The sequence below is a fragment of the Euleptes europaea genome, chromosome 5 (assembly GCF_029931775.1).
Source record: "Euleptes europaea isolate rEulEur1 chromosome 5, rEulEur1.hap1, whole genome shotgun sequence".
NCBI lineage: Eukaryota > Metazoa > Chordata > Lepidosauria > Squamata > Sphaerodactylidae > Euleptes > Euleptes europaea.
Genome location: NC_079316.1, coordinates 20,224,290 through 20,366,272, shown reverse-complemented (window position 1 = coordinate 20,366,272; position 141,983 = coordinate 20,224,290). Strand labels below are relative to the sequence as shown.

At 46.6% G+C, this 141,983-nt stretch overlaps 6 protein-coding genes and 1 non-coding gene across 8 annotated transcripts; 3 read left to right on the top strand and 4 right to left on the bottom strand.

Annotated features, from left to right (window-relative positions):
• Positions 1–58,208: 58,208 nt before the first annotated feature.
• On the bottom strand, positions 58,209–64,120 carry ACTRT3 (actin related protein T3). Of its 2 annotated transcripts, none has more exons than XM_056850264.1 (2): positions 63,918–64,120; positions 58,209–59,127 (listed from the first exon to the last, which is right to left on the bottom strand). In XM_056850264.1, the coding sequence occupies exons 1-2, from the start codon at positions 64,118–64,120 to the stop codon at positions 58,209–58,211; spliced, it is 1,122 nt and encodes a 373-aa protein (XP_056706242.1). The 2 variants fall into 2 exon arrangements, with proteins under 2 accessions (XP_056706242.1, XP_056706243.1); XM_056850265.1 differs by having other exon boundaries at positions 58,209–59,116; positions 63,985–64,096.
• A 3,326-nt stretch (positions 64,121–67,446) lies between these two features.
• On the bottom strand, positions 67,447–69,717 carry LOC130478170 (uncharacterized). Its single transcript, XM_056850303.1, has 2 exons — positions 69,542–69,717; positions 67,447–67,876 (listed from the first exon to the last, which is right to left on the bottom strand). The coding sequence occupies exons 1-2, from the start codon at positions 69,610–69,612 to the stop codon at positions 67,447–67,449; spliced, it is 501 nt and encodes a 166-aa protein (XP_056706281.1). The 5' UTR covers positions 69,613–69,717.
• Positions 69,718–71,566: 1,849 nt separating this feature from the next.
• On the top strand, positions 71,567–71,639 carry TRNAV-AAC (transfer RNA valine (anticodon AAC)). Its single transcript has one exon. It is a non-coding gene; the product is annotated as a tRNA-Val (tRNA).
• Positions 71,640–75,699: 4,060 nt separating this feature from the next.
• MYNN (myoneurin) lies at positions 75,700–86,133 on the top strand. The gene is made up of 7 exons (XM_056849823.1): positions 75,700–75,992; positions 77,973–78,778; positions 81,876–82,035; positions 82,143–82,321; positions 83,384–83,467; positions 85,321–85,407; positions 85,809–86,133. Exons 1-7 carry the CDS (start codon positions 75,727–75,729, stop codon positions 86,069–86,071), a joined length of 1,845 nt encoding a protein of 614 aa, XP_056705801.1. The 5' UTR covers positions 75,700–75,726; the 3' UTR covers positions 86,072–86,133.
• Positions 86,134–93,541: 7,408 nt separating this feature from the next.
• On the bottom strand, positions 93,542–116,075 carry LRRC34 (leucine rich repeat containing 34). Its single transcript, XM_056850166.1, has 11 exons — positions 116,040–116,075; positions 109,250–109,371; positions 105,663–105,784; positions 105,059–105,123; positions 104,411–104,494; positions 103,304–103,432; positions 102,981–103,076; positions 101,035–101,189; positions 99,307–99,462; positions 97,268–97,394; positions 93,542–93,745 (listed from the first exon to the last, which is right to left on the bottom strand). Exons 1-11 carry the CDS (start codon positions 116,073–116,075, stop codon positions 93,542–93,544), a joined length of 1,296 nt encoding a protein of 431 aa, XP_056706144.1.
• A 2,318-nt stretch (positions 116,076–118,393) lies between these two features.
• LRRIQ4 (leucine rich repeats and IQ motif containing 4) lies at positions 118,394–127,397 on the top strand. The gene is made up of 5 exons (XM_056850372.1): positions 118,394–119,524; positions 121,799–121,972; positions 123,279–123,417; positions 125,159–125,355; positions 127,230–127,397. Exons 1-5 carry the CDS (start codon positions 118,394–118,396, stop codon positions 127,395–127,397), a joined length of 1,809 nt encoding a protein of 602 aa, XP_056706350.1.
• Positions 127,398–129,211: 1,814 nt separating this feature from the next.
• Positions 129,212–139,279, bottom strand: LRRC31 (leucine rich repeat containing 31). Its single transcript, XM_056850371.1, has 9 exons — positions 139,239–139,279; positions 138,358–138,480; positions 137,325–137,492; positions 136,264–136,431; positions 134,859–135,026; positions 134,202–134,369; positions 133,057–133,224; positions 130,831–130,998; positions 129,212–129,531 (listed from the first exon to the last, which is right to left on the bottom strand). Exons 1-9 carry the CDS (start codon positions 139,261–139,263, stop codon positions 129,212–129,214), a joined length of 1,476 nt encoding a protein of 491 aa, XP_056706349.1. The 5' UTR covers positions 139,264–139,279.
• Between the last annotated feature and the right edge of the window lie 2,704 nt (positions 139,280–141,983).

Genomic DNA, 141,983 nt, shown 5'->3' with positions numbered 1-141,983 from the left:
AGTCTTGTAAGGAGACTGAAGCTGCCTTTTTTTTCTTTGTTGTGCTCCTCTTGGGACGTCGGGGTGGAAGGCGCTTCCATGGCAGTCAGCTGAGGGGCATTCACTGCTGGAAAACACAAGACTCTCCTTGCTGTGCGGTATGGCTTTAGTAGTTGCAAGATAACCAAATGGACAAAAAAGGTTGCAGAATATGCAACTAACGTCTTTAGTGAATAATCGATCAACCTCTGATTTTTATGAAAAATGGAAAATATTTATTGAGTATATAGTTGTTAACTGATAAAAATAATAGAATGTTAAAATTGAAATAAGAAATACACCATCAAATATGCAATTATAATATTCAAAGATGGAGGCGGAGGAGGAAGAGGAAGAAGAAGAGTTGGTTTTTATATGCTGACTTTCTCTACATTTTAAGGAGAATCAAGCCAGTTTACAATCTCTTCCTGTCCTCGCCCCACAACAGTAGGTGGGGCTGAGAGAGTTCAAAGAGAACTGTAACAAGCCCAAAGTCACCCAGGTGGCTTCATGTGTAGGAGTGGAGAAACAAATCAGGGTCAACAGATTAGAGTCCACCACTCATGTGGAGGAGTGGGGAATCTAACCCAGTTCTCCAGATTAGAGTCCACCACTCTTAACCACTATACCACGCTGGCTTATAGAGTAAGTTCCATTATAATGTAAGAGTTTTATGTGTATATACATTTGTATGTTCTGTAATATCTATTTGGAAAATAAAAAAAACTTTTAAAAATAGTTACAAGATGACTGAAGATGTTGCACTAGCGCTGGCAGGTGTATTGTGCTACTTCCTGGGCATACATCTGGTTTAAAAAAATGTCAGAGATATTTTGGTGAAGGAGACTCGGGTCAGGGGAAAGAAATGTCCCAGTTGTATCCTTTATGTCATTCTATTATTGATTACATCTTATCCCACCCTTGACCATGCAGGGTTGCTGTTTGCCCCACTGGAGATACAAACGTGGATTACCCTGCTGTTTATACCTCAGTGGGGCAAATAGTAGCTCCGCTACTGTTGCCAAAGAAAAAGTCAACAAGATGGCTTCTAGGTAAGACAATGCCCCTCACACACACCATGGTCCTGATCTAACTCAAGCACTGCTACAGAAGGAGAAGGAGAAGAGTTGGTTTTTATATGCCGACTTTCTCTACCACTTAAGGGAGAATCAAACCAGCTTACAATAACCTTCCCCTTCCCCTTCCCATAATAGACACCCTGTGAGGTAGGTGGGGCTGAGAGAGCTCTAAGAGAGTTGTGACTAGCCCAAGGTCACCCAGCTGGGTTCATGTGTAGGAGTGGGGAACCAAATCCAGTTCACCAGATTAGGGGAATCAAACCTGGTTCTCCGGATCAGAGTCCACTGCTCCAAACAACCACTCTTAACCACTACACCACGCTGGCACAGAAAAAGAAATGCCCTCATTCCCAGTGCTGGCACAGGAGCCTCACTGTGTGGCTTCCTGTATTGAGGCCATCCATCTTGTCATAATGTGACCAAATTACTTTAGATATATAAGGCCCTGTGTTCAAATTCTGGAAAAGACCATGAAGTGGTGGGAACGAGGAGTCTCTCAGGGAAAGCCTATAGCTCAGTAGCAGAGCATGTATCTTCAATACACAGTGACCTCACTCGGTGTATTTTATTTATTAACATCATTTTTAAACCCCCCCCTTTTTTCTCCCCAATGGGAAGCCAAAGTGGCTTACAACGTAACGTTCTCCCTTCCACTGTTTTATCCTTACAACAATCCTGTGAGGTCAGTTAGGCTGAGTGTGTGTGCCTGGCCCAAGGTCACCCAGCAAGCTTCCATGGCAAGATGGTGATTCGAACCTGGGTCTCCCACTTCCTACATTGACGCTCTAACCATGACACCAAAATGGCTGTTTCCAGCATTCTCAATGGAAAGATCCCCAGTAGCAGAGCCAAGGAAAGAAAACCCTGAGATCTTGAAGAATGGGCAGCAGAGTAGACAATATTCAGCTCAATGATCCGACTCAGTATAAAGCAACTTCATATATTCAAGTTTTTCTCTGACTCCATTCCCCTTAACCACTTTATTCCATGACCACCAAAATTATTCAAATTAAATCAATGTATGCCATGATGCCTAATCTGAATAATTCATTCCGGTCAGAGGATTTGTGTTTTTGATAAAAGAATTTGGACTTTTGGCAAGTGCAGAATGCCCACAGCCCTGAATGTATGGTATCTATTTATTTGCTTTACATTTTCCATCATCTCGTACCAAATATTTGTGTATTAAAACTAGAACACATGCCTGTAAATTGTACTCTAAGGATTAGGTTTATGGTTTATAAATACACACACACAAAAAATGTTCAGTGACTTTTTTTTTATTCTACTGTTTCATGTTAAATGCCGTGCACACTAGCAAAGTAATAATTGACGGTGGACAAAATGACCAAATATTAGAACGTTCCCCATGCTGTTTCCCTGTTGTAGACTCCCACACAATTAAAATGGGAAAACTAAATGTTTTTGAAATGTTATGCATAATTGGAGACTCATTCATCCAAAGAACCACTTTGCCGAACCCTCTCTTTTTGGGTTTTTACAACCGATTACAATCAAAAATTGGCATTCTGTATCGTACTGATACGCTGTTTTGTGGGATGCGAGATTATGTTATGAAGCTATAAAACGAAAGATTGGTTTTATTCCTATAATAAATATGATTTGTCATGGTTTTCCACTCGGCGAGAAGGTTTCAAATTTACACTAAAGTTTAGGGAACAAGTTCAATGGAAAGAATACCCCCCTCCCCAAATTAAAATTAAACAGTACCCTAATGGATATGGTTTTCTGCAGTACAAAGTAGAAGAACTGCTTTTCTGGCTGGGGTACGGTGGAATCTGCTAGTAATAGGGGCAATCAAAACCGAATCAGAGCGAGAAGTGCTTCAACCCTATTTGGTCCCAGCCACCAAGAATGCATACTGATTTTTTGCTGCTGTAAGCAAATTAAAATTTTGCAAGTAGACATCCACCATTATTTATTTTAAGATTTCCCCCCACCCCTGGCTCTCTGTTCAAAAGAACTTCCAAGGAAAACATAAAACAGTAATGATGCAGCCCAAACTATCTGATGAAGGGGGCTTTGACTCTTAAAAGATGATACCTCAAAAAATTAAAAAACCCTTTTTCTTAAAAATGATAAGTTTCACCTGTTGCCTAAAGGTTATAGAATAAGGACCATGCAAATAGGGTGGCTAGTTCTCGGTTGGGAAATACCTGGAGATTTGGTGGTGGAGCCTTGGGGTGGCAGGGTTTGGAGAGGAAAGGGAACTCCGCAGGGTATAATGCCATAGAGCCCCCCACCCTCCAGGGCAGCTATTTTCTCCAGGGAAACTAATCAAGGTTACCTGAAAATCAACTGTAATAGCAAGAGCTCTCCAGGTGCCACCTAGAATAGAATCATAGATTTGGAAGGGATCACCAGGGTTATCTAGTCCAACCCCCTGCACAATGCAGGAAATTCACAACTACCTCCCCCACACACACCCAGTGACCCCCCCCCTGGGTTGTTGGCACCCTACATGCAAATATTGTTGGGAAGGTGCCATCATAAAAAAGCCCCTTTCTCTTGCCTCTATCCACCTGTCCTCTGAAGGTGAGGGAACATGGACTAGGGCTATTGAAGCAGATCTGGACAGGACTCAGTAGTCCTTAAGATGTGCTGACCCCAGAGCATTGAGGGCTTTGTAAGTCAAAGCCAGCAATCTGAATTTCGCTCAGAAACAAGCTAGAACCCAGGGATGCTCATTCGATATTGGGGAAATGTATTCCCAATCTTACTCAGTAAAGGTTTACTGTGTAAGGGTTTACTGTGTTTTTCTCCCCCTCCCCCCACCAGAGTTTAATTTTAGCAGCTATCACTCTACAGATAATTTAATTAATTTACCATTAATTTGAAGTTTAAGAAATTAAGAATTTAACTTAATTGTTGATGTTAATTTTTATTGAACCTTGGGGTCCCTGCACTGAACAAAAAAGTCCTAGTGGTCCCTGATCAAAAAAAGGTTGGGAACCACTGCTGTAAAGGGATATTTCAGCTTTATTTCCCTGTTTACAGAAAAAATCAGATATATTATAGTCTACGGGAATTTTTTTGAAGCTTCTGTGGGGGCATTTTTGGAGGTAGCGTTCCCAGATTTTCAGGGTAGCTTCAAGGGACTCTTCTTGCATGAACCCCAAAGTTTGGTTAAGATTGAGTCAGGCGGCCTTATTTTATGGGGTCTGGAAGGGGTAGCCCCCCTCCTCCATAGAGGAGCATTGTAAACTACCATACTTCTCTATGAAGGAGGGGGCAACCCCTTCTGGACCCCATAAAATTGGACCTCCCTGATCCAATCTTTACCAAACTTTGGGGTTCATGCAAGGAGAGTCCCTTGAAGCTACCCTGAAAATTTGGGAACTCTACCTCCAAAAATGTCTCTCCCAGAGTTCATTTTAAAAAATCCCATAGGAAAAAGCCGGGGGAAAGCCAAAGCTGAAAAAAGCCAAATATCTATTTGGCTGATTCAGCGATCAGCTATCCAACTTCGGCTTTATTCCCAGGTTTTAGTATTTGGTAAAACTGAATCCTGAATATTACTGAAATGGCTAATTTCAAGTTTATTTTCAGTTCAGGTTTATCAATAAGCACAACCCTATTGACCTACCTTGCAGGGTTATTGTAAGGATTACAACACAATAATATACATGGATTGCTTGGAAACCTCTGAAGTGCTACAGAAATTATAAGCATTATTATTAGAAATGAGTCACTGCCCAATCCTTTAATACAAGAAGGGGGTTAAACCCAGGACTGCCCAACCCACAGCTTAGTATCCTGACCTATACACTTTACTGCTTTCGAGCAAACATACTCACAGAGCAATCCTAAGAAGAGCTGCACTCTTCTAAGTCCACTGAAGTTAATGGGCTTATACCTCTGAGTACAATGTTACTCTTCCTTTTAAAAATAATGACCAAAGATTCTAAATTAAACTGAATTCTTCAAGCAGTAGCGCAGCCCACGCTTGGGTAGAATCACAGCCAGCCGCAACTCTGCCCAAAAGATAACCTTCTCTACACAATTCGACTAAGCTTCATTGTTTAATCATACCGATTATACGGGCACCGTTTCGAAAGAACAGTTCAGCTCCGCTGAATTGTGAACTGCCAAGATAGCAACCCCAACATTATCCATTCACACCAGCAAATTCCTGGGTTTAAAATAACTAGATGAACATGGACCCAAACAACCATTTATGGCAAGAATAAAGCATTTCCCTAGAGCATGTCTACAGGCTACCAAAGCCCAGTTATCTGCAAGGATATGCTAAATAATTGACAGATACCCAGATCTCTTTTTTAAATGATTACTATTTATTTGATCTCCTCAGTCCAACTTAGTTCTGATTAGATATCTCAGCCCAGAACAGAGATCCGGAAGGTGTATGCACCACATCGCTATGTACCCATCTGTCCCCATTTTATACATTATGCAGATACAGGTTGGATTAAGGCATTTCTAAAGGATCTACTGCAATTTGGTTTGTTTAGACAGAACCCAAAAAAGGGGGGAAGCCAGCCAGTTAGCGTACTAAGGCCCTGTTGGGGGGGTCCCCCCTTTTTTAATGAAAGAGGTGAAATAATTTTAAACACAGACACACAATGAGTTTATTTATTTAGAAACTTGTTAAATAGAGTCTGGGAATTCAGATATTCAGTGTGGACATTGTACAGGGCTGGCTGAGAGCCAAAATCCAACTCCGGAGGGAGAGCGCATGTACAAGGAATCAAGGGCCGTCTCCCTTCCCGCCAGTAAGGAATGGGTTAAAAAAAAGTAATTAGTTAAACCCACAAGCAGTATCTAAATTGGAGTCCAGCTCTCTGTGGCTTCAGCCAGGGAAACTTCAAAGGCCTCTAAGAGTGTTTAGCTTTTTAGTGCTGGTACTGCAGCAATATGTCACACTTTTCAAAGGGCTGTTTAAACATTTCCTTCCCTTTCGTAGAAACATTTCTTAAGTTTTGGGTCCCCCCCCCCCCATGTAAACAGCGTTCATTAACAAGGCTGCCATTTTTCATAGGAGGAGGAGGAGATGGATAGAAAGACCCATCCTTCGGCCTCCTTTTCTTGTTCGCTGGATAGGTCAGTCCCCTCAAACGTTCGTCAGAGAACGATGCCCCTTTGAATGGGAAATGCCAAGGGTAAATAGGCAGCCAAGAAAGGCTTTTTTAAAAAGGCATCTTGAGAGAAGAAAAGAAGCTGGAGTGATCTAATTTTAGATGGAGCTCCAGGAAAAAGAACAGATCTCTGTGGAGAAGCAGTCCAGAATTCGGGTGAGGTTTATCAATCCCGGCTCATTGCTGGATACTTCAAGAAATGCACACTTCCCCACTTCGTTGTGGGAAAGGTTATTACCTAGGTCCTAGAGCCTTAGAGAAATGGCCCTGCCTGGAATAGACAGAAGTTGTTTTCAACCATGCCGGTCCAAAATCCAAAAACAAAAACAAACCACAATCCACGCAATACCTTTTAATGAGGACCAACCACAACAACACAAAACAGTGGGCACGTTTTTGAAAGCTTGCACGTTGTTTTGTGTCGTGTGAGTTGGTCCTCATAAAACCGTGCTCTGTTTTTGGATGTTGCCTTGAATGTCTACCCCTCCCCTTCCCTCCCCCACACACACACTGCTTTCCCATTCAGATTACAATATTGGCCATGAGAAAAAGTACTCATAGCATGCATGTATACACACACACCAATATGCATATATTACACTCTCCCACTTTTATTACCCTGTATATGCAGTGTATCGCGTATGTCGTACATACAACAGACATATTTCTCTGCTAGTATACTATAATGGATATAGCAGAGCCTTATACACATATGCAGAAAATATGCTGGAAACAGGGAAAGTTGCATGTGAGATAACTAATGTTCTGCTTGCATGCATAAATAGGATAATTTCCTCTCTCTGTGCCTTTGTAGTTTATCCACACATTTCAGAAAAGAGAGACTAGTGCTGCTTGGGCTTTTCAATTCCATCTGACTTTCATGAGTCATTTATTCCAAATGGGTGCAGTATTGTTGCTCAATGAAGTCTATGCGATGCAGATGTATATTTCATGACATAACAACTTACCATATACTGTATACAGTCACTAGTCTATATATAGAATCTACAATAATGTACATTCTGTGTGTGTGTGCACGCACACGCACACACACGTGTGCTGTGGCTCAGTGGCAGAGCATCCGCTTGGCAAGCAGAAGGTCCCAGGTTCCATCCCCAGCATCTGCAGTTAAAAGGATCAAGGCATAGGTGGAAAACGTCTGCCTGAGAACCTGGAGAGCTGCCACCAGTCTGAGCAGATAGTACTGACCATTGGCCTGACTCATTGCAAAGCAGTTTCATGTATTATGTGAGAGAGAAAGAAATAATATATTATATGGCATTGTATCTATCACACGGAAGGAAGTTCCAGAGATATTAACAGGAGCAGTTTCCTTGTGGGAAGAGAATATTGGAGAGGTAGAATATTCCTGCCAGACCTGTTTGTTTACATCAATGTGGGTGCTGAAGATGCAAAGCCAGGCAGCACATGGCTGGCAGCACAAATTTTAAAGCAGCATCCCTCTGCAGCCCTTCAAAGCTGCTGCTTGCAAGCCGACTTCAAAAACTGAAAACTGAGCACAGGTCCACTCCCCCCTCCACTCTCTCAGACAAAGAGGACCATTTCCACAGGCAATATGGAATCTATCCCTGACTTCCCATCCATTAGCATGTCCAACCACACTAAAGCTAGACTTAAAGGACAGCCTGATCCTCAACACCTTCTTCAGTGAACCTTGATACATTCCCAAAATGATAATTCCCAAAGAGCCAGGATCACAGAGAAAGAGGAGGAGGAGGAGGAGGAGAGTTGGCTTTGATATGCTGTCTTTCTCTACCATTTCAGGAAGAATCAAACCGGCTTACAATCGCTTCCTCTCCCCACAATAGACACCTTGTGAGTTAGGTGGGGCTGAGAGAGTTTGGAGAGGACTGTGACTAGCCCAAGGTTTCTCAGCTGGCTTCATGTGTAGGAGTGGGGAAACAAATCCAGTTCACCAGATTAGCCTCCACCACTCACATGGAGTGGGGAATCAAACCCGGTTCTCCAGATCAGAGTCCACCGCTCCAAACCACCGCTCTTAACCACTACACCATGCTGGCTGTAATCTCATACAGATCTATTCAGAAAATAGGTATAATCCATATTCCACTGTACCATCTTGCATCTGAACAATTCTGGATCGTATCAGAAGCCATTCTGCTATGGTTTTGGCAGCATGCTTCTCTGTGCATCAAGGCCATTGTTCCACTTGGGTGTCCACTTCTATTGCTCCCTCTCAGGAACAGCCAATGAAGACAATGGGCAATAGGTACAGGGCAGACAAAACGAAAGACTTCTTTACTCAACACTTGTTAAAATTGTGTGATTCACTGCCAATGGAGGTAGCAACCACTGTAAGCACAGAGGGCTTCAAAAGGGGGTTAGACAGATTCATGGCAGGTCGGTCCATCAGTGGCTACTAGCCATGGTGACTGAAGGGAGCCTCTACGTTCAGAAGTGGTGGACCTCTGAATACCAGGAGGTAAAATAGGGGAGCTAAGGGCACCGTGGTGCAGAGTGGTAAGCTGCAGTACTGCAGTCAAAGCTCTGCTCACAACATGAGTTCAATCCCGACGGAAGTCGGTTTCAGGTAGCCGGCTCAAGGTTGACTCAGCCTTCCATCCTTCTAAGGTCGGAAAAATGAGTACCCGCCTTGCTGGAGGTAAAGTGTAGACAATTGGGGAAAGCACTGGCAAACCACCCCGTAAACATAGGCTGTTACCGCACTTGTATTCCCAGCGATGTATTAAGAGTTTGAAAATGTTATAAAAAATACTGTTCGCACTTTCTATGTATTCCCACCAATGTATTAAGAGTTTGAAAACGTTATAAAAAATACTGTTCACGCTTTGTTTGGCCCCTTTAGCTGTGAAGACTTCTTCAACCATTTATAAGCCGTGGTATCCAAAAACCCTTTTAAAGCGATGTTTTTTATAACATTTTCAAACTCTTAATACATTGCTGGGAATACAAAGTGGGTAACCCCCATAGTTTGCCTAGTAAATGTCAGGATGTGGCATCACCCCATGGGTCGGGAATGACCCGGTGTTTGTACAGGGGACCACCTTTTACCTAAAATGGCCTCTATATCCTGTTTGTTGGTCTTCCTTCTGGAAAATAGGTTGTCCACTGTGTGAGACTGAACACATGAACACATGAAGCTACCTTCTACTGAATCAGACCCTTGGTCCATCTAAGTCAGTATTGTCTACTCAGACCGGCAGCAGTTCTCCAGGGTCTCAGGCAGAGGTCTTTCACATCACCTACTTGCCTAGTCCCTTTAACTGGAGATGGTGGGGATTGAACCTGGAACTTTCTGCATGTGAAGCAGATGCTCTGCCACTGAGCCATGGCCCCTCCCCAGTGGATGCCAGTGTTGATGATCCCCTGGTCTGATCCAGCAGGGCACCTTTTGTGTTCTTATGTGAATTGTAGTTGAAGAGGAATGTTCACCATAGTCTTTCAGTGTTTGGTTATGACTGAAGTTGTGGCTTCTATGGCAACATAGCTAAGGACTATGGGACTGCACAGAGAGGTATTCCAGATTAAATATGACAAGCTGGGGGAGGGCCCTGAAGACTCACAGGAAAAGGAAGCAGTTTGCTAATTCTGGCTCACACAGACGCTTAGCATTCTGGGAACAATCTCATTTCCCCTCTCCCATATTTGCTTGGACTAACTCTCAAACTTCTGAAGTGTATTCAATCATCATCAGGCTGTTTAATTTCCCTTTGGGGCAATTTACAAAGTCACATCCTCCCACCCCCCACCTCCCCGCATCCCTGGGGGAGTCCCAGAAGAATGTTGAGACCTCTGCATTGGCTCTGGATCGCCCCATCCAGCAGTTTACCAGAACACTGCAGAGGACAGCTGCTTGACTATTAGATACAGCAATACAGGACTAGAGCTGTTGCTGGTTGCAGATTCAGCCCCCTGTCTTACATAGTGCATTAAAAGGGAAGTGGGGTTATCACATTCTGAACCAATTCTCATTGAAAAATTGGGAGACAATGTATCAGCATTAAGTGATCTTAAATAAACACCTTCCTGCCATATCAGTTCCCCCCATACCCCAGAAATCTGTGTTGTAGTAACGTCATCCACTCATCTCCATTCTCCTTTGAGTAGGCAGTTTAATATTAAGAACATAAGAACAGCCATGCTGGATCAGACCAAGGTCCATCAAATCCAGCAGTCTGTTCACACAGTGGCCAACCAGGTGCCTCTAGGAAGCCCCCAAACAAGATGACTGCAGCAGCACCATCCTGCCTGTGTTCCACAGCACCTAATATAATAGGCATACTCCTCTGATCCTGGAGAGAATAGGTATGCATCATGACTAGTATTCATTTTGACTAGTAGCCATGGATAGGCCTCTCCTCCATGAACATGTCCACTCCCCTCTTAAAGCCTTCCAAGTTGGCAGCCATCACCACATCCTGGGGCAGGGAGTTGCACAATTTTAGCTATCAAACATAGCACCTGCTGGGGTAAAACTGCAAAAAGAAGAAAAAGAAGAAGAAAAAAGAAGGCCACTGACCCAAGAATCTCACAGTGTAAATGAAAGTGAGACAGATAAGTAAAGGAAAGGGGGTGGGAATAAGGAGGGGGCAAATGAAGACCACTGCAATGAAGCTCCTTTCAGTGGCTCATGAAGACTGGGCAGTTAAGGCCAAATTAAGTGTTGAGGGGGTAGCTCGAAAGGAAGAGCGCGAGGTACTCTGGAGGAGAGTTCTAGGTATAAAGGTCAGGAGAGGACACCAGGCACACCCTGACACTGCAATCCTAGGCAGAGTCCCCCCCCCCCAGCCTGAGCACGCTGAAATCCACATCCTTAGGCTGCAGGAAGTCTGCCTAGGATTGCATTTCAGAGCCCAGAAATCGCCCCCCTCCTGAAACTATGGAATGAACCGCAGGGTGCCTTAACGGCGGGGGTGGGGGGCAGTCCGAGCAGCGTAAAGTGTGCGGAGGGTGAAAGGGGACGGCCGGGCGCCTGTATCGTTCTGCGGATTACCGACGGCCCCTTTCATGAATGAAATAGTAGCGCCGGTTAATTGGACGGCATTTGGCCAGGCCGAGTGATATTGACACGGGGGGAGGCGATATTGACTAGGTGTCCCCATCTCCGGGAGGGCCGCGTCTCTTTCTCTCTCTCCCCTGCCTTCTTTCAGCCATGTCCCCCCCCACCTCCCCATTTTCCCCGCTTTTGAAAACCTTCCTTCTGGTGCTCCTGACGTCGGAAACGGACAGCGACGCCGGCTTGTTTGTACTGTTACCGTTATTGTTTTTAATGAAACTATTCGCAGGCAAGTGCCAAAGGCAGTAAAGAAATGCTGGAGGTCATCGGGAAAGTAATAGCAAACAAAGAACCTGGATTTACACACACACACCCCAAGGTGGGGGGTGGCAGGAGTCTGGACATGCAAAGAATTGTTCCTATTTAGGAGAGCAGGAGCGGGCCAGGGAGGGGGACGACGAAGAAAGCCCCCATACCTGGAGAGGAATCCTAAATCAGAGGAGTAAATAAAACAACCTGCAGTTCATGGTCTGCTTTTCAATAAAGTGGGTGTTTAGGTTATGTGGGGGTTTCCTTCCATTGCTAGGAGGAGGGGGGAAACCCTCAAGGAGGCAAATTACAAGTGTGGGGGGTGGGAAACCTGTTGAAACTTGGGAAGGTGAGATCTCGTTTCTCTGAAACGCGTCCGGGGGCCTCGCGGCTTGCTTTCAGTCGCCTCGGTTTGTTTGGGGACTGTTTTTTTTTTTTTTTCCCAAGAAGAAAAGGGGGGAGAAGGAACAAGTAACGCCTTTTATACAGCCCGGGTGTCCGCCTAATCGGATCGCCTTCTGCCTCTTTATGGGGCGACCGGGCGTCGAAGCACCGGCCGGGATGCCCTGCTCGGGGATTCTGCAGAAAGTCACATTCTCCAGAGAGGCTTTTTTTTGGGGGGGGGGGGGGACAGCATCCCGTAGGCTCCGAGGAAGAGAGTCCGCTCCGGCGGCCACTCGGTTGCGTGCCTGCCGGGACCAGGCAGGCGAGGGCGCGCACGATCCGGCCAGAGTCCAGCCTTTGCTTTGGCCATGGATGCATGGGAGGTTGTGCCTTGGATGCGCCGCTCTCTAGATGCACATTTTCCCCATCCAAATTCTCAGAAGTCTGCACTGGGGCTTATTGTGCAGTTCTGAGAACCTGGATGGGGGGGGAAATGTGCGTATAAAGAGTGGCAAATCCAAGGCAAAACCTCCCATGCTGAAGCCCGAATTCGACCCCGCAGCTGCACTCCAGGCGGCTCTGAGCTCAGTCCGCCGGACTTCCAGCTGGGGAGTAAAATGCCGCCCGTTGCGCGGGGCTTACTCGCTTGGAAGGGCGCAGAGGATGGCATTTTACAGTCTGCTCCCGCTGCCCTGAAAGGCAGGCCCGTGGTGGTCAGGGAAACTTGGCGGAGCGCGCGCCCGCCCCTTCCAAAGGGCATGCCTTGGTCCGGATCGTGCCCCTCGAACGGGAAATGCCCCCTTTCGCTATGCCCACAGCTCGGAGAGGGAGTCGCAGGAGCCGCCACTAATCTAAAGGCTGGTTTTTAATTAATCTACCTTTCTCCAACCTGTTTTCTCATCCCCAAAGTTTTGCAACTTTTAATTTTCTTTTTCTTTTTTAATTCTCCTTGCAAGTTAACGTTTTCGTTATTCCCAACCTGGCTTCTGTTAAAAGCCTGCCGAGGAACCTCAAACGTGTATTGTTCTGCGAGGGCGAATCATTGAACAATCATTTCGTTTAGCGACAGGCCTGGATTCGGAGCAGCAACAAGCCGGTCTTATACACGCATACTCGGGAGTAAGCCTCGCTCCCATCGAGGGCATTGACTCCCAAGGAAGAGAGCCCAGCCGTACCGTTTAAGCATCCCAAACAGAAAAGCAGAGGGATCGGCGAACTTTGATTTGTTGGTTTTTACTTTGATTTGTTCAATTGCGAAGGAATCTTTTAGTGTAACCAGGGACTGCTAGTAAATTCCACAGGCTTTGGGGAGAGGGGGCGTGAAGCCGGCGCGCTTCTTTTTTAAAATAAACCATTTAAATTTTACAAGGGACTCCGAAGAAATTGACACGCCGCGCGAAGGCAAAAAGGGGGAAACGGAATTTCGAAACAAACTATTTGTATTAAATTTTCCGGGGGGGGGGGTAAGGGGAGAAGCACCAGCCTGACAGAAAGCAACGGGGCTTGCTGCCTGTTTGTTTCTTCCTTTTTTAAAAAAAAATAGGAAAACAAACAAACAAAAAACAAACAAAAGCGCCTCCCGCAAGTTTACAAAGGCGCTGCTCACATCTGAAAGGAGAAAAGTGGGGGGGGGGAGAGAAGAAAAGAAACCGCACAGCTGCGGCGCACATCAGCGCCGGACCGCGTCAGAAATAAGAGCTTTCTGCTTGGCTACCGGGCTTCACACGCGATCCCTGTCGATAAGGGATCTGAAAAGCGAGAGATCCCAGCATCCGCAGCATTTTCTTACACACGCATACACACACACACACAGGAAAATGGAATAACGGATCTGTTTTCAAATTGTGTCGACTGGATACATCTGCTTAAGGCGGATTGGGGGGGGGGGAGAAACCAGCTAATCGAAGGCAGGTTGGCGGAAGGAGAGGGGAAGGGGGGGGTGGTCCGCTTGGCAGAAAATTAGTAATCCAATGAGATCTTCTGCTCGCCCCCTTGGCTTCTCCACCCTGATCCCCCCCCCCTCCAACCAGCAAATAATCGCTTTTTTAATGCCATGCGAGCGATTTCACGTTTTCTCTCCCGTTTGGCCCCTTTCCCTGACAAATTGTCCATTGGAAATCAAAATCAGAGTCTTGGGGGGGGGGGGCAAGCCTGAAAGGGAACGCAGATGGGAGGGGCGGCGGGGGAGGGCACCGGCCCGGCTCTTTCACAAAAGAAATTCGGGAAACAAGTTGCACGCGTGGCAAAGTCGGCGCTAAGATGACCAGACAGGCGCTCCTCTTCCGACGGAACTCGGAACAAGTTGTCCTGCCTGAACTGTGCAGCCGGGGGTCTCCCTGCGCCTTCGCGGGCCTCATTCCCACGGTCACCCGGCATCAAAGCGCAGAAGGAGACACGTGTTGCGTGTGGGTTCCCGCCGAAGCCAGTGGCCCCCGGCCGGCAAGTCGACCTGTTCAGGAGCGGCTGTGAAAACCGGCCGGAGGGTCGCTGAACGACCCCAGGAGGTGGGAAGGGGGAGCGCGTGAAATCGACACGATCCAGGCGTCGGTGGCTCCCAACAGCCCCGGGCGAGGCCGGCCCGATCGCTTCCGCCACTTCCCCATCCCCAGCCCCAGCCCCAGCATCCCCCTCACCTGCGCTCCCGACTTACCTGCGATCCCTGCATCGATAAGCCAGACTTTCGCGCTCAACTCCAGGCAGGCTAGAGTTAACCCAGCGACTGACCGGCGCGTTATGTTATTTTAACCAGGTTTGTGTTTCGATTAAAAGCAAACAAACAGCAACATTTCAGTAAGGGTGGGGGGAAAACACCAGGCAGGGGGGTCTGTTTAGGAGGATGCGAGACCTTGTTGAGGATCGCCGCGGGCCACGGGGACCGAGTTCAGGGCAGCGAAAGCAGCCCTGCCAGCAACTTTGGGCAAAGTTTTTTTTTTTTTTCCGCCGGGGCGTTTGCGACAGACTGAAAAACCGACATCTCTGGGGTTTTGTCTCCTAATACTGCAAACCCTTCCACATCTATTTCCCCCCGCTCTTGGAGGGTGGGTGCACCCATCAAAAAGCGCGCTTGACAAGCTGGGAAGGGACAGACCCTTGTTTTGACAGCTTCGTGCAACTTTTTTTTCCCCCACCCGGGAACCAACTTTAGCCTTGCTTCTTGACGGGTGTTTTGTATTTGGGGGGGGGCGGGGGGTAGGAGACAGGGAGCATCGGGAACCTTCCAGCTCCTCGGATCGGGGGGGCAAGCAGAACTCCCCCTGTGCTGCTCAAAAGGGAGGAAAACACCCAAAGCGGAGGATTCCCACCCACCCCCAAATAAAAAAATAAAAAAACCAGCTGGAACTTGAAATTGACAAGCCTGGCGCAGAGGGGAATCCAGGACTTGTCGATTCCCCCCGCTCCGGGCTCGCCGGACGCCGACGACGGCCTTCCCCCGCCGCCTCCGCCCCACAACCTGCCCCTAGCCCCAGAGATCCCTTTCTGCCGCCGCCGCTTCTTCCTTGCAAAAGGTGGCTCCGCTGCTGCGTCGCCTTCGCCGCTGGGGGGTTTCCCGAGGGCCGACAGCGCCCACTAGGGGCGCGCGGCGGCACAGCCGCAGCCTCCCCGACCCCTCCTCCCCCCGGCCCCCTCCCCTCCCCTCCCCTGCCCGGGCGAGCGAGTCCACTCCGCCGCTGAACTTTTGCTCAACTCTTCCGCCGCCGCGGCTGAAGTTCACAAGCCATCTCCCCACCCCCACCCCACCCCACCCCCCAACAACAACAACACTCCCTTCCCCCTCCCCTCCGTCACCCCCGCAAACAAACAGGCAGCGCCGAGCACAGCGAAGGAAGGACCCACCGGCGACTCCCCCCCCCCCTTGCCTTGCAGCGCCGGTCCGGCCGGCTCTTGCCTTTCTCCACCCCCACCCCCCAAGGCAAGCACCCTCTTTGCAGCCCAGGCGAGGATGCCCAGGCTGAGATCCCAGCCTAGGGGGTGAAAGGGGGGGGCAGGATCTTTGCTGCCAGGCGCTGCCCCTGACCCAGAGCGGGGGGGGGGTCCCTCCATCCCGCCTCTCCCCCCCCCCAAGCCTGGATCCCGGACGCACCAGCCGGCCTGAGTAACATGGCAGAGAAAGGGGGGGGGGGGAGAAGAGAGAGGAAGCCAATAGAAAGGGCGATGGCACCTACTTGTGGCTAGCTTCCGAGCTCTGCCTTTGGATCGCATGGTTGCCCAGTCCCGCGGACGCTGCTCGGATGGCGCTGGGAGGGGGGGGATCTTGGGGAGGGGGGGATCAGCGGAGGTGGTGGGTTCCCCCCCTCTCTCTTTCTCGTCCTCCTTTTTCCCCCCTCCTCCCCCACTCTTTCCTCTCTCTCTCTCCCTCTCTCTCTTTCTCACTCACTCTCTCTTTCTCTCCAGCCCCGAGCTCGCTATCTCTCCCGCATTGTCAGTTTGGACACCTTCGCACATGCGCACCGGCGGCTTCTCCCGCTCCCCCCCCCTTTTCGACGCTCTCTCTTCGACATCTCCCGGGCGCTGCCCAAAAAAAAAAAAAAAAAAAAAAAGTTTGGAGCGATTTGGCACTTGTGGATTTGGGGATCTGGACGTGGGGGGGGGAGGTTGCGAGCGAGCGCAAAGGGAATCTCCCCCCCCCCAGCTCCCATCCACGCGCCTTCTGATCGTAAACGGGGAAGGAAAAAGAAAGTAAGATGGAAATTTGACACGCGAGAGGCAGGAAGGTGCGGGCTGCGTGTTAATTGCTTGCGTGTTAATTGCTGCGTGTTAATAGCTTGTCTGAACGACGCTATTCTTCGCTTCTCTTTCCTCCATCCTTTTCACCCGTTTGTTTCTCGAGCCCAAGCCCCTGCCTGTTTAGTCCCAAGTAAGTCTTACTCGCAGGGCACTGGGTCCCAAATAAATGGGCATGAGAGTTTCCAGCAGGGGCAGGGGGCTCGACTTCGACACACACACACTCAGTAGAGGTGATGCGGGGAGGCAAATTGGACGGGGGGGGGGTCCCTTTTATTATTTATTTATTTATTTATTTATTGTATAACAGGATCCCGTTGCTAGTTTCAGATGCCTCGACAGCGGAGAGGGAAGGGAGAATAATTATTATTATTCCGATTTCTTGTTGAGCCCTGCCGGCCTTTCCGCGTAGCGCAAGGTCGCCGTCCCGGTCTTATCTGAGCATTCAGAGGCGGGCACAGGTCGTAATTACTCCCGAGAAGACCTATTGACTCTGGGGTTTTTTTTGTTTTTGGGAGGGGGGAAGTGATGAGCCTGGGAGGAAAGCAGGAAAACAAGCACCCCTCGCTTTACTATCATTGGGGGCTTCGACTCTCGTCTCCCTTACTCTAGAGTAGCTCCTCCCTGTTTCTGACGCGGCGGCGGTCGCGGGCATCCCGCTTTCCGGGGGGCTTCCGCGTGCCTTCCTACCGATGCACCCAAGCCTTCCGCGCACTAGCGCCCCGATCCTTTTACTTGAAAGTAAGGCCCAGGGATTTCCATAGGACCGACTTGGAATGGAAGGCAACCTGCCTTCGAGAAATCACTTCCACTGGAATCAGTGGGTGGGATTCAGCAGCTTGGTATGGCGATTCCCCCCCCCCAAAAAAAAAAATTCCTAGGCATGTCAGGAATGTCAGTGGATTTACTCTCACGTAAGAAGCTCAGGCTCTGTAAAGCAGGGCTGAGGAGGATCGATTTCATCATCACCTTTGTCCCCTCTGCAAATATATAAGCCATAATAGAGATATTGATATAACTAAAGCTGCCGTTCATTTACTTGGAAGTAAATCCGGTGGAATAGAGTAGGATTCGCTCTCAAGAAAAGACGCCTGGCAGAGGGCTTATAAGAATTAGACGAACCACCCATGGAAATCGTTTGGAGTAACTCCGGATCAATATCTTGTGTGGGATCGGGTTTCTATTTTGGACAAAACACCAAAAAATGCAAACAGAATTGCTGTGTTTTGCAAAACCTGCGCACAGTAATCTTCTTGGTTTTTGTTTGAAAAACTGAATGATGGTAATTAATAAGACCCCCCCTCTCTTTTTTTTTCATGAGAAGGGGGGGATCTCTTCCAAAACGGGCTTTCTGCCTCCTGTCCGAGGTATGAATCAAAGCTACATAATGGGATTTTTGTGTGTGTGTTCCGGAACAACCTCCCTGCACTAAACAGTTTTGTTCAATACCTCCTCGCCGCTATTTATGTCCCCATTAATATCTGTTGCAAAATCCTGCCAAACCCCATAAAAGAAAATTACGATCTTTCAAGACCCGATGCTGAGCCGGTTGCGTGCAAACGAGGCGCTCCGGATTTGGGGGTGAAGGAAGGTCTATGGGGGGCACCTGAATCCCCACCGCCCGCAATGACCCCCCTGCTCAGACCTGGGAAACAGACGCTTCCGATCCTAAACACAAACCCTACTGGTTTCAGCCGCGGTGGCCAAAATCCAGCGCGGACGGGTTTAGACCTTATTCATGTCAATGGGATTTAAATACACTTTAGTGTGCGGCTGGTAACGTTGAAGGAAAGACTCCGAGGCCTGGGGAGAAGTGGGTGAGGTTTCCTTTGGAAGAAACCTATTTAGGCTCTTGTGGCGCGGCTGCAACCCTGTACGCACTTACTTGTGAGTAAGCCCCCTCCCCATTGACACCAATAGAAGAAGAAGAGTTGGTTTTTATATGCCGACTTTCTCTACCACTTAAGGGAGACTCAAACCAGCTCACAATCACCTTCCCCTCTCCACCACAGACACCCTGTGAGGTAGGTGGGACTGAGAGAGCTGTGACTAGTCCAAGGTCATCCAGCTGGCTTCAGGTGGAGGAGTAGGGAAACAAACCCGGTTCTCCAGATCAGAGTCCACCGCTCTTAACCACTACACCACGCTGGCTTTTACTTGGATTTGCTTCCCAGGAAACGTGCAACGGATCAGGCCCTAGCCCACCTGACAAATGCTGTCGCCCAGCCGATGCCCGAAAGCAAAACGCGTGTCAGGAAAGAACTGCTCGCTTCTAGATCTGAATGCCATAATCTAGTGAGACTGGGAGAGCAGGCCTTCTTCCAAAGGGCACGTGTGAAAGGGTCCGACTGCAGGCTGCCAAAAATGCAGCGAGAGTTTAAAGGGACATAGGAGGTCCCGGGGAGAGGAAAGAGGGAGAGGCGTTTCCCCTTCTCATAAAAAAAGGGGGGGCATAGAAAGGCAAAGGAGGAATGGTACCTCCCTTCTCGAACAGGTCCGTGGAGTTAAAGAAATGCGTGGAAGGGAGGCCTAACAACAGCTGGTAGTCATGGAGCCTCCACGGACAGAGGCAGTATACCGCTGGTTGTCAGGTGAAGGGGTGACCGAAAAGACGCCCCGCTTGGAAGGATCCCCCAGCCCAGCGTTGAAGAACCAGTGCTGATGGAGGCGGGCTGTGCTCTCGCCTAGCCCAGAAGCCCATGAAACGAGAAGGGGAACTCGTTACCGGGAAGCTCCGAAAGGCAAATCGGAAGACAGCGGCTGGGGGCCTGCGGAACGCTCCGCCACTGGAGGCGCGCCACCGCTTAGATCTGCGCCCACGGGGGGGGGGGCTTTCCTGTAGAGGTCTGGGGCAGGTTTCCGTGAGGGGGTTTCTCGCCCAGGAGGGGAGATGTCAGGCCAGATAGAGAAAGAAGCTGATCGGCAAGAGGGAGCCGGAGCCTCGCTAGGAACCTCCGAGGGTGCAGGATCTGAAAGGAAGGAACCCGAGAAGTGGTTGGTGTAGGATGGAAAGCCGCGGGGGGGTGGGGGGAAGAAAAGTCAGGAAGGGTTAATATCCCCCCCCTTCAACCACCAAAAGGCCCTTTCAGCTCTTCCCGCCCCGCGCCTTTAACAGCCTGCTCCAGGCTGCAGAAGTTCAACAGGGCAAGATTTCCCCCCAATCTCTGGGAAGCTGGGCTTCGCCCGTCGCATTCTGCTCTGCCTCCCCCCTCTCTCCCCCCCTGCGGCCCTTAAAGGCACAGGAGGCGTGTAAAAGGTTCCGCCAGACTGCTCGCTTGGACACCTGTTGGTTTCCCCACGAACCTGTGTAAACGGAGGCAGGCTCCCAGGATTAGCGCCTTGAAATCCCTCTCAACCCACCCACCCCACCCACCCCCGGTTTGGTTCTCAAGGCCTTGGCTGGAAGCTGCCTGCTTGAGGCAGGGCAAGCCTCTCTCCCCCCACCCCCACGGTTCGCGTGGCTGGGGGGGACAAGAGGAGACGCACCCTCTGTCGCCCCTAGCGGACGCCCTTGAACGTGGCCTCCGTCTGGTCCGGGACTTGGGTGCACTTGAGGTCGTCGGGGCGGCCTGGAGCACCGCTTCTCCGGGTCTTGAACAGGGGTCTGGCTGAACCGGGAAGATCTCCAGACAGGGGTGCCAACAGCCCTGGAGGAAAAGAGGTGCTAGATGTGGGGAAATGTGCATCTGAAGCTTTCCAAGGCGTGGAGCTCAATAGAATCACGTTAAGCTTCTTCTTCTAATAATAAAGGGTTAGGACAGCGTGTGAGGTTTTTTTTTTCCTCCAGGGCAATGGCAACCCAGAAATAGAATCATAGAGTTGGAAGGTGACCACCAGGGTCATCTAGTCCAACCCCCTGCACAATGCAGGAAATTCACAACTACCTCCCCCTTACATCCTCAATGACCCCTACTCCATGCCCAGAAGATGGCCAAGATCCCCTCCCTCTCATCATCTGCTTAAGGTCATAGAGTCAGCATTGCAAGCGGGGTCTGGCAATCTCCCGGAATTACAACTGAGCTCCAGACTCCAGAGATCAGTTCCCCTGTAGAAAATGGCTACTTTGGAGGGTGGACTTTAGGGCATGGTACCCCCACTGAGGTCCCTGTTCTCCCCAGGCTCCATTCCCAAATCTCCAAGAGTTTCCCAATCTGGATCTGGCAGCCCTATGTGGGGAGGTGGGGCGGCACAGACCCCTGTCGAAGCCATATTGGCCGGCCTTCCTCTGGGAGGCCGCGATCCTGAGCGCCCTTCTCCGGATGGAAGATTCTCGACGCCCAACCGGGTTAGCTCCCCAGGAGCGCAGCCGTCTGCAAAAGCGGTCAGAGGCGCTCTTTGCGCGGAAGTAAGGCCGGTTGGGCTGCATGGGACGTATAGGATCGGGGCTCTGGGACGAACCAACTCCCGTCTCTGCAGACGCGAGTCCTCGTTGGTTTTCCCGAGACTGACTACTCCACGTGGAACAAAAAACCAGGACCAACATGACTTACTTCCGAGTAAACATGCCCTCCAGCTGTAAATAAGGTCCGCCATGCACGGGGGGGAAATGCACCACACACACAAAAATTAATACTGATTTGCAGAGTCCGATAAACAGTTTTCCTCCTCGTGAGTATTTCCCCTCTTATTCGAACTCAGTTCCGTTCATCAAGATCGATCGGTCCTTTTAATGGCATCCTTCACTGTAACCACCCCACTCTGCAGCCGTCGTGATCTCTCAGCGCCCTCCTTCGCTGCCTGCTCCTCCTCTGGGTTGATTGCTTTAGGTAGCGCCTTGCTCGTCGGGAACCTTTTCATCCTTACTCGGAAGTAAGCACCAGTAAAGTCGGGGGAGCTTAGAATCATAGAGCTGGAAGGGACCACCGGGGTCATCTAGTCCAACCCCCTGCACAATGCAGGAAATTCAAAACTACCTCCCCCCTCACACCCCCAGTGACCCCAACTCCGTGCCCAGAAGATGCCCAAAATGCCCTCCCTCTCATCATCTGCTTAAGGTCATAGAATCAGCATTGCAGACAGATGGCCATCTAGCCTCTGCTTACAAACTTCCAGGGAAGGAGAGCTTACCACCTCCCGAGGAAGCCTGTTCCACTGAGGAAGAACTCTGTTAGAAAATTCTTCCTAATGTCTAGACGGAAACTCTTTTGATTTAATTTCATCCCCTTGATTCTGGTCCGACCTTCTGGGGCAACAGAAAACAACTCGGCACCCTCCTCTATATGACAGCCCTTCAAGTACTTGAAGATGGTTATCATGTCCCCTCTCAGTCTTCTCTAAATGCAGAACTAGTTAGCTTAATGCTAACTAGCTGCGCTTCGGTTTGCTGCGCCGCCGCCCGATTTTAGAAGCAGGTCCCGCGGAATTTCATAGGATCATCCCAATCCTGCGCGTGAGGACTCAGAGGTAAAGTTAAGAGTGCAATCCTAAACAGCGGTCCACATCCATCTCAACCCAGGGGGCGACTCTGTTCATGTTTGCGCTGTAAATCCCGCAGAGGTCAATGTTGCTTCCGGTCGAGGGAATGCGCACAGGTTTGCAGGCTTAGAGCTGCTCTTTCAGTGCGTTTAGGATCGCAGAGCCTGCTGCCCGATCTCAAGCATGAGAGCTCAAAAGTAAGTCCCGGTGAATGAAGTGGAAACCTACACAGAGGCAGGGCTGCCGCTCTCCTTAGGCGATGCGGTTTGGGATCATTGAGAGCGAACCAGGCCAGCCGATAGAAGGTCTGACTAGGATCTTGGAGACCCCAGTTGGAACCCCCAGTCCGCCGTGTTAAACACTCAGTCGCAAGCTTGGCCTTGCCTACCTCGCAGGGGGGTTGTGAGAATAAAATGCAGGAGGGGTAATCGTTGTGTGCCGCTGTTGGGAACAAAAGCCAAGCTTGAATATCTACATATAAATTTAAAAAAAAGGTCCAGGGATTTCATTGGAAAAGTTAAGGCTTTGCTTTATCCTGTCATCTCTAGAGCCAGCGTGGTGTAGTGGTTAAGAGCGGTGGTTTGGAGCGATGGACTCTGATCTGGAGAGCCGGTTTTGATCCCCCACTCCTCCACATGAGCGGCGGAGGCAAATCTGGTGAACTGGATTTGTTTCCCCACTCCTACACACCAAGCCAGCTGGGTGACCTTGCGCTAGTCACACTCTCTCAGCTCCACCTTCCTCACAGGGTGTCTGTTGTGGGGAGGGGAAGGGACGGTGATTGTAAGCCGGTTTGAGTCTCCATGAAGTTGCAGAGAAAGTCGGCATATCAAAACCAACTCTTCTTCTACCTGGAAGTAAAAAGGGACTTCTTAACCTGTTTAATAAACGTGCATGGGATCAGGTGGCGTTTCCCTCCCACAGCACCGTGCGATTTTAAGTACTTTTACTGGGAAACCCCAAGGGAAGTCTCCTCTGTGAGTGCCTAGGGCTGTAGCCTCACACGTGACGTTGTAGACACGCGTACTTGGCCCCCTTTATGGCCTTTGCCTTCCCAACGCAGAGATCGCTAAGCTAACTCTGCCCATTTTACAGATGGGGGCACTGAGCCCCAGAGAACGGGGCTTGGCCGAAGGCCATCCGAAGGGGAAACAGGGGAAACGTTGCAAAACATGGAAAAGACGGGATGGGAGACTAAAAAACATATACAGGTGTCTCAGATCCCTAGTCAAAAGAGAAGGAGGTTTGGCGGAATATTATTTCGGGTGGGGGACGACAAGAATACGCAAATATGTTGCAGCATTTCTACGGAAGGAGCGTATTGTCCTCCTTTTAATAGAGGCTGAATGGATGTTCTACCCTGAAAAGTTCCAGCTGCCAATTCCACAAATTAAGCCTCTGTTAAAAGCCCCGAACATTTTCCCTCCCCAGGGGAGGGGCTGTGTCTCAGTGGTAGAGCATCTGCCTGGCATGCAGAAGGTCCCAGGTTCAAGCTCCACTTAAAGGGACCAGGCAAGTAGGTGATGTGAAAGAACATAAAGGCCCTGCTGGATCAGACCAAGGCCCATCAAGTCCAGCAGTCTGCTCACACAGTGGCCAACCAGGTGCCTCTAGGAAGCCACAAACAAGACGACTGCAGCAGCACCATCCTGCCGGTGTTCCACCGCACCCAAAATAATAGGCATGCTCCTCTGATACTAGAGAGAACAGGCATGCAGCATGACCAGCATCCATTCCAACTAATAGCTATGAATACCCCTTTCCTCCATGAACATGTCCACTCCCCTCTTAAAGCCCTCCAAGCTGGCAGCCATCACCACATCCCAGGGCAGGGAGTTCCACAATTTAACTATGCGTTGTGTGAAAAAATATTTCCTTTTATCTGTTTTGAATCTCTCACCCTCCAGCTTTAGCAGATGACCCCGTGTTCTAGTATTATGGGAGATGGAGAAAAACTTCTCCCTGTCCACTCTCTCCAAACCATGCATAATTTTATAGACCTCTATCATGTCTCCCCTCAGCCGTCTTCTTTCCAAGCTAAACAGCCCTAAGCGTCTTAACCGCTCCCCATAGGACAGTTGCTCTAGTCCCCTAATCATTTTGGTTGCTCTTTTCTGCACCTTCTCAAGCTCTGTAATATCCTTTTTTAGGTGTGGTGACCAGAACTGTACACAGTATTCCAAGTGTGGTCTCACCACAGATTTGTACCTCTGCCTGAGACCCCGGAGAGCCGCTGCTGGTCTGAGCAGACAATACTGACTCCGATGGACCAGGGGTCTGATTCAGTAGAAGGCAGCTTCGTGTGTTCATGCGTTCCCCCCAGGCCTGTTGGCAACCCCACAGCGGCTGGAATTGAAGACTTGGGACATGGGTGTCAACGGATTCCTCCGAGCAGCCGCCCTGGGCCAGGAGATCGCGTCCCCTTCGCCCCTGCCTCTTGTAAGTTTCGCACCTCACCTGTCAATTTCACCTGCTGGGCTTCCCAGGCCATGGTTTAAGCAGGAGAATCTGAAGCAGGTGCCTCTCCCGGGCTTCGTTTCCAATAGACCCCCCTGGGCTCGATCTGGGCTCCTTTCTCCCGGATCAAACTGATACCCAGACCTACCGATATCTTCATGTCGCCAGAACCAAAATTTCCGTGACAACTTCTTTTTCCAAACCACCTGAGAGCCAGCGTGGTGTAGTGGTTAAGAGCGGCGCTTTGGAGCGGCGGACTCTGATCTGGAGAACCCGGTTTGAGTCCCCCCCCCTCCTCCTCAAGAGCGGCGGAGGATAATTTGGTGAACTGGATTTGTTTCCCCGCTCCTACACACGAAGCCAGCTGGGTGACCTTGGGCTAGTCACAGCTCTCTCAGCCCCACCTACCTCAAAGGTGTCTGTTGCGGGGAGGGGAAGGGGAGGTGATTGTAAGCCGTTTTGAGTCTCCCTTAAGTGGTAGAGAAAGTCGGCATATAAAAACCAACTCTTCTTCTGTGCGTCCCCCCCCCCCAACATTTCGCCTTTAAATGGTTCCTTTTGCTAAACCCGTTTGCGTCGATCCGTCAAGATCCAAGTTCTGTTTAAAGCGCTTAGGTTTATTTCCCAACTGCCTACAAGGAACAAATGCACCGAAATGTGAAGAAAGCACCCTATTGCGCATATTATGGCCACTGGGGGGTGATGGTTGCGGGGGGGGGGTGAGAGGCACATCCCGGCGTCTCTGGCTTTCAGTATCGACTTCTGCGCAACAGGAAATTTTGCCTTTTCCTCGCGTGGAGCCTGTAAAGCGAAACATACCCCGCAGTCTGTTTAGAGAGCGACTCGCGGAGTTCTTTCTTTTTCCCTCTTGATCGCGGTTATTTGTTTTTTTTTTCCCCCCATTGTCTTTGTGCAGTGAACTCTGCCTGGTGTTATTCAGTCTCAGCCTCTAGATTCTCCTAGCTACCAACCCGGGAAGATTAATCTCAGCCACGCAATTATGAATCCTGTTTACTCGACGCTTGATTCCAGGTTGGGCTGTTCAGAAATTAAAATCTCTTGAGCTGGCCGAGTTTTTTGTTTTTGTTTTTTAAACTGCTATAAAAGCGTTTCCAATCCGGGTGGAAAGGAAACATACCCCCCCACACACACACTCTCCTTTTTAATAATAATAATAATTATTATTATTTAAAGCGCCGGACTCCCTGCGTCCAGCCATGGGGCTCAATTAGCCAAAATGGAAACAATTTTCAGCCATCGCAATGACTTACTGCTCTCCAGATCGCTTTCAAAATACACACTTTTATTATGATACCCTGACCTCGGTGGCGCGAAGTGGCAGGGTTGGGGGAGAGGGGGGAGCTGGGGGGGGAAGGATCTCTCCCCCAAGCCCCCTCGGGCTATAATTATTAGAAATTAATTGGGTTCAAGACCCTGGGTAGCGCTGGGTAAATTAATAGCGTGTCTGGTTGCTTACAGTTGGATTTGACGACCACAGGAGAGAAGAGAGAGAGTCACAAACGAGCCATTCAGACAACCCTCTGCCCCCTCCTCTGCGCGGGAGGTGGCTATAGATATATGTGTGTGTGTATAAACATACACATGTGTGTATATATGTGTGTGTGTTTATGTAAATGTGTGTGTGCGCGCGCATATATATGTACACATGCATACATATGCATGCATACACACATATATGTTTGAATGTATGTGTATATATATGTGTGTGTCTATGTATGTGTGTATGTGTATATGTGTGTGCGTGTATCTATATATATAATTTGATCAGTTTTAGCCTATTATAAATTATTTGGTTGAACTGCTATAAATTTTTACCCTTTGTATAAATGACGCATGTGTTTTACTGGCTTATGCTGTATTAATAATATATCTGAATACATATACATATATATGCATGCATACACACATGTGTATATACACAGATACATATCCACGCATATGTGTGTGGGTATATATGTGTGTGTATACACATACATACATATACATGCATACACTCACATATGCATACACACACACACACACACATAAAGGCAGGGTTTCTTTCCCGTTTGCCAGACCCGCTTCTAGGCTGACCTCCCGCTCTGAAGATACAGGGGCGCTGGGGGTTCCTGGGCGAGGGGGGCTGTCCCCTTCGCTGACTTTCTTTGCCTCCGATCTCGCCGCCGCCGCCGCCCCCCTTTCCCTGCAATTTTTGGGTTCCCCCCTCTCCTTTGAGGGGGGGCTACTTAGGGGTTAAAATCAAAGCGAAGGGCCCTATATACTTGGAGCTGTCGCGCTCAGAGTCAAAGTGGAAAGGGAGCCCCGGGCGAAAGGAAATTACTGCGAGCCTGCGTGACCTTTCGGAGAGGTAATCAATCAAGTGATCAACAGGGATATTTATCATGGCTCTATGGGGCTACTTTACAAATGCACAAGAAGGGGGGGAGAAAAGAGGGAGACGGGGAGAGAGACTTGCATGCATGCAAGTCTCTTGTGTATGTATGTGTGTATGTATATATATGTATGTATGTATGTATGTATACACACACACAATCTCACGCACGCAAGGAAGAGTTTGAATCAACCCCAGAAGTCTAGAAGATAAATATGGAGGCTTTAATCAATGGGAAGGGTAGACGCCCCCCTCCCCCCACCCACCCACCCACCCACCCAGTCTGGCATTCCCAGAAAGAAAAACATTTAGAAAGCTCCGCAGTCCAAAGAGCCTCCTGGAACCCCCCCCCCCCCCGACGGCCTCGTTAAAGCCAGAATAATGAGAGAGGGGAGTAATTGATGCGTTTCTACTCCAGAGATCCTAAGCGGGAGCCGGTGGGTGGGTAAGATTAAAACGATTTAGGGAGGTTGAAACATTATGAGAATCTCAGCTCCGAGGGCATGATCCAGTCTGAGCAAGGCAGGGGAGCAGCAGCGCGATCCTAAGCATGCTTGGTCAGAAATCAGTCAGATCCAGAGCTTGCTTCAGGGGTTCAGGAGGCAGAAGATCGCAGCAGGGGGTGAAGGCCTCGACCCTAGGGGCACCGATTTGGAGTACGTGTCAGTCAGAGGGATTTTCTTGGGGAGACCAGAGCAGGATAGAAGAGAAGGAGAAGAAGGAGGAGTTGGTTTTTAATCTGCCTACTTTCTCTCCCACTTAAGGGAGACTCAAACCGGCTTACAATCACCTTCCCTTCCCCTCCCCACAATAGATACCCTGTGAGGTAGGTGGGGCTGAGAGAGCTCTAAGAAAACTGTGACTAGCCCAAGGTTATCCAGCTGGCTTCATGTGCAGAAGTGGAGAAACAAATCCAGCTCACTAGAGCTGTTTCTCTTCACGGGAAATCTCCTGGATGCAACCTTAAGGCATGTTCATCTGCATCTGCGAAGAAGTCCCGCAGCATCCCAAGGGGCTTACTCCTGAGTAGGCATGCCCAGTATGGCGCTTAGACTACTGCTCTTAGGCACACTTGGGTTGCCATCTTTAAAACGTTTCCTGGGATCCCCTTGAATAAATGGGACTTACTTCTGAGTAGACCTGCTTAGGCTGCCTCCCTTAGTTGGGACGAAGCTCGCTTGAATGGGGCGAGACCCACTTCCCAGGAGATCCCCCTCGGGATGGGGCACACGCGGAGCTCCCCTTGGCTTCTCTTCTCTCAGCTTGTGAGGAGGGTGAGGATCCTCCCTGGCGCGCGAGTCTCTGCTTCACTGTTTCTGGACCGCGGCTCAACTGACCCCCAAAGAAAAGCAGCGCCCGTTCACACTCAAAAAGCACCCGGCCAGGCTGGCAGGTGATGGACCCCTCCTCCCAAAGGTGATGAAGACCCGGCCACCTCTCCCCAGGTGCATCTGAACCCCCTCGACTCCTGGTTTTATTGCCCTTTCTGAAACCCACCCCATCTTTAGGGTATCAACTGGGTTTTCACACACACCCTTCCTCCAGTATAGCTTTCTGGATCAGCTTTTGCAACAACAGAAGTGGAAAACTTAGAATAGTATCATAGAGCTGGAAGGGACCACCAGGGTCATCTAGTCCAACCCCCTGCACAATGCAGGAAATGTACTGCTACCTCCCCCACCCACACCCCCAGTGACGACTCCTCCATGCCCAGAAGATGGCCAAGGTGTCCTCCCTCTCATGATCTGCCTAAGGTCATAGAATCAGCATTGCTAACAGATGTCTGCTTAAAAACCTCCAGGGAAGGAGAGCTCACCACCTCCCGAGGAAGCCTGTTCCACTGAGGAACCACTCCTTCCTAATGTCTAGATGGAAGTTCTTTTGGAATTATTTTCAACCCGTTGGTTCTGTTCCAACCTTCTGGGGCAACAGAAAAGAACTCGGCACCCTCCTCTGTATGACAGCCCTTCAAGTTCTCAGGCTTGTGTGGGAAGCGATCCTAAGATTTACTCAGCGATAGGTCTCCCTGTGATCAATACTCCAACAGTGGGGGAGCTCTATTCTGCTCAAAGGAACTTTGAGCTAAGAACCTCTGCATGCGACCCGGCCTTCAGTGCTTCATCCGGACTCCCCACAAGCCAGAACAGGCCATGTCAGAGAACAAACAAGCCGGAGGCTCAAGCTTGGCCTTTGGCGAGCAGCCCCATTGCCCGGGAGCAACTACTGCCATCGCCTCCTAGGCTATGCTACAAACACCTTTCTCAGTAAGACTCAAGATGCCCCCTCCCGTGAAACTTACTCGCAAGTAACAGTGTCCATCACGTCTCCTCCTGGTTTGTTCATGATAGCGAATTTAACATACCCAGCCCCGGGATCCCTTTATCTGCACCTTCCTCCTGCTTAACCGGAACAAGAATTTGGGTGCCAGTTACCATTCAACATGGTAGTCTAACAGATTTCAATCATGGCAGGGCCAAGGAAGAGCCGAAAAACCAACTGTCAGTGACTCTTAGCCTACCTTACAGGGCTGTAAAGGTAAGGTAAAGGTCCCCTGTGCAAGCACCGGGTCATTCCTGACCCATGGGGTGAAGTCACATCCCAACATTTCCTAGGCAGACTGTGTTTACAGGGTGGTTTGCCATTGCCTTCCCCAGTCGTCTTCCCTTTACCCCCAGCAAGATGGGTACTCATTTTACCGACCTCGGAAGGATGGAAGGCGGAGTCAACCTTGAGCCTGGCTACCTGAAACCAACTTCCGTGGGGATCGAACTCAGGTCCTGAGCAGAGCTTGGACTGCAGTACTGCAGCTGACCACTCTGCGCCATGGGGCTCCTTATAACTAATTGAGAAAGAACCCCGAACATTAAATGGGAGGAAACTCGAACCAGGGACCTTTCATGTGTTAGGTGAACGTCATAACCACTACACTATGGAAACTTACATAAGGTAAAGTTACAGCTGTCTAGGCTCCCTGGCCCTGAACTCAATGAGGTCAATAAAGGCGCTTAATTTGCCTATCTGATAGCACCAGTTTAGTTTGTTGCCTTTTTTGGGGGGGGGGTCAATTACACGTGTCTCCCACCAGGCCTTTTCACACGTTCCAAAGGTGAAACGTGTCCTGAGGCCTTGGCGTGAATCCCGTCTGAATTTGGGAACGCAACGAGGCAATTGCGCCACCAGCGGCATGCCAGGCAGAGGAAAGACATCGGTTCTGATCCAGGCAACTCAGGAACCCAGTGGATGAAGGCGCATTTGGGGAAGGGCTGTGGCTCAGTGGTAGAGCATCTGCTTGGCATGCAGAAAGTCCCAGGTTCAATCCCCGGCATCTCCAGTTAAAGGGACTAGGCAAGTAGGTGATGTGAATAGACCTCTACCTGAGACCCTGGAGAGCCACTGCCGGCCTGAGTCAACAATACTGACTTTCATGGACCAAGGGTCTGGTTCATGTGTTGCCAGATTCTCCGCGGGTTGCCAACTGCTTGCCTCTTTAACCTAGGCTTCTTGCATGGGAATGGGCAGCTGATGCTTTTCAGAGGGAGGAGGCCAATATGACTTGGTAAATAAGATTCCATCAACCTCTATTCAAGAGTCAGAGCCCCCTTTTTCCCCCTCCAGGTGGGCGGGTGGCATCCCTAGTGGCTAACTCTTGAGGCGGCTGCATGTCACCCATCCCACCGCCAGATCCCCCACCCTCTCCCGGCCAGGTCTGGGCTTGACAAGCTACTAGTGGGGCCCAGAGGGTTAGTCTGTGCTGCCCCCTTCTGGCCCTAGCGTAGACCTGCAGGACGCAGAAGCTGAAGGCGTTCAAAGTGAAAGCAAATAATAGTTTTAAAAAGATAAGAACATGAGAAAAAGCCATGCTGGATCAGGCCAAGGCCCATCAAGTCCAGCAGTCTGTTCACACAGGTGCCTCTAGGAAGTCCGCAAATAAGATGACTGCAGCAGCATTGTCCTGCCTGTGTTCCACAGCACCTAATATAATAGGCATGCTCCTCTGATAATGGAGAGGATAGGTATGCATCATGACTAGTACTCATTTTGACTAGTAGCCATGGATAGCCCTTTCCTTCATTCTTTACCTGCTCCAGCTGTCAGTCCCGAATTCATCTAGTTACATTGCAAACAGACCCTGTGGGAATTGGCTTGTACATATATTGGGAGGATGGTGGTGAAGAGATGGACAGATAGGACATGTTTCTTACATTACCCTTTCTTACACACCCAGAGTAATGCCAATTGCCACTTTGGGGTCAGGAAGCAATTTTCCTCCAGGCCAGCTTGGCCAGGGATCCTAGAGAGACTGGGGGGGGGGGCATTTTCTGGGCATGGGGTAGGGGTCACTGGGGGTGTGGGGGAGAGGTAGTTGTGAATTTCCTGCATTGTGCAGGGGGTTGGACTAGAAGACCCTGAAGGTCCCTTCCAACTCTATGATTCCATGTTCTTATTTCACTCCTGTACAGGAATTATTTTATCCCAAGGAGGCTATTTATACAGTAGCATTTCCAAACCATGTTCCTTCCACCAAGAACCTCTAGGTGGCGTACATGTGCTTTCCAGAAGGTGTCCTGTCCAGGCATTGACCAGATCTGAGCTGGTTTAGCAAGCCTGCTAGATTGGTGTCTTCTAACCACTTTTTGAGTTCACAATGCTAGAAAATAATATATGAAAAATGCACTCACAACGACGGCAGCCTCGGGATCTTAATAATTTGTACTACATCAGCCAGTGTGGTGTAGTGGTTAAGAACAGTGGCTTGAAACGGTGGAGTCTGATCTGGAGAACAGGGTTCAATTCCCCACTCCGCCACATGAGCGGCGGAGGCTAATCTGGTGAACTGGATTTGTTTTCTCAACTTCTACACATGAAGCCAGCTGGCTGACCTTGGGCTAGTCACAGTTCTCTTAGAGCTCTCTCAGGCCTGCCTACCTCACAGGGTGTCTGTTGTGGAGAGGGGAAGGGAAGGTGATTGTAAGCCAGTTTGAGTCTCCCTTAAGTGGTAGAAAAAGTCAGCATATCTAAACCAATTCTTCTTCTTCACCAGCCATGATAGTAGCTCATATAATTATGCATGCTATGGATAAAAAAAAGATGATTCTGGCTCATTGGAAATATGCTGATTTTTTCTACCACTTAAGGGAGACTCAAGCCAGCTTACAATCACCTTCCCTTCCCCTCCCCACAACAGACACCCTGTGAGGTAGGCAGGCCTGAGAGAGCTCTAACAGAGCTGTGACTTGTCCAAGGTCATCCAGCTGGCACTCATCACCTCCGAAGAAGCTATCAGCACCTGAACAGATTTGGAGGGTGCAATTACCCCATCGCTAAGGAATATCTCTCCCCGCTCTGATAAAACTAGCCTCAAGCTCATTTTGCAGGTCGCATTCATGCGTGTGACCCCCTGCGGCCTTCGTTGCGCTCTACGCGATAACATCGAGCCAAACACAGGTTGAACTCCTGATCCTTTGGCTGTCCGGGAGTCACCTCGCCGTTGAGGGAAAGGCCGCCCAGACCGTAGGAACGCACAGCCAACTCGAGATGGATGACGGCAGTAATTAAAATGGTCTTTCCAGTGGTGGACACCGTTAGCCCGGCAACAGCCACAGGCAAACTGTTGTGTCGTCAACATTATTAGAGGTTGTCAAATATATTCCTCGTGGCACTAATACATTCTGGAAATTAAGTAGTACCAAATGAGGGTTAATATTCAAGAACACACCTCTGGTCGATACTTGTTATGACTTTTCTTCTTCATATTGAAGTCTTGAGGGCCCGCTGCGTTTTCTTTGAGATCTCAGCTCCAATATAAAAAAAGAAGGGGAAAAAAGAAATTACTTTGAAGTAAGCTCCTTCACTGGACTTATTTTATTTATTTTATTTTATTTTCAGACTTGTAACCTGCCCTCCTCAGCAAGCCGGCTCAGGGCGGGTAACATCATTTAAAAACATAGAATAACATTCAATAATACATCAAATCATTAGTAAAAACAAACAGTAAAACTCTAAAAAATTTTTTTAAAAAAACAGAACTAGTTCCCAAGAATACTGTAAGCGCCATTCAGGTGGCACCCTTTCAATCTATATTATTCCCATAATCAGAGGGGAGGGAAGGGGAAGTAAAGATGCTATTGGTGGCTGCCTGCAGTTGTAGGCCTGATGGAAAAGCTCTGTCTTGCAGGCCCTGCGGAACTCTTTTGGAGGAAGAAGAGTTGTTTTTTATATGCCGACTTTCTCTACCACTTAAGGGAGACTCAAACCGGCTTACAATCACCTTCCCTTCTTCTCCCCACAACAGGCACCCTGTGAGGTGGGTGGGGCTGAGAGAGCTCTAGCTAGGGTTGCCAACCTCCAGGTAGTGAGAGGTATTAACCTCCAGGTAGTAGCAGGACATCTCCTGCTATTACAACTGATATCCAGCTGATAGAGATCAATTCCCCTGGAGAAAATGGCCGCTTTGGCAATTGGACTCTATGGCATTGAAGTCCCTCCCCAAACCCTGCCCTCCTCAGGCTCCACCTCAAAAACTTCCCATCGGTGGTGAAGAGGTACCTGGCAACCCTAGCTCTAGCAGAGCTGTAACTTGCCCAAGGTCACTCAGCTGGCTTTGTGTAGAGGAGTGGGGAATCAAACCCCGTTCTCCAGATCAGACTCCATTAGCTCCCACAGGGCCCTGATGTTACTGGGAAGAGCATTCCACCAGGCTGGAGCCAAGGCTGAAAAAGTCCAGGCTCTTGTCGAGGACAGCCGCACACTCTTAGGGCCAGGGACCACCAGTAGGTTCCCATCCGCCGATCTGAACGTCCTCCGGGGGTATACAAGCGAGGTGGTCTTGAAGATACGAGGATCCCGCTTGGACTCAAGGGAGACTCCATTCTGCCGTGACTCTCACTGGGGCAAGTCGCCATTTCTCAACCACTCCTACCTTGAAGGACTGTTGTGCCCCTCCCGTTTTGCTGATTATCCCAGAAACTGACCAAGTTGGGTAAGAAGCTGAAGACAATGCCTAATAAGCACTTATTCTTAGCACAACTCAAAGTGCAAGATGGGTCCCTCTTCTCAAGAAGCCGACCCCTCGCCACTCATTACAAGAGAAACATCGCAGGTTCTTAGGCTCCAGCTATTGTTTTGGAGACCTTCAAACAATAGTGCTTTTGTTTTAGATTTTTTTCTATAGACTACAGATGCTTTCTTTCATCTTTATTTTCTGCTTCAAAGGTTACGTTTCAATCTTGCGCTCATTACTAGGGGGGAAAACATACACTCGCACTAAATAGTCGCTGTCTGGTTGAAATTGTGTCCACGGTTGATTTAACGCGAGGGCTCTTTTTCAGATGAAATAAGTAGTCGTAATTAATTGTATATCCTTTAGTGCAATGGTATTATTTTTCTCTCCTGAATCCACTGAGGCTTATTTGAAGCCACACGTCCCACTGCCACATTTGGGAAGTATAACGGGCAAGGAATGCTGGCAGTCTACATCTGCGGGCACGGCTCTTTTATACAATTTTTAACATCGCATGCCGCGGACGGCACCAGTATCCCAAGTAAAAAGTAAGACCTGTATACTCAGTGGAAGCGATTCCTTTACCCATGCTGCCACCAAAAGTTCAAGACCAATAACAGAAGAGCTGCTTTTCATTATGTACTGGACAGTAGATGCATACAGATGGTGAGATTGTCTGGGAGAATGGAGACTGGAAACAGAACCCTGTGGCTGGCAGCTATTGAAAGTCTTGTTTCCCACGAGGAGAATGCAAATGTTCAGGATTTCACAGGCTAACCATCACATGAGCGGTTCCTCAGTGGAACAGGCTTCCTTGGGAGGTGGTGAGCTCTCCTTCCCTGGAGGTTTTAAAGAAGAGTTTAGATGGCCATCTGTCAGCAATGCTGACTCTATGGCCTTAAGCAGATGATGAGAGGGAGGGCACCTTGGCCATCTTCTGGGCATGGAGTAAGGGTCACTGTGTGTGGGGGGGGGAGGTAGTTGTGAATTTCCTGCATTGTGCAGGGGGTTGGACTAGATGACCCTGGTGGTCCCTTCCTACTCTATGACTCTATGATTCTAAATCATCACAGAATATCTGAGGAGGATTCCTGAGGAGGCAAGCTACCAACTCAACATGCCAAACGCATGCAGTAACGCATACGTATAAACACCACATGGAACCAGACATTTTGCGATGACTGTGTTGTATAGAAAGACAGGATACCAATGCGGTAAATACATTGTATATAAACCAAGGGTCCCCAACATGGTTCCCATGAGCACCAAGGCAACCACTGACACCTTTTCTGGTGGCCTCCAAATATTTTTAGGAAACAGGTGTGGCCAGATTGGGCTTTTGCCCAACAGGGCTTCTGATTGGCTGTGCAGATTTTTTTTTAAGTGGCTTTGGCAGCAGCTTCAACCATAGCACACGGATCTTTACTGCGTTACTGAAGGTAAGCTGTATCTATGCAGGAAACTATTTTTAAACAATATGTTCGTTTTTAAAGGCATCCTGAAATGTTGAAAAGTTACTATTAGACATGCATAACCTCCCTCCCTGACATTTTGTGGTTGGCTCTGCCTCGCGAGGCAGCAATTTTGGGATTGTTCCCACTACCCTATGTCAGAATTCCAGAGGTGCTCACAAGCTCAAAAAGGTTGGGCACCTTTGCAAATCTCTTCCTTTTCTTGCTTAATGTCGGTGTGGGACTTGGAACTTGTAAAATCTGGGTTCAAATTTTCCATTGTCTACTATGAGGTCAATTGGGTGCCTCTCGGTTTAATCAACCTCGTTGGTTGTTTTGAGCAAAAGATGGAGAAACCTCAGGTATAACATTCTATGGAAACACAAAATGGTTTTTAAAAATCCAGATTGGACACGGGCAAACTGGCCATTCCCTAGACATAACCTGAGCCCACTAAACTGCTATTTATAGAACTATTAATATAGACACTTCAGTGTATATAGTAGTTAAACCAAAATTCACACAGAAAACAAATATTCCAAGCAATTTCAATATAATTCCAATATTACCATCATAATGCAAAAGTCATATCCAAGCACAGTATAATCCTGGTTTTACATATAGGTAAGTAAACACATCACCATGCATATAATAATTCTAACAATATTTCTTCTTCTTTAGCAACAATATATTCATCAGAAGTCAGAGGACTTCTGATGAATATATTGTTGCTAAAGAAGAAGAAAAATATTGTAAGAATTATTATATGCATGATGATGTGTTGTGTAAAACCAGGATTATACACTGTTTGTATGGACCTACTGGTGAACAATACATGTGACTTCGTAATTTATGACCTGTGCTTGGATATGACTTTTGCATTATGATGGTAATATTGGAATAATATTGAAATTTATAGAACTACTGCACACGAGAAAGTGGGCTTTCTTCCCTAAGGGGTCCCGTCCATCTCTAATAACTGTGTGGGTTTTTTTGTTTGTTTCTAAAAAGAGAGAGAGAGACCAGAAGGCGGGGGGGGGGGGGGAATCTTAAAATTATTTTCATCTTTTGCAACTCAAAGGCAATGGAGTTTTAAAAAGATGGCTCCATTTCAGCTAAAGTTAGCTTAAGACCCACCTAAACAAAAAATTTAGTTGTGACTAACATTAACCTCAATGAGAGTTAGTTAAGACACAGCCACCGACAGGTGGATCTTGGACTTTAAAAATTGTTTATTTTCTTCATTTATATCCCGCCTTTCTCCCTAACAGGGACCCAAAGCGGCATATATCATTCTCTGCTCCTCCATTTTACCCTCACAACAACCCTGCGAGGTAGGTTAGGCTGAGAGAGTGTGACTGAGAAAGTGTGACTGACCCAGGGAGCCTCGATGGCAGAGTGGGGATTTGAACCCGGGTCTCCTAGATCCTAGTCCAACACTCTAACCACTATACCACACCTCTTTACATACATATTGGAATTATGCACATCTTTATTTTTACGCTTACATTCACACACACCCATTACATTCATTCCATATCACATAGTCCAGCCTATGCTATCGCTGAAGGAGAAATAGGGGAGAAGCTTTTTTTATCAGTCTGCTTTTCCTTGATTGCTTTATCAAATTCAGTTTTATTAGCTTGAATCTTCTGGGAATGTTCTGTTTTAATAATGCATAAAAAGAACTGTCTTGTGGTTGACTCCTGGCATTTGCTTGATACTTAATGTAATCTGTAATTACTCTAGTCGCTTCAATGTTGGCTAGCGTGTTAAGGTCGCTGGCAAGCTACACTAAGTAGTACTTGGTGTACGAGACCAGCCTTACATTGATTGATGTCCGGGCTCTGGAAGTGTTTTAATTTTGTCCTTGAAGCAGATCTTAAGAAAGGCTGTCAACATGCATCCTTTCTTATCAAGGTATACTTATCCAGACTTAGAAATCTGGAATACAGATTAAGGGCTGTCTTTTTCTACAGTAATACATGACCTTTGAGTCACCCGTGGTGGTTAGGATTACCAGGTCTCTCTTCTCCACCAGCAGGAGGTTTTTGGGGTGGAGCCTGAGGAGGGCAGGGTTTGGGGAGGGGAAGGACTTCAATGCCATAGAGCCCAATTGTCAAAGCAGCCATTTTCACCAGGTGAACTGATCTCTATCGCCTGGAGATCAGTTGTAATAGCAGATCTCCAGCTAGTACCTGGCGGTTGGCAACCCTAGCAGTGGTGGACAGTGCTGTCAATTCACAGCTGACTTATGGCGACCCCATAGGGTTTTCTAGGCAACAGACCCTCTAAGGTGGTTTGCTGTTGCCTGGCTCTGTGTGGGCTGAGAGAGTTCGGAGAGAACTGTGACTGGCCCAAGGTCACCCAGCAGGCTTCATGTGGAGGAGTGGGGGATTGAACCCCCTTCTCCAGATTAGAGTCCACTGCTCTTAACTACTACACCACGCAGGCTCTCCTGTATAACATTACCTAACACTAAAAATGACAAGGCTTGACAATTTTTTGAAGTGGTTATCTGTATACTTTTAAAACTTTGCATGGAAATATGAACTAGGCCCTTTAAACGATAGTTCACAATGGTCTTTCCTTTCCCTGTGTATATAAATCTTGCTGGAAATTCACTTCCTCTCTCTGCTAAAAGGCTCTCTGGCCTATGAAAGCTTACACTGCAACAAACATATTAATCTTTAAGGTGCTGTTAGACTCTTCTTTTGAACTGGCTTGAGGGGCCGTGGCTCAGTGGTAGAGCACCTGCTTGGCATGTAGAAGGTCCCAGGTTCAATCTCCAGCTTCCCTAGGTAAAGGGACTAGCCAAGTAGGTGATGTGAAAGACCTCTACCTGAGACCCTGGAGAGCTGGTGCCGGTCTGAGTAGTAGACGATACTGACTTCAATGGACCAAGGGTCTGATTCAGTATAAGGCAACTTCATGTGTCCAATCGGTTTTAAGCCGTCTTCTGGGGTGCACTGGACAATTATAATTATAAGCAACAGGGCCTTTTCAGTAATGGCACCTAAGTACAAGGAGCTTCCTCCACAGGAAAGTTTGCTCTTCCTGATCACTACTGGCAGTCAGACAAAAGCAGTTTATTGTAGGGAGCATTTGGGACCTGATGCAGCTGCTTGGTACTAGCTTTTTGTTACACCCCCACCGCTATTATGATTTTTGTTGTTCATTGTTTTTGTCTTGCTGGTCATATTATTTTTTTGTTCTGCTGGCTTTTAAAAACTGCATAGAAACTTTGTGAATGGCAGTATAGAAATGTTTTAATAAATAAATTACATACACATGCAAAACTGTAGTTACGTACAGCATGCTATGGGGGCTGGAGGCATTTTAAATAGATTTTATTCTATAACACATCATTTTAAAATTTTCCATACAGCTTCTCTTATCCCCCAAACCATTTAATTACTTCCAATGTAAGCCCCTTGGAAACAAAATTGTTTGCATTTCTAACAACTGCTCTAAGCTGCTCTCAGTTCATTGAGTAGAGAAGGATATAAATAAACCCCAGAGGAATTAAATGAGACCCTCCGAAGATAACAGGGAGAGGGGAGAATATAGATTTAAATTTATGCTTTGTTACCAAACTAATCCTATGTAACTGAAACAGGTGGCACACTTTCCTCTTTTGGGGTAACATTCAGAAAAGAAAGTGCTGCGGTAGGCCTACCAGAGGATGCAAAATGGACCAGTAAAAACTTATAGTGGTGAACAGGCCACCCTAGTCTGAATACTAATGAGAACTTCCCCATTACCCTAAAAGAAGAGTTTGTTTTTGTATCCCGCTTTTCTCTACCTTTAAGGTAGAGAATTCAAAGTGACTTAGAATTGCTTTCCCTTCCCCTCCCCACAATGGGTACCTTGTGAGGCAAGTGGGGCTGAGTTCTGAGAAAACCGTGACTGGTAGGTTTGCCAACCTCCAGGTGGGGGATGGAGTTCTCCTGCTATTACAACTGACCTCCAGACAACAGAGATCAGTTCACCTGAAGAAAATGGCTGCTTTCGCAATTGGACCCTATGGCATTGAAGCTCCTCCCCTCTAAACCCCACCCTCCTCAGGCTCCACCCCCAAAATCTCCAGGTATTTCCCAACGCTGAGTTACCAACCCTAGTGACTGGCCCAAGGTCACCCAGCAGGCTTCATGTGGAGGAGTGGGGAATTGAACCCGGTTCTCCAGATTAGAGTCTGCTTCTCTTAACCCCCATGCCAAACTGGGTCTTTATGGTCTTTACAGCTGGGCCAAAGTGCTGCAGCCATGCCACCTGGAAGACTGCTTGAGGAGGCATAATGGCTGTGGTCATGCATCAGCACACAGGCTCCTCTCGCTCCCAGCTAGCAGTAGCACAGGAGATGGCGGGCACTGCCTCCTGGGCCCGTGCCCCTGCTTGCTAAGTCCAAGCCTGTTGATCCTGTAAGAAGCGATTGTCACACACAAACTGAGGATCAGAGAAACTTTATTAAGGAACTACCATACTGGATAGATGGGGAGAGAAAAAAGATAACTTGCTTGGGGACCTGGCTAGAGGGAAGAGATCGGCCGTTTATGCTTGGTAATTAGCAGCGCATTCCAGGCTGAAGCGCCCGTTTTTTTCCCTTCACGCTGAACTGTCATTTCAGACATTGCTATGAAGCCGGTTCATACCTGCTTCGCATTTCTTAAGAGCCCCTTTAACATGACCTTTTGTATTTGCTCCACCCCCGCATTGAAGCATTCACTGAAGAATGCAGAGTCCCAGCTGTGGCTTAGCTATGCAAACGACTATTGCTAATAGCTGTGCAAACGAAGGAGCAGGCGAGTGGGGGGTGGAATTTGTTTGACTTTCTACTCTTGCATCTGGACCGTGCATAGTCATTTTAAAGGTTGGGTTTAAAAAATCAGCATTGAGCGAGGAGCAGAAGCGACCCTGCATAAACGGCCATAGAGTTGGAGTTCCAAAAAGAAAGCGGATACAGCCAGGACTGGATTTACCTAAAGTCTTGGCAGGCTGAAGCCTAGGGCCTCAAAATCTAGGGGGCCTCTCTCCAGCCAAGCTGTATAATTTTCCCCCAAAAAACACTACTGTATTTAACAATACCATCTTATGTCCTTTAGAGGAGGAATTGTGAATTGCAATATTTTAAGCACCCATCATCATCCTCGGCTTCACTGAATTTTGTTTAAAACACTCTTCCATCTTCCTCTAGCCATGAGGGTGGGGGAATTGGGAGGGACCTCACAAGTGGAATAGCCTAGGGACCCTCTTCATCTAAATCCTGCACTGGATACAGTTTAGGAGTATCATTCTGGGGGACACACAAGGAAATAACACATTGCAGAGGAAAGGAGCTTGAGATCCCACAGGTTTATTTACTGGCTTTCCACATGCTGCCCTCCTGAAGAAACTTCCTCTCTTCACAAGAAATTGCATATTCCAACAGCTTAGTCCATGTTAGTGGGAACACAAGAAGCCACGACTGCTCTTTGCCTGAGACAATGAAATGACCTTGAATCAGCCCTACTTTTCATCGGGGTCCGTTCAGACGTTCAACAGCTGCTTACAGGGTGACTGAATGCTGAGAAACCAGTAGTGCCAAAGAATGTATGAACTAGCGCTTGATAGTTCAAGGCTTTGAGATTTGTTGACTGACAACATTTCCTTTAAGAAACTTTGGGTTCTGAATTTCAAAAGAATTCTAGGCGGTCCTTTCTCCTGTTTCTGAGATAAAAGCTCCCATCTGGTGAGAGGCCGAAGACCTCTCACACAGCAACGTATGCTTTAGACACCTTCTAATATACCTTGACATGGGACGGATGGTTAAGGGGGACATCTGTTTAAATTGTACTCATGAGCTAAGAGTTCATTACAACAGCAATCAATTAATCTTGGGTCTTATCTTAAGCCCGGACTTGAGACAAGGCCAACACAGATGGAAACTAAATATATTCTTTGGTCACCTGTAATGAAAGAGCAGCCCATGTTTACAGTGCTCTGTTTAACTTCCAGCTAACAGTTCTGCGCATGGAAGCCAACGGGCTCCTTGCCCTTGAAGGCGTCTTTTGACGGCCTTCTCTGAAAAATGCGTTTTTGTTCTGCTTGTCAGCTGTGTTGCATCACTCCCTTCAAGAGCTGTGACAGACCCAAGAACAAGCACGTCAAAATAATGACACACAATCTCTAGTTAACAGGATCAAGATCAGGCACGTCCCAATGCCTTTTTATTACAAAGAGAAATGCGCCCCCGAAAATCAACATGTACAAGGATAAAATGGAGGCGACGAGAACAATGAAAGCTGCTTTGGGGTCCCCCACTGGGGAGAAGGATGGAGTAAAAGTGAAATAAATATGTAGATGATTACCGAAGGGGGGGGGGAAGTATACTCAATGCAACACTGAAGATTCCTCTCCACCCTCCACCTGCACATATCTGTTAAGATTCCTGTTATAATCCCAGATATTTCCTTGGAACAAGATCAGAAGGCTACAACACCAACAAACAGCCAAAGGAAAAGATATGGAAAACATGAAAATCGCCATTTTCTGGCATTCTGTTTAGGAATTAAGACATGAAAAGATCTGTCACAATTTGTCTTCGTATTTGAACACCGTCTTGTAAACATGCAGATAAAGACGTGTACCTTAGGGGAACTAGGAAGCAGAGGAGAGAAGCAAAATCAGCTGAATAGCTTACTCATTCCTTTCATTGTCGTGCACTGCTTGTTCAAAGTTGCTTGTAAAACGCATAAGAAACTGCCGCTAGATTGAGAACTGACGGCGTGAGATAAGAACTCTGGATTACAATTAAACAAACTTATCTCTAGAAACAGCAAAAGCTGCATAGCCGGTGGAGCAAAAATGTTGTGAAACATGGCAAGGGCATATATTTTGTACATTGTAAGGCTTCCTGCGATAAAGACCACACATGCTATAGATATACTGGAAGTAAAAAAATAGTGAATCGAATTACGACGATTTTAAGAGAAACTTAAAACAATGGATATTATTAAGAACATCAGCAGGCAGTTTAAAAAAAATCACACTGCAAATGAGTTCCAATCCAGTACCAGAGTATGATATCCCGCTCTTTTCAGAGGACGCGCTGTTTTGCTATCTGTGAAATCCAATGGCTGTATTTTTATGTCAATATACAACCATAAGAGCCATGCTATCAAATCCAACCTCCTACAGCTGTTCCAATTTTTCATCTGATGAAGAGAATATCTGATAACCTAGTATTCCACAGAAGAATCAGAATATTTCATCAAGGTTTATATTATACATGTTTATATTATACGCCATTGCTAAATTAAGGACCTAATTCACTGTTACTGCTCAGAGTACAGTGAGTGCTCTAAACTGGACAGCAAATGCTTGGCGACTCCTTGCACTGCCACATGGGAACTGCAGTCAACCAAGTACATTCTGAACCTGTGGCAAAATGATGAATGCCCCTGCCTGTGCCAAAGCAACACACACACGCACACTCAAATGCACTTGATTTTAATTACGATCTGCTCATGATGACCCAGGTGCATATGTAAGCGCAACCCAGTGTGCAGAGCAGTTGTGACAAGCTGCTATGCCCCCACGCTGTCATTTTGAACTGGGAACAAACCATTAATGAAATGCCTGACTTGAGGGGGGGGGAGAGAAACAAGCATCGTGAGCAGTTTTGATTTTAAAACATATTATGGGCAAAAATCAAAGTAGCTCTCCTATCGTAAATGTTTGAACCAGGACAACCTGCCGTCATAGCCCCACACCTTGGAATTTTTGTTGACCTTGCATACAAATGGATATACCTGATCATGAGTTTGAACATCCCGGCTGGTTGTGTACCTAGCAACAACTTCAAAGAACCCAATCCATAAATTGCTGTACTGGCTAACCAAGAGAGATCATATAGATCTAGGCTTTCTCAAGATCAGTGCTGTAAAGCAGTGGGGTCCTGCAGGTACATGTTTTAGGACCAGTGCTATTTAATTTGCTCACAAATGATTTGCAATGGGGAGTGAACTGTAAAGTAGCCAAGTTAGTGAATGACAGGAATGTGAAAACCAAAGTGGATTATGAAGAGTTCTAGGAGGATCTCTCTAAACTAGGTAAGCAACAAAATTACGGTAAGTTCTATGTAAAAATGCATTAAGTGACACGCGAAGGTAAAAAAATTGGATTTTGCATATATACTGATAGGGTCTGAACACACAGGAAAAACATCTTGGGGACATGGTGGATAGTGCAATGAAAAAAGTCAATGGCTATTTATGCAGGGTCAATTTTGATGCTCAAAGCTCCTTTTTTGAATCTGACCTTTAACATTCCTGTTCACGGTCCCAATGCAAGAGGAGACAGTCAAACAAATCCCACCACCCACCAGCTCCTTCGTTTGCATAGCCATTAGCACTCCTCGTTTGCATAGCTAACCCGGCTGTGATTCTTCATGCTTCCTTGAATGGATGCTTTGAGGTGGGGACGGAGCAATTTAAAAAGGTCACATTAAAGGGGCTCTTAAGAAATGTGAAGTGGGTATGCACCAGCTTCACAGTGACTTCTGGAATGATGGTTCAGTGTGAAGAACTCAAAAAAATATGTGGGGCACTTCAGCCTGGAATGCACTGCAGACCAACACAGCTACCCTCTGAAACTAAAATAAGGAAGCGGCTGGATCATATTTGCCATGAGGAAAGGATAAAGAATGTGGTTGATTTTCACTAAAAGAATAAATTACTAAATGGGGATATGGTAGAATTTTATAAGATTATGCATCACATGTAGAAAATGGATACTTTCCCCCTCCCTTATGACAGATTAAATTGCAAGGGCACACAATGAAATTTAGGGGCAGACAATTCAGGACAGACAAAACGAAGTACTTCTTCACACACTGCCTGATGAACTTATGGAACTGCTCCTAGGCCTGATGGCGGCCTCTAGTTTGGGTGGCTTTAAAAAGGGACTGGACAAATTCAGAGAAGATAGATCCGTTTATAGGTTGAATACAGCCAGCTTTTCCACTCAGGCCGTTTATGCTTGGTAATTAGCAGCACATTCCAGGCTTAAGTGCCCCACATTTTTTTTAATTTCTTCACACTGAACCGTCATTTGACATCACTGTGAAGTCGGCGCATACCCACTTCGCATTTCTTAAGAGTCCCTTTAACGCACTGGTTCCCAACCAGGGGTCCGTGGACCCCCAGGGGTCCGCGAGAACTAAATTAAGGTCCGCAAAACAAAGTTATAAACCCATAATAAATTAATATTTTCAATTAAGTTTATTATAAAAATATATATTCAAATATTATTCTAAGTTTAATGTTTAACTAACAGTTATGATTAAAGTTTATTTTCAAATTCTCAGAATTTTTATTTTGAACCTTGGGGTCCCTGCACCAAACAAAAAAGTCCTAGTGGTCCCTGGTCAAAAAAAGGTTGGGAACCACTGCTTTAACGTGACCTTTTGTATCTGCTCCACCCCTGCATCGAAGCATTCACTGAAGGAAGCATCCAGAATCCCAGCCGAGGCTTAGGTATGCAAACGACTATTGCTAATGGATATGCAAAGGAAGGAATGAAGGATCAGGCAAAAGGGGGTGGAATGTTTGACTTCCTCCTCTTGCATTGGGTCCATGAACAGTCATTCTAAGTCGGATTTAAAAAATCTGCAGAGCGAGGAACAGAATCGACCCTGCCTAAATGGCCTCAGTCTTGCCTAGTTCTCCACTTTACACTCCCTGTTCTATGTGGCTTGTATCCATGCAGTTCCAGTGATAACCAGTATAGCCTTTTCAGTTGACAAAGAAAATCCTCCTCTCCTTTCTCAACAGAAAAACTGGCTGGATCCAGCCCAATCCCTGTGATGAATTGATGGGGCCTCAATGTTCAGAGACAGTATTTGGTTGCTGGAGAAGAGCAGTAAAATGAGTAATGTTTTAGCCTCTGTGCCTGATTATGGGCCTCTGCGGGAAACACGTGGATGGGCTAGAATAGTTAGACCACTGGTCTGACTCAGAAAGGCTCATTGAGAAATGTGATAGTAACTGGCCCTAGAAGGTACAATGACTAAACTGAGGCTGTTGTACTTTGGTCACATTATGAGAAGACAAGAGTCACTGGAGAAGACAGTCATGCTAGGAAAAGTTGAGGGCAGCAGGAAAAGAGGAAGTCCCAACAAGAGATGGATCGAGTCTATAAAGGAAGCCAGAGCCCTCAATTTGCAAGATCTGAGCAAGGCCGTCAAAGATAGGACATTTTGGAGGACGTCGATTCAGAGGGTTGCCATGAGTCGGAAGTGACTTGACGGCACTTAACACACACGCTACCTTAATCGTAATAATCCAAGTATGTTACTGAGATTACAAAACTCTGTATTCCTGCAAACTCAATAGTTTTAAAAGAAATTGCACTAGCAGCTACATACTTAAATTTAAAATGCCATCTTAATCCTAGAATGGTAGAGGATTAAATCTATTTAATGCCATAAATGTGTTCTGTAAATATTTTCAATCCGGATTTTTCCCCATGAAAAAATGTGAATGTATGTTGCCCTCTGCTGTTGGAAAACAGAGGTGCCATTTTAGCTAAAGCATAGCATGCTTATTAAAGATATTAAAATGCAGTATTCAAAAGCTTAATTAAAGACAGCTACTCCAATACTGATGAAGATGCCTTACACCGGGTCAGATCATTGAGTTGCCTAACCCAGTATGGGTCACATTTATTGGAAATGGCTCCCCAAAGTTTCAGGCAAAGGGCTTTGTGGTGGAAATGCTCTGTACCCCTTGAGTCATGCTCCCTTTGGACCTCTGAATGTCGAGGCACCCAGCGACTGTCCAGAGTCTCTGCCTGTTAATGCACCACTCTCCTGACCATTGGAGGGGCTTCTCTTGCCCTTTCTTCAGCGTACTGAAGCTATTACCCACCCAAAGAGCCAGCACTCCCAGCTTCCACTCCTGTGTTGCCATTTTCAGGTTCATCCTAGTGCCTGTGACTACCCAGCAACTGGTTATTATAGAGATGGCTTACTACACCTGGGCACTCCTGGTGAAACAGTGATTTAGCACTTGACCCCCGGCATGCACTTTTAATAGCATGTTCAAATGGTGGAGATCTATGTGGTACAGAGAACTACCAGCATTCAAAACTGTAAAGTATTAAGAGTGCACGTGCAGGCTCTCTGCACAGCAATGGACTGAACAAGGAATACAAAAGATGTGAACGTGAGATCCTCTATCCCTACGGCTCACACATACCTGTACATTATCTTAGTCTAAGGCAGGCTCTTTAAAGCCTAGAAGTTACAGCATACTAAAAGCTTCCCATCTTTGTACAGGAAATGTCAGCCACCAAGATGGAGCCCAGGTGTGAGAGCTCCTTCCCCCCCAGATGGAATCAGCTAAAATGGACCCCTCTTCCTCTGCGCCAAGGGATTTTATTGTTTGCCCACCCCTCAGGTCTTCAGGAAGATACCATCAAGCCTCTCACCACCACCACCCAGAAGTCTCTATGTCACCTTCCAGGTGTCATATTCCAGCTAAGGCGTAAGCTGCCCACTTCATTGTCCAGGGTCAGGACGGCCATCACCATTTTCAAAACTCTGATGGTTGGTATTTGGGTGATGCTTGGGAGCAACTGACTTTCCTCCTCCTGCCTGTCTTCTTCTAGGAAAGAGAAAAATAAATAAAACTAAACTTGGGGTTTCTGCCAAGCCCAAAGCTCCAGTCTATCCCAAGTCCTGCTTTCCAAGATCCTTTTCCTTAGATGCCAAAGATTGCTGACCTGCTGGATGTACTCAATTAAAAATTCATGAACATTCCAGTTTTTTCCCCCTTGTTAAATAGTAGCTGGCAGTGGGATTTGGGTGAGGACTACAAGGTTTTTTAACTCTCAACTTTCCATAGCTCAGTTACCTCCCTCCCTACTATGTACCCAATTGAAGGAAAGACACTGTCAAACTTGTTTCCCCGTGGTGGCTAAACTGCAGCTCTAGGAGACAGTCTGAAGTCAGAAGTGTATGCGTGCAGTCCTGATCCAAATGAGGAAGGGGCCACACCTGCTGTAATGTTTAAAAAAGCACTGGATACCTATTCGTATCTTGTCCAGTCAAGCCCGATGTTTTACCATTCAGGGGATCACTCGTTATAAGCTCATGAAAATATTCTATCAGATAATACTGCTTTATGCATGGATGTCAAATTACATCACTCACTACTGGATAAGTAGCTGTCCACAGCTGTCATCTCTTGCAAGTCAGTCTATCAAAAGGTAATAATGTTCTGAGTGGTTACCCCATACCTAAGAAAGCAGCAATAGATTACGGAGAAGTGACATCACCCATTTCCTTTCCTCGGCCAAGCCTCATCCCCATGTGGCTTTTGCCCACACACGTCTCCACAGTACGTGGTATAATCTTTTCCTGGGTCAAAATGGGCTCTCCTGTTCAGCAGACTGGTGTGATCCAGGACTGGGGGGCACCATTCTGCGGTGGTTCCAGTCCTACCTTGCTGAGGGACAGCTGCTTTGCCCCTTGGCCTACAGAGTTCCTCCAGGATCCATCTTGTCCCCCATGCTTTCCATCATCTATGTAAAGCCACTGGGAGAGGTCATCCAGAGATCTGGGCTGAGCTGCCACCAATGTGCAGATGACGCTCAGCTCTATCTTGCCCTCCAGAAGATCTCAGCCCAGTGAACAGGTGGCTGGAGGCTGTTTTGGAATACACAAGCTGGTCTCAGTGGGGGAAGAATGGGTATAAATTCTTTGCTATCCTAACCTTTGCAAAGTGTGGAAGTCATGAAACGCCACTAGATGGCAACAGACATCTATGCCATCCCTGAGCAAGAGACAACAGTCACATTTGCAATAAGCTATACTGTAATTTGGAGGACATTCATTCATAGAAAGCAACTTTACGGCATTTAACACATACACGTACTGTAAAAGACGTTCCAGGCTCCAAACCATTTATGGAACTCCCAGAAACCATTGAAGTATGTACAGCCAAAGCTAGCCCAATTAGCTATTACAATAAGGTTCACAGATAATACTAAAAAGCTTTTGGGCAGCAGCTCACTGATGTGAACCCATGGGGCATACATCCATCCCACACAACCTAAGAATCTCACTATGCTTTAGAGAAGTTGATTGTTTCTGTATATGAAATAATAGAAATTTGCCAGTCAGCATAAGAACATGCTTCATTACAGTGCATTCGATCAATGGACCAACACAGTCTGACTGGACTGGCAGCGTCTCCTGCCTAAGGACAAAGGAACACGATAAGAGTTAGAATTCAGCAGATACATAGTCTAATATTCCCATCCTTGCAAATTCAGCATGGTGTAGTGGTTAGGAGCGGTGGACTCCAATCAGGAGAACCGGGTTTGATTCCCCACTCCTACACATGAAGCCTGCTTGGGTGACATTGGGCCAGTCAGTTCTCTTCACTCTCAGCCTCACCTACCTCACAAGGTGTCTGCTGTGGGGAGAGGAAGGGTAAGTCAGTTTGATTCTCCTTAAAAGGTAGAGAAAATCGGAATATAAAAACCAACTCTTCTTCTTCATCAGATGGTTGCGGTTAAAGGGGTTGAGCTGCATTAGGGTGAACCATAAGCAGCCACCAGGTCACTATATCAGGAAAAACTTGCAGACTCATTAACCCTACCAAACTGGTTGCTAACTGGCCCCAAAACCAATTTGCAAGGGACCAAGCTAAGAGTTTATTCCAAGCTGCTACCGAACCACACCGAATGGAGCCTTGACTACTTACCGTGAGGGCTCCTTCTCTTCTGAGGCGGAGGGCATCTTGTAGCTGTGGGTTATTGTCCACGCCCTATCTGGGGAGGCAGGACCAAACTGATTTCCTGCTGCCCCCTATCGGAACACTAACCCACTGAACCTCAGTCACAGGCTTGCATAGCTCTTAGACAGGAACAAAATGAAGTATAACGGAACAAAACGTAACCTTAACCCATGAACACAGGAAGGAACATTCCTATAACATGACAAACAGACAGGAATTGGGACCGGAATTAGGTCTGAACTGATTGTCTTCTGAAGGTATGATCAATAGCACGTTGTCTGGACTCTTCGCCCGGGTGGGCAAGATGCCCTCCGCCTCAGAAGAGAAGGAGCCCTCACGGTAAGTAGTCAAGGCTCCATTCTCCTCTGAGGCTCGGGCATCTTGTAGCTGTGGGACCTATAAGAGCTCCCATCAGGGTGGGTCATGCGTTCTCCTCCACAACGTGCTGTAAGACCCTGCGGCCGAAGGCCGCCTGTGCAGATGACCATGTATTGATCTTGTAGTGCTTGATGAATGTTGATATGTTTGACCACGTGGCTGCGCGGCAAATTTCATCAACAGGAGACTGCTTGTCAAACGCCGCCGTTGTAGAGGCGCTGCGAAGCGAATGATTCCCAGTGGAAGAGGAGCCCCCGCGGCCTTATAAGCCTCAGCAATTGTTGACTTTAAGGCATAACTAATGGATGCCGCTGACATTCTGAGACCCTTGTTAGGATTGAAGATGTTAATAAACAAAAAGTCCGTTTTTCTCAGGTCTGATGTTCTATCAATGAAGATGCGCAAGGCTCTACGTAGGTCGAGAGAGTGCCAAGATCGTTCCTTTGGGCAAGATGGTTTAGGACAGAACGATGGTAAGGAAATTTCCTGACCGCGATGAAAAGAAGAGTTAACCTTGGGGATAAAGGTAGGGTCTGGTCTTAATACCACCTTATCCCTATGAAAAATGCATAGACCCTGACGAATGGACAGGGCTCGCAATTCTGAAACTCGACGAGCCGACGTGATGGCTACGAGGAATAGAACTTTCATCCTAAGAAACTTTAGAGGTACTGTGCGAAGGGGCTCAAAAGGTTCCTTCGTTAGGGCCTTAAGAACGATGTTAAGGTTCCAGGTAGGGAATCGGTGCACGGTAGGAGGTCGAGTCTGAGATACTCCCTTCAGAAAGGAGGCGATATGCCGATGCTTGGATAACGTCACACCGTCTACCATTGGAACAACTGTTGCTATGGCCGCAACCTGTCTCCGTAAAGTAGAAACTGCCAAGTTTAGTCTCACTCCCTCCTGTAAGAACCCCAGGATGTTGTTAGCTCCTGGATGAAGAGGGTCAAACTTCTTTCTACGTGCCCATCTGACAAACGCCTTCCACGATGCGGAATATATGCGACGGGTTGCGGGTCTGCGTACCTCGAGGATGGTGTTCACTACCTCTGCAGGGTAACCCAGTTTGACAAGGCTCATCCTCTCAAGTGCCAGACGGTCAAACAGAACCAATGAGGGTCTGGGTGGACTAGAGGACCTTGGCGTAGAGTCCCCCACTGTGTTGGTATTCTCCATGGTTCTCGAACTGCTAGCCTTCGTAGAGTGACAAACCATGGCCGGCGAGGCCAAAAAGGCGCCACTAGGAGTACATTGGCTTTTTCCATCTGGATCTTGCGAAGGACCTTCGGAATAACTGGCAGAGGCGGGAAGGCGTACAAAAGAGTCTTTGGCCAAGGACTGAGAAGAGCATCGATTCTCTCTGCGTCTGGGTGGAAATATCTCGAGAAAAACCTTGGAAGTTTGGAATTGTCTGACGAGGCGAACAAATCGACCTCTGGAAGACCAAATTCTTGAATGATGAGACGAAAGGAGTCCTGGTCTAAGGACCACTCTCCTTCGTTTACTTGCTGCCTGCTCAGCCAGTCGGCTTCCACATTGAGGGCGCCCTTTATGTGTTCCGCTCGGATTGACAGAACCTTGAACTGGGCCCACCGGAACAGTTTGACTGCTTCCTGATGTAACGCCGTTGATCTTGTGCCCCCCTGTTTGTTCAGGTGGGCCTTGGTGGTTGCATTGTCCGTTCTGACCAGGACGTGGTGATTGCAAATGTCCGCCGAGAATAGAAGAGCCAACCTCACAGCTCTTAGCTCCAGCACATTGATGTGTTGGGTCGACTCCTGAGCAGACCAGCGACCCTGGGCAATCTGTCCATTGAGGGTGGCTCCCCATCCCTCCAGACTGGCGTCCGTAAAGATCTGGAGGGGATCCTCGTGCAGGTACTCCGTGGGTTTGGATAAATTCTCCCTGGATGCCCACCATCGCAGGCTTTTGCGGACCTTGAATGGTAAGGAAATGATTCTGTCCCTCTTCATCCCAATGTCCCCCTGGTATGGGCGAAGGAGCCATTGTAATTGTCTGGAGTGGAACCTGGCCCATGGAACCACTGCTATGCATGAAATCATGTGCCCTAAAAGCTTCGCTAGGGACATTAGCCTGGTTGGTAGGAAGGTTGGTAGGAAGGTTGAGGAAGGATCAAGGGAAAGACACAAAAAACACCTCTAAAGCCTAAGCCTAACTCTCAGAGCTGTGAAAATCACTGCTCTCCCCACTAGGCAGGACAAAAGACTGAGGTTCAGTGGGTTAGTGTCCCGATAGGGGGGAGCAGGAAATCAGTTTGGTCCTGCCTCCCCAGATAGGGCGTGGACAATAACCCACAGCTACAAGATGCCCGAGCCTCAGAGGAGAAGTATGCAGGTATTCCATTACTAAATATGCCTAGTTGTAGCACATCCTATTAACTGTGATAGAATTTACTTTAAAGCAGACAGGATCATAGCATAAAAAGCCAAGCAAGATTATAGAGACACCAGCAACTAGAGCAATTTCACATTAATTCTTGGCATCTACCCAAAGGCTGTCAAAGATAGGACATTTTGGAGGGCTTTGATTCATGATTGCCTTGAGTCGGAAGCGACTTGACGGCACTTCACACACACACACCCAAAATGTATAGTGAATTCAGTTATCAGGTGTTTGGAGGGGAAACGTGTGCCAAAAGGTAACACTTTTGAGAGTCCGTATTAGGGGCTGCTGCTAATCAAGTGCGCCCTGAGTGGCAGGTCAGCACATGCTGCTGTGGCAGTAGTCCTTAGAAAGGACACACACACACAAAACTCGATCCTTGGGAGCTGCTCTGCAGTGTGCCACCATCTATTTTGACAACCTGTACAAAAAACACAGGACACAACACTTTTACAGTATCTAGGGCCTTGTTTAAGATTTACACATTTGAGATACCTGCTAGCTTAGCACTAGCACAGGAATTATTTTATAGTGACCAAAGGACATGAAAAGCACATATGCACAAGACCACAAGGGGGCACTTTACTGGATCAGTCTCTCAGTTCACCTTTGAAAAGAAAAGCAGAGTTAAGCCTCCTACATCACTAAATTCAACAAACAGTAGTTATAAGCATAGCTGGTGGGAGGTAGTTGTGAGTTTCCTGCATTGTGCAGGGGGTTGGACTAGATGACCCTGTAGTTGTGTTTCCTGCATTGTGCAGGGGGTTGGACTAGATGACCCTGGTAGTCCCTTCCAACTCTATGATTCGAAATTGAGGAACTCCCTGCCCCAGGATGTGGTGATGGCTGCCAACTCGGAAGGCTTGAAGAGGGGAGTGGACATATTCATGGAGAGACGACTAGTTAAAATGGCTACTAGTCATGATGCATACCTATTCTCTCTAGTATCAGAGGAGCATGCCTATTATATTAGGTGCTGTGGAACACAGGCAGGATGGTGCTGCTGCAGTCGCCTTGTTTGTGGGCCTTCTAGAGGCACCTGGTTGGCCACTGTGTGAACAGACTGGTGGACTTGATAGACCTTAGTCTGGTCCAGCGTGGCCCTTATGTTCTTATATTCTTATAACAAGGCTGCATTGCACAATTACCTGCATTTCAGTGGCTTTCAACCCTCCTCTTTTTGTTGCTACTACTTCCTCCACCCCCTTTGCACGCCCTCTTCCGTGCCTCCATGTGACAAAAGCATAATCTGGGACACAAAAGGGTCGGGCCGCCACAAGCCATTTTTAAGATGCCCCCCCACCCCCGGTAAACATGAGATGCGAGTGTAGTCAATGCATTTTTCTCGAAATAAATGCATTTCTCTCCCCCCCTTAAAAAAATGAGATGCGAGTGTAGTCAATGCATTTTTCTCGAAATGCATTTATCTCCCCCCAAAAAAATGAGATGCAAGTGTAACCAATGCTTTTCTTGAAATAAATGCATTTCTCCCCCCAAAAAAATGAGATGCAAATGTAATCAATGCATTTTTCTCGAAATAAATGCATTTCTCTCCTCCCCCCCAAAAAAATGAGATGCAAGTGTAACCAATGCCTTTTTCTTGAAATAAATGCATTTCTCCCCCGCCAAAAAAATGAGATGCAAATGTAATCAATGCATTTTTCTCGAAATAAATGCATTTCTCTCCCCCCCCCCGAAAAAAATGAGATGCAAGTATAATCAATGCATTTCTCTGGAAATACATGCATTTCTCTTCCCCCCCCCCCCAATATATCTGGACCGGTTCGCGACGCGTGTGGGGGCGGGCTGCACCGCGCGGCCCACAGCTCAGGGGCGCGCGGGAGGGCAGCTCGCGCCCCGCCTTTGCTCTGGCGTCCGCTCCCTTCCCCCACCGGGGGCCTCTCCCCAACTCTTCCGCCGCACCCACCGCGGCCCGAGGCCGGCAGGGACGAACCCTTGGCGGCAGCAGCGGCGGCGCGGGGCCAGGCTGACCGCGGCCTCTTCGGCGGGGCTGCGGCTTCCGAGAGGGCGGCGAGGAGCCTCCGAGGCGAGGCGGGAAAGCGGCCGCGGGCGGAGGAGGCCTCTCCCCCCCCCCTTGGGAAGCTGACGTTTTTTTCCCGGAGCTGGGCTCGGATTCGCTGAAAGTCAGCCGTTAAAACAGCGAAAGGGGGGAGGAAAGCCGTTTAACGGCACGTTAGGGTTAGGAGGAAGGGGGGTGGAGAGGGCCTCGCGGCCGCCGAGGGAAAAAAAAGGCGGGAGTCGGTATTTATATCCGGCCCACCCTCCTCTCGCTCCGCCTTCGCTGCTTTTGATTGGTCCAATGGGCTGGGCTTGGTGATTTCTCATTGGCTTAGGGGGGAGAAGGCGCTGGCACACCACCCCGCAAACAAAAAGTCCGCCCAGTAAACGTCGTGAGGTGACGTCACCCCATGGGTCAGGAATAACCCGGCGCTTGCACAGGGGGACCTTTACCTTTTAGGAGGGAAATTCACAGTGGGTAGCCGTGTTTGTCTGCAGTAGTAGAAAAGAGCAAGAGTCCAGTAGCACCTTAAAGACTAATAAAAATATTTTCTGGCAGGGTATGAGCTTTTGTGAGCCGTGGCTCACGAAAGCTCATACCCTGCCGGAAAATATTTGTGTTAGTCTAAGGTGCTACTGGACTCTTGCTCTTTTCTACTTTTAGGAGGGAGAACAGGGTGGTAATGGCTCGACGAGATCAGGCTAGCCTGGGCCATCCAGGTCAGGGCGAAGATGTACTAGAAAAATAGAAATACCCTATTGTGTGATAAAAGGACAAAACTGATAAAAGGAAATTTTTTTTGACACGACGCATAGTTCAGTTGCGGAACTCCCTGCCCCAGGATGTGGTGATGGCTGCCAACTTGGAAGGCTTTGAGAGGGGAGTGGACATGTTCATGGAGGAGAGGGCTATTCATAGCTACTAGTAAAAATGGATACTAGTCATGGTGCATACCTATTCTCTCCAGGATCAGAGGAACATGCCGGATATATTAGGTGCTGTGGAACACAGGCAGGACCATGCCGCTGCAGTCATCTTGTTTGGGGGCTTCCTAGAGGCCCCTGGTTGGCCACTGTGTGAACAGACTGCTGGACTTGATGGGCCTTGTCTGATCCAGCATGGCTGTTCTTACGTGTTATTTTAATTATATTGGATTTCTAGGCCCCTTTTCTGGACTAGGTCGGCCTCAGAGCGGCTTACAACATTTGAACAATTAAAACAATCTTAACATTTCAGTAAAATTATCAGCAGTGATCAAATGAAATAAAACTGGCACCTTGAACACATGAAGCTGCCTTATACCAAATCAGACCCTTGGTCCATCAAAGTCAGTATTGTCTTCTCAGACGGGCAGCAGTTCTCCAGGGTCTCAGGCAGAGGTCTTTCACATCACCTACTTGGCTGGTCCCTTTAACTGGAGATGCCGGGGATTAAGTCAAGAAGAAACTTGAAGCTTCTGTGCAGGTAGAATTGCCAGCTGATCAAGAAAGGCAAAAAACAACTAGGCTGCTCCTGTTCCTTTATCAGCCGCTCAATCTGCAGAAACCACCCAGTGAACTTTTTGCTATATAGTGATGAGCATAATCACCTGCTAACCAAGTGGCTATTAAAGCTACAGTAGCTGTTTGAAAAGTTGGCAACTAGATTTCCCAAATCCCTTAGAACAGATAGAACAGGAGGAAAAGAGGAACTGTCAACACAGAGTTTATTCTGCTCCTTCTTCACTGACTTTCAGAAATATATTTTTGACATTGAAATAAAAGGTATTAAGTGACTTTTGTTTTGATTTTTGAGTGATAGTTCTGTGAAATTATGTTGTGCAATTAATTTAGTAGTGGCATCCATAAATCAATTTTAAACTTGTTTTGTGGGTTTTAAAAACTTTGCTAACCATCTTTTAAAAAAGGTAATCAGAAGGTGGAAACTAAATATTTTAAATGGTTGATTTACTAATATAAAGGGTTGCCAACTCTGGTTTGGGAAATACCTGGAGATTTGGGGGTGGAGCCTGAGGAGAGGGGTTTGGAGAGGGGAGGGACTTCAATGCCATAGAGTCCAATAGTTAAAGTGGCTATTTTCTCCAGGGGAACTGATCTCTGTCGCTTGGAGATCAGTTGTAATAGCGGGAGATCTCCAGCCACCAGCTGGAGGCTGGCAACCTTACTAATATATGTTACTTGTCGCTAAAATTGGCCTACATGCTGGATGACTGGAAAACAGCAGATGTCATAACAATTTTTTAAAAAGGTGTCCAGAGGGGATCCAGGAAATTACAGGCCAGTGAGCCTAACATCTGTCCCAAGTAAATTAATAGAAACAGTTATTAAAGAGAAACTGATTAAGTGCACAGAGGAACAGGGAGCGCAATCCTAAGTGGGGAGTTGTTGCAGGATGTATGGAGTCTGTGCAGCCGCACCGCCTCCTGAGCAGCTTGCCAGCCTGAAAATACAAGATTAAAATGTAATTTTGTAAAAACCCAGTGAAACTAGGGTTGCCAGGTCCCTCTTCGCCACCAGCGGGAGGTTTTTGGGGCGGAGATTGAGGAGGGCGGGGTTTGGGGAGGGGAGGGACTTCAGTGCTATAGAGTCCAATTGCCAAAGTGGCCATTTTCTCCAGGTGAACTGATCTCTATCAGCTGGAGATCAGTTGTAATAGCAGGAGATCTCCAGCCACCACCTAGAGGTTGGCAACCCTAAGTGAAACTCCTCCATGGGGTTTCATGGGGCTATGCCACTCTTTTTCCCAGGCCAAAATTGGCACTGGTGCGAGCCCTGGCACCAGAGAAACGTTGCCACAGTGGCTTCACCAGGGCCCATGCATGGCGCTGCTGCACGGCTCCCCAGCACCAGCGTAAGTGGCCCTGTGCCGGCTTCCAAGAGCTTTCACACACACTCCTTCAGGATTGCTCTGCCTGTCTGCTAAGGGAAAATCAGCATGGCTTCTGCAAAGGCAATTCTTGCCTCACCAACCGTTTGGAGTTCTTTGAGCTAATTCATAAGCATGAAGGGTGATCTGACAGACATTACTTACCTGGACTTCCAAAATGCTTTTGGCAAGGTACCACATCAAAGACTCCTGAATAAGCTTAGCTATTATGGGATAAGAGGAGAGGTTCTGTAACAGGTTAAATATTAGTTAAAAGACAGGAAGCAGAGAGTAGGAATAAAGAAGAGTTTTTTATATTCCAACTTTCTCTACCACTTAAGGAAGAATCAAACTAGCTTACAATATCCTTCCCTTCCCCTCCACACAACAGACACCATGAGGAAGGTGAGGCTGAGAGAGTTCTGCGAGAACTGTGACTAGCCCAAGGTCACCCAGCTGGCTTCATGTGTGGGAGTGGGGAAACCAACCTGGTTCCCCAGATAAACCCCCGCCACTCATGTGGCTCTCAATGGACATGCCCGCCACGCTGGCTCTCAATGGACAATTCTCGCAATGTGAGTGGTGGGTTCCCACAAGGATCGGTTTGGGGGTACTCATAGAATGCTCTATGGGGCGTATTCCATTCAAACAGGGAACCCTCTCTTCTGCTCTTCCACATGACCTGAGAATCTTCTGGGCATAGAGTAGGGGCCACTGGGGGCGTGGGGGGGGCGGTCGTTGTGAATTTCCTGCATTGTGCAGGGGGTTGGACTAGATGGACCCTGGTGGTCCCTTCCAACTCTATGTTTCTATGATTCTAAAATGGTTAAAAAGCATCCCGGAATCTCCTGCGGATGCATGTTCTTTGGCAAAGGTCTGGGCAAGCTGTAATTCAGAGAAGCATGGCTACAATTACTGATTTTTTTTTTCCATTGAGGATCCCCCGATAATCTTCCACAGAAAGCCAGGACTCCCAAACTGTTATAACCACAGTTTAAATTGCATCCTCTCTGCAATATGCTGCCCAGAGAAGCTGTTTTGTGTTGTTCCCATGTCAGCCCTGTTTTATACATTGGGAGAAAAATATTGTGAGCACTTAGCCCCCAAAATATTGAAGGCACAGATCTGGGAGCTTTGTGCTGAATGGAGGGAGTTTGAAGTGACGAGGTGAGATGTGTGACAGTTGGACGTGGTTTCCTATATTCCATCACTTTACCTATAGAAAAACACAACTGAAACAGCCCTTCTTTTCTAGACAATCACAAAGAAATATTCTAAAACAAGCCTGCATGGAATTGTTACTTTTATTCATCTTTCAGAAGGCGGTGAGGCTTTGAGTTTCACTGAGGATGGCATGACTTTGACATTCTTCCCCACGGCACATTTAAATAAAAATGTTTCAATACAACAGGAATCTAGAAGCACTTCCTGTGTACTATATTGGGCCCGACTTCAGCATATTCTTCCTTGGAAATCCACATCTCTTGGAAGGCAGAGAGAGATGCAAGAATGGATCCTCCCATCCAGACAGAGATCTTCCTGTCAGGGGGTGCATTGACCATCACCTCTGTGTCCTTGGGAGCCATGCGAATCAACTCCTTTGTCAAGCGGTCAGCAATGCCAGGAAAGAGACTGGAACCACCGGAAAGGAGTACATTGGCATACAAGGTTGTCCTCAAGTCAATGTCACATTTCATGATGGTGTTGAAGAGGAGTTTGTCAATTCCAGGGGCCTCCATGCCAATGTTAGATGGACGAAAAAGGGTCTCAGGGCAGCGGAACAGTTGGTTGTGGACTTTAACGATTTGTCCGTCAGGCAGCTTCCACGTTTTCTCTAACTCATTAGGTCTCTTAGCCATGTCCTCCTCCGGGTTCAGACTCACATAACACAAGCCCTCCTTCATGATTCGCACAATTTCCCTCTCAGCTGTGCTCACTAAGGCTATTCCACTTTCCCTCAGGATCCTCATGAGGTAGTCTGTGAGATCCCGTCCTGCCAGGTCAAGCCGGAGAACCGCATGAGGCAAACAGTAGCCCTCAAAGATTGGGACTGTGTGGGTGACGCCATCTCCAGAATCCATCACACAACCGGTGGTGAGGCCTGCAGCGTAGAGCGCCAGCACAGCCTGGATGGCCACATAGAGGGCTGGCACCTCAAATTTTTCAAACAACATTTTTGTCATCTGTTCGCGATTGGCCAGGGGGTTGAGTGGTGCCTCAGTTATCAGTGCTGGTCTTGTACAAGAGTTTAACTTCAATTCGTCATCATAAACGTGCCTCCATATTTTCTCCATGTCTGGCCAGGAAGTGACGATTCCATGTTCTACTGGGTATCTGTTGTAATTAGTAGGAATAAAACAAAAGGTTGATATTCTATCACTCACATCAATCAAAATACACCTTTATGTTATCTAGTTATACATTCCGCATCCATAGGTGCTCAGCAAAAACACCTAAGAACCTTTCTGTAATAACGATAGATAATAGGAACTTCCCAGATAATTATTATTATTTGTCCATTTTATGCTGCCCTTCATCTAAGAAGCTCAGGGCTACATACCTGATTTTCCATTTGGGCCTAGCAATAACCCTCTGTCTTTTTGTGGTATATGATGGGAATTCAGTTCCTAAGCATATGTGGGCTTGATTGGATCAGGGCCACAGCTTGTGAGGAGAAGAGGTTTCAGCTTTCTCCCATGTGCCATTTTCCTGACCCAAAATGGCTCCACGAAGCCACTACTTGCTGCTTGGGAAAACTTGCATGTACTGATTGTTATCTGCAAGTTTTCCCCATAAAGACAAATAGTGTCTCCCCAGGTTTTTTTCAGGTGGCAAAAATGGCTTGGGGTTTCCCAAAATCCCCATTCTGTGTTGTTCTTTGAAGGGGCTGTGAAATTTCCCAAACTAATTGCACCAAAACTATAGCCCTGCAAAATTGGGTGTTTTTACTTCTTTCTTTGTTTGGCGTTTTTATCTTCTTTTTTGTCCACTTGGACAAAACAAATGATAAGCAAGGCCTTTCCCATCTACAGAATTGGAATTAATCATTGCATTTAATTGCTGAATGCATTTGCATGGGAGTTAATCCCATGTGTTTCTATGGCCCTCATTTCCAAATGAGTGCAGTTACAACACACTCTATGTTCTAAACCTCACCTAATTTACAGAAGCCCGTTAGGTATCACTGGGCATCCCCATAATGACCTTAACATAGACAAGCTTGTTGACAGTACAGTTGCTATCCTAACAGGGTTGCCAACCTCCAGGTACTAGCTGGAGGCCTCCTGCTATTACAACTGATCTCCAGCTGATAGAGATCAGCTCTACTGGAGAAAATGGCCGCTTTGGCAATTGGACTCTATGGCATTGAAGTCCCTCCCTTCCTCAAACCCTGCCCTCCCCCAGGCTCCGCCCCAAAAACCTCCCACCAGTGGGGAAGAGGGACCTGGCAACCCTATGTCCTAAACACACTTGTGAAAGACCCCAAATAAAGTGGGTCAAAAACCCTGAATTCCCATCCTATCCTAAGATAACAACCTCTGTATCCTTCACTGGAGGTGGCCACATTGGTCCATAAAGAAATTTCAGAAACAGCAATCATGCGGTGGCTTTTTATTTGGACCACTCCCAAATGTCACAAAACAGCATGTTTTTGAGTACCTCAGAATTCTTAAACAGGCTGGATATTCAGTGGAAAAACAAAAAGGGCGGGGGAGAGAAGAAATGTTTCAGCGCATGGCTGCAGTCTGCCATGTGGCTGGGGTTGCCAGGTCCCTCCGGGCCACCAGCGGCCATTTTCTCCAGGGGAACTGGTCTCTATCGGCTGGAAATCAGTTGTAATAGCAGGAGCTCTCCAGCTAGTACCTGGAGGTTGGCAACCCTACATGTGGCCATTTTGAAACCTGTTTGGAATATTCTGAAACTGGTTTTGCAAGGGTGATGCTGAACCAGACTAAGGGTTAGAGTTGTGCCTTTCTAAGCCCATCGAAGGCAATGACCGTAGAAGAGCGAAGCTCTGTTTAGGATTGTACTGCAAATCTGCAACGCAGACTCTTCAGATGGTGGATGCTGGGGGTTACCGCACTTTGTATTCCCAGCGATGTATTAAGAGTTTGAAAATGTTGTAAAAAAACATGGCTTTAAAATGGTTTTTGGATACAGCGGCTTGTAAATGGTTGGAAGACGTCTTCACAGCTAAAGGGGCCAAACAAAGTGCGAACAGTATTTTTTATAACATTTTCAAACTCTTAATACATCGCTGGGAATACAAGTGCTGTAACCCCCTCTGTTCTAAAACAGATTTCCTCCTTCTAGTTGTTTAGCCCTGGGCATGGGGTTTATTACAGTTCCTCAGTGATTTTTGGGTTAGGCCCTAAGCTCATAAGACACTAAAACAAGCCTTCCTCTGGAAATAGCCTAAGAAAGCAAAATATAGCTAGCTACGTCTTATAGGGTTGCCATGTCCCTCTTCGCCACCGGTGGGAGGTTTTTGGGGCAGAGCCTGAGGAGGGTGGGGTTTGGGGAGGGAAGGGACTTCAATGCCATGGAGTCCAATAGCCAAAGTGGCCATTTTCTCCAGGTGAACTGATCTCTATCAGCTGGAGATCAGTTGTAATAGCAGATTTCCCGCTAGCATCTGGAGGGTGGCAACCCTAATTTAGCATTTTATCTTGACAAAAACTATATCAGCTCAGTTGTTTAGTCAATGAAAATTTTCTTCCCATGGAGTTAAAAAAATGCTTTGAAAAGAATCCATACAAATTCACTTTTTTTTTTTGCCATCAAGTCACAGATGACTTATGGGAGACCCCATAGGGTTTTCAGGGCAAGAGATGTTTGCCATTGCTTGGCTCTCTGTAGTGACCCTGGTATTCCTTGGTGGTTTCCTTTCCACATACTGACCAGGGCTGACCCTGCTTAGCTTCCAAGATCTGATGAGATCAGGACCAGGTTTTCCTTCAGAATAGAGAACCTAGCTTTGGCTAACTACAGGTAAAAATACATTTCCACTCCACACTTAGGCAGTAATTCATCCTAAAGTTAAATCCTAGTGTCTCAACACATAGACATCTCCACAAAGGCAAAAATGTTTGAGAACCTGCGCATGGGCTGAAGGACTGACACATACCTAACTTGTATGAACGTGCTGGCAAATTTCCCCCCTCAGAAATGCAAGGTCTACATATGAACATGTTGGCTAACAAAACGAGGGAAGAGAAGAAGTCTACACTTAGCCAGACACACAGAGAGGAACCTCAGCCCCAATGGTATTGCTGACACATCAGGTAGGGTGGCCAACCTCCCAGTGGGGCCTAGAGATCTCCCAGAATTACAACTGATCTCCAGACTAAAGAAATGAGTTCCCCTGGAGAAAATGGCTGCCTTTGGAAGGTGGACTCTATGACAGTGTAACCTGCTAAGATGCCACCCCTCCCCAAACCCCTCCCTCTCCAGGCTCCACCCACAAAATCTCTGGGTATTTCCCAACTCAGAGCTGGCAAACCTACTGAGGTGCCCGACCTGGCTTGTAGTCACATGTATGATTGAAGAAACTCAACTTCAAAACATTCCGTTGGTCTTGGGAGCACTGCCGGGTGGGGGGGAGCCCAAGGAAGGGACAAAGAGCTGACCCCCAGCTGTTTCCGATGGCAAGAATGGCCCGGTAAGGAAGCCTGAAGCCCTTCCCCCTCCTTGTAGTGCTCCAAAGCAAAATGGAACAACTTCAACTCTTTGAAGGCAAGTTCCCCAGATCATACATCTGATGGCAAGTCTAGTTTTTAACAATTTATTTTACTCCTCTTAAACCTAGGGTTGCCAGCTCCAGATTAAGAAATACTTGGAGATTTTGGGGGTGAAGTCTGAGAAGAGCAGGGTTTGGGGAGGAGCAGGTTGTAATGGGGTATAATCCCATAGAGTCCACCTTCCAAGGCAGCCATTTTACCCAGGCAACACCTATATCCTATGTTGTCACATGGCCCCAGGCTTCAGGGGGGGTATCTTGGGGTACCAGTTTAGAATCACTGCTGAGACATGTGGCTTTTGTTTCACATAAAGAAACAACTGTATTTGCAGAGAAAACGGTCAGTTCTTTGAGTAACAGATGTTACACAGATACCGTTTTATTCCTTTACAATAACATTACTAAGTATGTGCAATTAAAGCAAACCCACTCATGTTCCATACTGGTATTTCTAAAGCAGTCTTATTCAGAAGTGTGATCCTAAGCTGACTTACACCCTTTTAAGTTCATAAAGTCAACAGGTCTGGTGCTGGTGACAAGTGGCAAGTCACAGCTGACTTATGGTGACCCCATAGCATTTTCAAGGCAAGAGATGTTCAAAGGTGGTTTGCCATAGCCTGCCTCTGTGTAGTGACCCTGGATTTCCTTGGTCTCTCATCCAAATACTAACCAATGTCGACCCTGCTTAGCTTCAAAGATCTGATGAGATCAAGCTAGCCTGGGCCATTCAGATCAGGGCGTCAATGGGTTTAGAAGAGTGTAAATCTGTTTAGGACGGCACTACTAGTCCTTTACTACCATGCAAGGGGGAAAAGATCTATATTAAGAAGATAAGAAAAGCCATCCTGGATCAGACCAAGGTCCATCAAGTCCAGCAGTCTGTTCAGTGGCCAACCAGGTGCCTCTAGGAAGCCCACAAACAAGACAACTGCAGCAGCATTATCCTGCCTGTGTTCCACAGCATCTAATATAACAGGCATGCTCCTCTGATACTGGAGAGAATAGGTATGCATCATGACTAGTATTCATTTTGACTAGTAGCCATGGATAGCCCAATCCTCCATGAACATGCCCACTCCCCTCTTAAAGTCTTCCAAATTGGCAGCCATCACTACATCCTGGGGCAGGGAGTTCCACAATTTAACTATGCATAGTGTGAAGAAACAAATTCAACATATTCAGTGAGCCTAGCCAAGTACAACCCTGATCTCCATGCACATGCATACATCTTCGCTCCCGTATCAACTCTGTCACAAGTAGATCCTGTTCCCCCCGCCCCCAGCTTTTATGCTAGAGAGCTTGTCTACCCTTGTTCTGTTTCCCAGGGCTTGCTCCTTTCAGTTTTCTATAGTAGATACGGTAGCCCCCCATGTATTCCCAGTACTTGAGAGAGAGGATTCCTCGCTTGGCTTGTGCCTCGTCTCCGATGTAGAAGTCCTTCTGGCCAGCACCTAGCATCACAGACTTGGCCTTGGCCCGACCTATCAAGTTGGTGAAGGTGATCCGTGGTTCCTTGTCCCCAGCAACACCACCCTTGAGCAGACCTGAGCCATTGTCTATCACGACCGCTGGTGGTAGCTCACCCATCCCTGGGTGATGGGTTTGTGTCTGCTTGTTCCTGCTCAGGGCACCTGGCCCTCAGTGGTCCTGCCTTATATTGGGGGAAGAGTGAGGCTAACAGTCTACCCAGGCATATGTGGCTTTCTCTATTGTGACCTGGGTGTTGCTATGATACCTTTTCCTCCAACTTGGTGAGGCTTTGAATGAGAAATTTGTGGCGGAGGAGAATTTCTGCTCTTTCTGTGTACAGCAGGAGTTAATACTGTAAGAAGATGGCTGTCCCAATCTCTTAGCCGGGAGTATCAGTGTAAATATAAATTGGTGGAATGTTGCCTTCATAGTCTGCCAGGTTGGCCACTCTGGAGAAGGTGATGATGGACTGGGTGGACTATTTTGCTTTGATCCCGCAAGGCCCTTCTGATCTTCTTTCCATGTAGGAATGTGTTACTATTTGAACAAGAGCTTCCTTAATCTCCTAATGTTAATGCCCTGGGGAAAATTTCGAGCAATGTTGTCATTAGCCTGCTAATAGTTTATGATAGGTTGGAAGAACAGACACACTAAACAGAATTTTAGACTAACAAGGGCTGGCATATTTACTGAACTCAACTTGCGCCAAAGAAGGGTTCTTCTCACACTATAACCCACACAGATTCAATTGCATAATTGGGTTTGTAGGGTTGCCAAGTCCAGGCTGGGAAATTCCTGGAGATTTGGGAGTGGAGCCTTGGGGAGTGTGAGGTTTGGGGATGGGAGGGAACTCAGCAGGGTATAAGGCCATAGCATCCACCCTCCAAAGCAGTTTGTGGGGGCAAAACACCAAGTCTGAAGCTAGTGACGGACCTACATTTTTGGGACACTGAAACTTGAACTGTTGTGGGGGCCCCTTCACAACCAGCAACAGTAGGGCAACATCCAACAAGGTCCAAAGGGCCTTGCTGCCCTTGCAAGGACCTCGAGGCCCAAACCGCAGAGAACAGGGTGGTGGGATGGAGTGCTTGAAAATGGGTCATACAGTGAGCCCCTTTCCACCAGCAACGAGGTCTGGGTAACCTCTGTTACCTTCTTCAATGGGGTTGTTCTATGGCAGATGTATTGGTTCATTCTCTAATAGAGAGGCAGAAGGTAATCAGAGGGGACTCATTAGGATAAAGAGGTGAAAATCTGGTTTTTGGTGTTAAAATGCACAAGCGAGATGAGTTCAGCCTGTATTGAGAATTCGGATTAGTCTCTCGGGGTTGCACTATTGCTGGGTCTTTCCTCCTTGTCTGCTGGCTCTCCATGGGTGGTGGGAGTGGGAGTGTCGAGAGGCAGGGGCCAGATTGGGGGGCGATGATTGGGTGCGCCTGTGTCACTCATCGGGGCGTTATTGGCTGCTGGTGTCTGGTGGGTGTTGCAGGGGTTATTAAGGTCTCCAGTTATTCCACCTGTGCCTTGTGGAAGGGTGTGTGTTGTTATTCCCCCCTTCAGAATAAGGGACTGTCCGGTGGTGCCATATTTGCATTGGTGGCTGGCTGTCACGACTGCAGCAGCTCTCAGAAATTATTGCATTCTTAAAGCGCAATCCTAAGGGGTGGTGGTAGTTAGGGAGAGTTCCGGGATGGCATTAGAAAACCCCATGAACCCGCTCCATAGGGTTTCAGGAGGCTGTGTGACCAATTTTGCATGCACAAGTTGCCACCTACAAAAGGGGTTGTTCCCAGCGAGCCCATGTACCGGAAAAATGCTGTCGGCGAGGCTGCCCCACCAGTCCCTGGTGCCAGCCTAACTGGCTCTGCACCAGCATTACTGCCAGTTTAGCCAGCGCAAGTGGCACTATCGCTGGTGCAGGGGTCACTCCAACTCCTACCCCCTTTCACCACCACCCCTTGAGCATTGCTCTGCCCATCTCTTTTGCAAGATTAAAAATATTTACAAGCCTCTGAATGTTGTATATTTTCCTATTTATAAGAAAACCAATCTGATCTCAATCCATATATTTCAGAAGAAATATATAGTTCAGTTTGTTGGCTATCACTAAGTTCCAGATTTTGAAGTCCTGGTTCAAAAGCAGTATTGGACATGATGTGCTGGGAAACGCAGGCATTTTCTCTAGTTTAGATAAAACAACAAACTTTGTTCCTCCCCAAGATCTATGCAATTGCTTGGAAGCAGTACTTATATACAAAACTATTGTTGGTGGGTTGTAAGAAGGCATCAAAACTTTTGAGCCAGAAGATTAATGGAATCATAGAGTTGGAAGGGATCACCAGGGTCATCTAGTCCAGCCCCTTGCACAATGCAGGAAATTCACAACTACCCCCACACACACATACCCAGTGACCCCTACTCCATTCCCAGAAGATGGCCAAGATGCCCTCCCTCTCGTGATCTGCCTAAGGTCATAGAATCAGCATTGCTGATGTTAAGTCCGCATGGGGGAAGCACACGAGGTCAGAGACGGAGTTCAAACAGCAACCGCTTTATTATGCAACAAGAACAGAACTAACTTACAGCGACTGGAGTAAGAGTCCACTATGATAAGGAATGTTTTTCCCTGGAACGGTCCCGCAAAGTCTATGTGTAAGCGGGACCAGGGGGCGTTGGACCGGAGCACGCGGCATCTCGGGCCGCGACTCTTGGCAGGGCTGGCAACACTTGACCCATTCCTCCACCGCGGCGTCAACTCCTGGCCACCAGACGTAGCTCCTAGCCAGGGCCTGCATACGTACAATCCCCAGGTGGCAGGTGTGCAGGGCCTCCAGGACTCTGGTGCGTAGTTTGGTCGGGATGACGACCCGGCTTCCCCAGAGCAGGCACCCTTTGTGGACGGACAGCTCGTGCTGGCGGACGGTGAACAGCGTGAATTCAGCCTCTGGCCAGGCCACCGGCCACCCCTTCCCCACCCGGTTGAGAACCCGGGCGAGGACGCGGTCCTTCGCGGAATGGGCAGCGATGTCCGACGCATGGAGCGACGGCTTGGGCAGGGTTTCCAGCAGCAGCACGTTGTGGGCCGGGGATGGGTCAGGGTCGGATCCCTCAATAGGCAAACGGCTGCAGGATCCGGAAGTTGTACGCTATGAGAAACGCCAGGAAAGAGACTGGAACCACCGGAAAGGAGTATATTGGCATACAAGGTTGTCCTCAAGTCAATGTCACATGTCATGATAGTGTTGAAGAGGAGTTTGTCAATTACAGGGGCCTCCATACCAACATTTGATGGACAGAAGAGGGTCTCAGGGCAGCGGAACATTTGGTTGTGGACTTTGATAATCTGTCCATCAGGTAACTTCCAAGTTCTCTCAATTGCACTGTTTTTTGGCCATCTCTTTCTCAGGGTTCAAAGCCATATAACACAAGTCCTCCTTCATGATTCACACAATTTCCCTCTCAGCTGTGCTCACTAAGGCTATTCCACTTTCCCTCAGGATCGTCATGGGGTAGTCTGTGAGATCCCATCCTGCCAGGTCAAGCCAGAGAACCGCATGAGGCAAACAGTAGCCCTCAAAGATTGGGACTGTGTGGGTGACGCCATCTCCAGAATCCATCACACAACCGGTGGTGAGGCCTGCAGCGTAGAGCGCCAGCACAGCCTGGATGGCCACATAGAGGGCTGGCACCTCAAAATTTTCAAAAAGAACTTTTGTCATTTGTTCGCGATTGGCCAGTGGGTTGAGTGGAGCCTCCGTTATAAATACTGGTCTAGTCCTGGAGTTCAACATCAATTCGTTATCATAAACGTGCCTCCATATTTTTTCCATGTCTGGCCAGGACGTGACAATTCCATGTTCTACTGGGTATCTGTTGCATTTTCGTGGGAATAAAAGAAACAAAACATTGATATTCTATTACTTCATTATGCAGAAAGTCCTTAGCATTCCCCAGTTGCCAACCTCCAGGTACTAGCTGGAGATCTCCTGCTATTACAACTGATCTCCAGCCAATAGAGATCAGTTCACCTGGAGGAAATGGCCACTTTGGCAATTGGACTCTATGGCATTGAAGTCCCTCCCCTCCCCTAATCCCACCCTCCTCAGGCTCTGCCCCAAAAATCTTCAGGTATTTCCCAACCCGGAGCTGGCAACCCTACCTCAGTTACATATTCAACATTTATAGTGGGGTGTCAAACTCATTTGTAAAAAGGGCTAGATATGACATAAATGACACTTGGTCGGGCTGGGCCATGCCTCGCCAGCTCAGATTGAGAGTGGGGAGGGGGAGGATGGCTATCTTGGCTGGTGAGCCTGCTGCGGGCTTGCCAGCCCAGATGGGGACTTGGTGGGTGGCTGCCTTGGCTGGCTCGCAGGCCAGATAAGAGCTCTCAAGGGGCTACACCCAGCCCTCAGGCTGTATGCTTGACACTCCTGATTTATAGAAATTCAGTAAAAACACCTAGGAAACTTTTAATTCTGATTAGATAAATAATAGCTGACTCCCAGATATGTATTATTATTATCTATCTATATTAACCCGCCACACTCCCAAGAAGTTTAGGATGGCACACGTGATTAGTCCTCACAACAACCATGTGAGATAGGCTGAGAGAGAATGATTTGCTCAAAGAGCTTCATGGCTGATGGGGGATTATGAACCCAGGTCTTCCCTGTTCTAATCCAACTCCCTAACCACTGGACCACCCTATCTACAATTTTCATTTAACATATTTTATACCCCACTTCTGCATTTAAAATGCTCAGTGTGGCATGCAAAAATAATTATAAAACAATTAAATACAGCACTGATTTTTAAAAAAAACCCAACATCAAACCCGACCACAACTATATCAGAAATCGGGAGGTGTGGCCTGTCCATCTATATGCAGAAACATCTTAGATGTTATGTTTGGTGAAATAACCAAAGTTCTCTATATCGAAAGGAGGTAAGTGCACTAAAAGCAAAACTACTGATGGTTCACATTAATGTTAATAATAGTGCAGTCGTAAGCAAGGTTTCTAAGCCTTTTGACTTCAGGGGACTTAGAGGGGTGTAACTTTGTTTGCACACACACAAAATCTATTTATTACATATGCAGATTATTTAGCCAAGTGCAACCTTCATCTTCTCTCCCCCTTCCCCTTGCTGGCACAGCACATGAACACATGAAGCTGCCTTATAGTGAATCAGACCCTGGGTCCATCAAAGTCCGTATTGTCTACTCAGACCGGCAGCGGCTCTCCAGGGTCTCAGGCAGAGGGCTTTCACACGACCTACTTGCCTAGTCCTTTTAACTGGAGATGTGGGGAATTGAAGCTGGGACCTTCTGCATGCCAAGCAGATGCTCTGCTACTGAGCCACGGCCCTTCCCCTCTCCAATGTGTCCATAGGCAGAGGTTCTGTTTCCCCCCCAGAACTCAGGCTTAAAAGGAACCTTTCCCAGGTTCCCTTCAGGAATCCCACTTTCCTCAGGAATTGGTTTCATTTAACCACCTCCGATTGGTTCTCTACACTGGTCAGCGCCCCTGTCTTCCCAGGGAGAGGATTGCTCGGATGGCTTGTGCCTCAAGTCCAATGTAGAAGTCCTTCTGGCCAGCACCTAGCATCACTGACTTGGCCTTGGGCCGACCTGTCAAGTGGGTGAAGATGAACTCTGGTTCCTTGTCCCCAGCAACACCGCCCTTGAGCAGACCTGAGCCATTGTCTATCACGACCGCTGGTGGCAGCTCACCCATCCCTGGGTGACGGGTTTGTGCCCTCCTTGTTGCTGCTCAGGGCACCTGGCCCTCAGTGGTATTGCCTTATATTGGGGGAAGAGTCAGGCTCACCATCTTCCCAGGCAAGGGTAGCTTGCTCTATTGGGACTTGGGTGTTGCTATGATACCTTTACATCCAACTGAGAGCTCAGTTGTATATTCCCCATGCTGTTGGAGGGGCTGTGGCTCAGTGGCAGAGCATCTGTTTGACAGGCAGACGGTCCCAGGTTTAATCCCTGGCATCTCCAGTTAAAGGGACTAAGACCTTTGTCTCTTGAAAGCTTGTACCCCAAAATCTCACTTCCGACACATTACTTTAGGGAGGGGCTGTGGCTCAGTACTAGAGCATCTGCAGAAGGTCCCAGGTTCAGTCCCCGGCATCTCCAGTTAAAGGGACTAGGCAAGCAGGTGATGTGAAAGACCTCTGCCTGAGACCCTGGAGAGCCGCTGCTGGTCTGAGTAGGCAATACTGACTTTGATGGACCGAGGGTCTGATTCAGTATAAGGCAGCTTCATGTGTTCAAGATTAGACATGGCATATGGGTCAGTGAACTATTTAACAAGTGCTTAGGAGAAGTTGTTCATAGTTTTTGAATTCTTGCCATCAACATGCTGGCAACACCCAGCTCTGTATTTCTTTATCCAAATCCTACAATGCTGCTGTGGCAATCCTGAGCCACCCCTTGATGGTTATGGGTAAACGACTTAGTGTGAACATGTTGACACTGAATCCCAACAAGATGGGAGAGAATATAATAAATAAATAAATAAATAAATTTTATTTGCGACTAAGATGCCAGATAAAACAGGTAAAACAGAAACTGACCATACAGAGCAGATGTTTACAACCAAAGCCACCAAAATTAGGAATCACCCAATTTTACATTTACACAGATTAAGGAAGTACATTAAGGCGACGTAGCTTCATTGCCACGGCACAATATGTTGCAACCTGGGTGGTGACTGGTGAGCTGCCTCCCAGCAGAAACCTTTGGGCCCATTCACCCTCATCACCAGAGCCCATTTCCCCAATCAAAGGGGTCAATAATAAGCAGACTGACTTGTAGAGGGGACATCTAAAAAAATACATGCTCAGTGGTTTCCAGCTCCCCTGTGTTACACGGGCAAAGTCTCTCCACCCTAGGGGGAGAGGATATGAATATTTCATGTTACGGAATAAAAAATGCCACCGACCTTTGGCAACCCCAGCTGTGAGCTGTTCAAGGCAAGAGGTGAGCAGAGGTGGTTTGCCACTGCCTTCCTTGGCATAGCAACTCCCATCTTCTACTGGTGGGTTTTCCCATCCATCTAGCCACTGTGCCTGCCAAGCTTAGCTTCCCAGCTGGGGTGAGCTCAGGCTGAGCTGGGCAATTCAGGTTGCTGGTCCTGAGTGGTCCTGCTGGCACATAGGTCGTCCTGCCACCTCCAGGGTCCCAAGAGGAGGGCAGGACAGAATGAGGGGAGGTATCAAGACCACCCGACAGTCTCTTTCTGACCGATCAAGGAGCGACGCTTTCTTTTCCTTAGGCAGTTGTTGGTGATGTTTTTTCATCAAACTCTCCAAGTGTCCCACAAGGCAATAATAAAACGTGCAATAATAAAATGTTAACTATCGAAATAAAAAACAAAGAGGCAGCCTGAGCGTTTTGTAGCGGACGAAGTATTGCAAGCGAACGAAAAAAGCTGGAAGTGCAATACCATTTCCCTGTGGGTAAAGTTTTGTCCGGGAATGCTTTTAAAGAGCATGCATGTCATAGAATACGAGAGCTTTATCTGCGATAGTTTGGAACCCGGTCGTATGTGAGTTTCCGTAGTGTAGTGGTTATCACGTTCGCCTAACATGCGAAAGGTCCCCGGTTCGAAACCGGGCGGAAACACTTTTCCTCCTATTGAATGTTCAGGGTTCTTTATTTAAGTTTTTTTACAAATTAAGTACACATTGCATTTAGCTGCATTTAACTACAGTGCTCTTAATAGTACTTAAAGGAAAATGTACTGATGTTCTTTTTTTGAAGACTTCACTTGCTATGGAAAGGATCACTAAACGCGGACTACCGGTGCCATCCTAAACAGGATTACACCCTTCCTAAATCCATGGAAGCAAATGCGCTTAGAATGGTGTAACTCTCATAAGAACATAAGAAAGGCTCTGCTGGATCAGACCAAGGCCCATCAAGTCCAGCAGTCTGCTCACACAGTGGCCAACCAGGTGTCTCTAGGAAGCCCCACAAGCAAGACGACTGCAGCAGCACCATCCTGCCTGTGTTCCACCGCACCTGATATATTAGGAATACTCCTCTGATCCTGGAGAGAATAGGTATGCATCATGACTATATCCATTTTGACTAGTAGCCATGAATACCTCTCTCCTCCATGAATATGTCCACTCCCGTCTTAAAGCCCTCCAAGCTGGCAGCCATCACCACATCCTGGGGCAGGGAGTTCCGCAATTGAACTATGCGTTGTGTGAAAAAATACTTCCTTTTATCTGTTTTGAATCTCTCACCCTCCAGCTTTAGCAGATGATCCCGTGTTCTAGTATTATGGCAGAGGGAGAAAAACCTCTCCCTGTCCACTCTCTCCAAACCATGCATAATTTTATAGACCTCTATCATGTCTCTTTAGGATAGCCGTGTACATCTCGTTAATATGATTGTATTATGACTGAGGGCAAGTTGTTAGGCGTGCATTTTTATTCTTATGTATTCTACTGGGAAGTGCTGTAGCTTAAGCGTAACGATGAAATACACTTTCAAAAAAATTAATAAATTTATATATATATATATATATATATATATATATATATATATATATATATATATATATATATATATATATATATATATAAAAGAAATAAACTTTCCAAATGTTGGGGAACTTTTAAATGCGACGTTTGGTTATTATTTCCCTTATTCCCTCTCCTCCCCCCCCGCCCCATTTTGTCCAATGTTCCTGCCAATGAGGTCCAGGTAAACCCTTCAGGACGCTATACTTTCAGCCGCCGACAGATTTCAATTTATATGTCCGGCAATGAATCGGTTAAACTCGGCGTGGCCAAGACGCACCATTTCCTCATCACACCGGCACGCTCCGTGGCGCTAAGGGTCATGGGAAACGTAGTTTCCCTGCCTCCCCTGGCGCACTAACTCCGCTCCGCCCCCTCCATTCGAACGAAACCCTCCCACCACCCTTTCGTTGCCAGGCTCGACGGAGAACGGAAGTGAGGCTTGAACCACCAGCACCACCCTCCCAGGGCGCGTCATCATAAAATGGCGGCTTGAGGTGACCGAGGGTCCTTGCCCCTCATTCATCTCCCCCCCCCGCCCCTTCAGGTGGGTTTGCCCACTCGTTTCTCTCATTCGTGGCGCGGACGGGGGGGTTGGACGGGACCATTTGGGCTGTGGGGGGGGTGTGTGCGTGATGCGGAGGAGACCTCAAAGTAGACGGGGCGGAAACGACCATAAAAGACTAATGCGAGCGGGAAGGGGGGGGGGGACTGACGGGGCCAAGAGGGCGAGTGAAGCGAGGCAAGGCTGACCCGCTAGTTGGGAGGAGTGTAATGGGGGGCGAAGGTCGCCCCTCTTCCCCGGACCGTGAAGCCTGGGACTTTGCACAGAAGGCTCCCTCCGGCCGTAAACGTGCTTTGGAAGCAGCCGGGAATCTGAGGAAACATGCGTGTCCCCGGGCTGCACGTGTGCATGCGATTGCAAGACTTATTGGGAGGCTAAACCCTGCTCCAACCAGGAGGATTTCCTGCTTATCTTTTAAAGGGCTTATCTTTTAAACAAGCCGGTTGAAAAGGAAACCATGAAGCAGGAAAGAGAAGAGGTTTAACTACTATGCAACAAATATTTTAAGTCCCTGCAACAAAGCAGGGACTTAAAATATTGTCGAAGGCTTTTCACGGTCAGAGTTCATCGGTTCTTGTGGGTTATCCGGGCTGTGTGACCGTGGTCTTGGTATTTTCTTTCCTGACGTTTCGCCCGCAGCTGTGGCAGGCATCTTCGGAGGAGTCACACTGAAGGACAGTGTCTCTCAGTGTCAAGTGTGTAGGAAGAGTAATGTATAGTCAGAAGTGGGTTGGGTTTGAGCTGAGTCATTGTCCTGCAAAAAGTATCAAAGGTAATGTGCTAATCATTGTCCTGTAAGTATCAAGATAATGTGCTAACTTACAGGACAATGATTTGCACATTACCTTTGATACTTTTGGGAGGACAATGATTCAGCTCGAACCCAACCCCTTTCTGACTATATATTACTCTTCCTACACACTTGACGCTGAGAGACACTGTCCTTCAGCGTTACTCCTCTGAAGATGCCTGCCACAGCTGCGGGCGAAACGTCAGGAAAGAAAATACCAAGACCACGGTCACACAGCCCGGATAACCTACAAGAACCAAAGCAGGGACTTATATTTCTTTCTGGTTAACACGGTTTCAGGAACTGGGCTGGCAGCCAATGGTTCCAACGTAATAAGGCAGGGAAACTGGGTAGAGGGACGAGCGCAAGGATGAGACAAGAGATGCTAGCAAGGCTGAACCAAGTTTCCTGGTGTGTTGAACTGAAGAATGCAGGGATAGTGGCTGAAGTTATCGAAGTCTGGGACAGCAAGCCTTGAAATAGGGCTGGCAGGCCAGAGTATGGTGCAGGTTACAGCCCTCCCAAAACCAGTGAGTGGTATTTAAGGAATCCCCAGAATTGTGGGTAAAGGGACAGTGGTGTAATTGGAACCGCAGTGGAGAACAATACAAGCTTTGATGTATATGCTTTCTTTACTTGTTTAGGAGGTTGCCTTTGAAGGCTATCAAAACAGAGGAAATAACTTCTGGCAAGAGAAGTCTAAAGTGACCTTTCTTTCATTGGCATAATTGATTGTGTGACTAGTAGGGGTGTTACTTCTGGTACTTGGAGGACATAGCTTTCAGGGGAGGATGGTTGTTGGTAAAGTATCCACAAGCAGTATTGTTGCATTGCTGAAACATTTGTAAAGCCTTTTTTAAATACATGGAAGGTGGTGAACTTGAGGCTGCTCCACATTTTACAGACATTCTGTATGAAAGGAAATATGCATGCAGGGCTATCAGATGTGGTTTGAATGCAGTTAATTCATGCTTGCATATATTTTTCACTACTCAAGGATATGTAGTGGAAAAGCACACGCATGAAATTACTGTTTGTAAAGATCTGCTTTGAGATGGCATGTTATTTCTAATGTGGATGTGCCAGAGGATAAATACTTTTGGGAATTTACTTCTCTGGGTTCACTGTCCAGACGTTACTGCTAGCTATGGACTTCACTCCCAGTGTACTTTAATCTTACTGAAAAGTAGTTTATACCAGAGCTAAACAGTCTCGTGACATCCAAATAGCATGTTTATATTAATGGCCATCTCTATGACCGGTGGCATTGAAAAATGATGTTTAGCATTTGGTGAGACTGGCTGATTGAGAAGATGCCACTAATTTTATTTATATCCCACCATCCTCTCCAAATGGGGATACAAAGCCGCTGACATCATTCTTCTCTCCTCTGTTTTATCCACACAAGCAACCCTGTAAGGTAGGCTAGGCTAAGACTATATGAGTGACTGGCCCAAGGTTACCCAGCAGGCTTCCAGGCAGCATGGGGATTCGAACCTGGGTTTCCAACTCTCTAACTATTAAACACCATGGTGGCTCTCTGTGAGCCTACAACAGCCTCTTTCACAATCAAGTCAACAGCTTCTGCTAAAAACTTGTTTCTGCCTTGTTTTGGCCAATATAAGTCCCTGCTTTGTTGCATAGTAGTTAAACCTCTTCTCTTTCTTGCTTTATGGTTTCATTTTCAACCTGCTTGTTTAAAAGATAAGCCCTTTGGGTAGTGTACAGGGACTATGGTTACTTGGATATTCTGTACAGGTGCCCTGCTACTAAAAATTTTCCTTTGCCTTCTCAGACCAAAAAGTTGAATCCTGTTTCCCCAAAATGCAGTATTCACATCACTGTGAGCATCTCCTGGAAAGGCTGAACAAACAGCGAGAGGCAGGTTTCCTGTGCGACTGCACCGTCGTTATTGGTGAATTTCAGTTCAAAGCTCATCGAAATGTGCTGGCTTCCTTCAGTGAGTACTTTGGGGCTTTTTACAAGGACACGTCAGAAAGTGACGTAGTTTTGGATCAGAATCAAGTGAAAGCCGATGGATTTCAGAAACTTCTGGAGTTCATATATACAGGAAATTTAAACCTTGACAGGTAATATTAACGGGGTTCGGTATGTGTTTGTTTAGCACTGAGAATTAAATACGTACATAACTAAATAAATTTTATTTGCGGCTAATATGCCGGATAAAACATATCTGGCATATTAATTCAGCACAATGAATTAAAAAGATAGGCCCTTCTCGGAAATCTTGTTGGTAAAGGCCAGACACGTTATTAGGGAAGGGGCTGTGGTTCAGTGGTAGAGCATCTGCTTGGCATGCAGACTGTCCCAGGTTCAGTCTCCAACATTTCCTGTTAAAAGGACCAGGCAGTTGGCGATGTGAAAGGCCTCTGTCTGAGTCCTGGAAGAGCCACTGCCAATCGATGAATAGACCTTGATGGACCAAAAGTCTAAGTATAAGGCTGATTCAAATGTGTTCATGGGTAACCCAGAAAGGGCAGGAAGTACAGAAAGGGAAGTTAGAAGACTTGAGATAATGTTGAATGGCACCTGGGAATTGGATCTAGCCCGAACTCCTTGTTCCAGGATTAGTCAGTCGTGGTAGCTAAATGAATCCTCCATTGTGAGAGGCAGCATACCACTGAATGCCAATTCCTGAGAGAGAGCAGTGGTCCTGCTTGTGAGCTTTCTTGAAGCATTGAGTTGGCCACTTTAGGATACAGAAGGCTGGACTAGATGCATATTTTGTCTGATCCCACAGGGCTTATCTTAGAGTAGCTGGCCGTAGCCCAGATATTTTAATACCACATAAACAGTAGGCAAATGCTCTACCAGTGATTATTTAAGGGAGCAGTGGTTCACTCATGACTTCCCTTGCCTTAGGAATGATGTAAGGGGATTGATTCTTCCTGGTTCTTCAGTCTGTGACATTTAAGTTTAAATGGCATAGTACATCTTTGGTCAACTGTGAATTTTTTTAATGGATGTGTTTCTTTGCAAGAAATGGGGAATAGAGGGATTAGGGCAAAATAGGGGCTCCACGTCCATTTTTCTGCAAACCTGGGGCACTCGCGGGTTCCCCACCATGCGACTATACACTGGCCTTGTGGCCATCACTGTGCAACCTGGCCAGACTTTTCCCAGGTAGACACTGCTAGAGGGAGGGAGGGAGGGAAAACTGAAGATGTTGGGGAGGGGGGAGGTAAAGGTAAGCTGGCTAGTGGGTGGGAAGGAGAGAACAAGACAGGAAAAGGGGAAAGAGGCAATGGGGCTTTCAGGGAAGGGAAAGATGAAATAGTGGGGGAGGGGAAAATGGGATGCCTCCTGCAAGTCCTTGTGGATCCCTTGCATGTATTGGATAGATATGGACTGCCAAATGCATGAGAGAGCCCCATGAGATCAGTTCCATCCTCATAGCTATGTTGTAGTCATACAATCCCCAGCTATGTAGGACTACATCACAAAAAAGTGGCTTCCGTGACTCAGTGCCTGAAAGAGGCCAGTGAAGTAATGGATTGGTTCAGACACTGTGTGAAAACCATGGTTTATTTTAACTGAGGTTAGTCTGGGAAACCAAGATTCAATTCACAAGCCCTCAAATCCTGGTTTGCCTCAACAAATGTTGGCTTCATTTCTCTTCTCTGTCATCTGGGAGGGCATCTGCAGAGAATAAGCCAGGATGTCTGCATACGAAACAGTAGTTTCACGGCGCACATGGTACTCCTCGAAACATCTCCTAGATTTCTGTGAAGAGATTGGAAAGAAAAATACTACTGTCAATTTGTTTAGTACATATGTGCTAGGTGAAAATTAGTGCTCCGTGACAAATTTCTCTCCTGAAAAGTGCTCCGTGACTCAAAAAGTTTGGGAACCGCTGTACTAGGTTACCAGTATTTTTAAGTGGCAATTAAAAGAAATCCTGATGTAAATTTTAAAAATCAGTCTGTTCTAAATGGGAAAACTATAAGCATCCATTTTTTTATCCAGTTTTCATATTTATAAAGATTCTTCAGGCACTTTTTGTCTTCTTCACCCACCACACGTTGCCATTGAACCTTTTTTCCTTGCAGTTGGAATGTTAAAGAAATACACCAGGCTGCCGACTATCTCAGAGTGGAGGAGGTGGTCACTAAGTGTAAAATAAAGATGGAAGACTTTGCTTTCATTGCTAATCCCTCTTCTACAGAAACCTCTAGTATCACTGGGAACATTGCGTTGAACCAGGAGACTTGCCTGCTCACCCTTCGCGACTACAATAACCAGGAGAAATCGGACACTCCCCCTTCGGCGGACGCTGCTCAGCCCCCGGCTGCAGAAGCGACCCCCGAAAAGAAATCTGCTCAAGCCAAGAAGCGGAAGAAGGCCTTCAGCTCTCCAAAAAACCTGCCGGACAAGTCAGCGCAGTGTCCGAGCGACGTCACCGAGAACTCTTCGGTGGAGATGTTTTTGGATGCAAATAAACTGGCCACTGAGATAACGGAGCAAGCCGCCCAGGGCGGGGACAGTTCTGAGCTGCAGCTGATGCCTGTGGTGGAAAGCGAAACTTTTACTGCTCAGGAGATCCTTGTCCAGACGATGCCCGTGAAACCCAAACGGGGAAAGGCACAGCAGAGCTGCGCGTTGAAAGAGCACTGCTTGTCCAATATTTCCAATGACAAAAATTCTTACCAGTTGGAGAGCTTGGGGGAGCAACTGGATCCGAAATACCCCAAGGCGAAGCCGGTGTGCAACACCTGTGGGAAGGTGTTTTCGGAAGCCAGCAGTCTGAGACGGCACATGAGGATCCACAAAGGAGTCAAGCCGTATGTGTGCCATCTCTGCGGGAAGGCCTTTACCCAGTGCAATCAGCTGAAAACGCATGTAAGAACTCACACAGGTAGGCTCTGTGCTTTGTATTGGGGGTGGGCGGGCTTGCCTCTTGCGAATTTGAGCAGAGTTCTTCTCCTTTCTCCGCCTCTGCTGTTCCCACTAATGGTGTAAATGTTATTGCTGTTTATGTTATCGTTATTATAGATGTATTGTTTGCTGCTATAGTTTACAGCGCCTGGTTGTATTGCTGTATGTTTTATGTAATTTATGGATTGGTTTTAAATTGTTGTGAAAGATTGTGAGCTGCTCTGAGCCTGGCTTGGCCAGGAAAGGGCAGTCTATAAATCCAGTCAGTCAACCAATCAATCACAAAGCTACCTGTGGCTCAGTGGTAGAGCATCTGGTTGGCATGCAGGAGGTCCCAGGTTCAATCCACAGCATCTCCAGTTAAAGGAACTAGGCAGGCAGGTGATGTAAAAGGCCCTGCCTGAGGCCCTGGAGAGCTGCTACCGGTCTGAGTAGGCAATACTGACTTCGATGGACCAAGGGTCTGATTCAGTATAAGGCAGCTTCATGTGTTCATTCTGATCCCTTGGGCCCTATAGTGTTGTGGCTTGGTACTTGCTGATTGGTTGCAGCAGTGTGGTTGGTGATACTGTTAGCCAAATTGCTCGGTTATGAATATTTATATGGGGGAATTAGCGAATCAATAACCGGCACTGGGCACAACCGCAGGATCTAAACCTGCATCTACGGGAGTCCATCCCAAGGTTCAAAGAATAAGGCGGAGGCAATGGAATTAAAAGAGTTTATTTGATTATTTGTTCACACACAAAACAAATTCTTACAAAAACACACTCAGAGCCTAAGAAATAAAGGTAGTAGAATAGAGACGTTCGCCAATGTGGCAGTTTCCCTTTGAAGAAGGGTAATACTACACCTGATCCTGTAGAGGGTGTCCAGGGTTCCATGCGGCTAGAATGCAAGAAAAGCAGGGGCAAGGGATTCCCGGGGTTCGGCCAGCGAGTCGGGCGGGTATTGTGGCTGGGTTGCGCAAAACCCACACAACAGAGCGACAGCAAGTAGGAGAGGGGAAAAGGAAGGTAGCTTATGGCTGAAAGCGACCCCAGTTATATTCTTTTTGGGGTGGGGGATAATGGGATTATTCCCTTGTGGTTCCCATGGTGAACAAAAGGTGAATGAAACCTTAATGGTCGGCTGCAAAGGTGTGACTGGGCAATTTTGATAGGCTAACTAAAAATCTATGGCTTGCGCAATTCTGGGAGGGTCAGGAGACTATCGTTGCTGGGGTTATTTGACAGGAGACAAAGGCGCGAATGGGTGAGTCTTTTCGCAATGCCAGAGGGGCGATCTTTCGCTGTTGCTATCAGGGAGTCTTCCAATGAGTCATTAATCATGCAGATGGCTGGGTGGGTGCTGGCTACATGTCTGGTTGTTCCTTGCGAAATGGCTTCTACTGGACACTCGAACGGGGTTACAGGAAAATGGATTCCCTCTGGTTCACTCGGAGGGCTTGTCCTGCCCGTGGTTCCTTTATGCCTGTTTCGCGGGACGATGCGGGAGCCCTTTCCATAGCGTTTGGGGCTTGCTGCAAGTCTGGAATGGTGGCGACACATACCGTAGCTCCGGGGGTTGCCATGCATCCAGTCCGGGAGATGGGAACCGTTTGGCTACAATACCCTGGAACTATCCCACCGTCAGTGACGAGAATACCCCCACCTGCGGTATCAAGTTACAGCGATCTCTCAGCTACAGATGCATTTAGCAGTGGCTAGATAAGAAGTTGAACAGTCTTAAAATTAATTCCCGTAGTTGCTGAATTACGATCCAAAAAACTGCTGGTTCGTATCTTGCCTCTGACATAAGCTCTCAATCCAGAACTGGACATAACTAATGGAAAGAATGTGAACTAGACAATCCTAACTGTGGAACCTAGTTTTGTTTTTAGAGAACAGTTAAATAATACCACTTTTCAATATATATTTTTTTGTTATCTCAGATAGTGAGGTCAGGCAACTAGAGTTGTGTGGACTGTCAGAAGTAGACAATATGGGATCAACATTTCATGGGAAGAAAGAATATCATAGAGATGGGAGAATGTCATAAAGATGGAATCTAATGAGCCCATTGGTCCAAGTTATGCTAATAGAGCGTTTGTTGCAGATGGAATTCCATTTCAGAAACTTGTCAACATTGAAAAACCTCCAGTGATAGAGATATTGCAACCTACGTTGCTCAAATGTTCTTGCTCCTACAGGATACTTACCCCTACATAACCAAAATATTCTTCCTCAAACTTGCTGGGGTTTGTTGTTGTAGTTGTCTTCTGCCCTTACTAAACCTGATGAACCATTGTGGACCTTCCTTGTTTGGAATTAAATATTTGACAATGGAACTATAGTTCTCCCTCCCCCTTACCTTTTTCGTCCTTTTGATAAGTTTGGAGAGCCATTCCTTGTGTGGTCTCCCTTCAACATCTCATGCTGTGCTTTCAGAACTTGCCATTTGGTCAACAGCCATTTTGATTTGTGGTATCTGGAATTAATTCTGGATGAGGACTTGCCTAGTGCATTCCTTCTATCTAGAAGGTAACTAGTTTGCTAGAATAATGGGGCAGCTTGGTGCAGGTTTTTTTAACGAGAACATGCTGTCAGTGATCTCTCTTAATCCTGTAGCTGCTCACAGTTAACAGTATTGTTCTAGTGCTGCCCCCCAAAAAACTATAAAGTCATTGTGTAGCTCTTTAGAAAAGGGTGGTTAATTTGCTTTTCAGTGTTCACGGCCCGTTTCTGAGTTCTTGAAATCTGCCTAGGCAAAATCCTAGTTGAATGCCTTGGGTAAATTCAAAATGGATTGTAATGACTTGGATTTAGGCAGAGTGGACTGGATCCTACCAGCTTTTCCAGTGGTAGAAGGGACTCTTTGGATCGCCAAAAATGCTGTGCTGTAGATTGTGGAACCCCTGTAAATGAAAGCCGGGGTGCACTATGGGGAAGAATCTGGCGAGATTGAGCAGAAAAGCTGGTGGTATCTCTCTTGCTGTCCAGGTCAGCTTTGACACATTTTTCTCTGTATTTTAACACCCTGTATTTTAGCATCCTTAACATTACCTGCTAAAATAAGCAGCCTTATTCTCTCCATAGGTGAAAAGCCATATAAATGTGAACTCTGTGACAAGGGCTTTGCTCAGAAATGCCAGCTGGTTTTCCACAGCCGTATGCATCACGGAGAGGAGAAACCGTATAAGTGCGATGCCTGCAACCTGCAGTTCGCCACTTCTAGCAACCTGAAGATCCACGCAAGGTGAGGGAAAAGGGCACTGCTTGAAACTGGCCCTGTTGGGTTAAGGAAGTTATTGCAGGGAAATGTCTGGTGCGTCGGCAGGACTTAAATCTACTTCTTCCACTTAGGAAGCATAGTGGGGAGAAGCCATACGTCTGTGATAGATGCGGCCAGCGATTCGCCCAGGCGAGCACCCTGACCTATCATGTTCGGCGACACACTGGAGAAAAGCCTTACGTTTGTGACACCTGTGGGAAAGCCTTTGCGGTCTCCAGTTCACTCATCACACATTCGAGGAAGCATACAGGTGATTCTGAAGCAGCGGAGCTGGGGAGATACGGGATGGGTCCTCTAAGAGGACCGGCACAGCCAAGGAGCTGGACGATAGCGCAGAGTGATATGGGGGTTTCCAAAGCAGGGCTGGGAACTGCATGGTCTCTCTAGTCATATCATCTGGATCTCAAACCAAAGGAGGGTTGTGCTGCATTAGACTGCCTGGAAATAGGCTATAAGAGAGAAACCAGTTCTTCAAAGACCAATTAACCTGTGTGATTCACTGCTGCGTGATGTAGTAATAGCCTCTAGGTTTTTAAGGGGGATTACACAGATTCACATGAACACATGAAGCTGCCTTATACTGAATCAGACCCTTGGTCCATAGAAATCAGTGTTGTCTACTCAGACTGGCAGCAGCTCTCCAGGGTCTCAGGCAGGGGTCTTTCACATCACCTACTCGCCTAGTCCCTTTAACTGGAGATGCCGGGAACTGAACCCGGGACCTTCTGCATGCCAAGCAGATGCTCTACCACTGAGAAAGGGCCCTTCCCAAATGTCTGGTACATCATAGAGGATGAGCCCATTAAAGGCATTAATGCTCTGTCTACGAGTGCTTGGGACAACAGCAAGGCCTTTTCCAGTGGCATCTGGTTGGCCACCATGTGCAACAGGTTACTGGACTAAATGGACCATTGGTTTGATCCAGCACAGTTGTTCATAGCCTTTTATGGACTTAAGCCCTGCAGGGAAGGTCAGTGGTAGAAGGCATGTTTTGCATGTATGAGAGCCTCGGAATTTGCATTGAAAGGACTCTGGAGAGTTGCCGCCACTCTGTGTAGATCCCACTAGCCTAGATAGACCAATAGGCTGTTGGTGAACGTGAGGCTGCTCTGTTTGTCCTAAAGGAACTAGGCCGCGTGCCTCCGAGTGTGTATGTGGAGGAGAGCAGGGGAGACATATGTGGTGTTTTCCTAAGACTTCTAGTAGGGAAACTGAAGTGTGTGTGTGTTTGTGATTAGGAAAGTTCTTCATATGCATTTGTCCTGTAGCTTGTGCAGAGAATTAATCGACTCCTTTTTCCCTCTCTCTCTAGGGGAGAAACCATACATATGTGGCATTTGTGGGAAAAGCTTCATTTCTTCAGGGGAACTCAGCAAACACTTTCGATCTCATACAGGTCAGTTTTCAAGTATGTTCCTTCCTGGGTGCTAATCCCATCCCCCACCCCGGTCCCACTTAACATGTGAGTACTCCAAATCAGTAAATGCCCAGCAGGTGCATGATGTGTGTGTGTTAAGTGCCGTCAGATCGCTTCCAATTTATGGCTACCCTATTAATTTAATGACGAAGTCTTGCAAAACTGCTCGGGTTTTGCAAAATGGTGGGCTGTGGCTTCCTGAATTGAGTCAATCCACCTCATGTTTTCCTCTTCGACTTTTCCTAGCATGATTGTCTTTTCCAGTGATTCCTGTCTTCTCTTAACGTGACCAAAGTACAATAGCCTCAGTTTAGTTATTTTAGCGTCTAGGGAGAGTGCAGGCTTGATTTGATCTAGAACCCACTGATTTATATTTTTGGCAGTCCACGGTATCCATAAAACTCCAACAACATATTTCAAATGAATCAACTTTCTCCCTGTCAGGTTTCTTCATTGTACAAATTTCACACACGCACATAGTAATGGGGACTACTATGATATGAATTATCTTAGTTGCCAGTGACCCATCCTTACACTTAAGAATCTTTTCTAGCTCCTTTATGGCTGCCCTTCCCAGTCTCAATATCCTTCTGATTTCTTGGTTGCAGTCTCCCTTTTGGTTAATGATGGAGCCAAGGAACAGAAAGTCTTTAACAATTTCTATTTCTTCATAGTCAACAATGAAGTTGTGTAATTCCCCAGTAAGCATTACTTTTGTTGTTGTGATGTTCAGCTGCAATCCTGCTTTGTCAATTTCTGTTTTAATCTTCATTAGTAGTCGTTTCAAGCTTTCACTATTTTCTGCCAGTAATGTGGTGTCATCTTCATGTCTCAATTTGTTGATGTTCCTTCCATCAATTTTCACTCCCCTTTCATTAAATCTAATCCAGCTTTTCTTGTGATATGTTCTGCATATAGATTGAAGAGAGAGGGAAATAAAATACATTACTGTCTGACACCTTTGCCAATTGGAAACCATTCTGTTTCTCCATATTATATCCTAAAAGTAGCCTCTTGGCCAGAGTACAGGTTGCACATCAGATGTTGTGGCACACCCATTTCTTTTAAAACCAACCATAACTTTTCATGATCCACACGCTCAAACTTTGCTGTAAACTATGAAAAAATAAGCCGATTTTCTTCTGAAATTCTATCGTATGGTCCAATAACCAATGTAAATTTGCAATATCATCTGTAGTGCCTCTACCTTTTCTGAATCCAACTTTTGAACATCTGGCATTTCTCATTCCATATATGGAAATAGTCTTTGTTGTGAGATTTTGAGCATCACTTGTGTGAGAAATTAATGTGATGGTCCAACAGTTGAATTGGAATATAGATTGAGAGTTACCAGTTTTCAGGTCATTGTTTTGTTTTCTATATTGATTGGCATATCCTTGTTAGTAGATTACTAATCCTGTTGTATTCACAATTGTCTTGCTTTTTCTTTGATAGTGTGGTATGATGGTTAGGGTGTTGGATGGGAGAAACCTGGGTTGAAATCCTCACTCAGCCATGAAGCTCAGTGATGGGGGTCTTCAGGCCAATCTCTGTCAGTCTAACCTACCTCACAAGGTTCTTGTGAGGGTAAAATGGAGGAGGAATGATCCATGCATGCTGCCTGCCCAGATTTGTTTAGAGGAAGGGCAGGGTTTTTTAAAAAAACAAATAAACATTCCTAGCTGGTAACTGATTGGATCTTAATTTTGTTTATGTCACACTGAATGTTAAAGTAGCACAGCATTTTGGCATAAAGGGACTGTAAGAAATTAACTTCCAGTCGGGTGACTACGTTGCATCCATGAAGCCTGACTTGCTATTTTTTTGTACAGGTGAAAGACCGTTTATCTGTGAGCTGTGTGGAAATTCCTACGCGGATATAAAGAATCTAAAGAAGCACAAATCAAAGGTTCATGCAGGTACGTGCATGATTTCTTAAAAATAAAATCTGGAATTTGTAGAAACAATGAGCAAAAGGCCATCTGTTTGACCTCCTTTGCAAAGGCCAAGCGAGTCATTCACAAGTCCTGTGCAGATCGACCTGCTCCAGCCATTACTGCAACACAGGTGCTTTTGCACAGCTGCTCCTGCACACACCGCTGTTAATCCAGCCTTATGTAGACTGCCCTGCTAATTGGAGATTTGCAACCCTTTCCCAACAGTGTTAATTTTGCATGTGAGCAAAGTGTTGAAGTGGAAGAAAGGCTTCATGATGTCAGTCTGTATAGGTGTTGAATCTGGAAACTGAAGACTGAAGTCGTCATATAAAAATCAACTCTTCCTTCTTCCTCCTCCTTTCTCCTTTCTTCTTTCTTCTCAGGTTCTGAGAACCCGCTGGATCCCATCACAGTCGACCACTCCTTCAACGATCAGGACTCCATCCCAAATGAGAAAAGCCCTCTGCTGGAGTCTGCGGACGTGAAGCCTTCTGACATAGTGTTGCCTCTTCCCATCGGGTCAGAGGACCACCAGGTGCTGTTGCCCATCTCCGAGAGCCAGTCTCCCCCCTCAGACACGCTGCTGAGGTCAACCATCACTGGATATTCCGAACCTCAGTTTATTTTCCTCCAGCAGTTGTACTGACATCTGGCGTCTCCAGGAGACTCTGGGAGCAAGGAGATCATCGGTAAAGCAAACATAATCATGCAAGCCGTTTCCAAGCTGGACCTTTGCTTTGAATTAGGGATACTTGGTAATGCACCTATGGTGTGCTGCTTTTTCTTCGTTACATTTTGTTAATTTAGAACAACAGTTCATAACTTTTTTATTTAAAAAAATCATGCTAGAATTCTTGCGTTTTGTAGGATATGGAATAGTTTTTTTTCACTGACACTTGCCTTAAGAATTCTCAGTTCAATAAATGTCCCTGAATAGAGACCCTTCATTTCTTTTGCGTAGAAACCAAGAACGCACCCCTGAGGCTTGTTCTGCTTATTTTGCATAGCTTCTTCCCGTTCTGCCAGATGATGGAGAAGGGAAATGGAACTATGTGGGGCAAGAAACAGTGTCCAACAAGTAGGAATCTTACTCGGGAATCTCCTTGTTTCTAAGACTTCCGCAGGTATTACCCACACATTTCCAAATGTATTTTCACAGCCCTAAGGATTTAAAAAAATCTTGACTTTTTAAAATGATGGCTGAGATTCTCAGGAAACTGACTTGTGCATTTTAAGCACTCCTGTAGCAAGCACACAGCCCTCGGGCGCTACAGTTATGTACAGGAGTAGGAGTCACATGGTCTTCAGATGCGATTGGGCTAGCTATCTGGAGTGTGGTTTGGGAGAACCACATGGAGATGTGTTGTGTTTTTAAGCAATTTCTTGGTCTGTAGTTCAGTGTTAGAGGTTGCATAAACTGTGGTGGCATCTTTCACAGCCATTTGCATTCCAAATGCTGATTTCTTCTCCAGTTTCATACCATGTGCTTATGAGATGCTCCATCTCCAGGTGAACAGTTTTTGTAGCAGCGTCAGTCTAGGAATCCATGTTCTGTTCCATACTTCCTACTGGATTGTGGCGAAAGCAGGGACAGTGTAGACCAGTGGTTCCCAAACTTTTCGGGCCACCGCCCCCTTGGTTCCACAAACTCAACCCCAGCGCCCCCTACCCTATCCTATAAAAAGCGTTATTCAAAATAGGGGTTTGCATGATGCACTAAAGAAGATAATAACAATAAAACTTCAAAACCATAACAATTAATTGCACGTCTATTCAAAATCAAATTAAAACTTTTTAGTTGAAATTTATTCAACTAAACTGATGAACTTGATCCAGTGGTACCAGTTCTTCAAAGTCTGGAATAAAATTCTGATAGCTTCCACCAACTTTGCCAGCATGAATCCATAGCTTGATCTATTGTAAATTAGTGAACAACACAGTTGAAGGGGCCCACCTCTAGCTCCCCCCTGCTGCCCCCTTGCCTCTTAGTGCCCCCCTAGGTACTCCCACTGCCCCCCAGGGGTGGTACTGCCCAGTTTGGGAACCACTGGTGTAGACAAAGGCCAACAAAATATTGTCCGCATTCCATCGCGTTCTGCCGCCCATCCTGCGCACGGATGGGGAGGCTGGATTTGTGATTCTCACACCCCTGCCCAATTAGCAAGCTATCTTTGAAGCTGGGGTAGTAGAAAAGAGCAAGAGTCCAGTGGCACCTGAAAAACTAACAAAATTTCTGGCAGGGTATGAGCTTTTGTGAGTCACAACTCACTTCTTTTGCGGGAGAGAGTGTGCAAAACAATTTGGAATAACCCAAGTGATCTGCCTGTCCAAAAGGCAAGGAGAGAATCAAAAATCCTTTAGATCTGTGGAGGACAGTCTCCTTTTTCATTTCTGTAACACTTCATAGGAATGTTAAATTCCTGTTTCAACAGTGCTGCCCCATAGTTACCGTACTTGCAATTTTTAATTTCATGTCTCCCCATGACAGAACATCTCAGGAGTTTTCATGTTTAATGAAGGCCAACTTGTTTAATGAAGGCCAACTTGCTGGATCTTTCCAATGGTTCTTCTAGTCCTGCATTCTGTCCCCCATTTTGGCCAGTCAGAATGCGTTCAGGGATTTTACATAGAGCAGGATGTGAAGAAATTGCCTGTCTTTTGCTTGACCATCAGGGTCCTGCCACTCCTGCATATGGAGATACCATTCTTAGCTCTAGTGGCTGGGCAGACCGATTCTTTTGTCAATTTCCCCAGATGTCGGCTTAACTTAAGGACACCTGGTGGAAATACTCATAATACTGATACGATTAGGAAGTGACTTGATATTATCATGGATGTCATCTGTTCAGGAGCACTGAGAAGTTCAAGTTAAAAATTAAGCAAAGGTCTTTGGTCTTCCTAGAAATTTAGGTGAAAGATGAATGGTTTGTGTTGTTGGGTTTTGTTTTTGCATCATAGCTCATCCAGTCTCTGTTTCTCCCTCTCTCATAATGCTAGAATGCGTGGAGGGAAGGGCTATTCATCAGTACTAGTCAAAATGGATACTAGTCATGGTGCATACCTATTCTCTCCTGGATCAGAGGAGCGTGCCTATTATATTAGGTGCTGTGGAATACAGGCAGGATAATTCTGCTGCATCTGACTTGTTTGTGGGCTTCCTAGAAGCATCTGGTTGGCCACTGTGTGAACAGACTGCTGGACTTGATGGGCCTTGGTCTGATCCAGCACTGCCTTTCTTATGTTCTTATGTTTGCTTGCTGTTTTCTGTGTTTGGCATTTGGGGAAACAAATCAGGGAAGGAAAGAGCTGGGGAGTTGTGGTTGTCACATGTAATCAAGGCACTGTGCAACCAATGAAAGAGAAGTAACACAAGTTGCTATTATGTAAAATTCTGGCACTGGGGAGAGTCATGGCTTTTCTGCTATTTAGAACTGAAGTGGCACAAACCCAAGATCTACTTGGTGTTTGAGGGAAATCAAACTGCAGTCAAAACAAAAATATATGTGCAAATGGTTCACTTTGTGTGATTTCTAACGCAAGACCTTACATTTCATCTGACCGTTGGCCCAGCCAGCCGTGTTGGGGCTTCTCCCGTGTTCTCTTTCACCATTCGGGTTTTCAGAGCATTTGGGACCACTTTCAGCAAGGCCTGAGTGTGTGAGGGAAATAGTTTGAATGAGGGTGGGAGGAACCGGATGACCAGGGTGAAGGCTCCTACCCGTTCCTCCCAAACAGGTGATCAGTTGGCAGCATTTGAGTGGGGGGTACATGCAGTCCTTCCTAGGAGCTGGATATGGGTCTCTTGTCTATTCCCTCCCTGCACTCACGGCTTTCAGTAGCCTTTTGGTGCTTATGTTAGGAGAAGTTGAGAAACTGATCCTTGCTGGGTTTTGGTGATATTCTTTAAAACCAGCTGACAAAGAGGCTGACTTCTCTCACAAGCACAAACAAGCTGAATTGTCATATTGTTTGCTGCTGCAAAATAACAGGCATTTTTACTTAATGGGAGACATTTCTTTGTCATAGGACTGCAGCGGCAGATGAGTTCTGGAAAAGCTCCTGCTGTTTTTGAATGCATCTTTCATACAAACGTTTCCTAATGTTTTAGTGAGTCGTTTTTTTAAAAAGGGGGGGTTCAGACTTTTGAAAAGAAACAACAATCTGTTCTTAGATTTATACTGCACTTGACGTAGCTATTTAATATTTATATGATTGTTTTACTTTATAGACCTCATTTAGCTTGTCTTTTTGTACATGAAGAGATTTTAAATGGGTAATTTGTTTTTATCCCTTCTCATACACTACGCAGGCTCTGAGAGGGCCGAAATCGGTTGTAGCAATAATTATGAGTACTTCCAAGTTGACTGATAGACAGAAGTCTGGGGCTACCATGATACAGTTTCCCCTTGAATATATTCATTTAGTAGACCTATAGTGATATGAAAAGATTGCTAACCAAGAGGGTTCTATAGAAATTCCTTGCGAGGACACATGAATCTGCCTTATACCGAGTCAGACCCAAGTCCATCTAGCTCCATATTGTCTAATCCAGGTGTGTCGAAATCAATGGTTACGAAGGCCAGATATGACATGTCACTTGGTTGGACAGATTGAGAGTGGGGGGGTGGGTTGGCTCGTGGGCTGGATAAGAGCTCTCAAGGGGCTGGATCTGGCCCTTGGGCCTTGTATTTGACCTCCCTGGTCTAGTCTGAGAGAGCCTCAGGCAGAGAACGGTCTGTCCTCATAGAAGTGTGAAATTAAATCGGGGACCCTCTGCATGCAAAGTCTGAGCTCTGCCATTGAGCTATGGCTCAGGAGGCTCCATGGCTCCACTACAGAGCCTGGCGACTTCAGTAATATGATGCAGGAGTGTTCCATGCATACCTTGCGCAATGCTAACTACAGTCAAGTCTCGTCTGGAGTCGGCAGGAGTATGCAGTTAAGCTTCAGATACAGAAGGGCTACCCATTTTTTTGCCATGGTGCACAGGCTCTGTTATACCTGGAGGGGCTTTGATGGAAATTTGGGGCTGAACCTGTTCTTCCCAAGGAAAGAGAATGTAAAAGGCACTCTTGAGTCTAGCTCAAGGGTGTCAGACTCATTTGTTACGAGGGCCGGATATGACATAAATGTCACTTGGTTGGGTCTTGCTAGCCCGGATCGGGAGTGGGGTGTGTGTGGCTGCCTCAGCTGGCTCACAGGTCGGATAAGAGCTCTCAAGGGGCCGGATCCAGTTTACGGGCCTTATGTTTGACACCCCTGGTCTAGCTCTTATTTGGAATGATCCTACTAGTATCACCATCATAATAGTTCCAAAATATGAGGCGCTATTGTGAGTGTAGATCAGAGCCAATAATTATCTCGGGTTAAATGACGTCCGAAGTATTTTTCACCTGTACATGCAAAGCATTTTTCTTCTTGTTTGTATGTCTGTATATAGGACGCCTTCTGCTTTTATACTCCTCACCGCACGGGGGTCATGTAAATATTTAGCTTGCAATATTTTAATGTTAGACTTGAATAAAGTTTGTTTTGTAACATTTCTTGGCTCTTGATGTTACTGTTTTTTTTATCATGGGTGCTGTTAAGTTTGCAGCAAACACAGCTTTATCTTGCCTTTCCACCATTTAGATCTTTGAGGCAACTCATAAATAAATATGCTTTTGGCTGGGTTGAGCTTCTACGTGTAAATCTTCTTCACCCTGACCTGGTTAGCCCGATCTCGGAAGCTAGCAGAGTCAGCCCTGATTAGCACTTGCATGGTAGACCACCAAGGAAGTCCATGGTCACTACAGAGGCAGATAATGGCAAACCACCTCTGTTAGTCCCTTGCCTTGAAACCCCTATGGGGTCGCCATAAGTCAGCTGCAACTTGATGGCACTTTACACCACCACCACAGCTGACCACTTGACTCCCTTACCCTTGTATCTAATGACATTGGAGGGTTAGGCCAGAGAGCCAGTAACCTTTGGTGATGCTTGTTTGTGTGCTCTTCACCATGGACTGCTGAAGAAGAGTTGGTTTTTATACCCTGCTTTTCTCTATAAGGCATCTGAAAGCGGCTTACAATCGCTGTTCCCCCCCCCACACACACACACAACAGACACGTTGTGAGGCAGGTGGAGCTGAGAGAGAGTCCTGAGAGAACTGTGACTAGCCCAAGGCCACCCAGCAGGCTTCATGTGGAGGTGGGGGGAATCTAGCCTGGTTGTCCAGGTTAGAACCTGGTTCTAACCTGGTTGTCCAGGTTAGAGTCTGCCGCTCATGTGGAGGAGTGTTGAATCAAACCCGGTTCTCCAGATTAGAGTCCACTCTTAACCACTACACCACTCTGGCCATGATGGTGGTTAGAATCCTTGTTCTCCCTGCCAAAGTCCATGGCTGTCACAAGCTGCAGGAAAAGGACAAGCCCTGTTGTTATGAAGAGGGCATCTGGAAGGGTCCAGAGTAACATTCAAGCACAGTTTAGCATTACAGAAACAAGCACAGTTTAGCATTACACGAACAAGCTCTGGGTTGAGTGCTCTTGGACTTGCAGTCGATGACTTCCTTTTTCCTCCACATGAAGCCAGCTGGGTGACCTTGGGCTACTCACAGATCTTAGAGCTTTCTTAGAGCTCTCTCACCCCCACCCACCTCACAGGTTGTCTGTTGTGGGGAAGGGAAGGTGATTGTAAGCCAGTTTGATTCTTTCTTAAGTGGTAGGGAAAGTCAGCATATAAAAACCAACTCTTCTTTTCTTTTATAAGCTTCTGTGTATAGCTATGAAGATTATAGCTTGTATATCAAGATGGAATTAGTAAAGAACATGAGGCATGCATCAAAAATGAAGCCAGGCGTTGTCGTTACTGGTGCTGTTGATATTCAGCAAGACTTTGAATGCATTTTAAAAATGCAGCAATGGACACCTACCTACAAGTCAAAACATTTTCTGAGCTACATGGGCTCTCCCCACACATACACACACATATGCAGTTGATAGAAAAGACAACCATACCTAGATTTCAGTTCAGAACATCAGATGCATTTTATTTGCATAACATTTTTGGTTATACAGAGCATGGTTCACAAGCCCCAAACTTAGGCAATGGAGAGTCCCCAATTTTGACTCATTACCCAAAATAAGATTATGGCTGCTGCAATTTCCCCCAGTAAGTAAATGCATTTCCCAAAAGGCACAATTTATAGGGGCTTCAACACCACAAGCACTATTGAGATCTGTTGGAAGTTGTACAGCTCCCATTTAGTTGCTTACTTGTGGAATTTGAATCTGTGCTCTCCATGCTCAAGTTCATATCTGGCCACAATGCTACATATCTGACTTCAATTCAGCTTGTACAGAAGACGCTTCCATAGGATTATACTGTGAATAGTGTTTAAACCAACTCTAATACAATCTATTAGTTTAGAAATACCTTAATACAAATAATCAAACACTTTCTACCTACTGAAGCCATTTATGTGAGAAATCTTATTGATTTCAGTGGCACCTATTTCTAAAGGACTGCAACGTTACTTTCAAATAATTATTACAAAGAATGCATCGTACCATTGTAGTAAATCCTACTACATTATGGTTCTAATGTAGCTGAAATTGGTCATGTGTAAGGACCAAAGAAAGCAACAGAGTACAGTAACGTAGGTCATTTATGCAGAGCTGTTTTCCTCGCGGTCACTCCGCCGACTACTTCCTTTTGATTATGCATCAAGGGGCTTCCTTTTGATTATGCATGCCTTTCCCGACTGTCAAAGGTGGCCTTGCTCTCCCCGTGCCTTTTGCCCGTGTTTCCAGATGCAGAAACACGTGGGGAACGCGAGGCGACCTCTGACAGTTGGGAAAGGCTCATAAAAAGGAAGCTCCAAAGCAGTTGGTGGGGGTGACCGCAGGGGGAAAGCCCTGCATAAATAAATGGCCTTAGTGATGAGTAATTCCCATTGGTTTCAGTGGATTTCATTAAGACTAAATGCAGCTGATGCAGAGATGCCAATCGTGGAGCAGTCCGATCATTGGTCAATGGAGTGATTATGGTCCATCACTTTGCACCTGTAAAAGTTAACTCTCCAAGCTATAAAAATCCCACCTGCACAGACCTGTAAGAAAAGTAACCGTCTGTTTCACAAATGCTCTGCCACAGGTGATATAGCAAGACAGGCATTGGCATCGCTGTTATCAGGCACTCCGTAGCTTGGTGTCCAATAGTAATGTTTCTTGAGGCCATGGGAGAGTTCGGCGAGGTATGTGCGCCCGTCCACTACATACGGCTCAACATCAGTGTTGGTCGGCTTCAGGCGGCCACTTTGAAGCATGTCTGCAAACGCCTGAAATGCACATAGGACCAGGCTGTATTCTCAGGCCAGAACCAGATGGCATACAAAGACCCAGTTACACACTAAATGATGCAAATAAGGGAGATGTTTTACAGTCTTTAGCTAAATGGTTGGCTTTTGTTTTCTTCAGTCACAGCTGGGTTTCTCGAGGCAACTCTGGGAGCCGAGACTGTGGGACGCCCAGGAGAGTAACGTAAGCAAGAGAGTAGGAGGATGAGCAAAAATTATGCATTGTCCTCCCACTTAAGGCCATATAGTGCCTTTGCACAAACAAACTGAAAATTCTTGATTTATCTGTGTACAATGTACAATATATGTCAATAAATATCCATAAGTACCATGTCATAATACATGGCGCTTTACAAAGTAAAATAAGACAGGTCCCTGCCTTGAGCATCTTAGTAGGGGTGTGCACAATTTTTTTCCAGTATTTTTCGGGTTCGGGTTTATCAAACCTGCATTAAAAAAAAAATTAAGAAAAGCAGGATTTTTTAAAAAACAAATTGTGTTAATAAACCCGACCCACCCCCCAAAACGGGATCTTTCACATTTGCCCCACTGGCTTTCTCCGGTGGGGCCACAGCATCCCCAACAGTTTGTAATGCCCAATAAACTTGGCATTATTCGCAGTCTGCTTTTTTGGCCCCTTTATTGCCACCATTTTTTTGCCAATAAAAAAACCCCTAAAAAACCCCAAAAAGGCTTTTGGGGGGGGGTTATTTGGCAGATTGAAGTACACACCCCTACATCTTAGGGCTTTTCCACATATGATTTCTTCATCGCTTCTGGCCCCATACCACTTTTAATTTATTTTTTCCTGTTTTTCTTCTGGTTCTTTTAAGACCGCTTTTACCCCAACCTTTTTCAGAAAGCCGATTCAGAGTCGCCTTTTTCCTCGTGCGCCATGTTTGTCAGTTTTCTTTGTCCCTCCCGTTCCCACCCACCTCCAGCCCACTTTTCCATGACTGGGCTGTCATCACTGTCAAACCACTCCCTCTCCTCACTCCCACCCTGAAGACGAGTGGTTTCATTTTTAAAAAAAATTGCATTAAAATATCAATAATGATAGATCTGAGTTTCCAGCTTTCATTGGGGGGGGACAAAAGTCTCTAACCCTTTCTCTTGCGGATATATGCCTTTTTAAAATATATCTGCAAGAGAAGAGGCTGGAGACTTATATTTGTTTTAATTGTAAGCTGGGAATTCAGAGAACCTACTAAACCTACAATTACAAAGTTATATTGATATATTAGTGCTGCTTTTAAAAGATGCAGCCATGATATTGATATATCGATATAAGCATGGGCAAAAAATAAAAGGGGCCAGGGTGATGTGATGCCACCGGAGACACCACCAATGATGACAGTACCCTCCCTGATCCTGATTACTCCAGGCTTGTGCAGAAGAAAATAAACTGACCCCACAACTGTGAAAATGGAGAGGGAGGGCAGACATACAGAAGAACAGTGCCCAAACGGATTCCAGTCCTTGTGGATCAACAGCTGAGAAAAATCGGGAATCAGTTGGGCACATTGGAAAGCCCGTAACTGTCCAAATTATGACTGACGCATAGATGACAGAGAGCAAGACAACAGAGAAAAGGGGGTGGGGAAATGGATGCTTACAATCTGAGGGCAAAAATAGGCACATGTTCAGTTCTATAGCAAATAAGTTCTAGCAGCAGCAGCAGAAACGTGGTAAAGCCTTACTGGAAGAGGTGAGCTTTGAGCCGGGATTGGAAAGGAGAAAGGCAGCAAACAGGCCAGGGCTGCTGGCAAAAATGGGAGCAGCAAGCGAGGGGGAGAAATTGGGGGCACGGAACAGAAAAGGGGGAGGTGACAACAAAAAAGTGCAGGGAAGGGGAAGGGAGCGGGAGGGAGAAGAGATGGAACTTTGGGCATCTCCCAAACCTGCCCATGAAGTCTCCTTTATCCAGTCCCCTTAAGCAGCTGGATCTTTCGGCCACGCTGCCGCTCCGAACAGCCACACTGCCACCATGCCCCAAAATCCAGCACAATCAAAAATCTGGGCCATTTGTTTTGCGGAATAGGAGCCAACCCCTTGGAGCGAGTCTCGAAGCTTCCAGGATCTTCTGCACTCCTAAGCTAGAGGCAGGCAAGTAACTTAGTAGCACACTGCATGGATGGGGAAAAAGATCTTCCTCTCTCTCACACACACACTCCACTTCCTAGCAAGCCTGAGTCCATCACCACCAACACACAATACAAGAGAGCCAGCGCGGTATAGTGGTTAGGAGCGACAGACTCTAATCTGGAGGACTGGGTTTGATTCCCCACTCCTCCACATGAGCGGTGGACGCTAATCTGGAGAACCGGGCTGGTTTCTCCACTCCTGCACATGAAACCTGCTGGGTGATCTTGGGCTAGTCATAGCCTTCTCAGAACTCTCTCAGCCCCACCTACCTCACAAGGTGTCTGTTGTGGGGAGGGGAAGGAGATTGTAAGCCACTTTGAGACTCCTTAAAGGTAGGAGAAAATTGGGGTATAACAACCAACTCTTCTTAAGAGCAGCAAGCTTGATCCTGCCCAGCGCAGAGGGACGCAACCTAGCCTACCTCTGCAACAGGTTATGTGATGCGGGAGAGGGAAATGCATCCGTGGTCCCGAGGGGCTTCAGATTCTCCACTTAAGGGCTGATTTGCATGTTCCACACTATGTCTCCCATGAGGACTTCCAACTAGATGTTCCTAGAGAGTACCATAATTGGAACTTCATTCCCAGGCGTGTGTGGGCTCAATTTGGTTTGGGACCACAGTGAGCACAGAGAGGGAGAGAACTTAAACCTTCCCCGGTCCTTTTTTCTGAAGTGGCTCCAGTGAGTTGCTGTTTCCTGTTGGGGAAATGTGTGTATGTGTGTGTGTAAAGTGCCTTCAAGTTGAAGCCAGCTTATGGCAACCCTGTAGGGTTTTCTAGGAAAGAGACTAACAGAGGTGGTTTCCCATCCAATTACTTGGTGGTCTCCCATCCAATTACTAACCAGGGCCAACCCTGCTTAGCTTCTGAGATCTGATGAGATGAGGCTAGTCTGGGCCATCCAGGTCAGGGCAATTCTGGCGACTCGGTAGGGTTTTCAAGGCAAGAGACATTCAGAGGAGACATTGTCTGCCTCCAAATGGGCTGAGAGAGTTCTGAGAGAACTGTGACTGGCCCAAGGTCTCCCAGCAGGCTTCACATGGAGGAGTGGGGAATTGAACCTGGATCTCCAGATTAGAGTTTTAACCACTATGCCATATTGCCTCCCAATTTATGTATAACTACCAGTGTTTGTAAGTTTCTGCAATGGCAGCTTCTTGGGGCTGTTTCAAGTCATGAAAACTGCATGGGGGGGCTTCAGCCCCCCCCTTGCCATGTGCCACAGTCCCAATCTGAATTGGGCATGGGTGCACCTAGGAATCCCAGAACTCCTAGTACTTGTGGCCTTTATATCATGTGAATCAACCCAAAGAAAAAGAAACCTGCAAGTAAAAAACAACAGCCCGAAAGGGAGACATACCACGCATGCTGGTTCATCAATCTTGTTTCCCCAGATGTAGATATAGGAAAGTACTTGGTTTGTTCTCATTGCCTCGGCAAGTGCCACCAGTCCTTGCCCGGCTATGTTGTTGTTCGTCACTCCTAACCTAGTAAGCGGAAGGTACAAAGGAGCAAGAGTGAGTATCCACTAGGTAAAGGTAATCCCTTGTGCAAGCACCGGGTCATTCCTGACCCATGGGGTAATGTCATATCACGACGTTTAATAGGCAAACTCTGTTTATGGGGTGGTTTGCCATTGCCTTCCCCAGTCATTTTCCCTTTACCCCCAGCAAGCAGGGTACTCATTTTACCGGCCTCGAAAGGCTGGAAGGCTGAGTCAACCTTGAGCCGGCTACCTGAAACCAACTTCCGTCAGGATCGAATTCAGGTCGTGAGTAGAGCTTTCACTGCAGTATGGCAGCTTACCAATCTCAACCACAAGACTCATACTCCGAATCCACTAGCTGTGGTTTATTTCCTAAAGGGCCTGCAAAAATTCCTACACGAGAATGCCACTTCCACAACTTCCTTCTAGACAGGTTTTCTAGCCCCTTGACCTTCCATCCACCACCCAACCCACCTCAACCCCTCCCTCTACCAGCTCAATTTCTTTCTCCCCAACTCATCCAACCCTATTCTGAGTCTTAGAGCTGATGCCACCTATCTGTTTCCAACATTTCCCGTGCTTCTTTTAGGGGATGAAGCCCTCTGTCCTTCCCTGGGGTGACACTGAGGGATGCCGCCAAAACTGATTACATAAGAACCCTGCTAGAACACAGCCACGGTCTATCTAGTCCAGCTGCCCCTTTCCACCAGTGGCCAAGCGGGTGCTCTGAAGACCCACAGAGGCCAAAGGCCCCTCCAGTTGTTGCTCCTCAGCAACCGGCATTCAAAATTAGACTGCCTCTGACTGTGGAGGTTCCCTTACCCATACTGGCTAATAGCCACTGATGGACCGATCAGCTACACTGCCCTCATGAGTTATAGATCAATTTATTGTGTGGAGACACAAGGGGGAGGAAACTCTACACAAGATGGGGCTGAGGTCGCTGTTCCTAGCAGTTAAGAGCAGTGGACTCTAATCTGGAGAACCAGGTTTGATTCCCCACTCTTCTACATGAGAAGAATTGGTCTTTATACCCCACTTTTCTCTACCTTTAAGGAGTCTCAAAGCGGCTTACAACTGCCTTCCCTTCCCCTCCCCACAACAGACACCTTGTCAGGTAGATGGGGCTGAGAGAGCTCAGAAAGAACTGTGACGAACCCAAGGTCACCTAGCAGGCTTCATGTGGAGGAGTGGGGAATCAAGCCCGGTTCTCCAGATTAGAGTCCACTGCTCTTAACTGCTACACCACGCTGGAACAGCGACCTCAGCCCCATCTTGTGTAGAGTTTCCTCCCCCTTGTGTCTCAGTAGGATTCCGAGTAGAAGACCTCAGTAAAAGATCTCAGTAGGATTCTGAGTAAACCTGCTTAGGGCTGCCTCTCTAAGTCTCCTGACTTAGACCCACACATCGCTGGAGTACTTGTCTTCTCCCATTTGGTCTGAAGCATTAACTCACGCTGGTGAACTGGATTTGTTTCCCTGCTCCTACACATGAAGCCAGCTGGGTGACCTTGGGCTAGTCTCAGCTCTCTCAGCCCCACCTACCTCACATTGTGTCTGTTGTGGGGAGAGGAAGGGAAGGTGATTGTAAGCCAGTTTGATTCTTCCTTAAGTAGTAAGAGGAAGTCGGCATATAAAAACAAATTTGTCTTTTTCATCATCTCTCTTCCACAGGGTAAAGACTAGTGCCACACTTAGAACCCATCTTGACCCAGGTTGAAATCCCCACTTTGCAACATAACCGAGCAGTCTTGGGCTTGCGCTCCTAACAACGTTGGTGTGAAGACATAAGGAGGAGAGGAACCACATCCTTAAGAGAATGGCCAGGATAACAGTCCAATAAATAGTGTATTACATTCCTTACATGCCTACTAACAGCAACTGACTCTGGGAGTTAGAGATGTGTGTACTAACGCTTGAAGTGTCCGGTTCTGCAAAGCAAGTGCCTCGCTAAGGTACAAAGCTCCATCGTCTTCTATCCTGTTAAAATTGAGATCCAGGATTTCCAGGGTATTGTTCAGTTTCAACAGCTTTCCCAGAAACCTGACCCCATCTCGAGTAATTTTATTACTGCAAAGAGAGAACATACAGATTTGTTCTTCAGTTACAAAGGCAGAACGAGTGGAATAAAGCACTTCGTCACATCATGAAAGATAAAAAATTCTCCTGGGATGTAGGGAGCTTTTGGGATGTGGTTGGGTGGTTGAACCGGAGGACGGAGCTGTTGGCAGATGCAGATTTTCGTCCCCTTTCCCCAGCAGTCCCTTCTAGCCTTGGAAAGTTGAAACCCAGAGTTGAAAGATCCCATGCGAATAAATGGTTGCGGGGCTGCAGTGAAATTGCTCTTGCAAAAGGCAGAAGAGATTTCCCCCTTCTTCACTGTAGTCTGCTGTTCCAGATAGCTGTTTGTCCACATGGACTATAGGATTCTGGGAATTCCAGTTTCTGGGGGAAGGGGAATAAAGTGAAAATCCACCCTTCTTCCGCTGAGGGCTTGCCAGGTCCAAGCCTAGCAAAGCTCTGCTGACAGGGAGAACAAAGGCAAATTCTACCCCATAAGTACCTGCACGTTTCCCAAGGCAGAGCCAACTGCAGGTTCTGAGGGGCAACTCAGACTTGGACAGTGTTATGGGGGTAGAAGGGTTAAGCACCCTTTCTTCCAGCGTTGTTCCTTTGATCCTATTTGGGCTCCCCTGTGGTGGCTTTTAAGTGAAAATCAAAACACTGTGAGATCCATTCACAGATTTAACCAGTACTTTGGCCCTATTATGTCCTTGATTATTATGTCTGTGTATATTTGATTGACTGCTTGATGGTATGCCAATAAAGGTATTGAAATTGATTGGGCCGTGTAGCGATTTGAGAGGTAGTGTACTTTGGCGGCTAAAAGTGAAAGCCCAAACATTCTCCTGTTCAAATATTCTTCTGTTGCCCTGCCCTGAACTTACATGGTGGCCTTAGGCAAACCCCTGTCCTCTTAGCTTCAGTCCCCCTAGATGCAATATGGGACAGCCACACTGATGACCCCTTACAAAATTGTTTCAGAGGGTAGTTGTGATGGTCTGCAGTAGAAAAGTTAGAATCTGGTCCAGTAACACCGAGGTTGGTCTCGAAGGTGCTACTGGACCTGAATCTAACTGACTTTACAAGGCTGCAGTACACATCATTGAGCTAATGTATAAAGAATATGTATACATTAAGTGCTACAAAAAGGTTAAGCACTATTATTAATTGGGAGTATTATTAAAGGGGAGGGGCCGTGGCTCAGTAGTAGAGGATAATCTGCTTTGCATGCAGAAGGTCCCGGGTTCAATCCCTGGCATCCCCAGTTAAAGGGACTAGGTGAGTAGGTGATGGGAAAGACCTCTGCCTGAGACCCTGGAGACCCACTGCCGGTCTGAGTAGACAACGGTCTGACGTTGATGGACCGATGGTCTGATTCAGTATAAGGCAGCTTCATGTGTTCATGCGTACATATCTCTTGTTCTTGAGGCACAAGTATTCACAACTACGTAATCCTCAATTTTAAAAGATCTTAGCAGCTTAAGAAGTAAATCTTAACTGCTTTCCCTTTTTTATGCTTTATAGATCACTGCAACAGCAACTCCCCTCCCCAAATGGTATCATTTAAGCCACTCTTACCAGCTGAGATCAAGATACCGCAGGCTGTGGTTTTCATACAGGGCATCACACAAGCGTTCAGCACCAAAATTCTTCATTTCATGCTTACACAAATGCAGTTCGACGAGAGTGCTGTTGGCTCGCAACATCAGGGCGAGGTGGACTGTGGATTCTTCCTGTAGATCAGTTTCATTAAATTACAACTCTAACACATCAGGTGTTCCACTCACCAGGAGTTGTACATGTTCCTCTCCCCCGCCCCACCATGCAGCAAGGAAGCCAGGTGTGCACAACAGTGAAGATGTGCATCCAGACATGCATTTGCATCTGCTTTACTGTACGGGTTATCTTTGCTTCTGCAAATTCTGCAATGTCACGGGCAGATTGTTACATTCATGCAGATGCCATTGTTCCTGTGTCTTTTGCTTTTAAATGCTATTATGTCAGTCTCCCATACTGATCTGGAGTGAATGCCATTACTTCTCCAAAGGGTTTCGGTTAGCACAGCCACACACAGTGAGATAGCCCAAACAGTGTGTAGAACTAGTATGTTTCGTTTCCTTTTGATTAGCAAGCTCTGGAGAGGCCTGACAGTTTGGTAATAGTTGCTTTACAAACAAAAAGGCCCTCCTGCAAGACAGCAGATCTGCTCCACACACCCCCACCGCCACCCCGCTTCCCCAGTGAGAAATCTGGCACCTCTAAGGTGCTTTGCCTTCCGCTAACTCACAGTACTGTCTCTTCCAAAGTGTTATCTGCAATTTTTCAGTACAAACACACACACACACACACACACACACACACACACGCAGGGCTTGTTCCAAAGTTTGTGGGAGGAGGCACAAGCAGAAAGTGCCAAGAGGGCTCTCTCTGCCCACTGCTGTGCCCACCCTCACATGGGTGCGGTAGTAGTGGCCCCCACCAGATGTCCTGGGCCCTGGTATCTTCCCTGCCTTATCGTCTGCTGACACCGACTCTGCACACGCACACACCTCATTTTAGCGAGGTGTCTCCTTTCCCCAGCTCTGAGAGGTAAAACATTTAACACATAGATGAACACATAATATTGCAACAAGGCAGATGTGATTTCACTGTCTCCCACAGGCTGACCCTCCCCTGCCACCCTCCTTTTTCATCTGCTTGCTGATTTGTGCTGTAATGCTACAGACCAGCTCAGCTGGGAAAGGGGGGGGGGAGCCCTTTAAAGAGCTGAAAGTAGGATTGCCAACTCTGGGTTGGAAAATACCTGGAGATTTTGGGGGAGGGTGAAGCCTGGCGGGGGGAGCTCAGCAGGCATAAACAGAGCGTCCACCTGCCAAAGCTGCCATTTTCTCCAGGGAAACTGATCTGTGTCATCTGCAGATCAAATGAAATACCGGGAGACCTCCAGCCACCACCTGGAGGTTGGCAACCCTAACTGAAAGGAGTAGGAGAAGGAAATACAGAGCTCAGCTGAAGCTGGAGGGTAAGATACTCAAAACAGATAAAAGGAAGTATTTCTTCACACAACACATAGTTGTGGAACTCCCTGCCCCATCAAGCAAGATGTCCTTTGGATGTTCCCCATTACTGTTGGGCCTTCCCTCTGGCATATGAAGGGGAAAAAATAAGTTGGGCTGAAAAGATGTAGAGCTGAACAGGCAGTATAAGTTACCATCACTTTTGTTATTTTCTCAGAATCCCTGAACCCCACTTTTCTAGGCTCTGTATGCCCTGACCTAGATGGTCCAGGCTATCCGGATCTCATCAGATCTCAAAAGCTAAGCAGGGTCGGCCCTGGTTAATAACTGGATGGGAGACCTCCAAGGACTACCAGGGTCGTGATGCGGAGGCAGGCAATGGCAAGCCACCTCTGAATTACTCTTGCCTTGAAAACCCTACGGGGTCGCCATGTCACCTGTGACTTGACGGTGCTTCACACACAGGTTCTGTATCCTATATTAGGCAAGAAGATCCATGACACTTACCTCTTCACTGTACAGTATCGGCCGGTTCAGGTTTATGGCTTTGATCGCTTCATTGTGATTCAAAACAGTGGCCAGTGCTATCAGACTCTGCGTTCCCTGGGAGTGAAGAAGTCAAGCACACCAAACATAGAAGTCAACAGAGAAGTTCCTCTGCATTTCAAGACCAAATGTGTGTTGACCTGAACAAGAACCTCTCCATCACAGCAGCTGGGAATTCAGTTCCAAACACAGACCTCCCAAATCAGGACCTCCCAATCCTGATTGGCAGGACCCACAGTGGTCGCTTTGTGACTGGCCCTTCGCCGTGCTTTGACGTTGCTCACCAGATCGCAGTCTCCGATATCTAACTTCTGCAGGGTTGCATTGATCTGCATCATCGCCGCAAAGTGCATCCCCCCTTTGTTGTCAATCTTGTTGCCGGTCATCCGTAGGTGCATCAGAGTTTCATTCCTCTAGGCGGGGAAAAGTTAATTATTTTTTTTGCAACCATCTGAACAGCAAAATGGTATAATCTGCCAGACAAACTAAATTGCAGTTCTGCACATTTAAAAAAAAAAGCTCTAGGCCCAGCTTGATAAAGAAAAGCCTTTACCTACACTCACTATTGGACAGCCTTTATGTGGAGGTGCCAGGGATTGAACTGGGGAATTTCTGCATACAAAACAGATGCTCTGCCACTGCACCACAGCTCCTCCCATGCTGCAGCATGCAGCTAAGACCACTCCCATCCATACTTCCACTTACCATCTTAAACGAGCCCAATTATTTCGTGATAGATAACGATGGGTAGTCGTGTTAGTCCATCACTAGTAGTAGAAAAGAGCAAGAGTCCAGTAGCACCTTAAAGACTAACACAATTTCTGGCAGGGTATGAGCTTTTGTGAGCCACAGATCACTTCTTCTACAGCTCACTTCTTCAGATACCTGAAGAAGTGAGCTGTGACTCATGAAAGCTCCGACCCTGCCAGAAATTTTGTTAGTCTTTAAGGTGCTACTGGACTCTTGCTCTTTTCTATTTCTTGATAGCACTACTGCCTGTAATGGGAAGTAATTTCCAACCAATCCTGCAGGTTCCACTTTTCTCAACTCTGCAGCTCCTGGCCACATGTACGGTCCACGCAACCCCACCTTTGCCTCCTCTTTCTCTCCCTTACTTCCCTTCTTCGTTTTCCTTTTAAGACTACCACAAACTCCAGGCCGGTTTTTTAACCATGTCCAGCATCCTTCCCCCTTTCTGATTTGCTTTGCTCAACATCCACCCTGAAGAGAAATCTGATATGTTTTCGCAGTACTTCATAACGTTTCAACTGATCCTATGCAGCCATGGCTCCCCCCTGCCCCGACCAAGCAATACAGCCAGTTACATTTTTTGTCCATTTCAGAAGAGACACCCAAGTAGTCAATGCCCCCTCAGAGAGTTCAGTACTCACGTGCAGTGCTTTAGCTATGAATCCTCCTCCAGCAGTACCAATGTCATTAAACATCAGGTTGAGGTAACGCAGAGTACGGTTGCCCTAGAAGATGCACAAGTCCATGTGGTTGTTGATGCACAGATTCCAATATCACTCTTATCTCTGTCCCACACTCCCCAAAAATTCTTGCCATCTGGAAAGTGCACATCAGTTCACCTGGAGAAAATGGGCGCTTTGGCAATTGGACTCTATGGCACTGAAGTCCCTCCCCTCCCCAAACCCCACCCTCCTCAGGCTCAGCCCCCAAAACCTCCCGCCAGTGGTGAAGAGGGACCTGGAAACCATACCCATAGCAGCCATTTTGTGTTGTTGCCTTCTTCCTATTTTCAAAAATTCCAAAGGGCCTGCAGGATCAACAATGTTGGGACCTCAAGGAAGGCATAGCAAGGGGCAGCCCTTGATACTGGATGAATAGTGTTTCTATTCAGTGCAGCATTTTTTCTTTTTCATTTTTTACAGATACCTGGGTTTTTTTGCATCCAAGCAGAACACAGCACCTGCTAAGGATGGGGAACAGCTCTGTTCCTGTCACTTTTCCACCCTAGTTCTCACAGCCATTGAATCCACACCTGTAAATTAAGAGCTCAGCATGTTCACAGGAAGTACCTGAAGGAAGGCACCTATGTGGGCTGCACCAGCATCTGTCAACAGGTTGTACCGAAGGTCCAGTCCTAAAAGAGCCAAGGAATACAGAAATGAGTAGGATACATTCTACTGAAAAGCCACTTTTATCGCAGCCCACTGGTTTTTAGCTGTCAAATGGTATGCATCATTTCCTCCTCAGCCTGTACTTTGTATTTATCACATCGTCATCTGGCCTTCCTCCAAAGAATTCAGGCTGGCCTGGAGTCACCGGCTGGGGGTCCCCAGGTTTATAAGATCGCTGAGGCTACAGAGAGTTTTATGCCAGAAGGCCAACCACAGAAGCAAAACAAAAAGAGCTGAGACTGAGGTTAAGTGGGGAAGGAAATCTGGTTGATTTCCCCTCACTTGCACACTATGATTTTGTTTTAAACAAATTGACATCTCCTCACACACACCCATTTACACATTAAATGGTGGACAATAGGTGGATCTTCTCCATCAGATCAAATTTGGCTCTTGCTGTCTATGAATGGTACTTATCAATAACTATTTAATATGTTTGTTTGAAAGAATCTGCAAGTGGGATAAATGAACTTAAGCTGAATACATCAATAAAGAGGTACACCTGTAAGAAATGCATTGTTCGAAAAGACGGCAGCCAGAACTGGGAAGTCTCCATCTGTAACCTTCACCACAGGAATCAGCCGGTTGTTTCCAGCTATCTTTATACTGATAGTTTTGGTTGACCTATAACAAAAATAGAAAGGGTGGAGCAGGGAAGTTGAGTTAGCTTTCCCTAAAGCAGGGCCTCAAAAAAGTAGTTAAGAACTCACAAATGTTTGCAGAAACGTTTAGTAAAATGTGAAAAGTGTACATGATCCAACGAGAGACCAGAGCACATGGAGATGATAGTTTAAAAGCAAATATTCTTTACAGCTATTGGTTTGCCTGCCTCCGGGCAAGCGACACCATTAGCCTATCTTCCCCAAGTCTCTCCCCTTCATAAAACTAACAGTCTAATGGAAGCCATATTAATATTATTAAGCATTTTGATAGCACACTGCTTCAAATATATTATTTCAGTAATCTTTACAACAGCCCTGTAAGGCAGGCCAGTACTGAACACGGGGCCAAACAGCAACTTGTCTGCAGTACTTTAGTGAGTCTACTGCTGAGGTAAGAACTGATGCAGGCGCTGCTTCAGTTCTTACCTATAAGCCTTGATGCAGAGAAGCCAGGCAGATGAACGGCTGCCACAGGTTATTGTTGTTGTGGTTGTTTTCACGTCTGTTGATGCTATACACATCCTGAAACGTTGGACACCATATACAAGGTGTGAGCCATGTTTTAAGGCACACGGACTAACTATTTTAACATAAAGCCACACAGAATAAAAGTACAACGTTTGTGAATACGCTAGGATGTGTATTATAAAACTGTGTCTGTATGACCACTGAGGAAGGCCTGTAAAAGGCCGAAACGCGTCTGGTCAGAATTTCATGTACTAACATCACCTGTTATGTGTTGGTAATATTTGTAATTGAGGCCATTTATGCAAGGGAGGTTTTCCCTTTGTATTTACTGCTCTGTAGATGCACATTTTTTCCCATCCGGATTCTCAAAACTCTGCATGGGGAGCTTATTTTTGAGTTTTGAGAATTTGGAAGGGGGAAATGTGCATCTAGAGAGTGGCAAATCCAAGGGCAAATCCTCCCACGCGTAAATGGCCTATGCTTGTGCTTTTTAGGAAGCCTGTATTTTAGGCCCTGTGTTTTTAAATACAACTGTGCACAAAATATAATAAAAATAGATTTATTGGTTGTTACATTAGATAGTGTTTAGCTCAACCCCTTTGGTTCCCCCTGACTTTTAGGATGAGTTTCTTTGTTCCCCTTTTTCTCCAGTTGCCACAGTTTATCTTCAGTCACACGGTGGAGAACCCTGAGCGGTGGTGGCAGCTGCCACCGAAGGAACAGTTTTTTAAAAAACATTTCCACAGCCAACGATATCTCCAATGGCCAATTAGAAGCCTTGCAGGCCAAAGCCCCACCTGGCTCAACCCACTTTTTAAAAACCACCCAGCGCTGGCAGCATGTTGGGGACTAGGGTCGCCAACCTCCAGGTAACGTTTTCAAAAACCATTCAGCATAAACAACCACAATTCCAACTATCCGATATGTAACAAAAAAGGATCCAAATGGGTTACACAACAATAAATTAGGACAGTCCTCCACTCTTCTTCACACAAAAAACGTGCCTTTGTAAACTCATTCGGAGTTTTTTGTGTGAAAAAGAGTGGAGGACTGTCCTAATTTATTGTTGTGTAACCAATTTGGATCCTTTTTTGTTCCATATTGGATAGTTGGAATTGTGGTTGTTTATGCTGAACGATTTTTGAAAAAGCAATTGAAGTCTTTATATATTTATGATACATTGTGTGGACCTATACTAATTTGTTATGTCATTATTCTAGATATAGAGGTGTTTGTGTTTGTACTACTAACCTCCAGGTAAAAGCTGGAGATCTCCTGCTATTACAACTGATTTTCAGCCAATAGAGATCAGTTCACCTGGAGAAAATGGCTGCTTTGGCAATTGGTCTCTATGGCGCTGAAGTCCCTCCCCTCCCCAAACCCTGCCCTCCTCAGGCTCCACCCCAAAAACCTCTAGCAGGTGATGAAGAGGGACCTGGCAATTGGGGACCCCTGCTCAAATGGTTAAGGTTGCAAAGTGCCACAAGACCCTTGGCTACGTTTGTCCTACACCATCTCCACAGCCCAAACCCATCCAGCCCCAGAGCATGCTCAGGAGTCAGCTCTTTGAATATCTGGCTGAGCCACACCATGCAAAACTGGGCAGGCAGGAACGCCGCTGGAAATTTTAGGTACATTCTTCCCTCAGAACAGCTGCAATGGAACGTAAAAGCTGGGCAGACTTTGTGGGCTACACTGGTCCCTTTTGTTAAGTCCGCGTGGGGAGGACACACGAAGTCGAGACGGAGTTCCAACACAAAGCGTTTATTGATGTACAGAACAGAACTAGGGAATACAGTGGAAATGGCCCTGCTTATATGCTCCTCTGGCCCCCCGCGGCCAATCCCCCCGATCCATGATAGGGAAGGAAACAACCCCGGGGTACCAATGGCAGGTGCCGGCTTAGGGCCAATGGCGCGCTGGCTTTGGCCAATCGCGTGAGCAGCGCTTTGGAGCCTTCGCCCCAGACTCAAGCTCCGACGTTCCCCTGCATATCCCCTAACTATATACATACACAACACCTTTCATGGGAAGATCATAACATTCCACATTCGGAATGAGTAGGGTTGCCAGGTCCCCCCCGCCCCCCGATCGGTGGGAGGTTTTAGAGGGCGGGGCTGAAGCAGCTGTGTGCGCATGCACGTGATGACGGCACTTCCGGTTTTACTTCCGGAAGTGCCGCATCGCAGTGGCTGATTTAACACACAAACCCCCAAATTTTGGGAGTTTGAGTGCAAAAGCAGTCGCGGCGATGCGGCACTTCCGGAAATAAAACTGGAAGCGCCATCATCACGTGCACGTGCCTGCCCGAGCACACAACCGCAGCCCTGGAAAGGCTGGGTGGATTGGCAGGCAATTGCCCGCCAATACCACCCACCTGACAATCCTAGGAATGACAGCGGCAACGGTTCTAGCACTTGTAAGAAGACAGACTCCAGTCTTGCAGAATATCTGGGCAATACCTGGGGAAATATCAGAAGCTTGGGTAAATGGAACATATGAAGCTGCCTTATACTGAATCGGACCCTTGGCCCATCAAAGTCAGTACTGTCTACTCAGACCAGCAGTGGCTCTCCAGGGTCTCAGGCAGAGGTCTTTCACATCACCTACTTGCCTAGTCCCTTTAACTGGAGATGGCAGGGATCGAACCTGGGGCCTTCTGCATGCCAAGCAGGTGCTCAACCACTGAGCCACAGCCCCTCCCTTAAAGGACTGAGTGGAATGTCTGTTGGTCAGAGACTTAGTAATTCGCAAAGCTCCTTGGACTCTGCTCATATATAGGCAGATCCGTCTCATTCGCATAATTTATTCTCATTGCAGATTCCAGATTTTGTTAGCATGGGATTTGGGTGACCTTAGCACAGAATTCTGATTTTATTTTTATTTTTAAACACAGAGACTAAAAACCCATCAAGGCTGGTAGAACTGTCGGGCTGAGCAGCTGTTATTGTTACCTTACATGTCATCATCTAGCTTCACTTCTTGGAGAATGCGGAGTATGAACGGGTTCTCCGGCTGCTTCAGTTCTTCACAGGCGTCAGAATATTGCTCCTCAAGGTTTGGAGGCTTCGGCATTTCTAGCTAGAAAGAGGTGGGGGAGGAGACAATTTGTTACTTACAAAAAGAATGATCTTTAACTTTACTCAGGCTCCTTTTCACAGGGTGGTGTTGACCTCAGATTTAGTTCAGATCTGTGGAATTTTCTTTTGGGCCGTGGACCCCACTTCTTAAGCCCCCCCCCCCAGTTCATAATTAAGCATTTATTCACAAGTGCCTTGGGCAGAGGGCAGAAAGCAGGAGGGGCTGTGGCTCAGTGGTAGAGCGTCTGCTTGGCATGTGGGAGGTCCCAGGTTCAGTCCCCAGCATCTCCAGTTAAAGGGACTAGGCAAGTAGGTGATGCGAAAGACCTCTGCCCGAGACCCTGGAGAGCCGCTGCCGGTCTGAGTAGACAATACTGACTGATGGATCAAGGGCCTGGTTCAGTATAAGGCAGCTTCGTGTGCTTGTGTGTGTGGGAAGAAGGACTTTAAATGGATAGCTGCCTTTGATAGTTTCAGTAGCTCTTAGACTCTCCACACGGGACAACCAGCCAGTATAATTGCGTTTTAGGTAAAAACAGAAACCATGCCTCAGAAGACATTGGAAAAAAATACCACAGAAAATTCCGTATTGTTTCAGACCAAAGGGTTAGTGGAGAACCAGCCTAGAAGCCACCACTACCATTAATCAGTCTGGTTTCTCCACATCAAGGCTCTATCTGGGAGGGGCCCCACCTCCGCAAACCAGGCATGGGCCCTTCTTCTACCACCAAAATAGTCCACTACCCCATGAAGATAGGCAGCAGTCCTGAAGAAGATAAAGCTGTAATCCAGGGGTCCCCAACCTTTTTGAGCCTTCAGGCACGTTGGGTGGGTGCAGCAACAAAATGGCCGCCACAGAAGGCGGAGCCAGCCACAAAATGATTGCCACAACTTAACTTCAGTCACACAGTGTGGACCCTTCTGTTGTGGTGACAGCTGCTGCCAAAACAACATTTTAAAAAATCTGCACAGCCAATCAAATCTCCAATAGACAATCAGAAGCCTTACTGGGCGAAAGCCCTACCTGGCCCCGCCTACTTCCTAAAAACACTTGGTGGGTGCCAGAAAAAGTGTCCGCGGCCATCACATTGGAGACCCCTGCTGTAGTGGTTCAAGATGCAATTTAGGGAATAAAAGTGCAGTTCCTCTGTTGGGTGTAAATCCTCTTGAACTCTGTCAATCTTGGTGGTGGAAAGTACCATCAATTCACAGCTGACTGATGGGGACCCCATAGGGACTTCAAGGCAAGAGACGAACAGAGGTGGTTCGCCATTGCCTGCCTCTGCATAGCGACCATTTGTGTGAGTGAGGCTTTGTATGGTAACAAATTCCACAGTCAAAAATCGTACAAAGAAATAATCACCCTTTGTTTGTCTTGCATTTGCTTCCCATCACAAGAAAACAGATGTCCAGTGGCAAGCTGTGTCCTAGCACTGAAACACACCATGAGGTTTGTTTGGGGTATAATGAGGTATAATTCCATAGGTTCCACCCTCCAAAGCAGCCATTTTCTTCATGGGAACTGATCTTGGTTGTCTGGAGATTAGCGGTAATAGCAGGAACTTCAGGTGCTACCTGGAGGTTGGCAACCCCATTGATATGGCAAAGGCATTTTGCTCTTCCCAGATCAATCTGCCACCTTGTAAGCAAGACACTTTGGGGTTGGGAGGGGCCACAGTTGCCAGCAGCTTTGCAGCAATCTTGAATCTGTTGAAAGAAGACCATAGCTTCCATCATGGGAGTAGCAGGAAGGGTTGGTTTATGATAGCATTAGCAGGCTGTGTGCTCTGCTGGGGAGGGGCTGTGGCTCAGTGGTAGAGCATCTGGTTGGTATGCAGAAGGCCCCAGGTTCAATCCCGGGCATCTCCAGTTAAAGGGACTAGGCAAGTAGGTGATGTGAAAGACCCCTGCCTGAGACCCTGGAGAGCGGCTGCTGGTTTGGGTAGACAATACTGATGTTGATGGACCAAGGGTCTGATTCAGTATAAGGCAGCTTCATGTGTTCATGCCTAGTAAAATCTCATCAGAACTCTGTTCGCAAGGCCACAGAGTACATCTAAAGTGCAGGGAGCTCTGACTCAGGAAAGCTTACACTGGAATAAAAAAAATTGTACTTTTTAAGATGCAACCAGATTTCTGCTTTATCTTTTGCATCTGGAAATATGTGGGAGCTTTTTTCTGATTACATGTTGGTGAGGGAATGGCACTTTGCACGCATTCAGAGAACCAGTCTCAAATGCTCCAGATCCAAGCTGTTATCTTGCAAAGCCTCGAGTCCAAGTGAGAAAGGCAGACTATAAATAAATAAATAAATAAACAGGCTCTGGGCAGCAAAGGGATGGGGTGGGGTAGGAGAGGCTGGTTTAAAACAAGATCCAATCAGCAGTTCATGAGGTCCAACCCCCCAACTGTTGTTAGATAGGCAAGGTGGATGAACCTAGTGCATGATAAAAAGATACACTAGGAAGTGACACAGATATAGCTTGACAATTGACAAATGTAAGGGGTAGGATATGCAAGATTTCAGCCCCTATAGTGAGGTACCTTAATCCCGTTCAAACTTGGGAGCTGTTCAGCAATTTCCCGTTGAACAGCCCAGCAGACAATATTTTTTCATTGCCTGGAGGGCGGAAGTTCACCAGATACATAATTGCGTTACAAGAAAGGCCAAAGGTGGACTGTCAGTTTTTTAAAACCTAGCAACCCATCAGTAACTCAGGGACACTCTTGGAAGGTTTTGCATTGGATTTGCCACTCTTTAGATGCACTTTTCCCCCATCCATATTCTCAAAACTCAACAATAAGCCGCCATGCAGAGTTTTGAGAATTCAGATGGGGAAAATGGGCATCTATAGAGTGACAAATCCAATGCAAAACCTTCCATGAATAAATGGCCTCTCTCCCTTCCTTTCCTCCTGGTGCATTTCCACTCTGCCGGCTGCTAAGAGACGTCTCCCCCTGCCTCGACTAGAAGCCCCACGGGAAAAGAGGTCCCCTTTCCAAGGATCGCGCCCGCTTACTTGTTTGCTGCGGCGACCGGCTTGCTGGGGGAAGGCACGCGCCAGGCAACGCTCCGCCCGGGCCGCGGTTGCTGGGGCGACCGCACGCGCCACTCGGTCCCGTTTTGCTGCCCAAAGGGGTCCGACTGCGCCTGCGCTCCTTCTGGTTGCGCTCACTAGAGCTGGGGTGAGAAGGGGCTGGCGACGCATCTCCTGTACCTCCAAAGGTGGAGAGCGGGAAGGGTTGGCAAGTTGGATACCCTTGGGGGTATCCATGCACTGGCAACCGCAGCGGCTCTCTGCATCGTTTGCAGGAGCCAAACGTGCAGCGCGGTTGCAACATAGGAAGGCGAAGAAAAAGAAGCGTTGGGTTTTCTATGCCGACTTTCTCTACCACTTAAGAGAGAATCAAACCGGCTTGCAATCGCCTCCCCCTCCCCACAACAGACACCTTGTGAGGTAGGTGGGGCTGAGAGAGCTGTGACTAGCCCAAGGTCGCCCAGCTGGCTTCATGTGGAGGAGCGGGGAAACCGACCCAGTTCATCCGCCGCTCATGTGGAGGAGTGGGGAATCAAACTTGGTTCTCCAGATTAGAGTCCACCGCTCCAAACCACCGCTCTTAACCACTACACCACGCTGGCTCTACACCATGCTGGAGCTTCACAAAGTGTGGGCTGCCAGCTCAGACTCTCTGCCTGTAAATGGATGTATCTTGAGAATAGGGTTTAATTTGTCCTGAATTTGCGGCGAGTGTCAAATCTCAGCCTTGCATGGAGCGAAGTTTAAGAAGAGTGTTCCTGAGCACCTGGGTTCGAATCCCACCCTCTACCATGGACGCTTGGTGGATAATCTTGGACCACTCTTTCTCTCAGCCTAACCGACCTCACAGGGGCTATTGTTAGGATAAAATGGAGGAGAGGGGTACGATGTAGGTTGTTTTGGGTCCCCAATAGAGAGAAACACTGGGTATAAATGAAATAAATAAACAGGGAACTCTTTTCCTATTGGCTCTTCTGGCAAGGATCACTGTGTATTTCAGTGGATTAGAAGAAGAAGAGTTGGTTTTTATATGTTGACTTTCTCTACCACTTAAGGAAGAATCAAACCGGCTTACAATTGCCGTCCCTTCCCCACAGCAGATACCCTGTGAGGTAGGTGGGGCAGAGAGAGCTCTAAGAGCTGTGGCTGGCCCAAGGTCACCCAGCTGGCTTCATGTGTAGGAGCAGGGAAACAAATCCAGTTCACCAGATTAGCCCCCGCCGCTCATGTGGAGGAGTGGGGAATCAAACCTGGTTTTCCAGATCAGACTCCCCCACTCCAAACCACCACTCTTAATCACTACACCACTGGATTATGAGAAATGTTCTTGAAGACTCCTCCAGTTCATGCAGTGGGCTTCAGTTACATACATACAGCTGCTGCTGTACACTGCCTTGGTTAGACTTCACCTGGAGTACTGTATTCCATTCTGGGCACCACAGCTTAAGATGGATTTCAGTACGTGGGAATGAGTCCAGCATAGGGCAATGGAGGTGATGAGGGTCTGGAGACTATGGCCATTTATGCAGGGACATTTTCCCATGGTTACCCCTGACAACTTGGTATGTTTAGCCTGAAGAGGCGAAGACTGAGAGGGGATATGATAACCATCTTCAAGTACTTGAAGGGTTGTCACATAGAGGAGAGTGCCAAGTTGTTTTCTGTTGCCCCAGAAGGTCGGACCAGAACCAACAGCTTGAAATTAAATCAAAAGAGTTTCCGTCTAGACATTAGGAAGAATTTTCTAACAGAGCGGTTCCTCAGTGGAACAGGCTTCCTCGGGAGGTGGTGAGCTCTCCTTCCCTGGAGGTTTTTAAGAATAGGTTAGATGGCCATCTGTCAGCAATGCTGATTCTGTGACCTTAAGCAGATGATGAGAGGGAGGGCACCTTGGGCATCTTCTGGGCATGTAGTGGAGGTCACTGGGGGTGGAGGTAGTTGTGAATTTCCTGCATTGTGCAGGGGTTTGGACTAGATGACCCTGGTGGTCCCTTCCAACTCTATGATTCTATGACTGCTTCGGGGCTTCCTTTTGATTATTTGCGCCTTTTCCGCCCGTCAGAGGTTGACTCACTCTCCCCGCATGTTCTGTCTGTGTTTTCTGGATGCTGTTTTAGCCAGAATCTGGAAAACGTGGTCAAAACGCACAGGGAGAGCGAGGCAACCTCTGACGGGCGGAAAAGGCACGCATAATCAAAAGGAAGTCCCGAAGCAGTCGGTGGGGAAACATCCCCTGCATAAAAGGCCTATGTTCTATAAGGAGAGGCTGAAGGAGTTGGGAATCTCTACTTTGGAGAAGGTCATATGATCTCCAGTTAAAGGGACTAGGCAAATAGGTGATGTGAAAGACCCCTGCCTGAGATCCTGGAGGACCACTGCCAGTCCGAGTAGACAATACTGACTTTGATGGACCAAGGGTCTGATTCAGTATAAGGCAGCTTCAGGTGTTCATATGTTCATTGCCACCTTCTGATACATGAAGGGTTGTCATGTGAAGGATGGGGCAGGTATGTTCTCAGTCACATTGGATAACAGGACTTGGACACATGAAGCTGCCTTATACTGAATCAGACCCTTGGTCCATCAGAGTCAGTACTGTCTACTCAGACCAGCAGCGGCTCTCCAGGGTCTCAGGCAGGGGTCTTTCACATCACCTGCCTGCCTAGTCCCTTTAACTGAAGATGCCTGGGATTGAACCTGGGACCTTCTGCATGCCAACCAAATGCTCTACCAACTGAGCCACAGCTCCTCCCCTAACGAATGGATATAAACTATAGCAAAGAAAGTTTCATTTAAATTTGAGGAAGAATTTCCTGACAGTGCGGTATGTTTGACACTGGAACAGTCTCCCTTGTGAGGTTGTGAATTCTTTTTGGAAGTTTTATACTATTGATTGGATACCTACTTTTGGCGATATTATAGTTGTTGCTCCTGTGTTGGAAGTGGGTTGGATTAATTAACCTGCAGATCCCTTCCAACTCTGAGATTAAATTAATTAATTAAATAAACAGATTAGGTTGAAAGAATGTGATTTTACAGAAGGCTAACCCCCGAGTGCGGTAATCCAGACACAGTCCCCTTGGTACACCAACACCTTAATTTGTCTGAGAAAGGCAGACTATAAAATAAAATAATGATAAACTGGTAAATTATCATGGCACTAGGGTAGGGTTTGAACTAGATTCAGATCCAGTAGCACCTTAGAGACCAATAAAATTTGAAGGGTATAAGCTGTCGAGAGTCAAAGCTCCCTTCGTCAGGTTGGGTAGAATTTCTTTTCTGTTTATCAGAACTAATTGGATGTTTCATATTTGAGTTTTCCCTGTTTTCTGCAGTCCACTCCTAGCACTTTCCCTAAACTACTCCTCCCCCGTGTGGTTAAGAGCGGTGGTTAAGAGCGGTGGTCTCTAATCTGGAGAACTGGGTTTGATTCCCCACTCCTACACATCAAGCCAGCTGGGGGACCTTGGGCTAGTCACAGTTCCCTCTGAACTCTCTCCGCCCCAACTACCTCACAAGGTGTCTGCTGTGGGGAGAGGAAGGGAAGGAGATGGTCAGCTGCTTCGATGCCCCTTAAAAGGTAGAGAAAATCAGTATGTAAAAACCAACTCTTCATCTTATCTACTCATACCTGATCTGAGCTTGATGCTGTCATGAAGCTGCCCATACTCTCCAAACTGTCCATACTGGGATTATTATGATATCGGAGGTAAATGTGAGCTCATCGACCTCTTCTTAGGCACACTCCCCTCCTCCCCTGCTTTCTCCTCCACTCCTCTTGGTGTCTGCTTGCTGGAAAAACGGTTAGGGCCCTCGATTCCAGGAGGTTTTGTGACATCAGAGGTACGTGAGCAAATCAGCTCCACTCCCTAGTTGAAAAGGACCTGTTGTAAACGCCGGGTGTTGACAGTTGTGTCAGAATTCATGCAGAAACAGTCAGTAGTTAGCCGGTGTGGTGTAGTGGCTGAGAGTGCCGGACTAGGATCTGGGAGACCCTGGTTCAAATCCCCATTCGCACCGTGGAAGCTCGCTGGGTGACTGCTCTCAGCCTAACCCGCCTCACAAAGTTGTTGCGATGATAAAATGGAGGAGAAAGGGATGATGTAAGCCCCTTTGGGTCCCCATTGGGGGAGAAAGGCGGGGTATAAATGAAGTAAATAAATAGTTAAAAAGTAACAAACTCTGCGTGCCACCTACTTTTTCTGCCTAGCGTTCTTAGCTCCCAGGATAAACTCTGTCCTGTTACTGTATCACACACAATCCAGTTTTACTAGCACACAGTTCCACATGGCGACTTGGATCATAATGGGGAGGTGCATCACGTAAAAAGCAATATGGTGTAGACGGATTACGTTTGCATTTGGATAGGCATCCAGGCACACCCGCTCTTGGGTAAGATTATTGGGATATTTGGTATGATACTGAGTGCAGTAAATAACTCTCCACAAGAAGTATGTTGCAAAAAAGTAAAACATTTATTCAAGTAGATTCGGTTCACATTCAAGTTGCAGTCAAAAGGGAGAGAGAAGCCTAATCAAAAGAGTACTTTCCCTATCACAAGTGGCCAGCTATATCAGCCATGACAAGGGTTGCCACGTCCTTCTTCACCACCGGCAGGAGGTTTTTGGGGTGGAGCCTGAGGAGGCCGGGATTTGGAGAGGGAAGGGACTTCAATGCCATAGAGTCCAATTGCCAAAGTGGCCATTTTCTCCAGGTGAAATGATCTCTATCGGCTGGAGATCAGTTGTAATAGCAGGAGATCTCCAGCTAGTACCTGGAGGTTGGCAGTCCTAGCCATGACGCATGTAGAAGTATGAGGGCATTGCTTCTACAGGCCTGTAGAGACATGTGTCTCCATGAGGAGCCATGTGGAGAATGGGAAGAACAAAGGGCACACAGAGAGGAGGAGGGGTCAGAGGGCAGCTTCCAGGTTAAGTCAGAGAGACATCCCATCCCACTTAGATCATTTATGCATGGGAGTTTTACCTGAGATTTGTTGCTCGATAGACCCACACTTTCCTGTTGGGAATCTATGCACCAGCAGTCTCCAAGCTCAAATCAAGTCCCCGCCCCTTGAAATACTGCTTTGTAGTTGGCTTACATTGTAGTGCATACTGTGAGAGAAAATCCCCCCCCAAAAAAAACAATTGCCAAGTAAAAAAGCATTTTTAAGAAGAAAAAACAAAAAATGGAGCAATCTGAAAGAAGAGGGGGAAGAAATCCAAACCTCGTTTTTAAATAGCCTTTCTTCTGCTCAGAAAGAGCCCCAAGGAAGCAGGAAGCATTTGGTACCCAGCCTCTTTACACACTGCTTTACACACTGCTCTGTGATAGAAACCAAGCTTGGGTGTACCACGCTTTGCCTTATGCACAGGGATTTCACCCAGGCTGAGCTCAGGGGAGAGGGAAGAATCGGGTTAACAGAGGAATGGGAAGTCCCAGAATTTGTGAGGACTGGCAGCGAGGTCATCTCTAATGGACGGAAAACTAATGCATAACACCAAGGAACAACCGAGACAGACCGGGGCAAATGTGAGTGAAGGTACCCATGCATAAATGACCTTAGAGTGATGTAGCATCTCCCAGTGTCCAGGCTTGCTGAGTTGCTCACGCCAACAAAGATCAATTAGGGTAGTTTTGTCTAGATTAAATTAAGAAAAAACAATCTGTTGGATGCTTTTCAAGAATGTGTCCGAAATGTTTGGAACAAGCTGTCTGTAGGCCAACCTTTTATGCAGCTCGCTGAAGGCCCTGTTTTATGATGTAGATTCATCCAACAAGTTTACCTTAGGCCAGTACAATCAGGGAAGGCAAAAGAGTTTGCCCAGATTTAAAAAATCGGCCTCCACAAATGGTCATGTTTTTCATCCCTTTGCTCACTAATCTGGAATTTAAGAAAGAGATGGAACAGGTTCATACTCATAATGTTAATTCGCAATTCTCCAATCCCACCCTTTTTCCCCCCAGTCAGAAGTAGGGTATAAAATGGCTATCCCTCAGCTCTGCTACACCTGCCCAAGTGACGAAACCCCTGAAAGAGATATTACTGCCGGAAGTGGCATTCAACTTCTCAACATTTTCAGTGAGTCACTGCTACATTTAGTATTGAATAGTGAAGAAACCACTCAAAAGCCCAAACAGAAGGTTCTCATTCCAGTGCAGATCACGGACCGAATCTTCTTCCTTGATTTAGCCAATAAACACCTGACAGACATCCCATGGGAAGTCTTTGACCTGGAAGACATGGAGGAATTGCATCTGGAGAGAAATATGATTGAGACCATTCCAGAAAGTATCCGCCAGCTTCGGAACGTGAAAGTTCTTTATCTGAATAAGAACAACATCAGAGAGATATGCGTGGAACTCGGAGAACTGAAAACCCTCCAGAGCTTGGATTTAAGCAGCAATCCACTCTCTTCCAGTTCTCTGGATATCCTTAGTCAGTTGAGGGCTCTCCGTCGGCTCCGGTTATATGATGTAAACCTGGTTGAATTCCCCGTGGAAATCTGCAAACACCTTCATCATTTGGAGCTGCTTGGACTTTCTTCAAATAATCTAAATTGTCTTCCCAAGGAAATAATCAATTTGACCAAACTTAAAGAGATTTATTTACAAAACAACAGATTTGAAGATTTCCCACCAGAACTTTGTCATCTTTATAATCTGGAAATAATAGATCTGGAAAACAACAGCCTGAGCGCCATTCCGGATGAAATTGCCTCTCTGGAAAATTTAGCCCAGTTCTTTCTCGCGTTCAACAGTCTGACAGCCGTGCCTGACCCCCTGAGCCAGTGCTTGAAAATGGTGGTGCTCGATTTGTCCCATAACCGTCTGTACAAACTCCCTCGAAATCTGAAGCTGCTGACAGAAATGAAAGAGTTTGGGCTGTCTGGGAACCACCTGGCCGCATTTCCACGTCAGATCCGCCGCTGGAGGTCGCTCATTGTGGTCTACATGAAAAACTGCGCCCTGCAGATGGTGCACCCGTCGTTTGCCAAGCTAACGGCTATGAAGATACTCGACCTAAGTCAAAATCTCCTGGAGGAGTTCCCGAGAGAGATTTGTGCAATGGAAAGCCTGGAGGTATTGTCATTAGATGACAATATGATCTGTGAGGTATGGATCAGCTATGTAACTAGGGTGAATGATAATGCAATTAAAACCCACCAGAATGTGTCAAAACATGGGGGCCAACATATACCTCCCGGCAGCAAAACTATGGCTTTAAACACGAGTCTTCCACAATCATATGCAATACGGTTTGGGATGTGACTACAAGCGCAGAGGGGCTACGTTAGCAAGGGGTACTGAACCCTATTTCCCCCCACGTACTTTTCTTCCAGTCCTGCTTAGCTCTTTTGGAGCCTTTCCAGGGTGAGGGGGAAGGACTTGGGAGATGGATATTAAGGAGCATAGAGACAGAGTAGTGGTTGAAAGTGCCATCAGGTTGCAGCCAATTTATGGTGACCCATAACAGTGTTGGTTTGCCATTGCTTGCCTCTGTGTGGCAATCCAGTCTTCCTTGGTGGTCTCCCATTAGGGTTGCCAACCTCCAGGTAATAGCTGGAGATCTCCTGCTATTACAACTGATCTCCAGCCGTTAGGGATCAGTTCCCCTGGAGAAAATAGCCGCTTTGGCAATTGGACTCTATAGCATGGACGTCCCTCCCCTCCCCAAACCCCGCCCTCCTCAGGCTCCGTCCCAAAAACCTCCCACAGGTTGTGAAGAGGGACCTGGCAACCCTGTCTCCCATCCACATACTAACTAGGGCCAACCCTGTTTAGCTTCCAAAACTGGTGAAATCAGGCTAGCCTGGGCTATCCAGATCAGGGCAGAGACAGGGCAGAGTTCAGCATTCGCCATGTACATGTCTCTTTTGTGCTTTTAATTGCACAAGGGACTATTTACCAGGGACATTCCCCACCATTCTGGTCCCCATCCCTGGTATATATCACTGTCCCCTGTTTGGTCCATATTTTTGTCTCTGAGGATGTCTTTAGAAAAAGTTACAAGTCTTTAGGCTTCAGCTCTGCTCTCGGAGTTCCTAGATATTAAGTCTCAGATTGGGAAGTGGACGTTAGATCCTCTGGATCTGTTCCCGCTAACGGTGAAGCTTTCCTCTGACACGAGCTTTCCGCTGGAGGCTCTTCCACTTGCATTAGCAGGTGTCTCCTTGCGCTGGAAGAAAATGCTACTATTAGCAGTATGGGAACCAACCCAATGTCTCATAAACACTAAGGCAATGGTGTGACCAGCCAGTTCACAGACTGCTGTTACTGAGGTGTACTTTGAACTGTTAATAATCTGTTGTACGATAGTTATTCTTTAACCACACGAATTTACACCCTCCTGGCTTTTAAAGTGGCAAATGACAAGCAGCTGTAGAATAAATGAATACAACAATACAACACTCATAGGGTTGCCAGGTCCCTCTTTGCCACCGGTGGGAGTTTTTTTGGGGGGAACTGATCTCTTTCGGCTGGAGATCAGTTGTAACAGCAGATCTCCAGTGAGTACCTGGAAGTTGGCAAACCTAAACACTCAGCAGACAGTGTAGAGCATTTTGCAACATGTACAGGGATGGGGGAGCTCAGGCAGTGATCCTTAGTATGAGAATGGGAGTGTCACCAGCATGTCCCTGTCTTTGTCTATGAAATTGGGAGGGGGGGACGACTTGAGCTTACACATGATTGGAGTAGGCCCATGGTCTGCCACTATTGTGTGTCCTTGGGCCATAAGAGTTCCCTTGCTTGGGTCCAATCCAAAGTCTATCTAGTCCTGAATTCAGTTTCCATAAATGCTCAACTCGTTGTGTTCTGAGGAACTGGCCTGGAGAAGAGCAGACCATTGAATCCAGTGTGGTGTAGCGGTTTAGAGTGCAGGAGTGAGACTGAGGAGATCTGGTTTCAAATTCCCACTCAGCCCTGAAGCTATGTTGGTGGTTTGGGCAGTCATTGTCTCTCAGCCTAACCTACCCCATAGGGCAGGGGTGAGGACAAAATGGAGTGGAGAACCATGAACACTCCCCCGAGTTGTGTATCGAAAAGGCAAGATAGAATTGTGATAGATAACGGTTGTTGGGAAGCGTTGATGGGTCTTGATAACAATGAGGTGTACTGGATTGGATCCAACTAACTTTTCAGCTGGTGAAAAAGGAGAGGGCCTCTTTGACCACCACAAAGGGCATGCTGAGGGTCATGGGACCTGCATGTTTGGAATTGCAACAATATTGCCCTAGAGGCATCTGGGGATATGTGGCAGGGAAACTTATAGTTGATGGTCTTCCCTTTATCTGACAGCGTAGCTGTTAGTACATCCTAGGACATAGCACAGTATTGCAATTTGACTAACATAATTTTTTAAAATTACTTTTTTGTTAAACTGTCCAGATACCTCAAACAGTGGCCAGGCTTTCTCAGCTGAAGTGTCTCAGTCTGACCGGCAACAAATTTTTCTCATTCCCTGAGGAAATCTTTCTTCTCCAGTCGTTAGAGAAATTGTACATGGGGCAGGACCTTGGGACTAAATTTACAGCATTACCTGTCGAAATCTGCAAGTTACAGGTAAGAAAATGAGCAGGATTCAGATCTCAAGTCATAGTACAATCTTGCAAAATCAATGGAGAGTAGGAGGGTTTACATTGCAAAGAAAAAAGCCATTCTCACAAGTAAGGTTGCCAACCTCCAGGTAGTAGCTGGAGATCTCCTGCTTTTACAACTGATCTTCAGCCAATAGAGTTCAGTTCACCTGGAGAAAATGGCCACTTTGACATTTGGACTCTATAGTATTGAAGTCCCTCCCCTCCCCATAGGGTTGCCAGCTCCGGGTTGGGAATACCTGGAGGTTTTTGGGGCGGAGCCTGAGAAGGGTGGGGTTTGGTGAGGGGAGGGACTTCAATGCCATAGAGTCCAATTGCCAAAGCGGCCATTTTCTCCAGGGGAACTGATCTCTGTTGGCTGGAGATCAATTGTAATAGCAGGAGATCTCCAGCTAGTACCTGGAGGTTGGCAACCCTACCTCCCCAAACCCCATCCTCCTCAGGCTCCGCCCCAAAAACCTCCCACCAGTGGTGAAGAGGGACCTGGCAACCCTACTCACAAGGATAAGAACCTTTTTCCTAATAATGATAAAACGAGGCATCCCCATTTCTTTCTATTTATACACGTCCATATTTTTGTCAACAATTTGATTTCCCCACTTTTTGCTGTTGGTTTTGTACATTTGTATTGGGTATGGACATTGTATGTTTTATATACAAAATGTTCATGGCATTTATTCATGCAATACACATCATTTATACATACTGCATATAGCAGGCGTCCCCAACCTTACTGATCTTGTGGGCACCTTTGGAATTCTGACAGAGAATGTTGGGCACAACCACAAAATGGTTGTCACAGGAGGAAGAGACAACAACAACAACAACAACAACAATAATAATAATACCATGAAGTTGCAACCAACTAATGGTGACCTTGCATGGGGCTTTCAAGGCAAGAGATGTACAGAGGTGGTTTGCCATCACCTTCCTCTGAGGTATCCGTAACATCTGGATATTCCAAGATTCTAAATGACACTCATGTTTACATAGGGTTGATTCCAACCCGCTTTTCCCCTGGTGGAAAAGGTAAGGGTAGATCTCACTGACTACCAAAAAAGAATATGCTGGGAATCATAGGACTGTTGGACAACCCCATGTTAGACAGGGGCTAACGTAAGGAGGGGAAATGGACAAAACTGTGTTAAAAATGTGGCTGGATCCAATCCATCGGATTTCATTGTCAGGAAGTGTGTAGCACAAACTGAGGATAAAGACAGAGGCCATATTTAAGTAGTGGACATGTAAAAATATGCATTTTTTAATCCCAGAACATGAAAGAGCTGTACCTTGAGAACAATGAATTGGAGCATCTTCCATCAACCATAGGCTTGTTGAGTAACTTGGAAATACTGGACTGTCGCAACAACTTTCTTATTGAGCTACCTGACTCCATATGCCAAATACAAGGTAAAGAAAATGGAAAACCTCTGCAAAGGTTGTGGGGAGGGGAAGGTGATATGTAAGCCGGTTTGATTCTTTCTTAAGCGGTAGAGAAAGTTGGCATATAAAAACCAACTCTCCTCCTCCTCCTCCTCCTCTTCTGGGGAGGAAAGAAGATGACTGACTGGGGCAGGATGTTTACTCTCCTTTCCTTCTGAAAAAAACACCTAGCTCCATCCTTAGCCTTAACATGCACAGCTGAGGAGAGGGGAAAGCTGACTGAGGAGACACAGGCCAATGGTTTGTTTTTGTTTTGCTAAGTAGGACACTGCCATTAAGAAGCCCCAAATCTCCCTCAGTAGCACCCTTGGCTTTTCAGCCAGTGAGAGGGAGCTAACTAGTGTTGCCATCTCTTGGGGTTCAAGCCTGGGAAGGGAGGGGTATGGAGAGGGGCAAGACCTCAGTGGGGTATAAACCCATAGAGCATAAACCCTTCAAAGCAACCATTTTCTCCAGGGAAACTGATCTCTATCACCTGGAGATAAGTTCTAATTCCAGGAGATTTCCAGGTAGGGTTGCCAGCGCCAGGTTGTGAAAGAACATAAGAACATAAGAAAGGCCATGCTGGATCAGACCAAGGGCCATCCAGTCCAGCAGTCTGTTCACACAGTGGCCAACCAGGTGCCCCTAGGAAGCCCACAAACAAGGTGACTGCAGCAGCATTGTCCTGCCTGTGTTCCAAAGCACCTAAAATAATAGGCATGCTCCTCTGAACCTGGAGAGAATAAGTATGCATCAAGACTAGTATCCAATTTTACTAGTAGCCATGGATAGCCCTCTCCTCCATGAACATGTCCACTCCCCTCTTAAAGCCTTCCAAGTTGGCAGCCATCACCACATCCTGGAGCAGTGAGTTCCACAATTTAACTGTTGTGTGAAGAAATACTTCCTTTTATCTCTCACCCTCCAGCTTCAGCAGATGACCCCGCGTTCTAGTATTATGAGAGAGGGAGAAAAGCTTCTCCCTGTCCACTCTCTCCATACCATGCATAATTTTATAGACCTCTATCATGTTGTCAGCTAAGGCTTCCTGGCTTTCGGCCTCTGCCCATCCCCCCCCCTCCCGGCATCTACACCTCAATGGAGACCTGCCCGGCTAATCGTTACTGAGTCACCAGGTCCAGCGGAACAATGCCTGGGAGCCCTGGCAATCACCTAGCTATTTCACACATTAGTTTCATGTATGGTTTTTCCTGTGAATAGTTACCGGCTGTTACCTTCTGTATTGTTTCCTTATACCTAAACCATCAAGGCAACTCTGCCTCAACTCGGCCCTTTTGTATTGTGTCATGAAACTAATCAATCCTATTGTATGAATCCTTTAAATGTACTGATGTTTCCCCATGTCTGCATTCTAGCCTTATGTCTCAACGGACCCACTGAACTCGCTGGCTTTCTTAAATAAAACTTTTAAACTCTCGATTATGTCTGGAGTAAAGTTCCTTATGAGAGAAACGCAACGAGGTGCTGGAGTCTCACAGTAGGCTAGAATCCCTCTTCTTTATTATTTTTGTACTAGTAAATAGTTAAGGAGTAGGATGTCCGGACGATCCACTAATGGAGTCTCACACATGTCTCCCCTCAACCGCCTTCTTTCCAAGCTAAACAGCCCTAAGCATTTTAACCGTTCCTCATAGGGCAGCTGCTCTAGTCCCCTGATCATTTTGGTTATGTGGGCCATTTCAATGGTGTGATTCTGTGTGCTCAGGTTTGCAGAAAATACTGGTTGAGAGGAATCAGCTATTTCAACTTCCAGAGAACTTGGATAGCCTAGTGAAACTGCAGGTTATTACGCTGTATGGAAACCCAATGATGGAGCCACCGGTGGAAGTGTTCAGTCAGGGGATAGAGGCGATATATAAGTACTTGCAGGAACTAAGGAAACGCAATGCCATGGCTATCAAGGTACGAATCCCAAAAAAGCCACAGAAGAAGCATGCCACGCACTGTATTGAACACATGCTGTGGGTTGCCCTTAGAATTTTTAAATAGTGGGTGCATACCAGCAGATGCGCCATGTCAGAAAATGTTTTGGTAGGTATATATTATCACAAAGTATGTGGGTGTGAGATCAGTTCTTGAATTATGGAGAGAAAGGAAGAAAGGGCCTGAATAAAATCGACAAACCATGTTCCCTCATTCGCCTTAATTTTAGTCCTTCCCAACTGGTTCCCTTAAGTCACATCCCAGTTTCTATAGGGTATTATGTAAATTATTCCTATAGTTCTGGGGTCATTGTGAGCCAGGTTTATGAAGGCCCATGAGCAACAGTCAGGAGAGTGCCCGTGAATCTTAGGCCCTTTTTTGTTTGGACTGCACTCTGCACCCAGGTCAACCACCTCCTACTCCTGCTGAATTCAGCTGAAATGTGACGTGAATTTAAGTCAGACACCCCCCCTCCCAACATATGCACCAAGCAGAGGTACACCAAATTATTTTGCTTGGCACTTAAGTAGGGTTGCCAGGTCCCTCTTCGCCACCGGTGGGAGGTTTTTAGGGTGGAGCCTGGGGAGGGCGGAGTTTGGGGAGGGACTTCAATGCCGTAGAGTCCAATTGCCAAAGCGGCCATTTTCTCCAGGGGTACTGATCTCTATTGGCTGGAGAACAGTTGTAATAGCAGGAGAGCTCCAGCTAGTACCTGGAGGTTGGCAACGCTAGCCAGAGTGGGGGGACTGGGATTATCATGGAGAGTTCCCCTACCACAACCATGTAACTGGCAACCCTACTGATTCTAGGGTTGCCAATTCTGGGTTGGGAAATACCTGGAGAATTTGGGGTTGGATTTTGGGGAGAGTGAGTTTTGGGGAGGGACCTCAGCAGGGTATAATGCCATAGAGTCCACCGTCCAAAGCAGCCATTCTCTCCAGGGGAACTGATTTGGGTCATCTGGAGATTAATTGTAACAGCAATTTAAGTCACCTTAATTGCAACAGCAATTTAAGTCATTTAAGTCACCTGGAGGTTGGCAACCCTAACTGATTCACTGCCCAAAAAACCAGCGACAAGGGGAAAGGTGATGGGTGTGGCTTATGTCTGCTAATCCCTTCCAAACCCATACAGTTGCTAACTGGGTCTGATATGAGGCCTGAAATGCTGGTGGCAGCAGCACTGAATCTTAGCCTGAGTATCAGAACCTCTGCTTGGCATGCAGAAGGTCCCACTTTCAATCTGCGGCATCTCCAGTTAAAGGATCAAGCGGCAAGTGATGGGCAAGTCCTCTGCCTGACACCCTGGAGAGGCACTGCTGGCCAGAGAAGACTATACAGAACTAGATGTGACCTATCTAGTTCTAGAGCCAGCATGGTGTAGTGGTTAAGAGCAGTAATTTGCCGTAGTGGACTTTAATCTGGAGAACTGGGTTTGATTCCCCACTCCTTCACATGAGCGGCGGACTCTAATCTGGTGAACTGGGTTTCCCCACTCCTACACATGAAGCCAGCTGGGTGACCTTGGGCCAGTCAGTTCTCTTAGAGCTTTCTCAGCCCCACCTATCTCACACGGTGTCTGTTGTAGGGAGGGGAAGGAGAGGTGGTTGTAAACTGGTTTGAGTCTTCCTTAAGTGGTACAGAAAGTCAGCATATAAAAACCAACTCTTCTCCTCCTATGGTCTGACACTATCTGAAACAACTTCACATGTTCACTGTCTACTCCCACCTTAGGAAGATAGCAGGATGTAGAATCCATTGCTCCTGAAGCATTTGATTTTTTTTGTTGGAGGGAGGGAAGGAAATCCGTACATCCATTTTTGACAACTTTAACATTGATTTTGGCTTTTCCAGGTCCAGGCTTGGTGGCGTGGCATCATGGTGCGCAAAGGGATAGGCATTTATGCTGAGCTCTTGAAAATGATCAAGAAAGTCAAAAAAGAAAAGAAAGAGAAGAAAGGCAAGGAGAAAGGGAAAGGGAAAGACAAGGAGAAAGGGAAAGGGAAGGGTAAAAAGAAATAATGCATCCGTCCAGAGCCTCAAAAGATGTCCAAAATTGTGTGCGAGGAAAAGAGCTAGGGGAATAAATGCACAAAAAGTGGAAAACACGGAAGTAATTTACCAAAAAAAAAAATCATTTTGACAGATAAAGAAAACATGCATTTTCTAGTGTGTAAAGAATAAGCTTTGTGATGATTGATAAAAACAGAAACCTATGCTACAACTGTGTGTGTGTGTAAAGTGCCATCAAGTCACAGCCGACTTATGGCAACCCCTTTTGGGGTTTTCATGGCAAGAGACTATCAGAGGTGGTTTGCCAGTGCCTTCCTCTGCACAGCAACCCTGGTATTCCTTGGTGGTCTCCCATCCAAATACTAACCAGGGCTGACCCTGCTTAGCTTCTGAGATCTGATGAGATCAGGCTAGCCTGGGCCATCCAGGTCAGGGCATGCTACAACTATGCAAAGCTTAAAACCAAAAAACAGCATGATGGCTGAAATGAATAAACTTATATTGTATGAAAATAACAACAACCTATATTATGATGTGCTATACTTACTATAAAATACAATTCTACATCGAATTCTAAGCGGCACACATATCACTCTCAACAATATATATTCCAAAATACTTATACAAAAACTAAGTACAACAGTGCATCAAAAAACAAAGAACAACAGAGGAGAAGTGTCCAGAGACACGCCTCGGAGAAGCATCGTTCAACCCGCTGTGGTCAATTACAGCCATCACCTATTGGTTTCAGAAGCCGATGTATCACGCAGAGAAACTCTAAACACAATAAGATCAAATGTAAGCACCTGGAAATGTAATTGGCAAGCTGAAGAAGTATTCGAAACGTGGAAATATCCGGAATTCACGTTCTTGCTTTTGCTGGGTTCTGCTTACCTTGCTGGGTTCTTCGTGCCTGGATGTTCTCGCTTAATTCTTCAGTGTGGTATTCGTGTAGGGGTTTCTTACCTGCAATTGTGGTTTCCAGCACAATTCTTGTATACTGTGTTTAACAATGGACACTTCTCCTCTGTTGTTCTTTGTTTTTTTGATGCATTGTTGTGCTTAGTTTTTGTATAAGTATTTATGTATATAGATTGTTGAGAATGATATGTGTGCTGCTTAGAATTCGATGTAGAATTGTATTTTACAGTAAGTAAGTGTTTTTTAAAAAGGTAAAGGTCCCCTGTGCAAGCACTGGGTCATTCCTGACCCATGGGGTGACATCACATCCCGACGTTTCCTAGGCAGACTTTGTTTTACGGGGTGGTTTGCCAGTGCCTTCCCCAGTCATCTTCCCTTTACCCCCAGCAAGCTGGGTACTCATTTTACCAACCTCGGAAGGAGGGAAGGCTGAGTCAACCTTGAGCCGGCTACCTGAAACCAACTTCCATCGGGATCGAACTCAGGTCATGAGCAGAGCTTGGACTGCAGTACTGCAGCTTACCACTCTGCACCACGGGGCTCCTAAGTAAGTATAGCACATCATAATATAGTTTGTTGTTATTTTCAGTACAATATAAGTTTATTCATTTGAGCCATCGTGCTGTTTTTTGGATTAAGCTTTGTGATGATTGATGCCAGCAAGGCAGTGTCTGTCCTGAGAGCACAGCAGCCAGGCAAAGGGCTAGGTGGGATTTGTATTGCAATGGACAATTTTCAGGATCGTTTCTCCGTGAGAAAGACCCTTGGCTGTTACTGTTTTCCCCTTCTCCTCCCCACTGTACTGTACCAGGTAAGGCTGAACGGCGTGGAGGGACCACAAATCGAGTCCCTGGGCTGCTCGCTGCCAACCGTCATGCTCGTTCGGCAATTCGGGCCCCGGGCTAAAAGTCAAAGCGAACATTTCGTTCGTGGTCCCAGTTGAAACTTTCCAGCTGTTTCTGCTGACGTCTGGAGAGAACCCAGCCTTGGAGGTCCAGCTCTGAGAGTCCGAGCAGCTTCGGCAAGGCAGCCAACAGCTTGCCAAACCATTCCCCGCAGTCACAGTGTGACGTTGGCCGGAGACTGACATCCAGTTCCGAAAGCTGCTCAAGCGCAACTATGCCTTGATAGAACGTTGCCCATCCCTGGTCAGAGATATGGTGGTTGTAGCTCAGGTCCAGCTTCTGTAGTTTAGATAGGGGGCCATCTTGGATAACCAGGGCTGAAAGGAGACACCAGGTCAGTAACTAAGGTATGCGTTAAACAGTGTACATTTAAACAGTACATAACATGGGCTTTCAATCTGCAAATCGAGTTTTGTAGCAGGTTTTTAAATAGGGAGAGGGAGGGTCATGTTTTGGACAGAGAAATATAAACATGCATGGGATATCTTCACACTAAAACAAACAGTTAAAAACACAGCAATAGTACCTTGATTCCTGGGGTTGCAAATCCTATGCTAGGATTGAAAAGGTAATTGAAGGAAGGAGGCAGTATTTATTTAGATATGTATAGCTCATTTTCCCCACCAATGGGGATCCAAAGCGCCTTTGTTTTGCCCCGCTGCAAATTTTTGATTTTTCATGAACTCTTCGAGTTTTAGCAGAAAAACCGCGTCAACTCCGCATCTTCTCAAACCTGTGTTGGTCCGTTCTTTGTGGTTGCTATGCGTTTTTTTTCGCTCCATGAAAAACATTCCTGGGTTCGGACCAATTGTCCCTGCCCATGTCAGCTAATTTCTCCTCCCCTGTGAACGGCGATTGGCTGGGAGAGTTTCAAGCCCGGGGGACAGCCTCCCTCCAAGGCAGGACAGATCTCCCTCCTGCAAATCCAAGCCAAAACTCCCATCACCCTTCTGAAGAGGGGCAGCCAGTCTGCTCTGGGTCTCCCTCCTGCCGGTGCAATCCTGTGTGTGTGTGTTGGGGGGGGGGCATCCTGAGAGCGGCAAATCCAAGCCAAAACTCCCGTCACCCTTCTGAGGAGGGGCAGCCAGTCTGCTCTGGGTCTCCCTTCTCTATCTTGATGGAAGTTCCTGGCAATGGATGGCCGGAGCTCTACGGGGGGGGGGGGCACAATGGTGACCGTCTGTCAAAGTCTGGGAAAGGGGGGCCGTGGCCAAGTACGGGGGAGGAACAGGGAGCATGGTAAATAGAAAAGTTATATAAGGAAACTGGAGGGACTAGTGCTTTTTTTGGCTGGGGCTGTGTCCACAGAGGTGAACTGCACTGGGTCATCCGCTGGGCGGAGTTGGGGCGGAGTTGGGGGCAGGCATAAACCATGAGCTTTTCAGAAGGGGACAGACCAAACCATTGTAGAATACTGCTTGCTTTGTTCCCATGAAAAACCAAAACTACTTCTGGATTGACGGGGATATGAAAACATGAATTTAAATTGCGCCCATGAAAAATAAATTTAAATCGCTTTTTTTTTTTTTTTTGCTCTGCGGCAAGAGAGCATCAAAATCTTCCGTGAAAAGTTGGCCAGAGAGTATTCGAGGAGGAAAATGCAGTTTTATACCTACCAAGACAAGCCAGGTCTTTATCCACCAAGCTGCAGCTGCTCAGTCTTAGCTCTTGGAGCTCAGCTTCAAGGTTTAGCGCTTTCAAAATCAGCTTTAGGTTCCCACCAACGCATTTATTCCAAGAAAGGTCTAAGATCTTCAGTTCAGGGAGGTGAAGGGCAGCCTCAGCTGAAAAGATTAACAACAGCATCTTGCGCTTACCAAAATAAATAGGCGTCCTCCGGAGACGCACCACCTTCCGTCTTGAATTGCATTGCTTCTGTAATGCGAAAGGGTCACGTTCTGATATTCTGTCCCATCCTCTCAGCGCTCCGGTGCAGTCCCTGTCGTGTTACCCAGATGCTAAACCCAGGATAGAACTATGCATTTAGGAGCAGGGTGGATTTTCAGTGGCTGCGGGATCGTTCGAGGCAGAGAGAAAGCTTAGCTCTCTCACCCCTATGGTGTCCCTACCTGCACCCCCTTTACTTTCTCCCATGTCAGTGAATAGTTGCCCTTTGTGCCAACGAGGACAAGTAAAGCACTGTGCTTAGAAGGCCAAACTGGAGGTTATGGCATCCGCTGGATCTAACCTGTGGACGCCAACGCCATTTCAGAGAAGAATTCTGCCAGACAATCTTGTTCCCCTCCCACCCCCATGCACGCCTTCTCAAGTGCTGAAATAGCTCAGTGTGGACTTGAAAAGAAGTGGTGGGGGAGAGACAAGATTGCCTGGTCCCCCCATGCCGTGAGCCTTTGCAGCATTTATAAATGACCAAATTCTTTTCTAAAATGGCATCGGTATCCACGGTGCTTGAACCCAAGAGCAGCACTGATCTATAAATGAATAAAGCAATAGGTGTGGACGGTATTAGTTTTGGCACAACTCTAACTTTGCCCAGGACAGCTTTATGGCTTCTCTGTGGTTAGTAAGGTGTTTTCTGTTGTTTTAAATTTTTATGTACCATTTATGTCATAGCATGTCTGATCCTTTATTTTATTTTATTTTTGCATTGTTTCCAGTTTTTGTGATCCTGGTCATGTTGCATTTTTTGTTGGACATCCCATGGTATTTGGCTGCATTACCTAACACTATATAATCCACCTTGAGTCTCAGTGAGAAAGGCAGGCTATGAATGGAGTAAATAAATACATACCCCGGAGAAACTATGAAGAGCTGAAATGAATGCTCTCTATCCATCTGTTAATATTTTTTCCCGTTCTTGCTCTAAAGAGCTTGGGACTGCACCCCTAGCTCTTCCCTTCTCCATTTTATCCTTACCCCAACCCTGTGAAGTAAGTTAGACTGAAAAGAGTGAGTGGCCAAAGGTCACCCAATGAGTTTCATGAACAACTGGAGATTTTACTCCAGGTTTCCCCAATCTTTATTCACACTCTTATCTTGTCCACCACACTGACTTGCCATATGCTAGATGTTACAGAGATTGTGTTCTCTTTGGAAGAAGAAAAGCCAGCATGGTATGTTGGTAGAAGGGAGGGAAGGCAGCATGGTACAGCCTGATCTCATCAGAAGCTAAGCAGGATCGGCCCTGGTTAGTATTTGGATGGGAGACCACCGAGGAATACCAGGGTTGCCGTGCAGAGGAAAGCACTGGCAAACCACCTCTGTTAATCTCTTGCCTTGAAAACTCACATATTGGTAGAATGTCGAATTAGGACCTGGTTTGAATCCCTACTCTGCCATGAAAACTCGCTGGGGGACTTTGGGCCCGTCACTCTCTCTCAGCCCAGCCTGCCTGACAGGATGGTTGTTGTGAGGATAAAATGGAAAGGGGGTGAATGATGTTGAAAGTTGCTTTGGGTCCCAGCAACCTTTCCTCATAGGACTGAGTCTCCAGACCCCTCACCATCTTTGTTGCCCTCCTCTGGACACGTTCCAGCTTGTCTGCATCCTTCTTAAATTGCGGTGCCCAAAACTGAACATGATACTCTAGGTGAGGTCTAACCAGAGCAGAGTAAAGCGGTACCATAAATATAAATAGGTTTTTTTAATGGAAGCTTATCCTTACTTAGCAGTTCTCTGCCCTCATTTTTATATATGATAGGATGAAGCATTGAAAAGGTTAGTTTATGTCTGACCTAGTAAGACTAGGTGGTGTTATAATGCATGCCTATCATGATCATCAGTCTTCTCAGGTATCTGTCTCAGCATTTCCCACATTTGACAGTCTGTATTGGGAAGTCATGGATAACTAAAGCCCGAATAAATTTAAGAAACAGACTTACCTAAAGATGCAAATGATTTCTGCTGTAGAGAGCAATTGCTCAGGAGCACAGATTTCAGTTTTGGTAAAAATCGGAATCTACTAAGAAGGTTATCAGAAGATATCCCAACGCTTTTATTTGATGATAAATCCAGCTCTTGAAGACTTGACAGAAGAGGTATTATCTGAGCTATAAAATATCAATAGACAGTTCAGAGGCATTAGGATAAAGACTGATGACTCATAAAGAAAAGCGGCCAAAGGTATTTGGATACATCCCTTCCTTCCATTCGTCCTTTCCTGGAGACAAAATTCCTAAAATAGTTAAAAACTGATAAAGGGAACCAGGAAAGATTGTGTAACCCTTGGGGGTGCAATCTGATCATAGATGCCTTCTTTGAAGAGTTATTTCCATTTAAGTTAATTAACCAACAAACACTGCACACATTTTCCTATGCATAAATGTAGTTCTTTACCTTTTCTTTTCTTTTTAACAACAGCCCTTCCCTTTGTTTCTTGTGGACTGTTGTGGATTGTATAAGCTGATTTGTAGAATACTAGGAGTGTGGGTGTACAGTCACCTTTGCATAAAAGGTAGTTTAGATGACTTTTTGTCCCAGTGCTTTTGTTTGTTTGTTTGTTTGTTTGTTTTTAAAAAAATTATGCCGTACTCATATATAATTTCAGAGGGGGTTATGTTGGTCTTTGGTAAACCTCATACCTCAAAATGCCACTGCTGACACATTACTTTAGGGAGGGGCCGTGGCTCAATGGTAGAGCATCTGCTTGGCATGCAGAAGGTCCCAGGTTCAATCCTCCAGTTAAAGGGACCAGGCAAGCAGGTGATGTGAAAGACCTCACCTGAGACCCTGGAGAGCCATTGCCTGTCTGAATAGACAATACTGACTTTGATGGACCAAGGGTCTGAATCAGTATAAGGCAGCTCCATGTGTTCATGTGTTCTTGTTGGTCTTTAAGGTGCTACTGGACTCGACTCTAGCTGTACTCATATATAAGGTTGCACGAATTTCCACCAGTTCTCGCCTCAGAGTCCCAAAAAGGTGCCAGTACTCAGTACCAGTGAGCACTGACACAAAAAAGCCCTGATCTCTTACAACTGAATGTTTCTCTGGTTTGTTATCAGGAAGCTCATTGTATATATCTTACTTAAAACTGCCATATCCTCTTCCATAATCCGGCACTGATGAAGATCCAGGGCTTCAAGGTCGCTTAGGCAGGCCAAATGAGCCGCTGAGTTCTGGAAGCCTCCTGCAATTTCTTTATTGCATGACACATCTAATTTTTTTAGTCCCAGCAGGTACTGAAAAGCATGATCTGGATAGTGAAATAGAAACAAGTGATCAAAGATCAAGGTCGTCTGCTAGCAGGTCCCGTTTCCTCATCTCTATTTCTATTACTTCGGACAGAGATCCGCAATGAACAAATCTCGGGAATTTGAAATTTAGAAACTCATCAGAATTTGAATTTCACACATTTCCACATCCCACTTATAAAACTTTACTTTCAAAGATCAGATTGATTGGCAGAGCATGAAGCACGTTTTGAAAAAGACTCTCCACCAAACTTTTCTGATGTGAATTTGCTTGCAAAAATTTGAATGTATATTTTTCTAATCCATATTTATTTCACTTTTCCCAATTACGTGTGTCAATAGATCTAGAAGTGTAAAATACTGAACTTGACAAGTTGAATTTCATATGTGTATAACTTTTCATTTCTGTTTAAGATGTTTAAAGTAATTTGGATTAGTTTTATGGATTTGAGTCTATACTCCCCAATTCCTAAATAAACATTTATATTTACCTAAGCACTGGAATCCATCTTGCTTCAGGCCACACATGTGCAGATTTAGTACCTTCAGGCCTGGGACGTATTTCAGTTCCTGGGTGATACTTTTCAGACTATGTCCTACGTTTTTGTTAATGGACAAATCCAGTTCTTCAAGGCTCTGGATCCTGTTTAGAAGCTGAGCTGAACAGAAGGCAGAAAATGGTCTGGTTATAACATGTGTGTGTGTGTTGTGCTGTCAAGTCGCTTCAGACTCATGGCGACCCTATGAATGAAAGTCCTCCAAAATGTCCTATCTTTGACAGCCTTGCTCAGATCTTGCAAATTGAGAGCTGTGGCTTCCTTTATTGAGTCAGTCCATCTCTTGTTGGGTCTTTCTCTTTTCCTGCTGCCCTCAACTTTGCCTAGCATGACTGTCTTTTCCAGTGACTCTTGTCGTCTCATGACGTAACCAAAATATGATAGCCTCAATTTAGTCATTTTAGCTTCTAGGGTCAGTTCAGGCTTGATTTGATCTATAACCCACTGATTTGTTTTTTTGGCAGTCCACGGTATCTGTAACACTCTCCTCCAACACCACATTTCAAAGGAATCTATTTTCTTCCTATCAGCTTTCTTCACTGACCAGTTATAACATCCAGAGGCTAAAAACTAGGTGTCACCTTCCATCCTGTCTAAGAGACTCCATTGGTATTGGATGAGCTCCTGTTTTATACGTCCAGGGTGAACTTCTCAGGAACTATAATGCTAACATCCTATCTACCATGAAGGAAATGAAGAGTCTGCCAGATCAATGGGAGAAACTTCGCACGCAGTTTAATGACCAAAGGGGCTGTGTGCTCTAAAAACAGGCTTGGGAAGGCAGTGGACAGGTATGGAAAACCCGAGATCAAGCATGCGTTTTTACTATGGTTGCCAGCTCCGGGTTGGGAAATAGCTGGAGATTTTGGGGGCGGAGCCTGAAGAGGTTTAGAGAGGTGAGGGACTTCAAAGCCATACAGTCCATGATGGATCAGAGCAAGGCCCATCAAGTCCAGCAGCTGGTCACACAGTGGCCAACCAGGTGCCTCTAGGAAGCCCACAAACAAGACAACGGCAGCAGCTTTATCCTGCCCGTGTTCCAAAGCATCTAATATCATGGGCCTGCTCCTCTGATCCTGGAGAGAATAGGTATGCATCATGACTAGTATTCATTTTGACTAGTAGTCATGGATAGCCCTACCCTCCATGAACATGTCCACTCCCCTCTTAAAGCCTTCCAAGCTGGCAGCCAGCCTCACATCCTGGGGCAGGGAGTTCCACAATTTAACTGAAGCATGACAGGCTCAAGCTCATGAAAGCATATTAGGCTGATGTCTGAAATAAATGATACAATGGTAAAAAAAAATGCTGTGTCCTATGCCAGAGGCTAGAGATTTACCTAGAGATTTCCCATCTTCCATCGTTAGACTGCAATCTGTCACTTTCAGTGTTTTGAGATTATAGCCTTTGGGGATTTTTTGGGTTAGAATGGAAAGACTGCCACCAATGTTATTATTCCATGATAAATCCAATATCTCAAGGTAGGGAATGACTTCAAGGGCTTCTCCTGTAACAAAGCATCTAGAAGTATTAATATTGTACACATTCAAGTACAGAAGAAGAAGAAAAAAGATAAAACAATGCCATTTAATAGCTTGATTGAGGAACTGCAACCGCTGAACACTTGCAGGCAGTTATATATTGATCTTATTCACACCAGGCGACATCCAAGAACTCTGAGGCCATTAATCTGGAGTGACATTTGCCACTGGTTCCATACTCGCAATAAAGAATGAAGATTAGAATCCCAAAAATGAATTGAAAACTTAGGGCAGGGGTTCTCAGCAAGGGGGGAATTCCCCCCTGGGGGGGGAATTTTAGGGTTCCAGGGGGAAAACTGGGGCCACTATTCAGCAAATTGTGATGTGCAATCTGTAAAACTAGTTTGTTTGTTTTTAGTTAGACTATCATGGGACTATCAGAATTATATTCTGAACAATGGTGAAAAGGGGGAATAGAGCAAAAAAGGTTAAGAACCACTGACTTTGGGGAAAAACTCACCTTATTTCCATACTTTGACTTGGATCCACCCAAGATATGTCCACAGGTGCAAGGACTTACACCTTTGTGGTACGATTTTCCCACCTGCCCCCTCCTGCAGCAGGCCAAAAGGATCCCTGAAATGCAGTTCCTAGGGATCCTCTCCACCACAAGAGACTGAGTGACTGATAGGGTTGCCAACCTCCAGGAAGTAGCTGCATTGTGCAGGGGGTAGGACTAGATGACCCTGGTGGTCCCTTCCAACTCTATGATTCTATGACCTCAGAGGAAAACGGATCTCCATTTGGGACTGGACAAGCCACCTAAACTGGGCATGGCAGATTTTTACTAGCATCTCCAGTGAAATGACTTATCATAATACTCCCATCGGAGTGGTTTTAAGCAACTGCTGGAGGATACCTAAAAAAGTGATGTCCTTGGCTGTAAGCCCGCAGTTATTCAGTCGGAGGACTTTTAGCTTTTGCGTGTGGCTGAACTGAAGAGTAAGAGGCTGGAGAGCCCCTCCTATGAAATGGTTCCAGGAAAAATCGATCTCCTCCAGGTCTGGCATCAAAGGTATAATGGCAACTAGAGGGGGAGAAAAAGCAGAGGAACAGAAGAAGATGAAGAGTTGGTTTTTTTATATGCCGACTTTCTCTATCACTTAAGGGAGAATCAAACCAGCTTACAATCACCTTCCCTTCCCCTCCCCACAACAGGCAACAGGTAGGTGGGGCAGACAGAGTGTGACTAGCCCAAGGTCACCCAGCTGGCTTCATGTGGAGGAGTGGGGAAACCAACCCAGTTCACCAGATTAGCCTCCACTGCTCATGTAGAGGAGTGGGGAATCAAACCCGGTTCTCCAGATCAGAGTCCACCGCTCCAAACCACCACTCTTAACCACTACACCATGCTGGCTCTCTGTGAAATATGCACCACTGCTGGCATGCTGAATGGCAGGGCCCAAGTTTACATTTCTTATGACACAGGCTATACAACATAGAAAAATTTGTCCTCTAAGGTTGTGGTGTTTTAAGAGTTAAGCCAACCTCCAATCCAGCCAACCTCCATCATGCCCTTGAAATGGCAGGCACCAGGGTAAAGCGGATAAAAAGCTGGGTTGTTCAGTAAAGGCAATGATGTAGGACTGGATCCTACCCGCTTTTGACCTTGGTTGATTCCCCTTCTCCCATCCCAAGTGGCTTTTGTCCATCTGGGTCCCTCGGTCTCTGGCACAGCCTTTTGGGTGGTCCAAAGCCGCCGCCCCGCCCCCCTCAGAAAAGCTGGCATGTTCCAACTCAAAGAAATGACAGGATGTTTAACAAGACTGTGCTAAAGACGTTTAGGGTGCATCGACACATAGTTGGACATTGTGCAGTTATTGTGCTATCATTCATGCATAAACGACCGCAGCTGAGAAACCCTTTGAGACAGTGACAAAACAGGTACGTACTCAGCTCTTCTATATCAGTGGCATTCAATGAACAGTTGTTTAGGTCCAAAACTTTGTCATTGGGCTGTTTCTCCAGTTTTTCCAGGAGCTGCTTCACTCTCCAATGACACAGTGTTGACTCTGCTTCGGAAAGGATAGATAACGGGGTGATATGAGGAACCAAAGCAATAGAAGTGTGGTTCAGGCATACCTCGCTTTATTGCGCCTTGCAGACGTTCTGTTTTCGAGCAAGTTTATCAGCACCATTTTCCCAACAGCGTGCGCTCGCCTCATGTCTCCATGTCACATTTTGGTAATTCTCATAATATTTCAAATGTTTTCATTCTTATTACAGTACCTTTTTTAGATATAATGCTGTTGCAAAATTAATAGACTACAGTATAATATGCAGCATAATAGGAAGAAAGTAGATTCCTTTGAAATGTGGTGTTGGAGGAGAGTGTTACGGGTACCATGGACTGCCAAAAAACCAAATCAGTGGGTTATAGATCAAATCAAGCCTGAACTGACCCTAGAAGTTAAAATGACTAAACTGAGGCTGTCGTACTTTGGTCACATTGTGAGAAGACAAGAGTCACTGGAAAAGACAACCATGCTAGAAAAAGTTGAGGGCAGCAGGGAAAAGAGGAAGACCCAACAAGAGATGGACTGACTCAATAAAGGAAGCCACAGCCTTCAATTTGCAAGATCTGAGCAAGGCTGTCAAAGATAGGACATTTTGGAGGGCTTTGCTTCATAGGGTCGCCAAGAGTCAGAAGCGACTTAATGGCACTTAACACACACACGTAATATGCACTGGGAAACCAAAAAAGTTGTGTGACTTCCTTTATTGGGACAGAACCTGCAATATCTTCGAGGTGTGCCCTGCCCATCACTGTTACCTGCATCAGGAAGAGCTTGCTTCATGGTTTGAATTTCTGCTTTAAAATTATTCATTTTTGGTTCTACAGTTTCTTTTTCTGCCTTCATCGCTGGAGTTTTCATCATCTGAGCCCCAGGAAAGGCTCTTCGACGGATGCTGATGTTTCTCTTTCTCTACAGGGGGTTTCTTCTTCTGGATCTGACTTATAGAGGCTGACTGAGGATCTCTGGAAGATGCTGTCTTCACAGCTTTCTGGGGTTCTCGGCTTTGAGCCTTTCGAAAGGTAGAGAGAGACCAAAATTGTGATTTCCATCTCATTTGTAGTAACCTTGTTCTTTGGGAGACACACACACACATTTCACACATGCTGAATAATGCATTTTCAATCCACTTTTAATGCACTTTGTAGCAGGATTTTACTGCTCTAAATAGCAAAACCCACTTGCAAGCGATTGTTAAAGGGCATTGAAAGTGGATTGAAAGTGCATTATTCAGCATGTGTGAAAGCGCTGAAAGAGTGTTGCCCCTAAGAAGAATTACACCCGTCTATTGATTGCTTAGGATGGAGCTTAAAACCATGTAAATTATGGAAAACCTTCATATATATAACCACGTTTAACCATAATGGAAGGTGCAGGATTTATTGCAGTTCTTACTGTAATGTATGTTTAACTATATGTCCTTCACCACCTTTGTTTTCCCTCCTTTGTGGAGGGAAGGATTTCTTGAAAATATATCTACACAGTGGGGTATGCATTTGACCTAAATGTTCTTTGAGGGCTATGGATTTTCTTATAGCAGGAGCCCACACAAAATCCAAATGGAACTTTGCTGCTCTGAGGCTCAAGCATAAAAGCCAGTATAAAAATAGTACACTAAATAGACCTATCGAAAAGGCAGATATGAGTCAAAGCAGGTGGCAATAAATAACACACTCCTGGAACCAAGGGTCCATTGAATGTTCTAAATTGGTTTTTCAAACACATCCTTGCACCATTACCTGAGAATTATGCTCACACAAGGGCACTGTGTTGCTTAGGCAACTGAGCAATGCCTCGTATATTCTCTGCATCATCACAACCCCTTGTGCTATGATTGGCTGCTCATTCATCGCCATAGTTTTAAATTGTGAACATGGAGGGCTTGACTCAAGAGAAAATGGACATTGGCAAGCAAAGTTGGCTTCATTTAGAATCATAGAGTTGGAAGGGACCACCAGGGTCATCTAGTCCAACCCCCTGCACAATGCAGGAAATTCACAACCACCTCACCCCACATCCCCAGTGACCCCTACTCCATGTCAAGAAGATGGCCAAGATGCCCTCCCTTTCATGATCTGCCTAAGGTCATAGAACCAGCATTGCTGACAGATGGCTATCCAGCCTCTGCTTAAAAAACTCCAAGGAAGGAGCGCTTACCACCTCCGGAGGAAGCCTGTTCCACTGAGGAACCGCTCTAACGGTTAGAAGATTCTTCCTAATATCTAGACGAAAACTCTTTTGATTTAATTTTAACCCGTTGGTTGACATTTTTGAGCACATTAGTTGGGGATCACCTCACCGGTATATTGCTGAAAACCCCAGTTCTGAAGCATGTACCTACAGAAATGTGTGTGTATACACCTTCACAAACAATGGTGTATAAGGAATGTCCAATACAGGAAGGAGATGCATGTAGGCTCATCATGTGTAAAGAAGTGGCTGAAATCAAGTTCCTAACCAGCATGAGCCTTTGGGAAAATCTAACATTGTGGTGTCATATAGATTTAGGGTTGCCAGGTCCCTCTTTGCCACCGGTGGAAGGTTTCTGGGGCAGAGGCTGAGGAGGGCGGGATTTGGGGAGGGACTTCAATGCCATAGAGTCCAAGTGGTCATTTTCTCCAGGTGAGCTGATCTCTATCGGCTGGAGATCGGTTGTAATAGCAGGAGATCTCCCGCTAGTACCTGGAGGCTGGCAACCCTATATAGATTACAGAATAGTTTGCAGTTGATGTGCTATTGATTTCATCTGGTTTTAAGAGTTGAAGCCCGAGTTCTCGGAACGGGTACCCTCCAAAAAGGTAAAGAGTTTAACAGAATGAGCAACATACCTTCTCCGTCCCTTTTTTAAAAAAATGCCAAGATGTTAAACCTTCCAAAGCATTTTCTCTGCCTGCAAAACAAATCAGCCTTGACCGTGGGTGTACTGTGGGTTCAATCTGGCACCAGTACCAAGCGCTCCATGAAGCTTTATTCTTTCAGGTAGGTAGCCGTGTTGGTCTGCAGTAGAAAAGCAAACTCCGAGTCTGCCAGCATCTTAAAGACCCACAAGATTTCCAGGGTATTAAGCGCCCAAGAGTCAAAGCTCCCTTTGTCAGAAAGTTTATTTCTTCTCTGCCAAGAGTTTCTGTGGTTGCTCAATGCTTGTTTCCAGCACATAACACTAGATGCAGCCTTCTGCGGAAGAACTGGGCAGTTCAAAGGTTTCATGCGCCTACCAAGAGAGAGAGAGGCGCTGGTCCTACGATAAACATTCCCTCTGTCTCCAGTGCATCCGGGACCAGTTTGCCACACAGGCTTAGCAAATAGTTTTGCTCAACGTATACTCTTAAAGAATTCATTTGACCAGTCTCATTAGCTTTCTTTCTTTTTTTTTAATTTGAAGACAAAAGAGGAAGTAATTGTGTAGACTTTGGTACCGGAATGCCTACAGGTGACAGATTGCTGGCAACGGTTTTTTTTCTTGGGAGGGCAGAGTGGTTTTATAGCTCAAGTTACAAAGCTAC

Excerpts from the sequence above, each read along its gene's own strand:
- ACTRT3 (XM_056850264.1), bottom strand. The coding sequence starts at position 64,120 with ATGGGTGAGCTACCACCAGCGGTCGTGATAGACAATGGCTCAGGTCTG. Across the intron at positions 59,128-63,917 it reads CGAGGAATCCTCTCTCTCAA|ATACCCAGTAGAACATGGAA; the intron begins GTACTGGGAATA and ends TAATTACAACAG.
- LOC130478170 (XM_056850303.1), bottom strand. The coding sequence starts at position 69,612 with ATGCTAGGTGCTGGCCAGAAGGACTTCTACATTGGACTTGAGGCACAA. Across the intron at positions 67,877-69,541 it reads ATCCGAGCAATCCTCTCCCT|CAGATACCCAGTAGAACATG; the intron begins GGGAAGACAGGG and ends ACGAAAATGCAA.
- MYNN (XM_056849823.1), top strand. The coding sequence starts at position 75,727 with ATGCAGTATTCACATCACTGTGAGCATCTCCTGGAAAGGCTGAACAAA. Across the intron at positions 75,993-77,972 it reads GGAAATTTAAACCTTGACAG|TTGGAATGTTAAAGAAATAC; the intron begins GTAATATTAACG and ends TTTTCCTTGCAG. Across the intron at positions 82,322-83,383 it reads ACATTCGAGGAAGCATACAG|GGGAGAAACCATACATATGT; the intron begins GTGATTCTGAAG and ends CTCTCTCTCTAG.
- LRRC34 (XM_056850166.1), bottom strand. The coding sequence starts at position 116,075 with ATGGGCAGCTTCATGACAGCATCAAGCTCAGATCAG. Across the intron at positions 101,190-102,980 it reads CGATACTGTACAGTGAAGAG|GAAGAATCCACAGTCCACCT; the intron begins GTAAGTGTCATG and ends ACTGATCTACAG. Across the intron at positions 93,746-97,267 it reads TTGATGAACCAGCATGCGTG|GCGTTTGCAGACATGCTTCA; the intron begins GTATGTCTCCCT and ends TGTGCATTTCAG.
- LRRIQ4 (XM_056850372.1), top strand. The coding sequence starts at position 118,394 with ATGGCTATCCCTCAGCTCTGCTACACCTGCCCAAGTGACGAAACCCCT. Across the intron at positions 121,973-123,278 it reads TCGAAATCTGCAAGTTACAG|AACATGAAAGAGCTGTACCT; the intron begins GTAAGAAAATGA and ends TTTTAATCCCAG. Across the intron at positions 125,356-127,229 it reads GCAATGCCATGGCTATCAAG|GTCCAGGCTTGGTGGCGTGG; the intron begins GTACGAATCCCA and ends TGGCTTTTCCAG.
- LRRC31 (XM_056850371.1), bottom strand. The coding sequence starts at position 139,263 with ATGAAGCAAGCTCTTCCTGATGCAG. Across the intron at positions 134,370-134,858 it reads AGATGGATTCCAGTGCTTAG|ATCATGCTTTTCAGTACCTG; the intron begins GTAAATATAAAT and ends TTCACTATCCAG. Across the intron at positions 130,999-133,056 it reads GAAATCATTTGCATCTTTAG|CTGAGGCTGCCCTTCACCTC; the intron begins GTAAGTCTGTTT and ends TAATCTTTTCAG.